Genomic DNA, 138,888 nt, shown 5'->3' with positions numbered 1-138,888 from the left:
CACCACAGACAAACAGGCCACCACAGACCAAAGCCTTTCATCCCTCCATCCATCTATCTATCTATTCTTCCATTCATCAATTTATTTCCTCTCCATTTAACATGGGTTCAACAGAGACTTGCTAAGCTCCTCATCTCCAGTTACCACTCTCTCCTCTGAGATAAGTCTCTCTCTCTCGATCTCCCTCATTCTACCCACTCTCTCTCTCTATCTTTCTCTCCTTCCTTCTCTCTGGGTGCTCTCCCCATGACCACTAGAGCTGTCCAGACCCACATTCATCCATAACCTCATCTTTCCACTCTTCTTTTCCTCCTCCCCAGTCGACACGCTCGCTGTAAAATATCCAACTACAAGCCCTGTCTGGCTCTCTGTCCCTCTCCTCTCTCCCAGCCTTTCCCCTTGTGTGTGGTCTGGTTCAATCCTGTGGGTTTGTGGTGACCCCAAGAAAATGTGGGGGGCTGGGTGTGTGTAGCCAATGAGGATGTGATGAGGTAATTTGATATCATCCATGAGCGATGCGACCTCCAGCGATGCGACCTGACGCAGTGCCGCTGCGCCACGCTAGCCCCCATTCCTCTCATAGCATTACCGCTATTCCTGGCCCTCGTAAAAAGACCAACCACAATAAATAAGCTTCGCTATACACACAGATTATTATACAAAGGGTACTCATCCAGTACAACATACAAACACACACACACACACACACAGATCATTATACAAAGGGTACTCATACAGTACAACACACACACACACACACAGATTATTACACAAAGGGTACTCATCCAGTACAACATACAAACACACACACATACACACACATGAATACAGTATGGAGTCTGCACTCATACACACTCACACACAGAGAGAATTTCCTCCCCTACAGTCAACAGCCGTCCAAGGAAGAGAGTCATTTACTTTGGCTGCCTCAGCAGCAGCCACCGTGGACAGGCAGGGAGGATGGCTTGTCTTCCCAGGAGTCCCCTTGCCCTACACCACACTACAACCAGAGAGAGAGAGAGAGAGAGAGAGTTCCTGCCAACCACCTACTAACAGACTGTGTCCTGATCAGGGCTTTCTCGACTGTTTGAAGAACACAGCTCCTCTGGCCAAAACGTAGAAACGCATGATGCATGTAGTTAAGGGAGAGGAAAGCCACAATATGCAGAGGTGGAGCTAGAGAGCCCAGGACTGTTTATCACAATCATATTACTGAAATTATCTTATCTCATAAAGAATCTGACACAAATCCAGATTAGGGACAGATAGAGTAAACAAACACACAAACACAGCTGGAGAGAGAGGGGGATGGAGAGATTTCAGCAACTTAGGGCCTCATTTGGTGATGGCCAACAGTGTTTCATAAACGACTGTACAATACACCATAAGGGTGGTCACAATTGGCACCATTTCCTAATTGGTTTGATTTCAATTTGGTGGAAAACAGCTTGCGTTTTGTGTGTCTCTGTCTGCTCACGATCACACATGTGCTAAGCTAAAACCGTCAGCACGTTCATCTGCTTAGCTCCAACTGTACAGATCCCACATGAACAAAACATCTACAGTATTCCATTGGAAAAATGGGCTTACAATCCCTATCCTTTTTCATTGTTATACTGCCACAGGCTAGTATGAGAATACCAACACCATTCTGCACTGCCTAAAATGACAGAGACAATGAATTCTTGAGTCAATGAGGCTAACAAATGTTAACAGCGTGGCTCACTCTCGGTCGCCCCTCTCAGTCCCGACCGCCGGCACCATTGTAGCAATTAGGATAATGAATGTGGTTTGCCGGTAGGTAATCACACGCATACCGTACTGTACAGCCTCCTTCCTACATGCAGCCGCTCAACTATGAATGGTTTGGTTTCATAACACTCCTCCAATCCCCCTCCACCACTCAGCCCTAACTCCTACACCCTTCCTTTCCGCCCTGTTCAAATCTAAACAAAAGACACATCTGGTCTCTCTCTTACTCTCCCTCCCTCCTTCTCACATTCTCTCTTTCCTTCTCTGCTCTCCCTCCTGCTTTTTCTCCAGGCCTCTTCTTTCGTCTGTTTCTCCAACACAGGAGCAACATGTTGTCCCGGGAAGAAACATTTGGATGGAGGAGTTTGTGTGAGAGGAGTCAGTGTCTTTGTCCATTTTGTTTGCTGACATGCAGTTCTGATCAGGTGAGGTCGATCATGTAACATTACAGCATCATCACACAGTATAAGACCAAAAATATCCTTTAGGAATTACAGCACATTCTAAGATATTACAATGGAGGCAACCTTAAAATACCTAACCTACTGGAGGGGAGCATGTCGTTCAAATAAACAAATATTGATGGTCTTCTCAAAAGACATCCTCTTCATCAAATATGCAGACACATCACAGGGAATATCTCCTGTTGTCATGCAGTTGGGAAGCAGTGTTAGTACGTGTGCATAGTGTCTATACAAGTTAAGAAGACATGTATACATTTGGCCTGTTTGTGTGTTAACTATAGCTACAGAAGTGATCCCCTGTAGCCATGTGTGGTCAGCAGGTGGAGAGAGGCTTGACTGAGCCCAGACCCAGGTCAATTTGAGGTCAAATCAGCCAGCGCCCTCTCATTTACCCAGGTTGCTATTATTACACTGCTATACGCTCTCTGTCTCCCTCGTTTTCTCTCCCTCACCTCATCTCACCCCCTCCCTCCCTCCCTCCCCACTCCCTCCCTCCCTCCCTCCCTCCCCCTCCCCCCTCCCTCCCTCCCTCCCTCCCTCCCTCCCCCCTCGTCTTCTCTCGCTCTCGCTCCCTTCACCCCCTCTCCCCCCTCTCTCCCTCCCTCCCTCCCTCCCTCCCTCCCTCCCCCCTCTCCTCCCTCCCCCCTCCCTCCCTCCCTCCCTCCCCCCTCCTCTCTCCCTCCCCCCTCTCCTCCCCCTCGCTCCCTTCACCCCCTCCCCCCTTCCCCCTCCCTCCCCCCCCCTCCCTCCCCCCCTCCCTCCCTCCCCCCTCCCCCTCCCTCCCTTCCCCCTCTCCCTCCACTCCCTCTCCTCCCCCCCCTCCCTCCCTCCCTCCCTCCCTCCCCCTCCCCCTCCCTCCCTCCCCCCCTCCCTCCCTCCCCCTCCCTCCCTCCCCCCTCGTCTCTCCCCCTCTCTCTCCCTTCAACCCCTCTCCCCTTCTCACTCTCTCCCTCCCCATTTAATTTTTTTTATATAGAGAAAACATTCCTCCTCCATTCGGCTCCAGAGAAACCTGGTGCTTATTTTCAGTGCCCTAAATTGATAGCAAATGTGAGGATGGATCCCCTCCCCCCTCCTCTTCTGGCATTAACACTGAGGATACGTGGAACATTTTCTTGGCCGTAATGAACCCTGGGTTTTATGTTTTTGAAGGTGTTCTTTTTTATATCATTTGACTCCATGTGTTTTCATTGAATTTTGGTGGGGGGAAAAGCCTGCAGCCTAAATTTCTCTTTGAGTGCGTGTCTGAGTCATAGACTTTTGTTTTTCAATAAGCCCCCCACTTTACCCTACAACCAAACCTGGTTAGCCTCAGCTGTCTTTACCCATAATTCAACAATCCTATTTTTCTCCGCTAGCGAAACCCTAACTGCTCCCTTCCTATTGTTGCAGCCAACAGAGTTCTGCTGGACCAAAATGGCCTCTGTTACGAATATAGGAAGAAAATGCACCTCAGCACTGGTCCAGCCAGGATAAACGCTTTGTTTATTTCTTTAATACAATAATCATTACCATTAGGATTTTGTTAAAGAGACCATATTTATGGTTAAGTCAAATAGACCAGCTCACAGACCCCTGTGCTCCTTTAATATCCCATAATAAAACGCTACATCTTCTTCATAGAACTGCGCATTTCTCTTTTCCTCAACTTCACCTCAGAAGATAGACTCAGGGAAGGTGAACATACTATTTTCAGGTTGAAGGTGGCCTCTATTTAGTGTCTTCCTCTCAGAGTGATTGTGCAACCAGTTCCCTAAACCTCCCTACCTGTCCTCCTTCTCCTTCGTCAGGGGAACAGCGCTGAGTTGAGCTGGAGACTGGACGGCCCAATGTGCAGCGTTGCCCCTGAGAGACGGTCCATGGGACCTGGTCGGCCGGGCCTAATGCGTGTTTGTGTTGGCGAGGCTTCAGCATTCCACATGTCTTTGTGATTTTCAGCTCCGTGACCTCAGGAGACCCACTGCGCTGAGGAGCACAGATGGACCATGACAGCCTCTGCACCTGGCCTCCACCTCACATTGGTCCAGCCTAATTCCAAAATGTGCTTCTCACTCTTTGATTGGCTCCTGCACAGTTTTAAAAGCTCTTCATGGGTCTCTGATTGGTCCTGACAGATTCCTAATTTGGCCTGCCTCTGAAGTCCTGCTATGAGTCTCCTCACTGTCTACTTGACCTCAGAGCTCTGACTGGATCAGGCTTATAAACAGAATTCTTCTCAACACCACCTGACATGATCTCAGGGATTCCCTACTATCAGACACACTGAACAAAAAGCAGAGAAAATACGTTACACCTGAACTTACACACACTCAGCCTGGTTGGTTGCTTTGAACTTATTCACCCGTTACAAGCAGGGAATCCCATCACAAGGCCTGGAGATTTTCCCTGACTGCAGGCCTGGAGGAGAGTGTGTGAAAAATAATTAAACTGAAGAACAATTCCCATTGAGGGAGGGCACAGGCCGTGCTTTCACACTGCTAAAGCCTGGGGGAGGTCAGGCTCTCACTAAAGGAGCATTTACCCCACTGTGGCTTTATCCTAATTAGCCAGCGGAACATGCACATGAACTCACGGCCCTGTTCAAGCCTGGAAGCAGCCACACAGGGAAACTCTGTGACTTTGAGTCAACTCTGCATTACCAGCAGACTCAGTCATGGGGCTTCTCCTACGAAATGAAATTAGAGGCTAACAACGTTAGAAGTGCTAATTATAGCCTCATGCTAACAGGCTGGGCCCAAGCGGCACAGGGACAGGAGAGGGAAGGCAAGAGAGGAAGTTACTACATCTTACTCCCATACTCTTTCTCTAGCGGTGCTACAGCTACACAGGGCTCACCGGCCAACCGGTGCCTTTTCCTCTGGGACACTGGAACTGAATAAAAACATGATGAAGTCTTATCCCTGAGGCCCAACGGGTACATGGTACAGTCTGCTATGTTGATGGTCCATGTTCATGTGAGCCCTCCTCCAGCTCCCTGTCACAGTGCCACCTCCCATCTCCTCCCTAATGCATTGTCCTTATCTCACCTGGATGACCCAGACCCCCCACCCCATCCCACCTAAAACACCTCCCCTCCTAAAACACACCTGTGTCAGTAAAAGGAGGAGGAGAGGGGTGGAGAAGGAGAGAGGATCTTTTCACACCCCGGGAACAGTGAGGGCCCAGGGGCTGAGCTCAAACTGGATTTACCTGCCGCCTGTCCTCAGGTAAACCAGCCTGCTCTCACTCCCTCACTGCCCCAGGGCCTTCCTCTAAACACTCTCTCTCTCTTTCTCTCCATAACTCTCTCTCTCTCTTTATGTAACTCTCTATTTTTCTTTATGTTGCTCACCATAACACGCTATCTCTAAATCAATCCCTCACACTCCCACACACATTCACTCACTCTGTCACTCACTCTCCTTTCCAACATTCTCTCTACAGTATCTTGGCCCCGCCGTTCCTAACTCTGTCTCGCGCTCCACTCTCCCTCTCTCCCTCAATCCCTGGCGTTAACAGAGACTCCTCTGTAACAGCACCATAAACCCTGTCACCCCATAGCTCTCTGAGAAGGTGTGAAAGTCGCAATTCAATCCGGCTAGTTTATTCAACTGCAGTCGGTAAGATAATAAATGACAGTGTATAATAAACCGGAGGAAATGTAATAAATCCTCGGAGCTAAAACAGCGAGGGACTGGTGGAGGGTGTCTTCTCTCCCCACATAGACACGTCACTAATGACACAGAGTCTTTAGTCGTTGTTAACGTATGGTACAACACCAGCCTCCCGCTGAATACACACATTACTGGGGCACGGGGTCACATCAGAGCTACCCCCGTTATTCAAAACTAAACACAATAACTGTCAGCCGCTGTCAAAGTGCAGAACAATACCGTGGCTGAATCTCCCGTTTCATACTTTTGCAATCGAGACCAAATTGTCTGCCCCCTCGCCAAAACACTTCAAATGAGACCGGCCCTGGGGATATGTCTCAGTATGGTTTACACACTAAAAACAAACACTCTCCCATTCCAGCAGCCAGAGAAATGGATGTGGGTTTCCAGAGGGCTGGGAGAGAGGGAGGGAGGGCTGTGCTGCAGAGGGGGGAGAGAAAGATAGGGAGCTGAAATGAGAGAGGGAGGGAGTGTTGCTGAGAGAGAGTGAAAGTTGTCATAAAATGACAATAATGAGAGGCCTCTGTGCCACCCACTGACCGCATCAAGACTGCAGTAATGACAGGGCTTGCAGAACACATGAGGGAGTGTGTGAGTGTGTGTGTGTGTGTGTGTGTGTGTGTGTGTGTGTGTGTGTGTGTGTGTGTGTGTGTGTGTGTGTGTGTGTGTGTGTGTGTGTGTGTGTGTGTGTCTGTGTGTGTGTGTGGTGTAACTTTACTAGTCCTCACAAGGATAGTAAAACAAGAAAGAAAAAAGGTGGGGACATTTCGCCATCCCCAAAAGGAAAAACGTTATTTTAAGCTTAGGGGTTAGGTTTAGGGTTAGAATTTGGGTTAGGGTTAGGAGTTAGGGTTAGGTTTAGTTTTAGGGTTAGGGGTTTGGGGTAAGGTTAGGGTTAAGGTTAGGGAAAATAGTATTGTGAATGGGAGAAAAAAAATGTAGTCTCCACTTCGATAGTAAAACCAACGAGTGTGTGTGTGTGTGTGTGTGTGTGTGTGTGTGTGTGTGTGTGTGTGTGTGTGTGTGTGTGTGTGTGTGTGTGTGTGTGTGTTGTGTGTGAGTGTGTGTGTGTGATTGTCACACGTGCCCTTGTGTCAAGGCTGAAAAATGACCCAATTTATTGGATGCCATTTTGTCAACATACACACAGATTTCAAAATAATACACAACCAGTATGCATACTGTATGCATAACATGCTCCTCATACCCGCCGTCAAAGCATCGTTGCATGATTTCTTAGTGAAAAAATGTGTCCAGCGCATTTCACCGATTATTCTACATTGCACTCCCGCCGTCTCCCTGTCCTTGGTGAGCTCATGTTAGAGCGGACACAGCGGCTAGCATGCTAAGTGAGATGGGGCGGCTCAGAGGCCAGGGATTGGGCTGTGAGCAGATGTCCTCTCACGAAATGTCACAGACGACACAGCCGCGTCCGGTGCAGCTGGCCTGCATGTATCAGGGCGAGTGGGGAGAGGCTCAGAGCTGGCGTTCAAGCTACTCAACGCCAAGGGAAAACAAGGGAAGTTTTAAAAAAATCAAAAATAAGCGGAAAGACATTCGAAGCCAAACCGAACCAAAATCAAATCTGAAGGTTTAGCCCCCAGTGTGTGTAGGACATGAGTGTTACCGGACGAGACCGAAAAGAAACACAGCTACGGACCTGAGGCGCAGAGAAAAACCCTGGTATTTTTCACAAACAGCTAGTCCACCACAAAAGAGCCTCTGTACTAAAGGCCATTTCAGTTAGAGTTCTGGCCAGGACAACTTCACTGAAAGAAAAAATTAGATGGAGAGATGGAGAGAGAGAGAGAGAGAGAGAGAGAGAGAGAGAGAGAGAGAGAGAGAGAGAGAGAGAGAGAGAGAGAGAGAGAGAGAAAGAGAGAGAGAGAGAGAGAGAGAGAGAGAGAGAGAGAGAAAAGAGACTGGTTAAAAGAAAGAGAGAAAGAGAAAAGAAAAAGAAAGGTTTATTTGATTAACGCCTTGGAAGATTCAGTATGGGAAAATAATGTGTGTAATTTGGAACTGTTTGTTTTGCATTAGGCTATATAATATCACACATAGAAAGCCCCTGAAAAGAGATGTGTGAATAGAGCCTTCTTTTTGTAATGTGGGTTTTGGAAACTATATCAAATGTGTCTAACCAAGATGGTTTAAACATGATGTCAAAGCAGATGTCTTCAATCAATGTCAGCCGATTTGACATAATCCACACCATATTATGCACTGTAATTTGGCTGAGCAGAATATAATGTAACTACGAGATTGGAGTGTGGCGTAGGTATCTGAGTCAGAGAGCACAGACAGGAGTCCTCTCTGTGAGGAACCTAGGGCTTCAAATTGTTAGGTTAATCATGTCTCTTATCAGAAGGATTTCCCTATGAGGCTGCCAGGGTTGTGGATTTGAGTTCCTGCCCAAAGATCAAAACAGGTCTTCCAACGGTCAGAATTAGCCCCAACATTTTTGCCTGATGACTCACACAGAATTCTTCGGCTGCCATATCGATCGCTACTGTACATACTTCAGTCTGAATCTGCCATCATTGAAGTCGTTCTTGGTCACATGGGGCGTTGTACAAAACAATGTCATCAGCTTTTGTTTAAACTAGTAGCTCACAGCTCGGACACCCATGCATACCCCACAAGACATGCCAAGACATGCCACCATGGGGGTCCTTATAAATACAAATACAAATAGCGACTGGATCGACTCTACCCACAGTATCAAAGCCAATGACGAATTTCCAACTCATCGCTTTATCCATGTGTGTTCTGGCTCTGGCCCAACCCATTGGTTTCTGGGACCAATCAGACGGTTTGAATGTATTCGCATTCTGTAAGGCCCTCAAACTCAACTCTGGACCTCAAAGCCAGTTCCACTGTGTCTTTTCATTGTTCCCCTCTAGTCAGGGACTGATTTAGACCTGGGACACCAGGTGGGTGCAATTAATTATCAGGTAAAACAGAAAACCAGCAGGCTCCGGACCTTGTAGGGCCAGAGCTGAATACCCCTGCTATAAGGGCCCGGGAGGGAGTCAAATTCAGAGGAGAAGAAACAAACGTTTGGCCAGAGTAATGAGTCTGGGTAACCAGGCAACCAAAATTGGCCGAAGCATTTGTAGAGTATCTGCTGCATGTAAAAGAGAAAGCTCTGACCGAGGTATGGAATATTCCACCAGGTCACTCCTGAACCAGCGTGAATCGGCTCTCGCTAGAACCCATTCCGCAGCCAGAGCAGAAGATAAAATAAACTCTGATGAAAGGAGCAGAAACAACAATAAAAGTACAAGCAAATAAAGTAAGCATCGACTCAGTATTCTCTGGGGCCAAAACCACAGATAAAAATCTAACCGCAGAATGGAGGCCAGATTGCTCTAATTCACTGTCATCTCTGCTTTTTTACAGCAGAGCCAGGAGAGAGAGTGAGAGCGAGAGAGAAGTCCTGATTCTCCGGCCCGCACCTACTCCTCTCTTCCATTCACGATGTCTCTTAAATTGTTTGCCCTCTCCTTTTAATGTCAGTCTCTAAATCATCAGCTCTTAAAATAAACACAGCGGCTTGGATTACCCTCTAAATCTCCGCCTGTGCTGCTAAGGAGCATGTGCAGAGGGACTCAGGCTCAGGTAATTCCGTTTGGGTGCTCCCCTGTAGGTTTGGGTTGCTGGAGGAGAGCCTCGATCATATTAAACAAAGTAGTATAATGGAAACTTGAGTACAACTCTGGAGCAGGGTGGTCTGGGTCAGATCATACAGCAACTAGCGCATGTTAGCACAAAAAATGATAAGGTAAAGAGATCTGCAAACATCTCACGTCAAGAATCCCTGGCTTGACCATTTTTTGAACACCATCCCTAAGGCCATTTTAATTCAAAGTGAGATCTGACAAAACATACCACATGTTATTGGACCTAAATCAACAAATCCAAGTGTCCCAGTCCAGTGTGGTGACAGATTGCACCCAGTCTAGGACCGGTGGAGGGGACCAAGTCAGGGCCTGTTGTAACCATTCTGTACACCCTCCACTCAGGGCAGGGGCACCCAGAATGAGCAGTGAGGTGAATCCCAGGTCCTGGGCCTACCCAGGGACTGTAAGGTCACATATGTGCACTGCTATGTGTGTGTGTTGTGGTGTGTGTGTGTGGCACCAGGTGTAAACTGGGGTTCAGGTGCTGGGTGGGTGAGTGGGAGCACTGGGAGACTGTGGAGAGAAGAAGGCACACATATGCTGTGCTACGGATGCCGTTTGTTGTCGCTCGCTCTGCCACTATTGCACACATGTGCGCATGCACAAAGATGCGCACACACACACACACACATACACACATACACATAAACATACATAGACTCACTCATAGGAGTTGAGATCTTTGGGGATCTCTTGGTTGTTTTGAAGGGCAAAATAGATTGCGTTTGAAAAATGAAAGGGAAAGAGATGTAGCCTCATGTTTATGAAGTATAACAATATTTTCAAAGGGTGGCTCTGAACACTACAGTGGCTCTGCCCCATGAGAGGAGGGTCTCTCATAGGCCCTCCATTTGAACTAATCTCGTAACTGGGCCATCAAAACACGGAGACACTTCCTGTGTGCACAGGATGGGACACCAAGGATAGTCACTACTGCACCACTACAGCACCTTTAGAAGTTATTCAATTAACAAACGTAGGTCTGTAAACAGGCCCACTGAAGCTAACCTCTGGACCAGGGTCTCAGAGATCCCTCAGATGGGTTTGACTAAAGGAGACCAAGATGGAGTGAATCTTCTCTTTGAGTATGTATTCCTGTATTGGCATTTCTGCTTGAATTCAGACATATTCAAGTTAGTAATGCTCTGTCTATAGGGTGAAACAGGTCGGAGTGGATTCCTCTGGCAGCTCTGTGCCCTGCGGTTGCCTACGTTACAGGTCAGAGTGCCACAGCAACAGCCCAGCACCACACTCTGTGTGCCAATAGGAGCTGTCCTAGAAGCACCTTGGATACCGCCCAGCAAAGGTATGCAGGGAACAGGGGTAGGTGCCATGGCAACCCCTTGCAGGGGCTTTCTGGTCAATTACTCAAAGCACAGGTATGTTTGTGTGCATCAAAAGTCCAGGCACCAGCCTCAGACACTAAATAGCCCAAAACACAATGAGTTGACTTTCAAAATGTAAATAAATGTAAGTAAATACACCAATATGCACGGCCAAACAAACCGTGCAACCTCATAAACGTGCTACTTCCTGCTTTAATCTTCTCCATAGTTTCTTATTGCTTCTAAAAAAAAAAACATTTTGTTTTTCATTCTTTTATGAAATGTATGCTTGGAAGTGCCAATAAGAATTCAAAAGAAATTATAGGTGAGTGCAGAAGTGTTGACAGTTGACGGTTATAATGAGAATGTTACCATCCCAAATTATGCCTGTGAAATGGAGCCTCCAGTCCATATGAAAAGCAAACAGACGGCATAATGAAGTGAAAGTGTCAGCTGATTTTGTGATTTTGTGCCGGAGCCCAGAGCCGAGTCGAGCTGAGCTATGCTTCCTCTTTAAGGAGGGAATGACTGGACTGGGCAGCAGAACCCAGTAGAATAGCATGAATCTTCCTCCACAGACTCAACAAAATAATAAAAGGTGTGTGTGCGTGTGCGTGTGCGTGTGCATGCGTTTTATTGTATACTATTCTTCCACAATGATTACATTTCTGAGAAAATTATTATTATAACAGTTATGTTCAGAAACTGAGCAGTCTAAATTAAATAGACAGTTGCCACTTGGTCAAATGTTGCCCATGCATAACTGTACACAACTGTATAGTATCAGCATGAAGCCTTTCTGAAGACTTTTCTCCTAATTTGAGTTTTAGAAGTAAGTATTGGAGTAGCAAGTCTCACAATACCATCATGACTAAATTACTGTATCTAAAATAATGCCAATTGTTTATTAACTAATTCATATAGAGAGTAAAAAACTAGTGGAAATACTATTATTGTTTTGATATGATCAAAAGTGCTGTTTCAAAGTGGCCATGTCTCCTTCTCTCTGTTGGTTCGGCAAAGGCCTGTTTGTTTTTCAGCTGCTCAGAGGCGTAGCGAGTTTATTTATTCATTCGATTCCCATTAATTAAAACATTTGCACTGACAAACAGGCAAAAGGACGCATTAGCACCTAGTTTACACCCTGCGTCCCCTGGCTGTCAGCTGGCGTGGCAGAGCTCTGACGACGCACACGCCTTTAAGTGATGCGGAACCAGAGAGTGCCTGAGACCGCCAGGGAATCTCAGCTCATCAACACAGACAGCATTAAACATCACGATATCCCTGAATGGCGGTTAATATTGTACTAAAACAGAACTGTGTTTGTCTGCAGGGCTAGGAATGTAATTGTAGCATTAGCATGTCCAACTATTAAAAACTTTACATGCAGTTACAGTTTCTACAATACATACTGCACTTGTAGGCTATATTTATATGTAGAATGACTAAATACACAGACATAGCTGTATTGTTACTGTATGTTAGTGCCCCCATACCATGTCCTCCAAAGGGAGTGATGCCCTTACCTCTCTCTCCCTCACCTCCCTGTTATTTCAATGAACAAAAGAGGGGCTCTTGAGGCCGTGGGTGGATCCATAAAAGGAAGAAAGAAGCAGTGCTCCTGGTCCTTGCTGAATGGGCCCTTTCACACTTAGAGAGGCCTGTTTACTCTAAGTCAATAATGGGCCTAATTTTCTGATCATTATTGAGTCATTCCAGCCACCCCCACAACCATCATTTTACGCTCTCCCATCATTCAGGCCGAATGTTCTCCATGAAGGCCCAGGTCTCTGTCCAAACGGATTTGAGGCTCGCTCGCAGATGCAAACACACCTCAATTGTGATTTTTTTTTTTTTAATTTGGTGTGCCTGTCAAACCCTCATCACGCCCCCTCACAAGACACCGTCTCTCTCTCCCTGTTCAGCTGCTAGATGTGAAAAAATGCTATAGCAGCTGGGGAAATAATCTATAAAGAATTACTATTTTATGTTATTTTGAATATAGATGTATTTTTACAGCGTGTTTACTATGCAGTTTACTGTTGGTTACTTAGCAAATACCATTTTGTTATTTAGCATGAAGTCATTCTCCTTTCTCATTGGGCAAGATCTGAGAATGAGCCTCCATTTTGTTTTGGACCAGTATCCCTTACAGCACAATCACAAGTATTAACACTAAAAAGTCATATGAAAATATTCTCACAATGTATCACTGTTTGATAAAATGGTGATTATTATATTATGAAACATAAAGAGGTCAATAAATATAAAATAATATACTATATCATCTACATTTTAGCGTTGATATTTCCTGTCGTCACGCTAAAAAAGCCACAGACATGACGGAGGGAGATGAGGCCGCGAAGGGGGGAAGTGTTCATCGAAACCATCGAAGAAAGGTTCAAAACAAGAGAAAGAAAGGATCAGAAGGAGAAGCTGGCAGAGGCTGTGCGGCGGTTTGAAAAGCTGGCACCTTCCAAACAGAGCTGCAGCTTTGGGTGCCAAACGCTGCCAACCAGCCACACTGAGTTCTGCCCTGCCTCTCTTTGTCTTCACCATGGCATTTTGCATCATCTGTATTTAGAGCTATTCTTTTACATTATATTAGATTGAGTGATGTCACTACAGCCACAATTACTACTAATAATACCACTAACAATAATACAATAAATCATAATAATAGATAGAGAATTAAATATTTAGAGTTCTCATAAAACATTTTTTGGGGGAAACTATGTTGCTACTCTATTTAAATGGCAGAATTTGATAGGGAGTAAATAACATACTGATAGAGATCCCGTATCAGTATTCCCAGACTGTCTGTGCCTCCACTGTCCCGGGTTCCGTACGGAAAGAGCTGTCCCAATTACATGGCAGCCTTTCCCCGGCTCTGCTCTACTGGGCCGAGCGCGAGCGGATCAGAATCTGGCTGGGAACTGGGCGGGCAGCTCTCATCCCTTCTCTCGCTCCCTCGCTCCTCGGCACAGGGAGCTGAGGAAGGCCAGTCCACCCCTCCAGCGTGGGTATATGTTTTTGGGGACAGACAGATTTTACGCCTGGCTTCTGTACAAAATGCTATAAGAAATCAAGCAGTGAGACGACACAGCAGTAGAGACAAAAGAAATACATTAACAAAAATATTCAAAAACAAACAACCCAACAATTGTATATGTTTCCTGCCTTGTAGCCCCTCTTTTCATTCAGATGAAGATGAACAAAATCATCCATTTTAAATCAGGGCAAAATGATAAGACAAAATCTAAAACAAAAATAACATTTAAAAATGTTACCAAAAGGGTATACCATTACAATGTCACTGTGACAACAATTGATAAAATGTGTTATTTGTAACTGCAATAAAAACTATTTTTTTAAAGTTTATATTCAATCAAATAAATATTTGTCCATTTTAAAATGTAAAAATAAAATGATAACCACAAAATCATAAAAAAGAAGGTGTAAGGTAGAAAATAAAATTTAAAAATTTGAAAAAAGGGTATACCGTTAAAATCCTCAGTCACTGATTGAGATATGTACATTTTTGAAAAAATAATGCATATTGATTTGGGATGGGCACAAATTTAAAAAAACAAACACCATTTTTGGCTTGGGGGTAAAACTGTTGAGATGCCTAAAGGAAACAGTGACACTGAATGTATTGTTTTTATAAAGAAAATGGGATACTATGATAAAGTATGTCTGTGTACTAACAAGCCAGTAAATGCACTGTGATTATGGAGGAATTATGGGTAAAAGTGGTGAAGGAGCGCACAGTGTCCCTGCATTCCTAACCGCCTAACAGGTTGAGTCTTTTCATCTGTTCCTCAGACTTCCTATCACCCTCGAATAATCTGTTTACCAGGGATTCCATACACTCTGCGCTCCTCACACACACACACAGGGAATTGGGAAAACTAGGGCCCTGAAAACGGGCCAAGCTAGGCTGTTTGAGATCCCTGCACCCTTTGCATATTAAAAACGCCACTGTGTCAATGACACTGTTCTGTCATGAGTGGCTCGCCGACGCTCAAACTTTATTGGTGCATTTATTCAAATGACAACAGCATATTAAACTTCCATTGAGAAGGTTCACGGGGTGTTTTTCACACGAGATGAATATGGCCCCCCTCGCGCCGGTTCTCAGTATTTCTCTGTCGGCCCGGGTTACAGACCCATGCCAGAACATTGGAGGAACACAGTTCTGGTCTTCTTCCAGAAGTCTGCAGTTCAGTTTATTTATCGGCCAAGGAAAAGAGCAGATCTTTTTTCCTGTAAAACTACTTTTAACGTCCGCCACTTTTCCTTCATCACCCTATATCTAAGAGCCAAACACTCTTGGCCAAAGCATGACGTACCCAGACTTAAAGGATCCACATGACCGTGTGGTCCCATCCACACTCTCTCTGTGTCTGGGCACAGGGACAGAGACAGTATGAGACAGAATGGTGCAACAGCAGAATCAGAGAACATAGGACCAACGCCCATCCACAACCCCCAAACCTTCCCAGGCCTGCCTTCATAATAGACAAAGACAAAGACGCAAAGGGCTGGCTGTATTTTTTGGGGAAATACAATTCTGTGTCACATTTGGCAACTTCATATTAATTTAGAAAAATCTGATAATACCATTATCTCATTTTAAAGCTCAGGATATTGTGCAAATCATATTAAATCTGTACGATAGATAAGGTTGACAGGGTGTTAAGTCTTAAGTCTCTGTCGGTCTCCAAGGCTCTCACTCTCTTTGTTCGGTTTGGTTAAATCATTCTCTCTGTTCTCTGCCGTGGTCTGCGAGATGGAGAGTCTGGGAGATGGAGATGGGCTCGTAGTCCCGGCGAGTAAGTGCCAGAGTTCACCGCACCATGGAGCTGGCATAGGTCAGCGACCCAACAATGCATATCCCTGGACAAGATCTCTCCTAGCATGGTGGACAGATTAGGGGTGCACTCAGAAACATCTTTTTATCATAACAGAGCAGTAAAGAAAACCATATGAGAGGGAGCACGCTACAAACATGACTAATACCGATTCATCAGACTGACAAATATGGAACACACCACACAAAAACATGAACTTTTCCCATCGCGCAGTGACCTGAGCTGGGCCTTGGCAGGGCCTGACTGGCTGAGCTGTAGCAGGGCCTGACTGGCTGAGCCGTGGCAGGGCCTGACTGGCTGAGCCGTGCTTTAATCAACATCTGATCAAAGATGAGCTCACTCCGTTCTTCCTCCAAATCCCTGAACCATTATCATCAGCAGCATCAGGAATTACCTCAGGACAACCTGTCCTGGGTGACTGACTCTTACAGGTTAAACGCAATTGCATTACGTTGGGTGAACAGCCAGGTATTTGTCTAATATACTTTTGATAAGGGGCCTTGCAGCTGTGGAGCGGCAGTGTAAGCTGCTTTGATCAGTAATAGCTAGCCCTCACTGCCCCGCCCATGAGGCCTACGTCTATAATTGGACAAAAGCACTGTTGCAGAGGAGGAGAGGAGTCTCCTGTCACTCATACTGCGGTGGAAAAACCTGCAGCTGGCGATGGTGACATCAGTGGGCAGAAGAACTGCAGCACACCGATGGCTCAGATGCGCTGATAAGGCCTGGACTCTAATAGCTTCTGAAAGACACAGACACCCTGGGAGCTAAGAATAAAACGGTACTGTTGCCACTCCAAAGGTTAGAATGGAACCACTCACTGTTCCCCCTCTCTCCCTTACACTCAGTGGACTTTTAACCCCAGCTCCTTCAGAGGCTCTACTGGTTCGTGCTTTTTAAGATGGTACTTTCCATTCTTGCAGTGCACAGTGGAGGGAGTGTGGGCTGCTGTTGAGGTGTTACGGTGGTGAAGCTTATGGGCAGGAGAACCAGGTGGAGCCTATGGCTGTCAGCCGACAGTTCTATGCCGTCTCTGTAGAAGTGAGGAGGCCTGGAAGGCTTGTGCATCTGCCAACAAGGGCAGCTCAGACCCAGCTTTTAAAACACTTTCTATTCTCTGACATGAGTGTGAACAAAGATGCGGGGAAACAACGATTTCAACAAAAGGTAACAAAAAGCAATGATTTATGATGGAATACCACCCTGTACAGAGGCACAAAGCCAACTTACTGGGCAAAAAAAACGGTTGAATTGACGTTGTTTCCACATCATTTAACCAAAATATTCTATGTGATGACACTGAATCAACGTGGAATACTGATTGCATTGGCAAAAAGTAATCAATGTACGGGAATTTCCTATTTTACCCATCTTTTAACCTAAATCCAATGACACTGTGGGGGGGGGGGAATGATGTTGAGTTCACATTAGGTGACAACTCAACCAAATGTAAACCAAAACTAGACGTTGAACTGACGTCTGTGGCCAGTCGGAAGTGAGGGAATACTATATTTAATTTAGCTGAACTGCAGCATCAATTTAAGTTTCAGAAAATAAATTCATGTTGACATACGTAAACACACACATACACACACACACACACACACACACACAGAGAGAGAAGGGTAAAACAGTACCGGGATGACTGGTGAATACTGGAACAGGGTAAAAGAGCTAAGCTCTAAGGGGTGGCTTCACAGGGAGCTAATCTGAGCCTGGGTTAGCGGCAGCACATTGTGAAACAGGAAGACGAGCTCACAGAGGCCCAGCTAACTGACGCTGAGTTACACACTGTGCTGAAAAGAACACGGCATGGGGTACTCTGTCACAGAGGTCTGCAGCACCACGGTGCCAAGAAGCAGAATTAGGGCTCTGTAACTGTACGCTTGCCTGGTGTAAGACAATACGTTTCTTTAACCCTATACTAATGGATAACCAACGCAGGAGAGGGTTCTACGTACGTTAGGGTTCCATCAGCCCATACGTGAGTCAATCAACTAACTGCACCCACAGCATACCTGACAACACTTTTCACTTGAGTGTTTCATTGCTAACCGACAATAGGAAACACAGAAAACAAATGGAAGATTTGTTTCAGCACGATCACAGTGGACTGTTCAGTTGTAGACAAAGACGAACGCCAAAAGCAAAATCTTCAAGCAGCAAATGTATTGTCAGACAGAAATGGCAAGGTTCCTTCATAAACATGAAAAATGTGCGGTCAAGACTCAAAACTATTTCATGCAGTCCTTATTGCTTTTCTCATGATCAATGTCATGGAATAGAAAAAGATGAATACAATTGTGTAATCAGAGACAGATTCAAATATATTATTGAAAAATATATATTATTATTACTATTATTATTTAAGATAATTTACAAAACAAAGTGTGGCATTATTTTAGTGATACCCAAGACAAGCTATCTAAACAGCTAATATATAATAAATGATCAATTCATCTTTAAAATTCTGCGTAACATTTGACCTCTGACATGGGGGGCTCTGTGTATCCACCAGACTAAGAGAAACGTAACATTCAATATATACTATACATTTCCTTGACACCGGGGTCTCCTCTATTTCAACATGACATTTTCCATTCCAAAGTAAGTATCCACATGTTCCATGCAAGTAACTGATGAAAAAGGACTGCTTATACAGTATCATATAAAGTTTGTTGACGAAACACCTGTGTTGAATTTGGACAAATAAAAAAGTGAATAAACATACTAAACCAAACTGACGAGCTAATATAGAGAAGGGTTGTCTCTGTACGCAGTGTGCATGTGTGTGTGTGTGTGTTTGCATTAGTGTATGGAAGTCTCTGTGTATAAGCTATAAGAGTGTGTGTGAGAGAGTGTACGTGTGTGTGAGAGAGCGGGAGCGAGTGTGTGTTGGCGAAGTGACCGAAGCAGGGCTGACTGTGAGGTGGGCTGCAGTTCCAGAGAAAGTAGAGCGCGGGAGGCTGAGGCTGAGGCTGGAGACAGGGCGGCTCTCCCTGCCACCGTCGCCTGCATCCCAAACAACCTGGTACTGGGCCAACTGTCACCACGCTCTTCAGCCCAGAGACACACAACAGACTGCTACTGACACACACACACACCACACCACACACACACACATACACACACACCACATACCATACACACACCACACACACATGCTACACCGCACAAGCACCACAAACACACACCACACACTCTGGATCCAGCATCACTACTGTGGACGGTTCTGACTTAGAATATGTGGACAACTACAAATACCTAGGTGTCTGGTTAGACTCTAAACTCTCCTTCCAGACTCTCATTAAACATCTCCAATCTGAAATGCACTTCCTATTTCGCAACAAAGTCTCCTTCACTCATGCTGCCAAACATACCCTCGTAAAACTGACCATCCTAATCCATGACATTTTTACAAAATAGCAGATGTGTTTGTGTCATACAAAGACAACACACCCCTAAACATGCATATTTATCTAAAGTCTCAGACAAATTTGCACACAAGCACCTGAACAAATTTACCAGCACAGACTTTATCTCTGGATAAGCACTCCATTTAAAGACACATACACAAGTTCTCTGCTGCCAAAAACAAAAATCACAAGCAGGAGACTCAAACTAGGCACCAGCTGTCAGTGGCTCACAGATCAAATGTGTTCTGTAAATACCCCATGCAACTACCTCATCCCCATACTGTTATTTATTTTTATTTATTTTGCTCCTTTCCATCCCAGTATCTCTACTTGCTCATTCATCCTCTGATCTATCACTCCAGTGTTCAATTGTATATTGTAATTGGCCACTATGGCAATTGCCTTACCTTCCTTATTTATTTGCACAGGTATATATACTTTTTCTATTGTATTTGGTCTGTATGTTTGGTGTAACTCTGGTTGTTTGTGGACTACTTTGCATCTTGGGTTTGTAAATGAGAACTTAGGTACCTGGTTAAATAAAGGTGAAATAAAATAAAAAATAAAACACACACACACGCACACACACACAAAACAGCCTTAAAGACACTAATTTATAGTCAGACAATTACTGTGCACATTAGCAGATGTGTGCACACATTTGCAGATGTGTTTGTTTACAGACAACACACCCCTAAACATGCATATTTGAATTCAGACATATTTGCACACAAGCACCTGAACAAATTTACCAGCACAGACATTATCTCTGGATAAGCACACATTTAAAGACACATACACAACTCAAAAACAACACACAAACTAAACGGTGTGTCAGTGGTGTCAAATGTGTTCTGTAATGTGTTGTATTAGAATTGTAATGTTGATAAGGCGTTACATTTGGAGGCAATTCTCTTTATTTATCACAGGCATTTGGTCTGGTGGTGCACGGGGAGGAACAGGGTTTGGCAAGGCTCAGAGTGTGGCTGCAAAAGGCCTTACAAACTGACGTGTGTGTGTGTGTGTGTGTGTGTGTGTGTGTGTGTGTGTGTGTGTGTATTTGTGTGAAAAAGACAGAAAGCTGTAAGGCGTTCACCAACTGACCTGGTGAGTGGATGAAGTAGGCCAGGTAGAGGTCGAGCTCCTTGACGGACACGCCGATGTGGTGGGGCTGGACGCACAGGCCGTGGTTTGCGCACTGGGGCGACTTAACCAGCCGCTCTCCGTCCGTGCTCTCCAGGGGGCTGCCCTTGAACAGGATGACCATCACCAGGTCCAGCCGCCACACCTTGTCGGCCTGGCGGAGACAGTCGATACGGCGGATCTTGCCCTTCTGGTCGGGGTTGGAAAGAACACAACAGGGGGGCTTCTTGCCTGTGATGGTGAGCACAAAGTCCTCACGAAACTCGGGCCGGATGTCCTTTCGGAGCTTGGCCAGCAGCCGCGACGCCCACTTCTGCTTGATCTCGGGCTTCTCACCCAGCAGCTCGTCCTTCACTGCGCGTTCTTCATCCTTTGTCATCCTCTTCTCGTGCTTCTTGAAGTACTTGCGTTTGCGTGCCTGCAGGTTGAACCAGGTGTAGGAGAAGGCACGGACATGGGGGAGAAGGGCCTCGATGAAGGGATGAAATTCATCCTAATAGAGGGAGAGAGAGACAGAGAGAGAGAGAGGGTGCTCTGTTAATCTCATGCTGTATGGTGTCATGCAAGCAGCTGGAGATCAGTTATTGAAGATAGAAGAGCGATGAGGCAATTTACTGACATTTTTCCCCAAAATAATTCCTGTTTTGATAGAATGTAAATGCACTGCCAATAGAGGGGATACAGTTCAGAAACAACTTAATTAGACAGGGCTAGCATTACCAACAATACCACTAACTGACATAATAATGATAATATTAATAATCATAATAATCATATTCAAAATGTAATAATAATGTAGGTACATACATACAATTACAATGCAAATAGTAAATTACTGGTCCTGTCCTTCTTACAAAAAAATATAACCTGAAAGCACATTTAAAAACTATATTAAACTGTAATAACAGATTAATTTACATTTAAAAGACAAACGAGATTAAACAATTCAAGGCGAGAAAACACTTGTTTTTTACATCCACTGTAAAGGAGAAGTTATTCAGCTATACCATAATACCTTCACTACACATCGCTCAGCGACAATGCCTAGATCTCGCCATAGTGTTCCTGTGCCAGGGTTGCCACACACCGGTCGTTCACCGCCAATCTTAGCCGCCACAAGACCACTGTTAAAATGTGCAGCTAAAAGATCTGCCATACCATGTCCTATCTCTCCTGCTGCCATGCAAAAGAAGTCTAACCAGACTCACATTTCAACAACAAACTGAGAGCGGACAGAAATCACCACATAAACACACTGCAAGAGGAAGACAGACGGTCTGGTAGTTACCATTTTGCACTCTCATCATAAATTTGGCACAACGTTCAAAATGAAAAAGAAATCTCCAACACCACTTTTTTTCTCACACTCACAAATGTACAGCAAGTGCTGGTTTGACAGGGTGTAAAAAATGTGCAAAAGATCACTGGTTAAATCTGGGACGGAAAGACAAAATACCCAAATTTAAAGAGAAGAAAACTAATATTGAGAAATAATGGAAATATGGTAAAAATAGAAATGGTGAATGGTATTTAAGAGTCAAAAATGATCTAAATATACCAACTGGAATAGACACATTTAAAATAAACAAACACTCTTCTTTTGCGCTTCCACCCCCCAAAAAAGAAGGAAATAAAGCAACAACAAAAAATCCTTGGCAAAGCGTAATTGGTAGTGGTGTTTGCTCAGATCTGTGGGCCCCGTACGACTCAGAGAGACACACACAGGCGGGGGGGGAGTGCAGAGCACAGAATAGGAAAAAAAGGAGAGAACCGAATCAATGTTGGACAAGCGCGTACGACCGCTGGCAAAGCCGAGTGCTGCTTCTTTTTTCCCCTTTTCTCTCCAACTCTCTCTCTTTCTCTCTCTCTTTCTCTCTCGCCGTCTCTCGTCCTCTCCGCGTTCTTTCCCTAACCATTGCTTGAGCCTTTGCCAACACGAAAAGGGCCCACCTATTTGGCAGCAAGATGCCTGTAGCCCAGCCAATGCGTTAGCTTCAAGAGCTGAAAGGGAGGGAAAGGAGAAAGGAGAAAGGAGGGGGGGTTAGTGGCAAAGAGAGGGAGAGAGCCGGAGAGAGAATGAGAGAGGGAGAGCGAGAGAGGGAGAGCGGGAGAGAGAGTGTACGTAGTCCTGTCCGACAATTTGCCAAATCGACAAGTTCCTATCTGATACATAGGCAAAGTTCAGGAGACATGTATTTCTCGTACACCAATCCTAGCTACCTTCAGTCTGCTTCCATCTCCAGTATGGCCGCCATTGCCTCATCTCACTACCCCCACCCTCTCTTTTTGCTTCCATGACGCCACCTTGGCACAGGATGGCAAGAGAAAACACACAGCTCCAAAATCCCACCAGACCCCACAACCAGCAGCTGGTCTTGGATTTACCACAGGAACAAAGAGGGGGAAACAAACCCACCCTTTTTCCCACCCTGAGAGAAGATGCATCAATGTATCGCCGAGTGCTTTAAAACCAAAGACACTGCATGTTTATTACGGAGGGTAAAAGGAGGAACACCAAATGGGTACTGCTCCGGTACAACTGTAGCTATGGCGCATTCAGCCCAATCTCATCAACACCAATCCAAAATCAGGAGAGTCTGCAGATAAATCATTGAGCTTTATTTCTCAAAAGCCTCCAATGGCTGTGTCGTCCATGTTGGTGACTAATAATGAGTGCCTTGCCTCCATGATGCATCTCTTTCTTCTACAACTGCTGGACAGTTTGCAGAGGCATCTGTAACGGTCTGAATAAGTGGATGTCTTATTGTTCTTTGGGTTGGGTTTGCAGGGTTCGTAATTGCCGTAAAATGGATGAACGTCTCTATTTCTGGTCCACCATTTGCAACAAAGATGATGGAAAACACATTTGTATTAGTGCACGCTCACTCTGTACAACCGATATAATCTAATCTCTAGTTAATATGCTGCAGTATCATGCACTATTTCTGCTTAATCTTAGAACAATGAAGACAGCATCACACCAGCATTTAGTAGTTGGCTTCAAGATGTTCTGGCTCACACCCATCAACATTCACAATGCACAATAAAGGACAATATATCCCTGGGTTTGGGTTCAATTTCTGTTGCTTTCTCTAATACCCATTGTTGCAGGACACGATGAGCATCTAACAAAAGACAAACAAAACTGACATTAAAATAAGAGGAACATCTCAATTGAAGATACACATACTTTATAGGGTGAGTGTGTGTGAGTCTGTATGTGAGTCTGTATGTGAGTCTGTATGTGAGTCTGTATGTGAGTCTGTGTGTGAGTCTGTATGTGAGTCTGTGTGCGAGTCTGTGTGGGAGAGAGAGAGAGAGAGACAGAGAGAGAGAGGGACAGAGAGAGAGTGCTGAGCAAATATACCTGTACACGTGCATAAAATACAAAGACACACACACACAAAAATAACAGGATATTGATACAGGGAGAACAAAAGATGAGACACTATCTGGAAATCAAGACAATAACAGTTTAGGCCTTCGTGAAAGAAAGGAGTGGTTTCCAGTACATGGACCTAAGCAAAGTAGACTATCTGTGTGGTGGTTAAATTTTGTGTTCTAAGTGCAAAAACCATAATCATCCTATGAAGCACTACAGCAGATACAATTTAATGTGAATATCCCACATTCAAAACTGTCATGTGGTTTTCAAGGTCCAATGAAGCCGTTTATATCTCAATATTATATCAAGTACATTACTGTGATTGTTTTCAATTAAAATGGTCAAAAATATATTTTTAAATTGCTTCAGGATATTGAGCAAAGAGCAATTTCTCATGCAATAACAGTTTGCTAAGCTGCCAGTACATGGACCTAAGAGTGGTCTGTGTGGTGGTTAAGAAAGTTCTTGCACTGAAAACTAGCTATTATTGGCAGAGGTTCAATGAAGCCGTTTTTATCTCAATATTATATTAAGTACAAAACGTTCACACTGGGCACACACTGATTGAATCAACATTGTTGCCATTCCATTTGAATGAAATTATGTTGAACCAACGTGGAATAGATGTTGAATTGACGTCTGTGCGTAGTGGGTTTGTTATTGGTCTATTAACTAATTTACCGCCTGGTGATGTCACATTGCAGGCCAAAACTCCATCCCACCAAAACAGGCTGAAATTTCAGACGGTCTTTTCAAACAGCTCTTACACTTAAAAGGGCAATATCATTATTTTCACAATTTCACAGTATTATTCCACATAGTGTGTAAATATATATAAAACTGCACTTGTCCTTTAAGGTGTACAACCTTCATTGTCAGCAGTGCTCTGTTTCAATGATGATCTCCTACCTACCCACACACAACAACAAATAAACCCTCAGTAATTAGCCATATTTCTTTCCACATATCTTCAGTATCTCCATCTCTTGTTTTGTTATTCAATAATCAATTACGTCAGCCAGCCACTGCTCGCAATGCATTTCTCTCTTTAGTAGCGCAATTTTGAAAACTGCAGCCTACCTCACCTCTCTATAAAAAATAAGCAAGTCCTATTTTCAGACTCTTAATAAAGTAGGCAGCGCAAATCTGTGTTGGTGATTTATGGTATATCGTCAAAGTAAATCAATCACAGCACGTAGGGGCCCCACGTGGGTAACTGGGGGGCCCTGACTTGATTGGGTAACTGATGAATAAAACAATTACAAATAAAATGTATAATAAATAAATGTGACTGGTCAAGTGTATGAGTCAGGGGCTGGGTCCACTCTCAATATTCAAAATACACCAGAGAGCATAATTTAGCCACAGAGGATGAATAGTTTCTAAAAAATAACAGTGGATTAAGTGTTATCACAAGCATATACAGGTAACTCCCAAAATAAAGGAAACACCAACATAACATGTCTTAATAAAAGGGTGTTAGGCCACAAAGAGTTGCCAGAACAGTTTCAATGCGCTTTGGGATAGATTCTACAAGTGGACCTAAGTGCCAGGAAAATGCACTGCACACCATAACATATACTTTGTATCCCTCATTTACTCAAGCGTTTCCATTATTTTGGCAGTTTTCTGTATGTCTACAATTGGGAAGGTCGCAGTTTGTGCAGCATGCGTGCCAAATATGCAGCTTGCTGCATTGTGGCCATAGACATAGAAAGGTTTCGGAACCTCTTACTCTGCCAATTTGACTGTTAAACTCATGGATAAATTAGCAATGGCTTCCAGTCCTGACTTGAATGAGAACAGCCATATATGGATTATATTTCTATGGCTGGTTGCGGCTGTAGGTTTGCCTTTGCACATTTCAAAATACAATCGCAGGAATAATGTTCAGTTTGGAAAACAAATACCTACTGCTGAAAAGAGAAGACTACTCTTAACAACTCCCGATTACAGGCTCAAAATGGCCAGAAACAAAGACCTTTCTTCTGAAACTCATCAGTCTATTCTTGTTCTGAGAAATTAAGGCTATTCCATGCGAGAAATTGCCAACTCACCCCATTCCATACAAATGTGCGCAACCGCAACATCCAAACGAGGCTACAAAGGAAACTAATGGGACTGTAGCGACTGTGTTGACTTCAAAATCGGGGGTGTGAACTAGGTTTCTATTCAAGCGTTGATCGACATGGTAATGGCTCTATAGTAGAGGTCGGCCGATTATGATTTTTCAACGCCATACCAATACCGATTATTGGAGGACCAAAAAAGCCAATGCCGATTAATCTGAAGATTTTTTAAAATGTATTTGTAATAATGACAATTACAACAATACTGAATGAGCACTTATTTTTACTTAATATAATACATCAATAAAATCAATTTTGCCTCAAGTAAATAATGAAACATGTTTAATTTGGTTTAAATAATGCAAAAAGAAAGTGTTGGAGAAGAAAGTAAAAGTGCAATATGTGCTATGTAAGAAAGCTAACATTTCAGTTCCTTGCTCAGAACATGAGAACATATGAAAGCTGGTGGTTCCTTTTAACATGAGTCTTCAATATTCCCAGGTAAGAAGTTTTAGGTTGTAGTTATTATATGAATTATAGGACTATTTCCCTCTATACCATTTGTATTTCATTAATCTTTGACTATTGGATGTTCTTATAGGCACTTTAGTATTACCAGTGTAACAGTATAGCTTCCGTCCCTCTCCTCGCTCCTCCCTGGACTCGAACCAGCAACACAACGACAACAGCCACCATCGAAGCAGCGCTACCCATGCAGAGCAAGGGGAACAACTACTAGAAGGCTCAGAGTGAGTGATGTTTGAAACGCTATTAGCGCGCGCTAACTAGCTAGCCATTTCACTTCGGTTACACCAGCCTCATCTCAGGAGTTGATAGGCTTGAAGTCAAAAACAGCGCAATGCTTGACGCACAACGAAGAGCTGCTGGCAAAACGCACGAAAGTGCTGTTTGAATTAATGTTTATGTGCCTGCTTCTGCCTACCACCACTCAGTCAGATACTTAGATACTTGTATGCTTGTATGCTCAGTCAGATTATATGCAACGCAGGACACGCTAGATAATATCTAGTAATATCATCAACCATGTGTAGGTAACTAGTGATTATGATTGATTGTTTTTTATAAGATAAGTTTAATGCTAGCTAGCCACTTACCTTGGCTTACTGCATTCGCGTAACAGGCAGTCTCCTTGTGGAGTGCAACGAAAGAGAGGCAGGTCGTTATTGCGTTGGACAAGTTAACTCTAAGGTTGCAAGATTGGATCCCCCGAGCTGACAAGGTGAAAATCTGTCATTCTGCCCCTGAACGAGGCAGTTAACCCACCGTTCCTAGGCCATCATTGAAAATAAGAATGTGTTCTTAACTGACTTGCCTAGTTAAATAAAGTTTTTTTTATTTTTTATTTAAAAATATTAAAAAATCGGCGCCCAAAAATACCGATTTCCGATTGTTATGAAAACTTGAAATCGTCCCTAATTAATCGGCCATTCTGATTAATCGGTCGACCTCTACTCTATAGTATTGGAGAAAAGTTGAAAAAACGGACCTTCCATTACATCTAGACGTGTCATGTCGTAATTTACAACACGCATAAAGCAACTATTTCTGTCTTACAATCTCTCTCCACCAGGTGTAGCACTTCTCTCATCCTTTAAAAAACAGAAATGGACAGTGACGGGTAAGGGTATTTTTTTGCGTCATCATTGCATGCAATCATCAAAGCCCCTGTTTACTTCTAAGATCACTTTAGCACCGCCCTAAAAACCTGATTCAAATTCGACACAAACCTTCAAATAGGTATGCAATGACACATTATATAAACTCTTTATAGAGTTTTATTTACATTTTAGAGGAGATAAGGTGATAAGTTGGACAGATCGAGTGAAAAAAAGCAATTTTCCCACACAATATCTCTTCTCATTATCACGCTTTCATTGCCAGCTTGAATTATGCAGAAACGGGCAGTGTTTAGGTCATGTAATTGATTCTGTTGGAAAGGGGAGAACTTGTGCTTTACAATTGTATTGACATTACAGTTGATCTGGAAGTATTACGTTTTTGGGGCCCTAAAATAAGGGCAATTGTACCCATTTGAAACCTTAGGGCATAGGCCTCTGCCTTCACATTGGCACCATGTTACATTCTCCAATGAGCCAAGGTACAGTCTATGGATATCAATAATTGCTAAATGTGTTATCATACAGACATTTTCGTTCATTTACATGATTGGCCTACATTTATTTACTCACTCAAAGAACGTCTAAATGGCTCCTCTCAGGCTACCTGCTGAATTGCTTGAGCTAGCCCTGCCATTTTTATCGCTATTTTCAACCAGTGTCTCAAATGGTTACCTTTGTGTCTCTCATTTCATTTATTTGTCATCATTTTCAATAACATGGACTGACAGGAAGCAGAAACATGCGGTGCGCATGCTCTCATCCAACGAAGACTTGACCCCACCTAGACCTGCTGCTCGTGACTGTTCCTATAATACCGCGAAAAACATCAGGCCTACAGACCAGTGTGAACTCTTAACTAACCACACCACGATGCCTTGTGTTACAACAAGCGGACAGGCCATGGTATGATATAGGCCAAATGCCACTATAGTGATTTCACATATTCACAGTAGACTACATTTCAAAATATGATGATCTAGCCTATTGAAAAACATTTCAAACTCATTCAAAATAGTTTAGTTGAGACTTTGGCCAAGACAATTAAACATGCTGCCACTGTTTTCTTCCCTCACAATATTAATGCTTAAAGAGTGAAGACATCATCATAGGAGTCTGCCAAGAGGACGATGGAAATGAAGGAGCTGGATAGACTGGTTGGCACTCCCGCCAGCGAGCCATTTGTGCCACTTTGTCACCGTCAGTAAAATCCAGTTTCAATTAATAATAGCAGAATAAACCCAAGCACCTACAAATAAATGCAGCTAAAAATTCAGGCTGGCAGGCTAAAATCTACACATTTTTACAATACAATTCGTTGCATAAATATGTGTAGGCCTTGCCTAGGCTGTATAGAAAGTGATTCATTCACAGATGGAAAATCTATTGAATGGCAAACTATCTTTATCCCTGTAAGTGTTGTAAGTGTAAGTGTTGGGAATAGTGCTTGTAAATACATCAGTGTGCTTATAGGCCAGTTGAAATGTGTTGATTTGTTAATTCAAGAGAATATTGATTGGGATATGTGCCCTTTCATGAGAGCAATTGCCTATATATTTAGGCCTATTCAAAAACATGACATAAAACATGTTAATCAATAGCATACACACCAAATGTAGCCCACTAACCTACTCAAAAACTTCAGTTCCAAGTTCTATAATATTTTAGCATAGAAGCGAATAGTCTGCACTCACATGGCACGTGTTATAGGCAACTCTACCTGTTGCCCCATACAAGTTAAACATGCAATTTATACAAAAATAAAGTGTTTCAATTAAACAAATAAAACAATGTGTATTATATTAACAGAACAGAAAATGTTCAACGTGACTATATCCATGGGGAAACACTTTTGGACTTGTATTTCTCGATTCTTTTTGCGTCTGGATGACAGAAGGAGACCTGCCAAGTGCAGATGAACTCTTTCACTTGCATTTAAAAAAAGTCTACACAAGTCTATATGGAAAATCAGGAAACATTGAACGCAGGATTGGATCAATTAGACTGCTGTATAATTACGGTACATTTTTTTTTTTTTCATTAAAAAAAACATATGCCTGGTTTTATTTCAAGACAGAATACAGGCTTTCTACATGGATTGGCAGTGTATATGATGTTTTAGTTAGGTCAGGACTATGTGTCAGTTTTTCCAATTTCTTGTCTAATTTCTTCACACATCAGTAGGCCTACTTTGGATAAGTATTCCCGAAGTTTAATCCAGAAAGTTTTTTCAAAGTGTGTTACTTGTACATTTCACTTATTTAGAGGAACGCCAGCACCTGTATGCTACTGGTCACTTTAATATGAACACTGGCCACTTTAATAATGTTTACATACTGTTTTACTCATTTCATATGTATATACTGTATATTCTCGTCAATGGCACTCCGACATTGCTCATCCTAATATTTATATATTTCTTCATTCCATTATTTTACTTTTCGACTTGTGTGTATTGTGAATTGTTAGATCCTACTGCACTGTTGGAGCTAGGAACACAAGCATTTCGCTACACTTGCAATACATCTGCTAAATATGTCTATGCGATCAATAACATTTGATTTGATTTTGATACGGAAATTCATAAGTATAAATGCTTAGGAAATGTATAGAACTATGTCTAGACTAAGTGGGCAACTTTCGTTGATATGAACATATTCAGCAAATTCACTGGCAGATAAAAACCTTTAGGTTTAGGGAGGTTAGGAAATCATTTGTTGTAAAATAATTAAAAGAGTCCTTAGGTTTTCGATTTTGATTGCTTCATACAGCGAGAAATTGAAAATATAATATAATATAAAGGCTAATAATCTAAAAATCAACAAACACCTTTAAAATCCCAGAATGTGCTCCTTTATAGGCTAACTAAAATATATAATTTATACTCATACCACTTTTCAAAATCTAAACCTTTTTTTTCGTTATCTTCTAATCCGATTTTTTTAATGAGTTAAGCATAATCTATGGTGCCAAAATATTAACAATAACAGAACTTCAATAAAAATGTAAATGGCGTTTACACCCAATTTCCACCCAATTTTGAACGAACCCGAAGAGAAACTTCATTAGTATGAACATTTGAAGAATTTGTTCAGCGACATGATGTGAAATTTTCTTTTGTATAATCATTATCTGCAGTGAACTTCTTGTAAATGTTCTTAAAACAATATATCAAAGACTAGGGGAAAGGGAGTAAAACACTCACATCTCGTCTAAGCACTCTTTTCCAACTAACTCCAACCAAATCTGTCAATTGAACAAGTTTCAAATAGTCCTTTATTAAGCCGTTAAGACGTTTTTTTAAATTGTCTGATTTAGTGCCAACCTACAACAAGACAGCAATGAAACGTTCTTTGAAAAAGAATAGGCAATGAGCGCAGGCAGCACAACGTTGAGTAAACTACAGTAAATTAAACCTTTGCTAATTTACGCGTTTGACAACCATCCATTTTTCTTTTAAACATTTAGTAGGCCTACTTGGATGTCATTTGTGTGCATCGGATACAGAAAGGGTTTTATTCGTTGGCTCTAGGGAAACATGGACAGCGATGTCAAGGGGTGATTTGTTCCACAGGGCGTGCGAGTCCCTGTAAGCAGAGCAGAGGTGAGCACAAACAGTTTGCAGCAGCCTATTCTCTAACTTTGAGAACAGACGAGTGGTGTCATTGTCATTACTTTCTGGATACCTATATGGTGAATCATCTACTTGAAACACAACGTTTGTTTTTCTCTCACAACGTGAGAGTGGTATGGAGAGGTCTCCAATGAACACCTCTGCTACTGTAGAGATGGCCATTAGCAGAGTTGACGACGGGGAGGGACTACGTTAAAAGCATTTACAGAAGGGGCAGGTAGCCTATCAGTGATCCTGCGTTAGCGACATGTGAATAATACAAATTCATAAAGGTAATCAAACAATGAAATTAAACAGTGTATCTGTGTTTCCAATAGCAATATCGGGCTCATTATCCAACATTATAAATGGACACTTGACTAAGGTCAAGGCCAAATAAGATATGCGGTTGTCTCATACTTCAGGCAGGCCCATCCCACTGGCCACAGACGTTGAACTGACGTTCAAATTTAAATTACATTTGGTTGAGTACGTGAATTCTCTATTAAACCCCCCAAAAATATAGGGTAAAAGTTGGGTGTAAAAAATATGAAATTCCCCTACTTTTTGCAAATCCAATCAGTTTTACACGTTGATTCAACGTCATCACATTGAATTCATTATTTTATTGAAAGGACGTAGAAACAACGTTGATTCAACCAGATTTTCAACCAGATTTTGCACAGTGGGATAGGTCAATAGCAGAGTAAAGGAACTCGATTGCAATCTCTATAAAACATTGTGGTAAAAATGCAATCATAAACTTTCCGTTACTGTGTTCTATGCAATCATTTCACAATGGTCTTGCTTAAAATGAATAGGCTTTCCAAGGAGAATTGCGTCTGACGAAGGAGTGGCGGACTCTTAAAATACCGCCCAAAATGCATTTTTATGACATTTCTAAATCATTTTCAAAAATGTACAATTCAACTGAATACATTAACAACATTAGGCGAATAGGTGTATATTTTGATTATAGATGCATTGCAGTATTACACATTTTACAACAGAATACAATTGTCTAGGATCAATGATGATGCATAAAAATGAAAATGAAATGTTTCTGACCATACAAACAACAACTTAGTCTTCTGTCAGACAACCAGACAATCCATTAACCATGGTAGAAAGATACCTGAGCAGCACAGGCCTCATTCTCATCTCATTAGACCAATTATGCCATGGTCTGTCTGGATAACCCGAGAGCCTGTCTCTTCATTAGAGAGATGTGGGCCTGGTGTGGCTCACTGCTGTCCTCCCCTGACCAGCTGAGTGTCCCTGACCCTGGATGCTGGCAGACCCTGACCCTGGAAGCTGGCAGACCCTGACCCTGGATGCTGGCAGACCCTGACCCTGCCGGGCCACACAGAGTAGAAGAGGTAGGGCGGGCGGCAGTGGAGGCTTAGTCAGCCAGGCCAGGCAGACACATGCTGCAGCTCCTGGGTGAGTGAGAGACACATGGCCGCAGGGCGGTGCCATGCCAGCCCAGGCACGTAGGCATGCCAGTGTACTAACACACCATCACTTCAGGGACATCCAAATTATATGCACAGACTTATGTGCAAATATGTACATGTAACCTAAGTAGTAAGTAAGCAAGCCTTGTCAGAGCCAGAACGACCCATAGAGCCCTTACGTACATGTAAACATATAGACCCTAAACGACCAACACATCCACAGACATGAACGTCATATACACAAAGTGGCATATACACTCAAGTTGCCATTCATACAGGCTTTGCCATTCACAGAGGGTAGTAGGTGTGTGTCCTTGCCTGGCTTCTGCCACAGGTAAGCGTGTCAGTCTGGTCTGCCCCTTCCCCCGTTGGCATGCCCTCCTTGGGTTCAGTCTCTACATGGCTCTGAGGGTGCAGGTGAGTAAGGGACAAAGGCTGCATATGCCAACAGTGGCACTGGTACACTGTCAGTCAGCACGTTCTCCCACGCACCCACACCCCTACTTTCCTGTTGATCTCCTCCGAAGTCCTGTCAATCCTCTGTTTTAACACATTCATGTCTGTAAGTACCAGTGCCATCCATTCACCTCCCAATACCTCACTATCAGCTGCCGCATCTGGGTTAAAATCTATTTCTGTCGGGATTGAGGACATAGGATAAAGCTCCCCGCATTTACCTCCAGTGTTTTCCATTGTGATTAGTGTAGGCTACAGTGAGAGTACAGTGCAAGCCTCGTAACTCTCCATTGTAATCAGCGTAAACAATTCTGTTAACCATTAAACCAGAAAAATAAGGAGAGAGTGAAAATTCGACCTAAAGGGGAAAAAAGAAAAACCCTCCCCACAATCTTACTCTCTCTGTGGGCAAGCAAGTGATGTGTAAAGGCTTTTGAAGCGCAGCGCTAGCGTTCGTTGTAATTATCTCAGTTTACAAACCAGCGCGTTACTATGTGTGAAAAATCTGCAAGCAATTTGTGGTGCTGCGTGCTCACAGGCCCAGGGTTGGCCGGGGAGCCATCAGAGGGAGGCACGAACGGCACATTCCAGCCCCACGCAGGGTCGTCACCTCACAGCCACGCAACGCTGCTGCAGGGGGTAGTACTACCACCACCTCTCCTCTCCCCAGCCCACTCCACAGTACCACTGACATTTATATCACACTGCACTACCACATAGTTGACTGGAATACTCATGAGGCGGTGTTAGATATCGAGGTATGGTTCCAATAGACTCCCCAGAAGATTTATCTTGAGCTTTAAAGAACAAATCGAGCCAAGGATCATTAAGCAAACAGCACCGGCCTGAATTAACATAAAAACGTTTGTGTGCCATGTCAAGACCTGAAACCTTTCTGAAAACATTGAGATCCAGGTGAACCCAATGATCTAAACCATTTTGCTTTTGTAATGGTGTCCAGAGATATCAAATTGATATTATTCTGCCTTTAGTTATAACGCAGGCTGAAACTTGTTTCGTGTTCCAGAGAAACGATGGAATATTATTGACAGGGTGTGCAGGAAAATATTTTAAACAAATTTAGCAACACACGAGTATGTTTACATAGAGAACAATGCTGATGATGGCTAATGATGTCATACTAGTGAGTAGACCCTTTAAAACAGGTGAGACGCCTACTGTACAGAGGGCAAGGCATATCACCACAAGGTCTGACTTCATGAGGGTAGCAGTAGTAGCACTTGAGGTTTCCACTTGAACCTCATCACATGCCCTCCCCCCCTCCTCTCCTGTCCCTCCTCTTCCCCCTAGCCCCACGCCGCTGTCTAGAAAGAATGTTTAGTTGAATAGGGAAACCACCGCCCTGCTTTCAGTGACGGTGCTGGCGGCTCGCCGTGCTGTGACAGGCTGGCTGACTCTGCACCAGACAACATGTTTATCTCCTCAGAGAGCCGTCGACGGGCCGCAGCTACCCAGCGTCTGTCGACCTCCATTAAGAAACACTGAACCTCTGGAGGACATGATTACACTAAAGGAAGGACTGTTTAGCAATCAGTTCTGGCGTTGTGAATTAAAATTGAAATGTATTCATCACAGAAAATAACGTCCACAGTTCCATTCACCAATTAAATCTCAATTCATCTCCTTAAACCCTGGTAACAATCCCACAAACGATGGTCTGCGAGGCTAAAATATATGGCTAATGACAATTTACTTGGCAGCTCATTGAATATGTCCGTCACAAAAAGCAATGTTGTTTTCAGAAATCTAAAGTATTTTTTTTAACTTGATAGGGCCTGATTTAATTCATAGCACATTGCCTACTGTTATCTCTATGGCCCAATTCATGTAGTTGGGAGAACTTTCATTTTTATGAGCATTGTAACTCATTCCAGAGCTCAGAGATCTGAACGTTCCACAGTCTAAAAAGAACCCACTACATGTCCTTTTGATTCAGAATCTCAACACTACATGAAAAGAGGGATCTCACGTTCATGTGTTAACTTGCTGCTTAACTAAGCTGAAGGGCTTTATTCCACTTTCAAACAGTGCAGGGTAAGAAATCAAAGGGATGTCTAGTAATTAAAAAACACATATGCCCCGAGAGTACAGTATGACGCATCATTACAGTCTCCGTCGTAACTACAGGCTTTATGGGTAACAAGCTAGTCATACCCAGGGACAGAAATAACAAGCCCATGCTAGATAATCGTCCCTTTCACGCTCTACTATTATGACATCATCAGTAGTGCAGCCAGTGCGGCTGCAGCATTGTGACTCTGGGGTCCTCTCTGATTGAGCCAGACCCGTGGAGTGTTGTCTGTGGGGGCGGAGTCCAATTTGGACTGGGTGTATTTTGATTGGAGGGCAGGGAGAGGCCACCAGCAAATGGCTCGGTCTCCTTCTCTGTTCTGTGGTCCATTTGTCTTGAGGATATATTCATGCCTATGCAGTAAATTAGCATTTAGTATTGCATTGGCTAGGTATGGGTAAGGCAGTAGAACTGTCTGGACCAGGGTCTGCTGTGAACCCATGGAGGATAATACAGCTTACTAATAATGTGCTTTAGGGTTAGGAAGAGTTAGCATTTTACAAGCCACTCTAAATTGCAAGATGTACTGATTACATATAAGTATAGACTGAGAAACATGTGAGGAGACAATCATGGCTTGAACAAAAAACTCACACATGCACAAACAGGGAAGCACACTACTCTTGCAGAGTGTTGAACGCTTTGCAATCAAAGAAATAAAGGGGCAATCTAGCACACAATCAAACTAGAGATTTATCCAGCTCTCCTGCCAACAGCCAGGGCCCTCCTCTTTCTGAACAAGGGATGCACTATTGACTAAATTTACCCCCCCTCTGTCTTTCTCCATCTCTCATTTTTTTCTCTCTCTCTTCAGTCTTCCCTCTGCCAGTCGGTGAGGCGTGATGCCAACCCTTTCCACAGCCGGGCACACTGCCCTGTCCTTTATGCAAATGCTTTGCCGCCATCCCAAACTCACAACCCCCACTGTCTCACCCTCCATGTCTGTGCCCTTCTCTCCCCCCTCTGTCTCTATGTTTCTATCTCTCTACCATTCTCTCTCACATGAGGAAACTGAGAACCAGCAATTAGACTCTTGCTTCCGAGTCCTCCATGTGGCCTGCTGATCCGCAGTCAGTCACACCTGCACGGCTCTTGAGTAAGGCCAAAACACCCTGTACTTTGTTTTACTGCTGCTGAGGGCAAATTACACAAATGGGGGTATGTTTAATAGAGGTGCAGCTCATGGACACTCCTGTAGGTGTGTCTGCAATAGGTCCAATAAAGGACTGCCTCTGCTAAGACAGAGAAAGAGAGAGAGAGAGAGAGAGAGAGAGAGAGAGAGAGAAAGAAAGAAAGAAAGAAAGAAAGAAAGAAAGAAAGAAAGAAAGAAAGAAAGAAAGAAAGAAAGAAAGAAAGAAAGAAAGAAAGAAAGAAAGAAAGAAAGAGATGAAAACTATTCATGTGATGATATTAAATAGAGCCGCTTCACATAACCCACAGGTACCATTATCTAGCAGTCATTGACGTGATAATGACTCAATTCCCTTTCATCATCCAGGAGAAAGTATGGAAGTTATTTTAATAGACAAGACAGGTACTTGTTTGTTTCCTGTTTCATAGATGTAAATCAATAAATAAATAAATCATGTTCTCTTTGAGGTTCAAGAAAGTTCATTAATGCGATTTACGTTCAAGCATAATGTCTATATATCTGAAAAAAAATGGTAACTGTGTAACAATGGTACTATCGTCATCATTGTTGTTGCAGTGAACCAAACATGAGATAAGAACCCCAGACGTGCTTCATGGTTAGTCCCAGTGGTTAGTCCCAGACAGGTAGACAGAGAGGGTTAATCAACCAGTAGAGAGACTGAAGGAAGAGCCTCCTTCATGTCAGCAAAGTTAAGCTTCCTCTGCTGCCGTCCCCTCTAGAGCGGAAGGATGCCGACAATGAGGGCCGGGGTCCACACACGCCGGACACAGCCACACACACGCCGGACACAGCCACACACAGCACAGGAAAGCAACTCAGGCTAACACAAACACTCACAGAGACACACCACTGTCTGGTCTTCTTGTGTGGCCTGTTCATAGAGTAGGCCTACATGGACATACTGTGTAGGCGCTCACTGCATCAGAGCATACCCCTTATATTTACATGAACCAACTGACAACAAATAAAACTTAAGCAAAAAAGCTAATGTTACTAAACTCAATTTGTGTGGGGCTGAACTAATATACAGATGAATTGTATTCATGCCAATGTCAACCAAAGAAATCCTCATAAAGGCTTCTGGTCAATGAATGCAAAGATGATGACTCATTTATTCTGTGTTTATAAGCCTGTGCCACATAGTAGAAGGAAAAGCCCCAGATAACCAAATGCAGAGACTTCCTTAAGCAGACTAAGTTAGCAATAAACATTGACAAAAAAGGCTATCCAATAGTAAACTTGCCATGTGTCATACAATGGCAGCTCTGATTTTCTCAGTCCGCATAAACAAATAAATAAAATAGGAGGTGGGTGATGTTCTGGGGAGTGAGAGACATGAACACTGTTTTCCTATTGGTAAATGCTACTGCCCACATCCCTTTCCCTTCTTCCTGTAGAGACTTCCTTGTGTTCAATTACTGTAATACCGTTTCAGCAACCTTCCAGTGCTAGTACATGTTGGAGGTGATGAAAAACAAAGAGGGAACAATGTTTTATTTTTTTCCCTAGCCTGCTGTACAGAAAAGTTGCACCTAAAAGACATGTTAGTTCTGTGTGCCTTTACAGTATCGGTCTGCCTGTATCAACAAGAGCATGATAACAGTGATATCCTGATTAGTCTCCAGCTCCAACACATTATGGGCATAGGACAAGAGGTCAGATATGTTAAAATGACCTCAATCAAAACCCCAACTAGTTTTACTAGGGGTAATACAGAAAGTGCTCCTCATTCTCATAAGAGATCACGGAGCAGACTCCAAATAAAACAAAGCTTTTATACTCCAATATCATGATAGTTTGTAATTAAACTATTAAACTCAACCCAATCCTAGACCAATGAAAAACAGACCGTCTGTGTGGTGGAGGGAAATGAATGAGGCCTTTTCTTTCAGAGTGGAGATCAGAACCCCTAACTCTGGGATTTTGTGCTGTTGCCTTTCTCCCCCTGGAGGGAGTAATTAGGTTATGGAAGACAACTGCGGCATTGTTTTAACAGTGGAGGGATTGTACCGGCCAAAGTCCCACCAGCGACATGCTTCTCTCTCTCACAACAAAACATGTCAGATGAATTCGGAGGAGGCAGACATCTTTCTAGTGGCTGTTTTTGGTTGGAGTTGGGTTGGGTTCTGTCTGTTTGTGCAGAGCCACTGTTAGGGAGGGTATCCCATGTATCCACTGACTTGGCAACAGAAACAGTTCCTAACTAGAGTAATATGGTTATGATGCATTCACATTCCTTCCTGTCCCCTAGGAAATACAATACGCTTATATTGTCTGTTTTAATCACACTCCGCTTCCAAGGAGAGAATACAACCAGCCATGGCTATAAAGAGTCTTTCTCAAATATACATAGAGCTCAGTTACAGTAAATATGCACCGTATTGATTGATGGGGGGGGAATCTAACAAATCACATTGGTTAAAAGAACGGCTTGGAGCGCTAACATGACCTACTGTATTGCCCAAACACAGACTCTCTTCTCCATGATTGTTTTTACTTCGAGCAGTTGCTGCTGCAAATGTTTTAGATTTTAAAGATGGATGCACATTGCCCTTGAATGCTCATTGAAACATATACTTTAATCACTCAGGCTCAAACATGTCCTATGCAAATGTAGCGGCTTTAAGAACGTGCTGCAAGCTCACTCCAAGGCTAGCTTGAAATGTCGCGGAAGGAGCCATTCAATTGGAACCTTTTGAGTGGCTCAACCCTTTGGAGCATTGTCAATGGCGGTCACGTGTGTTGTGAAGCAGAGGACCACTGGTTCGAACCCAGTATGGGGCAGTCGGAGGAAGCTAGGCTGTTAGCAGCACATTGACCCCGGTTACACAGTCAAACACACACACAGTTAACTCAAGCACATCCTACAAAGCAGATCAACTACAGACATGTCTTTAGGTCAGGAGCTCTTCCATCTAGTCTGAAGATGATGAACATAAATCTCTAACTTAAAACCCCACTATAATGTACACATCTGCATCCGCCTAAGCCATTCCTACTTTATCATACATTTTAGTAGCATGACCGGGACATACAGGGAATTGCGGTCCCCACAAGAGTCCTAACTCCAAGTCGGGAACTATCCTTATTTGGGTAATGGAAAAGACATGACATGACAAATGAAAACAAACGTGTAGGGATTTGATGTAGATATTCAACACTATTGGATGGTCCATCATATCTAGACTTGACAGTCCCCATAATATGCTGCAGATGGCAAAAAGTAACTTAACTGATGACGATAATGATATGTGTTTGGGTTGTACAAGGTTATTCTCAAGACATCCTGTGCCAAAAAGACTGACATAAACTTGACACCTTAGACAGGAGTTGTAGTTTTTTCCTCATTCCCTTTTCAACAAAGCATTAAAAACTGAGACCATGACAAAAGCACATTGTTTCTCCATTCAGATCATGAGTGGTCACATGAGAAAGTGCTTTCAAAGAAATTATACCTCAAACAAGCAGACGTCTTATTAAGTATGGGAAAGGGCTAAATAAGGAGCAATGCAACGCTGGTGTTCTAAACTCCTGCATATGTTTGAAGGAGAAGCTTTTTCCCACTTTGTGAAAACATTGTTCGAGTTGGGACACAGTTCCTTGAGCTACAACAGTGATGTCATGACGTCCCCCATTGAACCGGGTGAGTGGTGACATATGTCGGCTTGACCTTGTTTTTCTTCATGCATTGTTGTTACATACAATCTGTATTTTTTACAAAAATAAACTTTATGTGATGTGATTGTCTGGCTGTAGCCCACTTAACGTAAACCTTAAAGTATTGCATTTTTTATTGTATTTTGTCACTGAAGGGGGTAACATTTTCCACTCACATTGAAAAGTTTCCATGTCAAAAGCAACACTCTGGCTTGAAGTCATTTTCAAAGTCCCAACATTGAAGTTCAGTTCAGTACCGTGGATACCTTTTCCACATTGAGTAGCAGCAGTTATTTGTGTTCGACTACTACCAAGGGCCCTGACCTGCTCTCCACACTACTCTCAGTATGTCCTACAGCCACAGCCAGCAGAACCTCACAAGAATCTCAGGACACACACACACACCCTTTCTGTGTTTGCTCATAGCTGCTAGTCCTCCTCAGAGTTCATGTAAGGTAAAGATATGTTATATTATGCGTATAGATTTTCCACCACTGGCCAGGGCCCAACTTCCTGCTCTGAGGAGAGAGCTGCAGTGCTTTGTTCTCAGGGTGACAGCAATTCCTCGCTGGACCAGGTGGCCAAACAGCACAGACAGAGTGACAGAGAAACAGACAGAGAGAGCGAGAGCGAGACAGAGACAGACAGACAGACAGACAGACAGACAGACAGACAGACAGACAGACAGACAGACAGACAGACAGACAGACAGACAGACAGACAGACAGACAGACAGACAGACAGACAGACAGACAGACAGACAGACAGACAGACAGACAGACTCAGACAGAGACAGGCAGAGCTACAGACAGAGCTGAGAGAGAGAAGGAAAGAGAGAGAGAGAAAAAAGAAAGAAAGAAAGAAAGAAAGAAAGGAGAAACTGAGACCAACAGATGTGCAGCCTTGCCAGCCTAAGATACTGATATTGTTGTTTATGATCCCTGTCTCTCCAACTTCTAATTTTCCTTTTACCTTGTGTTTTTTTCAGCTCTTGAAATAAGGTTACAAGTGCTTTTGTTACAGCTTGACTTGAGGGGTTGTTAGCATCCAAACGGCAATGCTCCACCACCCGTCCCCAAGACAGGAAAACTCCTTCCCTCCAAGTTTAACCCATTAAATGCTCCATTTAACCCGATGAAGATCATTCTCATTCCTAATGAAAATATGTAAGCAAAACATATTGTTTACTCCGATGTAAAAATTGTATCTTTAAGTGATCATTTTCAGATTGGTAATCTTATCGAGGATCGGAGTAATCAGGTTCCAACTCACGGCTGCATTCATCACACCCTAGGCTAGAAAAACAAAACCGATTCTATTTCAACACACAAACTCAATGAGGTTTTACAAACAGCGAACAAGATTAAAGTAGTGTCATTAATTGAGCCAAAACCCACAAATCAACTTTCACCTTGATTCACCTGCTCATCGGAAAGAGTTGCAAAATGGCAACATTACATGAGAACAATGTGTGTCATTGGGTGACGTCTTCACTTTACAACTACCCTAACCTAAACTACCCCCCCCCCCCAACCACCACCACTCCCCACATTCATTGTTGTGAGATGAGATTTTTGCAGTTGTCTGCTAATGTACATAATTGTCTCTTCAGCCACAGCCAGGTGCAGGGAGAAGTGCTAATGCAGTATGTTTCCACAGTCAGATTTGGGGAGGTTAGGGAGTGAAGTGCCATATGGGTTAGGAGTCAGTCGAGGAGCTGGCACACATGGTACGCTGGCAACACAACAGCCCCCCTCCACCCCACCAACACCACCTCCCCAATCATCACTCTGGTCTAGTGGTGCTGGCTGTGATTTTGACGGTCGGCACCAGACTGACAAGGGAGAGTCAAGAATGCACACCTGCGCCTCGTGCTTAAGTGTGTGCAGGTGTGGGAAGTGTTTGAGCGTGTGTGTTTGCCGGTGTATGTGTCCATTAATGCATAATGCATAAAGCCTGAGAGGGTTTGAATGTGCATGTATGTGTGTCTGTTTTCACTCACATACTGTACGTGTGTGTTTTGGATGGGTGTGTTGAAATAGATGTGGAGATATTACCGATTCAGAGGTAAGATTGTGCCATATTTGTGTGAGCTTGTGCATGCTTGGTTATGAGTGTGTTTGTGTCTGGTAGGGAGAGAGAGCGAGCAAGAGGGAGGAAGAGGGGTAGATAGATCTCAGATTTCATACAGATGAATCCAGCAGCAATGTAATGAGGGGTCTATATATTTAGATCAGTGGGAGTTGAGGTCAGAGACCAGACTGCTGTCCCCACCTCCATAACAAACAACAGGCCCCTACTGTAGTGACCTTCAGTGGGGTGTCAATGAGCAGCAGCAGCTCTCTGCTGCTGACCTGTGACAAGCCAAAACAATGGGTCTTCATGCTTTTTCTCATATTACCAATCACACACTTTGTGAAGTTTATGCTCCGTGTGAGAGAAACAAATCCAAAACATGTTGAGGTATTTGATATTAAAAGCACATCCACCAGCTTTTATAAATCACTTATAAATCCATTACAGCACTACTACTGATAGACTTGGGACACAGGAGTCCACATTTCTGTCTAGAACAGACTCCCTCCATGTTGTTACGCTCCATACAATCCCCTCAATTCTGAATTGTGTGGCACTTTTCAATTCAAACACTGCCATTACACCCCACTACAGACCTAGTGGAGTGTAACAGAGTGCTAGTGGGTGAGGTCTGCATATCTCACCGATGCCCTCTGAGATAGGGCCCATCAGGCAAAAACACTAGGACTTATCATCTCTCCCACACTAACACTCCACAGGGGATGGGTAGAGAACAGAGAGAATGTTGCATGGTGAGAAATAAATGGCAAAGGAAATAAGACCAACATACTGTAGACCTTTTTAACTGTCAAAACACACCATGGCATGCCTATCTCTGCAAACCCAAGCAACCACACCCTCTCTTACACAAATACCACCAACCTCACCATATCCTCTCACTTCCAGACAAACTAGTTGTCAGACAGTCAGTGGTCTAAATATTAGATAATAGGTGATAATAGGTGATAATAGGTGCTCCACTCTTTAGATTCATGACTAATCATGGAAAGCACATACTGTACCAACGTGTCAGTCCATCCCATGCAGCTGCCTTATTGCCCACAGCTCCTACAGAGCTGGGATCCTTCCCTCCATCCCTCTGTTGATTTGCATGGGAAAGACACATTTTCACTTTAGCCCCATCTCTCTCCCATATTGTACAGACGTATTTGTGTGTGCCTATGTATATTCTAGCTCAATTATGTCATTTGTTTGTGTGTGTTGTGTGTGTGTGTGTGTGTGTGTGTGTGTGTGTGTGTAGCCATGGCTGTAGCCATGGCAGAGCACAACATATCAGCGACCACGAACCGCACTGGGGCTAAAGGCATTGCCAGGGTTCTGCCAAAGCATAATCCATTCCAGGGTTGACATGAGCGAAGGGAAAGGCAGGAGGGTGGAGACGGCAGTGCGGCGCATGCATGCACGCACACACACACACACACACACACACACACACCACTCTCTCTGCACACACACTGGATATCCTCCTATTCTTCTTGGCTGGAGACTCCCATGGCAATAGCAATAGGAATCCATTCTCCACGGATGCTAGGACAGCTGTGCAGATACTGAATGAGACTCAGTTGGTTTGGGCTTTTCTGCATGCAGCTTGAGATAAAAACTACATGGTACTTAATTCAAATCTATATTCCCTCTTGCCAAAATACATCCAATTCATCCAGTCTTTGTCTTCCCCATCACACAGTGTACTGAATTCTGCATAAAATAGACAGACATTTTTGGAGATACAACAGTGGACCCATCATGGACTTACAAAGTCTGATGGAAAATGTTCAAAAACATTTATCAACAAAACCTTGATATGTCCTTTAAATATTCTTGATATGTTCATTAAATGTTAACAAGTCGGGGCATCTCTAGGTCCAGGACACAGTACCTCCTCCCTGAGGAATAGATAACAGCACCAGCCACCAGCCAGCCCATATCTGTGATGACAGAGACCAGGGCTTTGCCACCTCATTGTTTATGGCTGTTTGAATTTGCCAGCTCCACCACCTACCAACCAACCACCAAAGGAGACTTGAAGCCGCCGGTGGTGGTGGTGGTGGTGGTGGCCTGGTAGGAATTAATAAGTAAAGGGAACGTGTCCTTGTGAGCGTCTGGCATTGTGGCCTGCCGGTGTCCCCATTACATGATGGGAAAAGAGCCACCCGCTGCCACGAGACACCTGGTGGTAGGCCATTGGGGTGGTGGTCCGGTTTCACCGTAACTGGTGGTTCAACAAGGGATAGAGGAGGAGAACATAATAATGTTCACATATCCATTAAATTCATTACTGACTTGGGCTGTCTGGAACACAGGGGTTATTATTCTACTGGCTCACTGGTATGGCTATATTCCACACCAATCAGAAAAGCACTATCAGACTACATACATTCATTGCATCATTCTGATTGCCTTTACTGCAGGGCAGGGGGTGGTTGGTCTCCTGCACAACTGAACTCAAGCACAGTAATATTATAATTCAAAATATCCGCCATTGAAATTCTATAAAAGTCATGAAAGCCTACTTTTCTTCCCACTGAAATTCTGTGTTTTGGAGCACTACACTTTGGGTATTTGTTTTTGCTCCATAGATTAACCTCAGTCACACATGGTTCAATGGCTGCATATTCCACACCAATCAGCTGTCCGAGTGCCTCTTAAACATCAGTATAAAACATCATTGCCATTCAGCCTAAAAAAGTGGATCCTGATCCTGTGATTTGGACCACACAGTGGCCTAATCACATTTGGACGAACGGAAAAATCTGTGTGTTTGTGTGTGTGTGTGTGTGGATGTGTGTGTGTGTGTGTGTGTGTGTGTGTGTGTGTGTGACATGTGTGGAAGTGCATGGGGCTGTTTGTATGAGTGTGTATCTTTAATTCAAAAAATCCAACATTTCTGTTTATTCAGACTGTGGTTCCATCAGATTTTAATCCCCTGAACAGCTGTTCCAATTCATTTTCCAGGCCTGGGGAGAGAGAGGGGAGAGGACAGGAGGAGGGGGGAGAGGAGGAGGTAGAGGAGAGGTTAGAGTAGGGGAGGGGTGAGGAGAGGTTGGTAGGAGAGGGGTGAGGAGAGGGAGTGGAAGGAGGGAGGGTGAGGAGGGTAGGGGAGGGAGTGGAGGAGAGGGAGGGAGAGGAGGAGGAGGAGGGGGAGAGGAAAAGAGGAGGGGTATGGGTGAGGAGAGATTGGAAGGCCGCCTCACAAAATGTCTACAAGGAGGTTTCAGTGGAATATGTTTTTATTCAAAACACCATGCCTGTTAACAACTGATAATGACATAGACAAATATCATCTATTTTCATGCAGCAACACACAGTAATACATACTCACTTAGGCCTAACATAATTTAGGATCATTTAGGCATGTGATTAAGCCACAAATGTATCCATGGAGGTAATTAAGACAAAGATGAATTTTTAATTGATCTGCAATACAAAGATGACTTGCAACAAGAAATATGTTCCTTAGGACTAAATTGTTTCTAAAATCTACAAATATATGTTTAGTCTTTCTGTCTCAAATATGCATGCAAATAATGGGTTAATGGTAAAACATTTTGGGTTTGCCACTCAAGGGTTAATTGCATGAAAATGGGAAAAGCAAGATACATTTCCAAGGCAACAAGTTAGCAAATTTTAGATGACATCATGAAATTATGTGACTTACTTTTGCTAAACATTAGGCCTATCTGCTTGAATAGACGGCTAGTAGGCTACTTTCGGGCCAATCGGTGCTGCTGGGCTACAAACTGCAGAAATTAGGCCCATAACAAAACTGTATTAAATAGCCATCTTGCTCTTTCTCCGCAGTTAACTTTTGGTTTATGTATGTTAAGCTTTTTAAATAACTTAGTAGGACTTCAAGCCGACAGCAAAAGTGATTGACTAGCAGTGAGTTGTCTAGAAAAAACGGGCCTTCACTGCTTTTCAAGAAAGTACGAACGTGTGGGAAATACATTTAGCAAATGATGCTTCCTTTCAATAAGATTAAGGTTTTTAAAATTGAGTTAAAAAAAAGAAAGAAAGTAATATGGGCTTCAACAAACTATGATAACAATGCCTAATAAAATGTATATAACACACGTTAAAAAATAATAGGGCAACACTTACCACTAATGGATTGTTTAGAAGGTGAGTAGTGCAATACTTTAGTGTCGCGAGGGTGTTAAGAGGTGTGAAAAGCATTCCCGCGCAGGGGTCACCGTCCCGCGAGCAGAAGAGCAAAGAGAAGAGGATGTTAAACTGTAGTACGAGTAAGAATAGTATAGGGTGATCACATTTTATTTATTGTATAAACTTTTGATCATAAACAAAGTCATTAGCATAAAGTGGCTTAGGCAAATGCGAAAAGAAAATGGTTATGACCTGGTGCGCTTTATGGGAACAAGCCAAGCATGCCATGCTTCCGTGTTATAGCCTAACAATAGTCTATGCCTAATAATGACTATAACAACAATAACAATGTCATGTTTATTTTTCAATATCACGGATACTCCACTGTGTAGAGAAGAAAAGTGTTGAATTCTGCTTTACTGATCTAATCTGGCTTGATTATACGTCCCTATGACATAAATGAAAAAGGCCTACACTCCTGTAAAAAAAAAGGGTTATTCGGGTGTCCCCATAGGATAATCTTTTTTTGTTCCAGGTAAAACTATTTTGGGTTCCATGTAGAATCCTCTGTGGAAAGTGTTCTAAATGCAACTCAAAAGGTACCTGGAACCAGAAGGGTTCTTCAAAGGGTTCTCGACAGCCGAATAACCCTTTTAGGTTCTAGATAGCACCTTTTCTTCCAAGAGTGTAGTGCTGCAAGACTGGAAAAGGCAACGCTATTCTGATAATGGTGTCTAATAGCTAAGGCAATAGCCTATATCAGCCAGCCACACAACACGGTGAATTTGGTATCGTCTATTTCCATACCTGCTGTGGATACTTTTGGTATGGACTTACATTGTAATGTTTATAACATCATAAAACATGTATAAAGTAACACATGACTGAAGTATATCCGAACCTCTGAATGCTTTCCATAATTTACCTCCATTACACCCCATCCATCTCGCCAGTCTCCAGAAAGCCTTTTACCACTGTTAATCATTTATTCGATTGTTTATATTGTGTTGCCATATCCGAGGTCCAAACTCGTTTTTTAAAATGATTAACCTTAATTAAATAAACAAAAATGTGAGTCTACATCTGCAGACAAGAGGCACATCAGAAGTGACCGGAATGCAGGAGTCTTGGGCTGGGCTGAGAGGCGCAAGCTCCACGCACGCTGGACGAGTGCAATGCACAAAGCTGTTCTCTTGTTGAATATCTCCCTAAAATGCATGACCATACCAAACTCTATGTAGTCAATGTATAGCTTTAAATAATATATTTATATAGTTTATCCGGTCCAAATGATTTAGCCTATGGGCTTTATTCTGCATATGTGCAGCACGTGCGGAATGTGCAGTCAGTTCTGCTGTTTTATTTTCATACTGCCGTATATAGCCGCTTTAGTAAAATAATTACAACATTTATCAATTCCAGAAACACTGTAAATAAATATGCATGAACAAATTAAGCTATATGTGTAAACTGCTTAACTGTTGGAGAGAAAAGTTCGAGTCTATATAGAGATTCCTCTCTGTGCATCTGATAAAGTCCCATTCCATCATTTCTAAATATCTGGGCCTATTTTCTTTCTCAGTTGCATTTAATTTAGACCCGTGTGGCCTAAAAAGTACAAGACCCTCTCTTCCAATATATATCCACTTCTAAAAAAAGTATTCAAAATCAGCTTTGTCTTTTTCTGTCAATCTGGGAGTAGAATAGAGAACAACATATGATCATTCTACAGTTTTAAATGGAAACAGACTACTGGCCGTGCCCGCAACTGAGAAAAACACCCTCTCTGCCTCTGTAACAGGAGTCCGAGGCATGGAAGTCAAATTGTTTTAATATAACACTGTAAAATCAGGAATAAACTACACATCACACAGGCCTTGGCAGTCTACTGTCCAGTGAAACCAAGGGATAAACAAGTTTGCTTTATAGGAATAGATTTCCAACAGTTATGCCACTGGTTAGGAGAGTCATAGAATTGCAGATAATATCAACAACCATTCTATTTTGGATGCAAAAAAAGGCATGGCTTTTTAAAGAATCCATAAAGAACAAAAAATCTACACAGAAATGCATAGAAAGAAGAGAAGCAGACCACTACAATGTTTTTGCAGAACCAGGAATATATTGATGCAGAGAGTTAAATGATGGGTGCCTCGCGATTCAGTTTAGGCCAAGGAACTTTGTAGGTTTATATTATGAGGGTTTGTATTGCTAAAATATAAAATATTTTCAGTCAGTGGGCTCAAAAACCCCTGTTGTATGTCACATGTATCTGTGAACATATACTGTTGACAGTACAACTTCAAGCAGAGCTTTCTCTGGTGTTTCCCTCCAAGTTACTTTGCCAAGCTAAGGAAAAATCCAGTTCCAAGAGTAATGATATTGCACATAAGTCATAAATGAATAGTTACTGAACCTCATAGATTTAGGGTTCTTTGTTAGTCAAAAAAGTTAAGAAATGATGTGTGACATTTGGTCATTTTAGAATCGAGCCTGACCTTAAATTACTGTTCATGTGACAGAGAAGTTATAGGACTATTACTAATACACATGATGTTTTCAAAGTAAACACATCCATAAACTAAATAACTAACTGTTTAAGTTATCTTATGACTGTGCAATGCACTGTTTTGTTACAATCCATTGACCACATCTCAGGCACCATAATACTTGTTAACACTCTCTTTCCTCCAGCACAAATAGACTATCATTTCATAAAATAGAAAAAGAGAAGCTTTATATATATTTTCCAAAAATTCTTTGAATTTAAAAAAGTAGATGTAGATTCTGAGACTGTTACCTGATCAACTCTCCAGTTTCAACAAATACAATATATCAAAACAGATTTTACATTTAATGAGCATATTGAACAATAATTTATTTAGTTATATTATATAGCAAGAGATTCTATATTGCTTTACAAAAGTACATTTTATTTGGGTAGGACCTTATCAATGACCAATTAGTGCCAATAAGCTGTTCAACTCATAAGCTATCTGCCCAACTGTCCTCAGAAATGTGGAATATTGCATGTGGAAGTACAAGAGTAATTCCCTATTGAATATGAGGGAACTTTACAATGCATGGTGTATGTATATCAAATATACCAGGTTGTGGGGTCTGGACATCCACTGTATAGTTGAAAGTAGGTTATACATTTAGGGAAAAGCAGCACAGAGTAAAACATCAGAGGTAGGTTTCTTATTCAAAGTTATGGAATATTTATTGGCTGTAAATTGTGGGATGGTTGTTTTACTATGAACATAAATGGTCAAGAGTTTATAATAGCAGATTAAATACAGCATTTGTGCTAGGTACAGTGGACCAGAGAGTCGCTAAAATAAGTTAATATCAACTGGGCATGATCAGAACCTTGAAAATAATCCTTATGGCGCATATATGGAGTGAGATATTCGTGCGTAAAATAGTCTAAACATTATATTCCCGAACATTTACTTTCACTAAATAGGTACGTTATGTTAATCAGAATCGAGCACGGTTGACAAGTGTAGGCTACTGTAGAACTGGCGGCAGCACACACCGACCTAAAGTCCTCGACTGTCAAACCGTTAGCGGATAAAGCTTTTTGACGGCCACGCTTCCACATGTAGCCTCTCTCACTGCCAAGCGTTTGCGAGATCAACATTTTGGAAAATGTCAATGTAAGACCATCCATTACATGTAACACAAAACTTCAAGTCCAGTTCTCTACATTCACTCCTTTCTCCTCCTCCACTTCTCCCCTCCTTTTATATTAAATAGATTCGGGAGGAGCGCCATTTTCTCTACAAAACCATGTGTAATGAAACGCATAAGAAAGCCCTGCGAAGAAATGCCATCTAAGAAGGAAAAGTGTCAGAGATACAAGATAAATGCTATCAGAAAGAAACAGAGTAACAAATACGCTCAAATTAAACTATTACATAGTTGCAAATGGTGGGAGCACTAATCTAACCCGCAACACCGACTGTATACTAAGCAATAACAATGAAATAATGGCATTTACCTGTGTCAAGCAGTACGGGGAGTACATGGTTATTTTTAGAAATGAAAATTGGAGAGCTTATTTAAGTTGGATGGAAGTTCGCTGTAGTGCTGCATTGCAATCGCTCGCCGTCCTGTTTCGCTCACTCCATGCTGTACTGTAACCCCGCCTAGAAGGCTGAAAGTGAAAGCTTACACAAACTTTTGGGGGAAAAAAGTTTTGTCTCCCACCCTCTTCCACCGATTCTCCTTTCGTGCGCACGGATATTTTGGGTGGGGATTGATCAGGGGCGACGGTGTTTGCTATACAACATAATATCATTAACACGAATCTCCCAATTTCGTAAATCATGCTGCGGCAAACTTCTGCTTAATCCGGTCTTTTCAGCTCATACTCAGTAACCATGCATAATGACAATACACCGTTCTCTTTCTTTAGGGTAACAAATATGTTATTACGAGGGTTAAATGAATAGGAACGCCGAATGCGTAATATCCAGCGTTTTATCAGTACGACGTGTATAGAGTAGACTATATCCTAAACGAGAAGGTAAAATGCTTTACAGAAGGTCCTCCAGTCTGAGCATTGTATTTTGCAATGAGCTAAACATTTGCTATAGCTACGATGTGATTTTGTTTTGATGTGTTTTCTATGAAATATTATTATAGGCTTATTAGGCGTACCAGTTAGTAAAGTCCATGCAATCATAAGAATATGATTGCTTTAAGGTCAAAGGTGATGCTTCATATGGGGCCTATAGCCGACAATAAAGACATATAATGTTGATAAATAATGACTTGATATTAAGAGATTGACTTAAAATATTGGAAATGTCATTTCTTTTCCATCTGAGGAAGGAGAAGGTAGAGGAAACATTTAATGAGATTGGAAATGAACGAAACTAGGGTCTTGGTTGGGATTAATTTTTATCTAGACCCATGTAAATTTTACTCTAGCTATGTAAATGAATGGGTATACCTACAATAGTAAGACATTGTTATTACACTACAGTTACACTGCCTCTGCATAAATTAGTTTGTGAAACAAATGTAAAAAAATATTTGTCATTGTTCTGCACATTTTGTGTTACTTCTATGTGTTACCCCTGATACAAAGGCACTTTCAGCATGTTGACTGAATTTCAGTGCACACTTCCAGCCCAGGCCGTTGTACTAGTAAGACATTTCATTGCAGAGTGTATAGAACACTATCAGACATCAGGTCCAGACTGAAACCTGTAATGGTGACTGCAGTTGAAACAGCAGAGCCACATGGTTGCTCTGGCTTGGGACATTTACTACAATGAAGTTGACTTGAAACTGAAAAACAGCCCAACCTGAGGACTGCTTGACAACAACATACTGTATGCTACCAAAACAAGATAGTGTCCCAAGGAAGGAGGAGTGTATTAGAAAACATATTGGTCATACTGAGAACAATTTACAGAGGCATGTACCCTCTCACAGACAAAGTCTTTCTCTCACTTCAATTAAATTCAAAGGGCTTTATTGGCATGGGAAACATATGTTTACATTATACACACACACACACACACACACACACACACACACACACACACACACACACACAGCACACGCACATGCACGCATGCACACAGTTTTCATAAAGTAATAAAACAAGTTTTGGACCAGGTCCTAAGTGTGGTATAGTGTTGTGGGGGTAAAGTCATTGTGGAGCTGAAATTTTGATCAGACCACTGGAGTCCCTCAGATTTATGAGGCCTACTGCTTGTGCATTTACACCGCAAGCCTCTGCAGGAGAAACAAAGAGATCTGGGCTCTGTGTGGCCAATTATACTGCACACAACCAGGGGAGCCAGAGACTGAGGGAGGGAGAGTCAGAGAGGGAGGGATATAGAGAGAGATAGGGAGGGAGGGAGGGAGGGAGGGAGGGAGGGAGGGAGGGAGGGAGGGAGGGAGGGAGGGAGGGAGGGAGGGAGGGAGGGAGGGAGGGAGGGAGGGAGGGAGGGAGGGAGGGAGGGAGGGAGGGAGGGAGGGAGGGAGGGAGGGAGGGAGGGATATGGAGAGATATAGAGAGACCAGAGAGGGAGGGAGGGATATAGAGAGATATAGAGAGACAGGGAGGGAGGGAGGGAGACAGGGAGGGAGACAGGGAGACAGGGAGGGAGACAGGGAGGGAGACAGGGAGGGAGACAGGGAGGGAGGGAGGGAGGGAGGGAGGGAGGGAGGGAGGGAGGGAGGGAGGGAGGGAGGGAGGGAGGGAGGGAGGGAGGGAGGGAGGGAGAGAGAGAGGGGTGAAGGGAGCGAGAGCGAGAGAAGACGAGGGAGGGAAGGGAGGGAGGGAGGGAGGGAGGGAGGGAGGGAGGGAGGGAGGGAGGGAGGGAGGGAGGGAGGGAGGGAGGGAGGGAGGGAGGGGAAAGTGTGTGGTCAGGGGTTTGTGTAGACCACATAACTGTAACCTCCCCTTCTCACCACACAAGGTCATGCTCACAGCATTCCATACCGGTTGATTTAATCCGTGAATATGAAATGACTGAAATGACAAACGTTAAATGACAAACGTTACCTTGATATTTCAGAGTGGGACTTTCAGAGTGACAAACATACACATAATTTGGGCAGTTGTGTAACAGCAGGTGGAATGAATCCTGTTCCCAAGTTGTAGTCTCTGTCTAACTCAGTGTATTCATGGAAGTTCTCTCTCTCTATCTTTCTCTCTCTGAAGTCATAAAAAGCACACAGGACCACAAAAGTGAAAGGTTACAGAGAGTGGGTTCGAAGGGGATCAAAAACTGTTTTCCTCCTTTATAGAGTTGAGTTGACTGCAACACACGCAAACACTCATCCAGCATCGCTCCTTAAATGAGCCCCACATTTAGTGGTCTATGGGAGTAAATCGCTCATTAAGTAACACATGGTAGAGCCATATGCTATGGTTGTTGAGTCTCTCCTTTTCACACCATGGAATATACATATTTGCTGTGCTACAACACTCATTGTGGTAAAGTCAATCATGGATTTGCTGTTATAATGAAGTACTGTAGCAGCATCTGCAAGGGTTGTTTTGTATACCACGAACACACAGAATCTATGGAAACACTCAAATATACGACTCAGAAGTTGCGCACAGAATTCACAGGGTTCAAAGTTTGTGCTCTAAGATTAGGATCCCAACCAATGACTCCCTCATATATGAAGACAAAATGGACAGACAGAGGACTCTGAGGTAGCTGGAGTGGTGATGTGTCATGGTAGCCATGCGATGTGTGGGGCATAACCTCCCTATGAGGAGGTGAGTACAGATACCCTTCTCTGGATGGCCTTGAACTCACTGGCCCTGATATCTAATATGGTCATATTAATGCTTCTCCCCTCTCCAACTTCTCCACCAACCATGATACTCAATTACCTCCCATTATGGCTCATTTCTGTACCCCGGGACACACAATACACTGTAGCAACCCAGATTCTCTATAACTTGGCAAAAGGCTTTAGCTGGAAACAAAGAGTAGAAAACTGGCTCCCACCTCATTAACAATCACATTTTCAGTCATCCACAGACTCCCACTCCCCCGGATCCCGCAATTCTCTTTTTATTACCATTTCATTTCAGGCCGATCACTGTAAATCCAATGCGCTCGCTGGGTGGAATTTTTAAAGCTGCATGTTTTTTTCAACTGTGTATAGTTTTCTAGTTTTTTTTGGTCCTTTTTTCATTTTATACAACTCTGCATGCTGCACATTATCGTTATAATTTTCTTTCCCACGAGGGAAGGGCGCTTCGGCGGAGTTGCAAGGCCTTTTTCTTAAAGTGTGTGTGGAAATAATGATTGTAATGGTTTGCAGCTGAGGAGAGGGAGCTGTGAGTGACATTATGATTGTGGTGTAATTACCAAGAGCATGAAAGCAGACCATCAGTCAGAATAATGACTAATGACTCAAATAACACATTAAATAATCATAATAATAACAATAATAATGCATACCCTGTAGGAATCTGATACTACAAAGCATTCAGGCATCCCAGGACCTCTGGAGGGGTCTTCATTCACCAGAAAGGTTTCGGTGGCCTGAAACGTAACACAACAATCATTCATAGTATCAATGCATTTACCATCCTTTAAACAACTCCTTAACAAATACAGCACACAACACAACATCATTTTAATTTGAATAATAATAACATTATTATAATATTATTGCTATTGTGTATTTATTAATTATTTATTGTTATTATTATTATTGTTCTTATAATTATAATTATTACTATTGTTATTATTATTGGTCAGAAATTATGTGCCAATTACAGTTTAGTCAAGCAACATCAGCATCCTGTACAGAACCTCTAATGGTAAATCCCTACCCCTCTTATACTCACACACAAAGCATGATTCATAATGTGCACTAGCCAACTCATATATGATGCAGGCCTGAACTCCAGTGCTAGAACCAGAATGGAGACCAGACCGTTTCAGCTGCTTTTGGATCACACCACACAATACACACTGACACAATGGCATTTCCTGTCCCTGGTTGTCACCTGGTGACTTCTCCCACAGTGGTGACTGATTCAGCACAAAACATTCACACAGGGCATACATTCACTGATCGATGCAGCAAAGGTATTTTTCTAAGTGTTGTTTCCTTTCAGCACAGTTCATTTGTATGCTGTGGAACACACCAGCTGGGCCTTGAGCGCTGAATGAGCATCCATTCCAATTCTGCCGTCAATTGAGGCAGGCCAGCCCAGACAACATAGCTGGGAGGAAACCTTGGTATGGAGAGCTGGGGAAAAATCCTATTTTCCAGAACCTTAAATTCTGATTTCTCAAGTTTCACAAAACAGGAACAAACACTGTTCGAAGCCAACTCTGAATGCATGCTACTCTTAACTTGTACCTGGTAAACATACACTATATACACAAAAAACAGACATTAACACACACACACACACACACACACACACACACACACACACACACACACACACACACACACACACACACACACACACACACACACACACACAGGAACAATACTTGAAGGAATACTTACACACACAGACACATGCATAAACAAACAACACTATAATAAGTCCCAGACTTTGGCTAACCAAGATGTGGCTAGAAACACAGGCTATTCATATCCCACCCAATGAGAGGTTAGCACTCTTGTCTTTTCCCTTTTAACACTGAAGGGGCATCTGTGCCTGTGTGTGTGTTGGTGTGTTTGTGTACGCTGTATAAACGAATCATTTAATGCAAATCCATTGCTTACTTTTGTATATTTACTCTTCAAGTTAGATTTGTGAGTGCAAGTCATCCAAAAGAACCGAAAAGTCAAATTAGACGATTCATGACGTTCGGCTTCAACAACCATGTTCGTACCGGCCATCATTAATATATATGGAGGAGAACAGAGTGAAACCATAAAAGAGTTCCATTACAAGAAATGCTGTTTCTCAGCTCTTCAAAGGTTGTTAAAGACCAAGGTTCATCTGTAGTATGTCCTTTACTCTTCTAATGGACATATCGTCCTAACAAAGGCATTAACAGTAGTAGTTCTGCTTGCCACGTATTGGCTATTGCTGTGATAATGATACCGGTCTCTTCATCAGAGAAAGAGGCTTATTCTCAAGCCTGAGGGTGTTACAGTACTAAAAGCGGTTGGATTGACCAGTGGTTTGCTGAAAGGAGGGGGGAATGAAGGGATGGAAGGATGGAGGAATAGCAGAGTAAAACCTCTCCCTCTCTGCTGCATGGATTGCCTTCACACTTGAAAAGGGGCATCATTTGTTTGAGGCGGCACTGATTGTTTGATGTAGCTCCCTGAAGCCCTGGCCCCCTTTTCCCTTTTCTCTGTGTTTTTATGGAGCATGTTGTCAATTATATATGCCACCCTTTTTCTATATATATATGCAACATATGAGCAAAAATAGTATCAAGGACTCACTTAATTAACACCTAAAAAGCTACAAAAAGTGATTTGATGTCTGTGATTGAGTGGCCTAGATGGGCTGTTATACCGAATTCAAATGTTCATCAAAAGCAATTGATTGAGATTTGATTTCTTAACATTCCCATGTTTGGTGAACAGTGAATGGTCAATGTAACTGTGTGGGTTTGACCAGCAACTAAAACAAAGGCAGAAATTTATTTTCCATGCCGCAGACACACAGTCTCTCTCATCAAAATGATATACAGTCAGGTCCATAATCATTGGCACCCTGATCTATATTGCATGGTAACATTTTGGGTAAATTATTTTTATTTTATTTTTTATTTTACCCCCTTTTTCATGGTAAATTGATATTCCTAGTCTCATACAAATCTCAAAATTGTAGGACAAAATATGAAATCCTCCCAACCAAGTTGACTGACTTTTAACACAGCTTGCAAAACCAATCAGTTTTCCACAATGATTCAGGAAACACCGTCAATCACATTTAATTATTTTGCCTAAATGACATGGAAGACAATGGATTCAACCAGGTTTTGCCCAGTCCCTAACCCGGACCTGGGCCATTGATCACCCCAGAGCCTGGGCTCGAACCCAGAGTCTCTGGTAGCACAGCTAAACCACTGCGCCACCCGGAAATTGAATGATTTTATACTAACTCTACTTGAACCCCATTGAAAACCTGTGGTTTGAATTGAAGAGGGCAGTCCATTGGAGCAGATGAAAGATATCAAGGATCTGGAAAGATTCTGTATGGAGGAATGGTCTAAGATCCCTCCCAACATGTTCTCCGTCTCATAAAACCTTTTAGAAAAAGGCTCAGTGTGGCTACCCTCGCAGGGGAAGGGTGCTAGAGTATTGAAAACAGGGGAAGGATTCTAGAGTATTGAAAACAGGGGAAGGGTTCTAGAGTATTGAAAACATGGGAAAGGTTCTAGAGTATTGAAAACATGGGAAGGGTTCTACAGTATTGAAAACATGGGAAAGGTTCTAGAGTATTGAAAACATGGGAAGGGTTCTACAGTATTTGAAACAGGGGATCCAATCATTTTGATCCCTATCTATTTCAGAATGGTTTTGAATTACTTTGTTTAAAAAATATCTTTCTCTGAGCAATTGTATTAGTATATAATAACATATTTTCCTTTTTTGAGCATACAATATCGCTCAGTATTTGTATTATACAGTCATTTTTGCTCACCCCGGACATTCTCATCAATAGGTGCAAATTTTCTACAGCAATGATATCCTCCCAGTCCCACTCAGTGGCTGCATGAGGCTTCATTGTATACCCTAACAAGCATAAACCTTTCATGGCACAGGATAAGTTTGTTAAAACATCTGGGGAGAAATATGTGTACGTTGTGTGAGTTCACGCCAGAGCCACCTCAGGGAACAATGCTGGAAAAATGGGATATTTTACACCTGCATCTCAGGAGGTGAGGGGTAAGGGGGGGGGGGGGGGAATAATAATTAGAAGGGTGTGTGTAGGATTGGAGATTGCTTATTGTTGTACAGCTGTTTGGGGTTTGCCTTTGATACTTTCTCTTGCATTCCATTTTAAGTCGGAGGTGTGGATAATGTATTTGATGCAAGTTTATTATGTTTGCTCAACCTGGTTCTAAATACAGAAGACATTTTGAAAAATTTAAAATGCAAATACAACTCAACTGATAAATAGCCTGTGAGCTCAATTGAATAAATAATGGTGTTGACTCTAATTCTTCATTAGAGACCCTCAACTGGAGAACAGGCAAAAAGACATCAACTGTTGGGAAATTATTTCAAATTAAACTTGGAGGGCAGAAGAGACTGTAAAACAGTTCTAAACTAAATGGAATGAAATGACTCATTAAGCGTTGGTGTGCAGTCTGCATTGGTCATAGCACTATTGTTGAGTCTGGACTATATCAAACATTTGAGGCATTATTTTGAATACCATTTACATGACCTGCTCACCGTCATCTCAATTTGGTCTGACGCTAAAAATACACTATAATGCACATTTAATGTGTGCCCAAGAATGCAGGACAACAGGTTAGTGAGGGGTGGCAGGTAGCCTAGCAGGTTGACTAGCAGTGAAGTGTGTTGGGCCAGTAACCGAAAGGTGGCTGGTTTGAATCCCTAAGATGACTAGGTGAAAAATAGGTGAATAATCTGTTGATGTGCCCTTGAGCAAGGCACTTAACCCTAATTGCTCCTGTAAATTGCTCTGGATAAGAATATCTACTAAATGACAAAAATGTAAAAATGGGTGTGATGTGGACATCTTCTTCTCTCTGCAGTAGGCACTGCCAGATGCCTTTAAGGGGCTGAGGCTGGCATTCTAAAACAGGGGGCCTCATTCTGAAGAATCAGGATGGCTCAAAATGCAACACAACTTCTGCAGCATATGGACAGCTACCAAAACTTGATCCATGTTCATAGTCTATGTACATAGTCCTCATAGGTTATGGCTCCACTAGCACATACACCTGCAATAACAACTGCTAAACACATGTACAGTATGTGACTAATACAATTTGATTTGATTTGAGTCTACCCTAACTGCTAATCTAAGATGACCTTGCATGACACCAAACCTATAAAAATGAAATGAGAAACTGACCTCGGATCAGAACTGAGAGACAACTCTCTGCACCCTTTATAGGATCACAACCAGGGGTTAATATGACACATATGCATGCCATCACCAGCTCCAAGTGTTTATTTAACAAAGACAAACCCAAGCATTCATCTGGATTGCAACGCCAATAAGGATATGGTAGCCTCTACACCACAGATCACAAAAGGGCGAAGGAGGACCCATATACACAGTGAGAGATGACATCACTGGCAGCGACAGACAAGAGCTGTTGAAAACATATGGCCTGGAAACCGCCTGTTTGATCATCTCGGGGTGAGCTGCTCCCTCTGTACATACACATCAACATCTACAGAGTGGGATATACGATTACCTAACAATTTACACAGCTCCTTGAGATTATGATACAGTACTCCTTCTCATACAAATCACACACATCCTGACCCTGGGCCAGACCATGGAGCCCTCTAAAAAAGACAACTTTTAGGGCCTGAAGTCAATAGAGGGAACGGCATTATAGAATACTTAGAAAAGAGAGCATACATTCCTTTGTGAAGCATATAAAGCATATGTTATTCTTTAATATATGCATATATTTATGCACTCCTAAACTACAATATATTCGATAAGTGAAGGGACTCAATGAACAGGGTGAGTTTGAAGGATTGCCTTAGCATCCTTAAATACTGATTATGTGTGTTTACATGTCTAGAATATGTTGGGCAGAAATTCTGTCTAGCTTTTCATTAAAAAGAGGTGACAAATAAACATAACCCCATGTGAGGCCTGTCCTGAATATTGTTTTTATATTAAGTCACTGTTGAGCTACTTGGACTAGTGCCATTCCAGTTTGCAAGTAACCACATCATTATTCAGACAAATACTTTTCCATATTCATGTGCAAATAGAATTGTAGGAATCGACATGTCAGTGGTTCCTCAATAGCCAATGTACACAAAATGGCCAACTCAACTGATCCTATGCCAAGAGATCAAGCTGAAGGTCAAGGACCTTCATTAAGTAACACTTTCCATGACTAATGTAGAGCCTAATAGCAGTCCACTTCTACCCAATATCCCTCAACTGGACTACTTTGGGAAAACACACAAAACAAATTAAGCACCAGAATAGATGTCCTTTGTGCTTACATTTAATCAGGAGTCGGGTAGTTTTACTTGACAGTCTTAGAGACATGATTCACCCCACTGTTTTACTGTGTAAAGCTTGTATCAAACTTTGCTTTGGTCTAGGCCTACTTATAGTGCAGCAATATTATCTGTTCTCAAGAAACTCATGTTAAATGTTTCAAGTCATAGAGGAAATTAACCTCTACTGAACTAAACTCTCCATTACAATATCATAACATGCCATCCATCACAAGGGTCAGTGCTGTGGACTTGGTGGGTCTAGTGGTTATTAGAATGGTATTGTGCTCTCCTTACTGCCCTGAATTCAGTGAATAGCCTTTACAGCTATGCGTAAATACGCAGCCGTCGGTAAGACGTTATACCGGTAGATAATATTTAACAACAGAGCACGAGTGGAAAGCAGTCTCGCCAATTATCTTCCACAACTAACATTGATTTCAGCAAAAAAAAGCCAACTCTTAGGGTAACGTCCCCTATAAACTGTAGCCAAAATGCGCTTATAAACCAAAAAGTAAATGCGCTCGTTGACTATTCACATTAGGTGAATTCGGCTTTTATGTTACTGCTTATTCAATTTCTTGACGCGTTTGGATTGTGCAACGCTGCCTTGACTTTGTGTATAATATAGATACATCAAAGTAGATGCTTTATTGGTGGAGAGCCGTGCTCTGCTTTTCAATAAGGGGGCGACAGCATGACCAAGAGCTGCAATGACTGGAAGCAGCTCAACTGCCCCGGGAATGTAGTTGAGTGGAGGATAAAGGAAGATAAATTATCCGCGTTATCCTTGTTCAAATATAACCCACTTATATATATGATTTAACATAAAATCCTATACAGTATCAATATGAGTTTGGGTAGTGCAAAGTTAACTTTAATGTGCGGTATTACTCCTTAAACCACTCACAAGATAACTTCGGGGGTAATCATTAATCGTTTTTGATGCACTAGCGTGATGTTTTTCCTGTTTAAACAAAACATTAAGATGTTTACAAGCTTTCAGATATATAAAATAACAAATTATTGATTTACACAGCACGTACCATTGTGGAGCAGGGAAATGTGCCAACAGTCTCAAATACCCATTTTCAACTCTAAAAAAGTTCAGCTTCCAAAAAAAGTATGGGAGAGAGAAAACTACTCGTTTCTTCTGATACCGGAAGCAAAATAACCCTAATACGGGACGGCCTGTGGCCCGGTGAACATTTTTTTAAATTGTAGTTTTACTGTTTCCTCCAACAGGGAAAGGGAAGGGAGACGGCTTATCCAAGTCAACCACTTCCCGGCTTCATTCGGGATGTTTATGTCCGTTATTCACGCGTGGGACTTCCATGAAAACACGGGCGGCGCTTGTCGGAGCTGTGAGGACTTGCTCTGGTCGCCTGTCAGTGCGCCATCCCTTCCGTCCGCTCTGTTCACCGAATACCCAGTGAGGCAAATCCGTGCACGATGCTAGCGTATCGTCAGCTCCCAAGTAACAGAGCAGAGGTCTCTCTTTGCAAGGGGCCGACAGTAAGTAGACTCTACTTACGCGCTCACAAATCAGCTGTTGCTTCTGTGTGCCTCAAAGGAACTCTGTGTTATCCTCATCCTCTGGTCCTCCTAATAAAAAACAATACAAAAATGGAATTCCCTTTGGTTCTTCTTCATTTGATCTTGCCCATATTTACTCGAGATAAAAAGGAGACCACAACTAGTACCAGATCTGGCACCATAGATGTTGCAAGTTTTGGAGAGAGGTGATACTTGATCATATCACTATGCCAGGCGACTTCACGAGAACGCGCATATGTATACGCTAATCCCGGTACATATGACTGAAGTGAATGAAATAGTTGGAGTTAACAGCTGTTAAAGTGTAATAAACCCAGAAAAAAGTGCTGTGGCGGCCCAAAGCGCGCGGAGGCGCAGCAGTGGATCGCGGCCGGAGAAGCGGAGGGCTGGTGAATTATTAATAAACGGAGTGGTTCACAGTCTGTCGTGCTCAGTGAGTAACCAGGACGGCAGCTGGGGGTTAGATGAATTAAATACGGACTCAGAGTAAACCGTGGACGGCAGGGGATTACTACTCACCGGCTACAGTGTAGAGGCAGAGCGGGAACGCAGGGAGGGAGGGAGAGCAGAGAGGGAGGTGGTATGATAAAATCCCAATCATTTTAACATTGGTCAATGATATAAGCTATAAATTACTAACCTCTCTTATCGGTATTAGGCCTAGATAACATTTAATTATTATCCAAAACAAAGATGTAATCAGTGCACACTGCAAGCAGGGATATGTTTCTTAGATTTTTACATGTTTATTTAGGCTAGTCATGCCAGATATTTTACAACGATGACAATTTGACAGTAAAGGCCTAGCAGTTATGAGGCCACAGTAAGCTATAGGAAAATATTTTGTAGTCTAGATTAATATAAAAGGACATTTTTTTCAACATAATAATATACCCCATGTGTGACCGTCACGGTCCTGTTTGTGCGTTTTAGTAAGAACAGAGCAGGTTTGGAATAACTTTCTCTGACTTGCAGTGAAGGACGAGATTAAACGGGGATTTACCACCAGTTTTGTAGGCTGCAGAATTATTTCCACTGCATTTTCTACAGAATTCATCCACATTTAGCCAACTATTGTAAGCAAACTATTATTTCTTAATGTAGCCTTAGCCTAGAGCAGGAACGGGACAGGTGCACGGATTGATGAGGCTGATCATTTTTGCACCCTGTTCAAATCACTGTGGTGTTATTCATATCAAACAATACTGGGCAATGAAATTCATCTGACATTCAATAGGACTTGACTTTAATAGAATATTCCTTTATTCCAACACATTTCTGCGTCGACCTTTAAAAGGTAAGAATATGCAAGTGTTGTGACGCCACAAAGTATGAGCGTGCCCAAGGGATTCCAATAAGCTAACTGGTTGTTCATCTCCTCTTCCGCAATATACGTTTATGACCTTATATTTAGAAAGACCCATGAGAAACACAAGCTGTTATTTAGTGTTAGAGCTCCTGCAGGTTTAGAACTTCCGGAGAATCTAATAGCTGGAGAAGAGCAGATGATGATGATGATGATGATGATGATGATGATGATGATGATGATGATGATGATACAGCAATAACAGAAAGAAACAACTAATACCAATATTATTGCAATTGCTGTAATATTATTTGTAGGCTAGTATTAGACACTGATTAATATAAATATATACATGAATTTATTGTTATTATCACCATTAACCACTTGTATTTTTACAAATCATAATTGGAAGTACCTATTTATTGCCTCCCCAGTCGAAATTCCTGCATTGTAATTTCATAGACTCAATGATGCTCTGCCATATAATGTCAGGAGCCTGTAATTCTTCGAATACAGTAACTTTTAAAGAAAAAAAAACAAATTAGATTTCATTCTAACGAGACTGGATATGGCAAGATCAGAATGACACTTGTTTAATTTCTACGAGAAAATACATTTACCACAATACAATTCTGATTTGGAAGGAAATGGATTACATTAATAAATGCAGCGTATCCCCAATGACACCGTTTGGATATTTTAAAAGTGTATTCATAGATTTAAAAAGTGGTTGATTTGCATGACATTTTAGATACTTAAACAGACAGTTTGCATGTCCAATAATAGGCTGCATCCAATTCAAATTATAATCTAAAATCCTCCAGAATGCAGGTGAGAGACCCGCAGGTTAGATTTAGTAATATTAATTCCCGGAATGTATGTTTCCCTAGTCTATTTAATGTCATTTAGGCATTGAGGAAAAAACACAAAAATACAAATTTGGTTTATTCTTTGAATGTTTTATGTCATAGGTCTACATCTACATATTAGTGTGGTTTGCAACAAAATACGTGTTAAAACATGTCTGTCACATTTAACTAAGCTGTATTGATATTAGGCCGAAATACTTTTTCATATTATCTGCTTTAAAATTATTATTTTTAGGGAAAAACGTTTCTTTAAATTGATAGGTGCTATAATTTGTTTCAAAACTTGTGCCAAGTATCAGTTTAGGCAGTTAACTCTCAGACTAATATTATTTTGTTCTAGGCCTACAGAATATGAAAAGTTGTATAAGGCAGAAGATATGATACAACTAGACCTATACAATCAAATGTGTAAAGAAAACACTAGGCCTGTTTGTGACAATGGCCATTCTCAGCCTTTTGTCAATTTTACCTTTATTTAACTAGGCAAGTCAGTTTAAGAACAAATTCTTATTTTCAATGACGGGGTTAACTGCCTGTTCAGGGGAAGAACGATTTGTACCTTGTCATCTCGGGGATATGAACTTGCAACCTTTCGGTTATTAGTTCAACGCTCTAACCACTTGGCTACCCTGTCATTGTGCGAACATCACACAAAGACGTCAAGCCTATGATCATCATCCTAACCTCATCATCCTAACCTTGGTATTCGCTTGGACAACACAGTTCAGAGAAAACAAGCGAGTAGGATACATATTAGTGCCTGACCATGCATTTCTCTGTCTGACGATGCTGTCGGAAAACACACAGCCTGATACCAGGCAGCCACTACTTCATCCGGAAGTGTAGGATATAACAGCAAATTACACTTCTTTATTATTTTACCAATTGTATATATTTTATTTCAGCACTTTATTCGTTCATGATATAGCCTATAGGCTAAACAACTTAGTAAAGCTAAGCATTGTATCATATCCTGATTTCCCACATCTTCCTCATCTATAGTTGTAATTGTCTGTCACATGTAGGCTCTCAATTGCTCTGCAATCTGAATTCGCGATAAGCCTACTTATCTAAACGATTAGATATAGGCAACAATGTAATAGCACAAAATGATTTATTTCTGTTGAAGACAAACCATTGTTGTCTGATTTCTCATATAGCTTAATGTCAATCTTCACTTCCCTGCATGTGAAATTATTCCAAATGTAAAAATAGAATTTTTGCACACTGAAATAGAATAATACAAATAAGATGTATATATTACAAACAACAAATTGACTGTGTTCGCTATATGAAGTGCAGAGCAGATAGACTCATGCACCTGCCGGCACACTAATGAGTGCATAACAAAAACTCATCCAGAAGTTCAGTTAATAGAATGATTGAGTCAAAGAGGGCCATTCGATAAAATAAATAAATAGGTAGCCTTCTATTTCTGGAGAAATAAATAGACCTTCATCAACTCAAAAACGTTTTTAACCAATCCGGAAAAACCCGAGGTAGGGTCTGGGCCTGATGCATCTGCTTCGTTTTATTACTCAACCGTTGGAGTGATAAAACCTGCTCTCCGCACTTTCACCTGCCCCGCGAACCCAAATGTCTGTGTTTAGAAATGAAGAGTTGTGATTTAAGAGTTTTTAAGCATGTTCTAAAGTAGTTTAATTTAATTTAATTTAATTTTAGGCCCAAACAAAGGTCACAGCGTGCGTGATGTGTCGTAGTACTGTAGGCATATAGTGAGCATAGGCCAAAAACTAAAGAGCCACTGTTCTCGTTGCACAGCCACGGCCGAGAAATAAAATTGTGCTTCTGATGGAGCCCAAATGCTTCAAACTGATTGCTTCACAATCCATTCCCGGCCTAAAGTAAAACGAAACAGTGTTGCTCTTCGGGTAGCATGAGCTACAACTATAGGCTATCTGGTTCTCATTAAAATGTAAATGGATTTTCAGGCAGCGTTGTAAAATGTAAGCCCTTATTTCCCAATTCCATTATTCAATTCCTTCTCGCGCTCTCCTGCACTATCCAGGGACTTTACTTGGATTCCCTTCCGTTTCTCTACAGTTTGCCCTGTATTCTCGGCTTGAGCTTTACAAAAAACTGGGAAACAAAAGTTCCACTAGACAACGGCGTGTCTAGGAATGCTGACATTGGCATTGCGAACAGGCACTGGCTGAAAGAGCCGCAGACCGGCAGCCTAATTCACCGCCTGTTTCTCCCCCAAAGGTACTGTAGGCCCGTAACTTCCCATACGGAAGGACAAAAAAGGTCTGTTTACACGCACACTCGCTTCACCTATTCCCACACAGTTCTTTAAAACAGCAATGCAACAGTTCTCTCTCATGCATACCTTATCCCCAGTCTGTCTGTCATAGCTCACGGCAAAGCAAGCGTAGGCAACCGGACCTATAACCCGTGCGCAATACTGTTTGAAGAGCCTGCTGTTTGCAGACCGTATATCCTCATGTGGGTATAGTTCCTTCATGATCTAAATGTCAGAACATAAATTGGTTATAGCTTCAAAGACAGCGATTAAGTTGCATCTTGAACATCTAGGTAGGCCTACCATCAATCTCCTGAACAAAATAGCTTTTTCAAAGGATCTTTCATCTTAAAGGTGTACATTTCTGTCCCCGCAGATTGTACATTTCATCTAGAAAAGGACTTTGAAATTAAAAAAGGTGCTTTGAAAGTATGTCAGTTTTAAAGCATTACTGCTTAATTAACTCTGCACCGCTAATGAGTTTCTGTTGGAGTGGGACTGTCAAGCCTCTGGAACCACAGAGGAGATAGAGGGAGTTAAAACATCTGTATACGGGAACACATATCCACACACACAACACACACACACACACACACACACACACACACACACACACACACACACACACACACACACACACACACACACACACACACACACACACACACACACACACACACACACACACACACACACACACACACACACAATGCATTAGGCCTATTACCACAGCCCTGTATGTAACAAAGGCAGACAGCTAACCAGTCCAGGTATAGAGTCCACCTCCAGGCACCCAGCGGTGAGATAAATAGCATGTGACAGAGGGCTGTGATTGGCTGGCCTTGGAGCAAGGGTGGCTGCTGCAGGTTGTTGGAGTGGAGCTGTCCCTGGTCCCTGGCTATCCCACACTCCCCAGCCTTATCAGGCTCCTACACGGCACTGCTAGAGGAAGGCATGTCTCAGGAGGGCAGGGCTACCAGCACACCGCTTATCATCCACCAGCAAGGAGGGTTTAGAGGTCCTTATTAACTCTGCCTGTGTGTGTGTGTGTGTGTGTGTGTGTGTGTGTGTGTGTGTGTGTGTGTGTGTGTGTGTGTGTGTGTGTGTGTGCTCATGTGTTTATAAGAAAGGTAAATGTTTGTATGGCTTTTGGATGTGTGTGTATTGTTTGCACATGTGTGCATGAGTGAAGTGCTTGGTGAGATGCTGTTAATCAGGACAAAAACAAAGTAAACAATGATACACACTTCTCTCTGTGCCAGCTCCCACTCTTTCAGTTAAAGCTCCAGCCACAGTTCTTCAAAGCCACTGAATGGGAACACAAAGGCTTTTTCTTAAACAAGGTCAAGTGTTCTGTGTGTATACGTTTAGATCCGCTAGAATATCTCTCCACACAAAGCAGGAAACAATGCAGTGTTTTCTCAGGCTGATGAGCTGCAATCAAAACCAAACCACCAATATTTCGTTCCTGTGTGGAAAGACATAAAATGATCTATATTTTTTGTCCTTTGAGTACATGTGTGGCTCCACATCTCAGAGCCCCATTGGAAATACACTTCTTCATCTCTGTGATTTACTCAGGTCTGGCTCCAGCCAGTACCATGGAGAGGGGTATCTGCAAGGGGGTTTAAAGGAAGGGGGTTCTGGGAGAGTAGGGTTGTCCTCCCCCAGGAGAGACCAGCACTGATATAATCTGTTTTCCTGGCTCTCCGTGAAAGAGAGAGTGAGACCCACTAGAGACTGGCCCTCTCAGATCGGCTGCCCTCCACCCTTACTGTCTATCTTCATCTGCTATCTCTCCATACCTCTCTCCAGCCCTCCTTTTCTCGCTATATTCTCCAAAGCTTATTTTTGTTCCCTCTCTCTATTCATCCACTTCATCTGCTATTCTGTCCATCCCTTGGTTTGCAATTGATTTATTGATTTAACTCTCCATTCCAGTCCACCCTCTGCTTGCACAAGCATCCATTTGCTTTTCCTAACGGATGTCGTTGTGTCAATGTTTCCTTATTCTTATCTAAACGTATCTCTTGGTATCTACGTTTGTATTAAACATGATTTCAAATATGGATTCATATTATTAATAAAAGATGAAGAAATCATTGTCATTATGTACATCCATTCACTTGAGAACAGCAGCTGCCAATATTCTAGTCTTTTTAGATCAGGGTGGGATTTAGCTACTACAAGAAAACAATGATGTAGCTACAATTCTATCCTAGAACTGTACAGTAAGGATGACTTGGAAGAACAATTCATATTTGACCACAATTGAACAAAAAAAAGTAATATTTCATATTATTCATAAAATCTCTAACTTTTTTCTTTCTCCATATTGTGATTTTGTTTTTAAATGCATTCGCAGATGGATCATCTATAATACTGCAAATAGATTGTGGCTTCTACCAATGTAATTGTCTGCATCCTTCTCCATATTGTGATTCCCATTCCCCCCTCTCTTCTTGCCCCCATCCCTCGCTCCATCCCTCTGCTTCCTGTGTTCACTCTTTCACACCTCTGAGAGGAAAGCATTGTTTTATGGAACCGGGCCATACAGTCTAGTCTGGTCCGGTACCCTCTCCATTTCAATTCCTCCTTCTTTCCTCACTGCAGTTTCCCCCATCTTCCTCCCTCTTTTCCCCCCCATCGATGGGTAGAGCCTACTTAGCAGTGGCAGACTCTGTTTGGTAGAGTGGATCCAAGAGAATATGAATATTCATGACTCACCCCCCATCCCCCCACTGTCGGCGGCAACACTTGGTAGCAGCACATGGCGAGACAGCTGTTGCAGGCCAAGCCAGGCATCTGTGCAGTGGGAGAGGGAGACACAGAGAACGCCAGGCAGTGGCCGGGGCATCTGGGTAGAGAGCCAGACAGACAGACAGAAGGAAAGGGGCAGAGGCAGGGTCATGTGGGTGAAAAGAAAGTGGAAGAGACAGACAGAGGGATAAGGGCACTGGCGGGGGAGTTGTCTGGAGAGGAAGAGGACAGACAGGTTGAGGAACAGGGGAGAAAGTGAGACAGTCAGACAGACAGGTTGAGGAACAGGGGAGAAAGTGAGACAGACAGACAGACAGGTTGAGGAACAGGGGAGAAAGTGAGACAGACAGACAGACAGGTTGAGGAACAGGGGAGAAAGTGAGACAGTCAGACAGACAGGTTGAGGAACAGGGGAGAAAGTGAGACAGACAGACAGACAGGTTGAGGAACAGGGGAGAAAGTGAGACAGACAGACAGACAGGTTGAGGAACAGGGGAGAAAGTGAGACAGTCAGACAGACAGGTTGAGGAACAGGGGAGAAAGTGAGACAGTCAGACAGACAGGTTGAACAGGGGACAGGTTGAGGAACAGGAGACAGTCAGACAGACAGGTTGAGGAACAGGGGAGAAAGTGAGACAGTCAGACAGACAGGTTGAGGAACAGGGGAGAAAGTGAGACAGAACAGACAGGTTGAGGAACAGTGGAGAAAGTGAGACAGTCAGACAGACAGGTTGAGGAACAGGGGAGAAAGTGAGAAAGACAGACAGGTTGAGGAACAGGGGAGAAAGTGAGACAGTCAGGTTGAGGAACAGGGGAGAAAGTGAGACAGTCAAGTTGAGGAACAGGGGAGAAAGTGAGACAGTCAGACAGACAGGTTGAGGAACAGGGGAGAAAGTGAGACAGTCAGACAGACAGGTTGAGGAACAGCAGAGAAAGTGAGACAGAAAGGTGGGGATAATGGCAGGAGGGTCTGCAGACAGACAGACATACATTCAGTTTTGGTAGGAGAGGTCTCCTGGACAGGAGGGACATAGGATAAAGAGACATTGAAATGTGTTTAAGCACATTTGAGTGTGAGGTTTCAATGAAATGATACAGTAAGGAACAGTCTATTACAGACTTACATACATATGTATGAGCAGTCATAAAACACAACCAATGAAGACACAGAATCAGGCCCTAGCAATGACAGTAAGAGTGCTAGAACAATACTAGATGTGCTAACACGTACGTTCCGGTTAGCAGGGCCTGCTGATTCTCCACAGGGTGAGAGAACGTTCCTTTGCCAGCCATAATAACCCAACCTTGCCAACCCCTGTGCCCCAGCACCCTGCAGTCGCCTCATCCCCTGCCACCCCCCTACGTGGGGCCCCAGTTCTGGCCGGCCTCCCTATCCTTCTCTCCTCCTCCCTCTCCCCCTCTCAGCAAGGCAGCAGGCCCTGTGGTGCCCTACATAGCAGTGAGCGCAGCAGGCTGGCACTGCAGGGAAGCCTGGGGTTTTCTAACTGTGTCAGGCCTCAGAACATCTCTGCGCTGTGTACCAACACACAAAAGACAATCAATGCAATGCAAACAAGAGTGGTACAGAATGATCAATGCTATAAATATGTACTATTTAATATAAAGGGGTCAAATGATTGGTGGCTGGCACCTGGTTCTGAACCTGGGGGCGCAAAAATTGTTGTAGTTGTTTTGTATGTGTATAAAGCAGGATATATGATATATATGGGTGAAACATGTAGGCTATGTGGATGCAAAAATAAGACCTAAAATCATTACTTTATGCTTTTTGTTAATTATACCTCCAATCAATCCTTATTAGAAACAGTCCTCTGTCCATTTGTATTTAAAGACTTGTGGGCAAAACACTGAATATTAAGTACAAGCTGAAGTACAGTTTGAAACTACATCCATTGGCATTATCTTTAATCTCAAATATGAGATCGTTTATTATTCAGTAGGTGATATGATAAATGTATGCAAGCCAAAAGTAACAAGCATTTTCAAAACATTTGAAGTCCCAATATTCTGAGAGTAATAGGATGGCAACAGAGATAATATTGTATTTAATAACAGTCAGAGTCTTTATTCCACGGCAATTGAAATATTTAATATTGCACTGAATTATGTTAAATAATTGTGTGAGTGGCGTTACGTATCTACCAACTTTCACTTTAAAAAAAACTAGCAATGAAAGTAGAGTTCAGGGCAGCAGCCTCATTTTGTACACACACACACACACACACACACACACACACACACACACACACACACACACACACACACACACACACACACACACACACACACACACACACACACACACACACACACACACACACACACACACACACACACACACACACCTGAGCTTTTTACCATTTAAAGTAACCCAAAGAAAAAGCATTATTGAAAACACAAAATGATCACAATTGTCATCAGGATTTTGATGACTACACCATCATTCCAATATCAATTGATGCAGGCGACTCCAACTTCTCTACAGGAATACTTTCACCCAAGTCAACTAGACCCTCGCACAACAGTATATCCTCTCACCAGAAATCACTTCATCAAACATTCAATCAATTGATTCCTGACAACCAACTTGCCATTTTAAAAGTAGATACCCACAGGAACAAAATGTTTTCTATGCCCTATACCTGAGCAACAACCTCCACCCAATTGTCATTTTAATGAAACACATTTTTTCAATTGAATGAAGAGATGGTCAATGGAGAGAGAAGAAAGCAAAAGTGATGGGGAAAGCGAGAGTGATGGAGAAAGCAATAGAGATAGACAGGGAATATCCCTACCATCCACCATGACCTGGCAGAGAAGTCGTAGCACAGCTGCCACCTGAGCCCTGGGTCACACTGTCTGTCCGACGCCATTCCTGCGCTCACTCCGCCAGCCAAAATCCTCTTCCCGTGATGCCTAATAAATATATAAATAAGTCAATAAGGGAAAACACGGATGGAGCACCAATCAGGAGCTGTGTGTTACCAGGATGCACCCAGTGTGAGTGTGCGTGTGTCTGTGTGTGTGAGGGAGAGGACATGGACACAAAAACACCAAGAAGCCCTCTCCAAGCAGCTGTGCCCGGGCTTTGCCAGTCCTAGTACCCTGCCATATGTAGACTTAGAGAAGCACCATTTCTGAACCAATCCAAGGCTGTGTGTGTATGTGTGTGTGTGTGTGTGTGTGTGGGGGGGGGGGGTTCAATGTACCAATGTGTACTTAAATAATTTACAATTTGTTTTGTATGTTGTGCTGCCTATTGTTCTGGAAGTGCAGTCCATGGTGAAAACATGCTACAAGGTGCTATGAGCCAAAGTCACATTTCAGTGCCCCGTCATTGAAGTGCCTCCATGTTACAGGCCTTGTATATTTATCTTCAGTCTCTGTGAATAAAAATGGTTGCTACTGATAGTGAATTTAATAAAATGACCATTGACAATAGCTGTGTCCCGTGTGTCCTGTCCTCCTCAAAACACCTTTGCCTTGTGGTTCATTCACCTTGTGACATGACGTCTTCTTGGTTCCCCTCCATAATGCACATTCCAACTGGATGGAAGTCTGTTGTTGATGAGCATAATGAAAACAAAACAAAGTAATTTTCCTCAGTGGTATAAACATTTAGTCACTGCCCATGACGAAAACATTACTGAGAATTCCATTTAGTCGAGCTTATTATGGAAAACAAAAAATAAATGTCTAAGATAAAAATGCACTTTCATTGACTTTGTGCTTATTCCAAAGACACCAGTACTATTATCCATAACACTGTTTGCCAGTGTAAGTCATTATTTCCATCTTACACAGATACCATATAGTCTGTCTGTCTGCCTCACTGTCTGTCTGTCTGCCTCACTGTCTGTCTGTCCAGTATAGTCGTAGCTGGATCATGATACAGATATGTGTTTATCCAGGGTCTCATTTGTAGTCATTGACAGACTGTGAAGGAGAGAGCCACCACAACGCCATGTATTCCCAGGTGATTTTGCGTAAGTGCTGCTGTCATCTGTGAATGTTACATGCGTGTGAACGAGTACATAAGATAGAGGAAAGAGGCTGTGTACGGAGAGAGAAAGAGAGACAAAGCCTGGATGGGGACCCGAGGTGTGGGATGAGTGGGAATTATAGGGCCTGTTATGGTGTGCTAGCTGTTACAGAGAAGCTGAGCTTGGCATGTCGCCCCAATTGAATTAAAAAGTGCTAGACGGGACCCTTTTGTGTGACCCCACACGCCCCCTCCCTTCCCCCAGCGCTGTCTTCAATCTCGCCAGGCCTCAGCGGGGCCTACAAGCAGAGGGAGTGGGCGCAATGCCTAGATGACCCCGGGTAATATGGAAATGGCTGGAGAAACTCCTAACAATACCCCATCAACACACATACAGTACATACATCCCTCATCTCTTGACTTTATCAAAACCATTCCTGCTCCAAAAGTTGCTGCCAACATAAAATCACCACTGCCCTCTTTAGGAACCTCGACTTACCTCTACAGTTCCCGTGCTGCTATAATGTTATATAAGTGTTCCAGATACATTTACATGCAGCTCAAGAGCTTTCAGATACTGATGGTGTATACTGTAGGTGGATTTGATCACCAAAAATAGTTTTATTGGCTAAAACCATACCACTAAAGTAATCTGTAGAGTGGTACAGCTGTATCATCCGTACTGTACCTAATAGTGGATGAAGCCCTCTCTGTCCTTCCCTGCCTGGCCCTCTACAGTTTCTGATCAGTAATCACATGTTAGCAATTTTCCACTCAAGGCAAAATGTATGCCTCAGAGACAGGACACACAGACTAAAATGTCAAGTTTACTCTCTCTCCTGCTCTCCCTCACACTACCGGCATAATGTGCCGACCCACTAGTTTCACTTATTACATTTCAAAGGTTTCTGGGCAAAGTGGTTTAAGAAAAAAAAAAAAAGTAACCATGGCATTTTGTTTGGCACACCACTCCACCCGCCTTGCCCAGGACGAGGGGGTTACTATGGCTTCGGTGGGCACATTATAAAGCAGACCATTGTTGGGGTTTGTGTGTGTGTGCCACATCAGGTGTCATGCCAGCGTCCTCTGAGCACCCAGACACATACGAAACCCAGATCATGAATACGGGCAATGCCAGGTTGTGATACAACTACACCCACACCAAGCCTTTAGCCCTGTCCATTACTCCATCATCACATTCCTACAAGACTTCACATAGTCAACTGCAATACAGTTTCTTGAGGTGAAGCAACTTCAAACCATGTAAACTGTTTCTGTGCATTGTGTACTCATTGAGCATGCATTGCCCAAGCAGTTTCATCATGTACATACTCAGAAACATGTCTGCTTAAAACATGGGGGAAATGAAGACATATAAACACAACCTAAAATAACCTGAATGTTTTATTTTTCTTTCTTTCCTACTCAAATCCATTAACAAGAAGTGGTGTAATACAGGTTTGTTTGTAATTGTTTCTGTTCCAAATAGCTCCAAACACTAAGTTACTATGTGTGAAAACCTGGAATCAATTTGTGGTTCCCCTTAAAACATACATGTGAGTGGAGGGGAAGGAAAGCTATTTCAGTTGATAAAAGTTTGGCAAGGGTTGAAACACCCTGGTGACAATAACCTTTGACAGGTGTCTGTTCTTTGGTCCAAATAGATCGTGTGTGAGTTGAGGTGGGGCTGGATGTGGTTGTGGCGTAACAGAAAGACCGGTGGCATGCAGGAGGAACAACCAACCTTCAGGGACTAAATGAGTACTCTGGCGCCCTCTGCTGATGGCTTTGGAACATTGCATTGTGCACCTCTCATTGGCTGTGATTATAGGTGTGGTATTCAAGAAGATGCCTGCAGAACAATGCAATACATACTGAAATGTATGTATATGATTATTTGAATATCTGTCAAATTATTTATTTGAATATCTGTCCAAAAAAAAGTTGTGTATAGTGTTCACAGATTATTATTTGCAAGAACATTGGATTAATTTGTTCCAGAAAAACAAAAAGACCAGTTTGTCCTTCATTCTGCCATACAATGAGACACTATACCTAGCCCTTTGCTTAGTCAGCTAACCCTATGTACAAAAACCTAATACCCTAACATGTGTGGAACTATAGGTCAACTTAATGTTTCCATAGCTTCTTAAAAGGCCCAGTGCAGTCAAAAACGTGAAATTACTGTATTTTTTTTAATGTATAAATGTTTCCACACTACTGAAATAAACTGTGAAATTGAGAAATTATCACAATTCCCTTGGTGTACGTTTTGGCGTGCCTTGTTGTCATCAATAAGAACGAGAGTTCCAAACCTCTTTGCCAATAACAGCTAGTTTTCCCCTCCCCACTCAGACCACTCCCAGACAGTCCTAGCAAAATTGTTGCTTGAGAAATTGGTCTTTGCAAAGAAGCTATTTTTCACAGTAAGGTACTTAATCGTTACCCAGAAATGATTCAATATTGAGATAAAAACAGCTGCATTGGACCTTCATTGACCACTGATGTCCTGGGAAAGATGGAAGGCAAATGTAATGTCAAAACTAATAAATGTAACCACCTGGAAGAGACTCTTAGTCAGCTTGGCCAAATAAATACATTTAACACTGTTTCTGACAGGGCCGTTTGGTGCTTGGCGTTGTGCAGCATGTGGCCTACAGATTAAAGCTTCAAATTAGGCTCTCTCCTGTTCATACCATGAATGCACCCTCTGTTTGACTACAAGGCCTGGGTGTGAGAGAGTGGAGGGAATAAGAGGTTTATATATCCTCCTGTACTGAGGGGGCATCCCATTATGATAGAGGACCAGGGGAGGGCTTGGTCACAAAGGGTTAAACCTGAGTTTTTTTTCTCACCACAATAAGCAGGATTGGCTTCTTTACATGTGGAAAAGAGCTCCAAACAGATTTCAGCACAAGACAGGTGCCAGCATTACCATCTGGTTTGAATTTTACCCCCACTTCTCTCTCTCCTCTATCCTCATATACCACCCAATCCCACTTTGTCCAGTTCTCGCTCTCTCCTGTTGTCTTCCTACCCATCATCAAGCAAGGCTCATTCTCTCCCTGCCTTTGCGGACACTTTTTAAGTACCTGGCTGAAAAGTGAAGAGAAAGCAAAAAAAAAGGAATGAATTTACATCACACACACACACACACACACACACACACACACACACACACACACACACACACTTTCCCTTCAACAGATGTACAAATCAGTAAACATTGGAGGCCTATCATACTAAAGTTATCACTTTAGGCCACTACAGGTTTCAGGGTGAGGAGTAAGGCCTGGAACTATTAAGTGTCACAATTTTAGATGAAATATTGAACTCCCATCTCTAGTTGTAATTAATTATACATAATAGCTTTAGAGGACTTCTACCAAACAAGACAATGACTGCAGTCTACATCCCATAGCTCCCTACATTTTTCTTAAAGTCGGTTCATGTTATCCTTAGTTGAACTCTTGGCTTAAGGTTCTCACTCACTGGTCTAGTGGAGGCCCGTCAATAAATCCCCTGTGAAAGGACATGAGGCCTGCTGTCGCCAACGCCAAACACAGGAAACCTTTGGGACTCCAAATTTATGTTCCATACTATTCTCTAAACTTGCTCCCACTGACTTGAAATGTGCTGTAAGCACTTAGGGCAACCATTTAAACACAGCCTACAGTTGGCTATTCCTAAATCTGTTGTTTTTGCCTCTCAAGTAGAGAATATAAAGCATTCCAATAAGGTGAGATTCCCTTGTTGAATATAATATACTGTATTTCTGTGAAAAAAATGTTTTGTCTGCTATAGTCGAGTTAAGAAAATAGCATAGTTAAAATGAAACCATATTGTATTTTGTGAGCTTACCCAACGTTGAGGGCCAAGCCTAATTTACCCGTGTGGTGCCTGTAAATTGGAGTCTCATTACTCTAACCTGTGATTTGCGCCTTGCCAGCACGAAGCTCCCGCTAATGAGCCCATTAGGACAAAGGAGAGTCCTAAACAACCAGAAGAAAATAAACAAGCCAGGTGACAGATTTCTACATGGTAGAGTTGAGACTTTGTCGTCACAAATCCACAGTAATTTTCAGCTTGTGCTTTGGTTTCTTCTATAGGTCTACGTTTGAGTTAAATAGAGAGTGCCAATATTTTTTGGGAGGCTTAGAGAGACCTTTTGTCTATCTTGCAGGTGCGGTTTTCAAAAGCAGCCCAATTGCCAGGCACTTTTTGGCTGATCTTGAGCTGCTTGCGGTTGAGCTGCTTGCGGTTGAGCTGCTTGCGGTTGAGCTGCTTGCGGTTGAGCTGCTTGCGGTTGAGCTGCTTGCGGTTGAGCTGCTTGCGGTTGAGCTGCTTGCGGTTGAGCTGCTTGCGGTTGAGCTGCTTGCGGTTGAGCTGCTTGCGGTTGAGCTGCTTGCGGTTGAGCTGCTTGCGGTTGAGCTGCTTGAGGGGCCATTTGTTTGCGTACTGGGTAGCCTATTTTATTTACAGAACGCAGCCTTCAACACTGTCACAAGAGGCACTTTTCAAGATTGTCTCTTGCCTACTATAAACCTGTACCAGTCAGGATAATGAGTGTGTTCATGTTTCTAAAAGTACAGTCAGGGGCGTCATGTACCCCAACAATCTGAGGGGCCACAAAGCAGTAGAGGTGTGTGGGTAAAATCACTAGGGAAGCCAAGCAAGAAAAAAAGCCATTTTACAACCTGTGTGTTGTGATAATTGTGCTGTTTGCAGTATAACATGTTAGTTCATATGCCTTACCCCTAGTATATGAGCTAACAGGTTATACTGCAAATAAGCACAACTATCACAACACACAGGTGAAGTCCACAAAGCATATTGCATGTAACAAACAGTTACATGACCTACAGCATGGTCAAGCAAGTTAATGTTTCCTAATATTTTTGGACTACTGAACAACTATTGATTTAGAACCACGTAGAGTTACCGCAAGTCACAAAGAAAACAGGAGTTGCCTCCACTATTCCAGCACCATTTCAACTTCATCAAATCATCTCTGCTTTGTCTAATACAGTGACAACTAAAAGATACACAAAACTATTTAGTCCAGTCAATGTAAGCTAAATATGATAAATATGATGTGGCTGTCCATGGTTCTGACTTCTGTGTGTGTGTGTGTGTGTGTGTGTGTGTGTGTGTGTGTGTGTGTGTTCGTGCAAGTAGAAAAAACATGTTGACTCACCCTACTTGTAGAGAAACGTCAATGCCCTCCTCCTCTCTTTCATACATACAGTAGCCTACACGCTTGTGTTTTTTGTTGTCCTGGGCTACCTGGCTAAAATGCTTGCTCGCTAGCCTAACTTCCTTTCATGGGCAACGTTAGCTAGTTAATATTAGCCTACTACATCTACCTACATATTGAACTTCCATCCTCTCAGGCCAAGAGCACAATGTATGAATTTATGGTTGGATCAGAATCGCCATTATAATCATTGGTCAGTACAGAGAATTAAGTAAAACCACAAGTCTAAATCCCTATCTCCATCCATGGCTAATTTAGGAAAGGGCCAATTTTAGCTAGCTAGCTAACCACTGGAGGACATTGAGATGCAACAATTTAAGTTGTTTCTGTCAATGACATATTGCTCTCGATGTGATGGGATTGGTGTGAAGCCAAATCCAAACTGGCTTCCCATGACACTTTTTAAAAATATTTTTTATTTCAATATAGAGATGGTGTGTGTTGTTCCCCAACGAGAATTATGAATTATTGCCCACTACTTTCATTCTCTTCTTTGTAGAGTGTGTGAGAGCGTGACACCCATAATCTTGATGTGCATGTGAATTAGTTAGCATATTTGTTAGTGTACTGAGCAGCAGTGCTGAGCAGCAGTGCTACTCTGTGTGGCTACTCTGTGTGGCCAGTTTGCATCCTCAGCTGCTGCCTCTAATTCACAATTAACTGGACAGATTCGTCCTCACTCTCTCAGCAGATGGTTTGGGAGCTCCACATTTGTGAGCAAGTGCAAGTCTATTGGTTTAGAGGCAGCTGTGGGAGGTAAGCATTGCCCAATGTTCTGAGTCTAGCAGCTTCATGTACAAGCACAGATAATAATAAGAAAAAAAACTTGAAACCTCAAAGATCAGGAAATCTCAAAAAGAGCTTCTCTGCCAAGCCTTCCGTAAAATCCTCATATCATTCTCTGTATCATCGTTAGAGGCGGCCATTGGTTTCATTCCAGAGTAATCCTTGAGATTATATCCGTGCATGGTGGACAATGGACATATTGTTTTGATCTTGTTGCTGTAATCCAGATCAGTGCTTCAGCACCATATGGAGTAGGCTAGAGGAGGCCTCAGTCAGTAGAACTACTGCATAGACATGGTCTGTGTTGAATACTATTGCAGCACTGTGCACCACATGTGGTTCAATTAGTGAACATATATATGAATGTAAAATACATGATTATAATATTTATTTAGGGAGATACTATCAACCAAGTCATATTTACCATTCAAGTAGATGGTAAAATAACTCCGGTAAAGCCTGATATTTCTGACAGTCATAAACACTGCAACATCATGCATTCACATTTCCCAAAAATACAACATGCACACTGAGACTCAGTGTTACCCCAAAATCTTACAGGAGAGTGGAAACAAGGAGGGGATGAGGCCATCTGTTTTACGGTATAATCTGGAGGAGTCACGGCTCATAAAGAAAGAGAAGACTAAGGCCAAATTGACAGTCGGTGGATGGGATGTCATGCGAGCCAGATGGATTTGCCTTGAGGAGAATTTACCCAGTGTGCACAAGTCCAATCCAGCTGAATCACTGCACTCAAATTTAATGTTTGGTTCTGGTGCTGCACTGTGGTTCCGCTAATGGAAACACCAAACATGCTGCTGTAACATTGGTTGACAAGGGCACCTTGGGTTTGCAGATGTTCACGCTGATGACAGATGGTACCTGTGCGGCTAAGGGAGCTAAGGGAGCGATGGGGAGATGTCTGAACCAGCCTTGTGCCACCTGCACTCCTCTGAAACTCCCTCTCTGCACCCTCTCTGCACCCCATTCCCATAACCCAAAACAGTGTGTGTGTGTGTGTGTGTGTGTGTGTGTGTGTGTGTGTGTGTGTGTGTGTGTGACATTACTCAGCGCCGTGGGATCACAGGGTACCAGGGATTGGCACGCTGCTACAGACAGTGGGTGTGTCTGAATCTCTGGTTGGGTCAGGTAACACAGGCAGGACAAGCTGGTGGCTGGAAGTCCTTCAGCATTTCCACTTCCCTGGAGATGGAACATACAACAGCATATGAGGTCAAATCCATCTGCCACATCAAGCTTCAGATCTCAGGGTTTGCTGGGCTCTAGATGTAGGCATATATATTTTCTTTTGTAGTGATAAAATGCCATAAGCTGCCAAAAATGTCTTACTGAAGTGGAAATATAAAATGTGTTTTTCCCATACCGGTATAAAGGGATATGGAAAATCAAGAGTTCTTAATTACCAAAAGTATACTGTAACTTGAGCTGATGCACAGACAGTAGTGATCACATTTGTTGTCAACATTTACTCTAAAACAGAATTAAATTAAATTCTGAAAACAGGCATGGCTTTTTCATCATGACCACACAGTGAAGTGATGGGTTGAAACATAAAGGGGTGCCATCATGACCACACAGTGAAGTGATGGGTTGAAACATAAAGGGGTGCCATCATGACCACACAGTGAAGTGATGGGTTGAAACATAAAGGGGTGCCATCATGACCACACAGTGAAGTGATGGGTTGAAACATAAAGGGGTGCCATCATGACCACACAGTGAAGTGATGGGTTGAAACATAAAGGGGTGCCATCATGACCACACAGTGAAGTGATGGGTTGAAACATAAAGGGGCCATGCCATCATGACTCACACAGTGAAGTGATGGGTTGAAACATAAAGGGGTGCCATCATGACCACACAGTGAAGTGATGGGTTGAAACATAAAGGGGTGCCATTATGACCACACAGTGAAGTGATGGGTTGAAACATAAAGGGGTGCCATCATGACTACACAGTGAAGTGATGGGTTGAAACATAAAGGGGTGCCATCATGACCACACAGTGAAGTGATGGGTTGAAACATAAAGGGGTGCCATCATGACCACACAGTGAAGTGATGGGTTGAAACATAAAGGGGTGCCATTAAAATGCACGGTGTGCCATGTGTAAAGAGACAAATGACCAGCTCCTGAACCACAGGAAACAGAGAAGGGGAAGAAGGGCTGTGAACGGAGGAGAGACAGTAATTACCCCCATTCATCTTCATGGGACCCCAGCACCCTGTTATGGAGACACGCCCCTAGCGTAGTGCATCCCCACGTTTGATAAATCTCTCCTTAAATGATCCACCACCGGTGGATAGGGCCTCCATCACTCCTTACGCTACCATTCATCATCTCATTAGGAGTATGGGCCAGGGGTGGGTTGAGGACTCCCAACATTGTGGGAGACTTTGAGCTCTACCAAAGACAAGCGGTATGGGGTAGGTTACGGGTAGGTTATGGTTGTTTATGGTAGGCCTACGTCCAGTCACATTGGATAATGATTAAAAAAAAATCACAAATTGGTTAAATGCAGATGCCATTTTTGGGGGGGAAAATATTTTGATCACAGGCCACAATCCCTTTACCATTTGAGAGATACATATGTTTCTGCTACTGTTGCGTTAGGTCAACAATGCAATAGGAAGCCAAATATTTTGTTGTTTGAAATTAAATCTATCATCAGTCTGTATTTATGTACCCATGTATGTATCTCTGTATTTGTTTACATATGCGAAGAGGATCCATTCGTGTGAGTTAATTTGGTTAAAATGCAACTGTGATTATGTGACGGCCCACAGGAAATGCAGTGACATTAAAACTGAACTCTTTGCTGCAAAGTGAGCAGAAATAAAGGCTCTCCCCCTCCCACGGCCCAGGTGGATTAATCTTTTTAAAAGCATCTCTCTCTTTTTCCGCAGACACAGAGGAGCAGGGCACTGAGCCAACGAGTCCCGTAGCGCTCCAAACACATCACTAACCGGATCTCCATGTGGTACATTCATTACCGTAAAATACGCCGCCACTCCCCGCTGAACGCTCTACACTCACCGCCATCGCATTTTCGCCAGCCCCCCTCCCGCCTTAAAACCGCTTACGCCGACAGTTCTGAATTGGGCTGTGTCCAAGTTTAACATTAGTGGGTGGGAGCTGTAAGAGTGATCACAGCCACAAGTTATGCTCCAGTGATAGAATCTGCACATGGATTATTCCGTACTCTGCAGTCAGTAAACTCTCTACCATGAAGACGGTGGTTACACCATTGACTTACAATACAGTCTAAACCACAGTCAAATATCCATCTCTTTCATTTGGATGTGATATCCCATTGTCCTTTGAACTTTACAGTGATCACTCAAGTGATTTATCAAGGTCAATTGACAAGTGGAAACTCAAAGCAAGATCTGAATTGATATAACAAATGTGTCATAGTTCCTCCAAAAACGTTGCAGCACAGCCTTCTCATCCAATCAGTTTTGTTGTTGCTTTTTTATTTTACAGTATAAACAGTAGGACATCACTGCTGGTAAATGGTATATATTTTGATTCACTGCGCTTTTTATTTGGAATTCGTCTTCATAGCTCGTTTTAAAGAGGAGATGCTGACAAATCTGATTCTTGGTGCCAAATTCTGGATGAAGTACTTTTCATTGTTTATTTCCAACAAGAGAGGTCTATATTTTGGCCCATATGATTGTTATTTCTTCTTTATCAACAAATATTAATGCTGACTATGCAAATGTTATATCAAAGCCAAACATGGTGTGTGTGTGTCAGTGAAGGCTCCTCAGTGGAGGAAGGGGAGGACCCTCCTCAGTGAATTTCATAAAAAGACAATTGTAAAACATTTAAAAATGTATCCTTTTTTGATAAAACATACAAAATATAATCACGTCACCAAATAATTGATTAAAACACACTATTTTGCAATGAAGGTCTGCAATAGCCTCAACAGCACTCTGTTGGGTAGCATCATGATGTAGCCGGAGGACAGCTAGCTTCTGTCCTCCTCTAGGTACATTGACATCAATATAAAACCTAGGAGGCTGATGGTTTCCACCTCCTTCCATAGACTTATGTAAGGAGGTGAAAAATAAATTGAAGGGGGTCTAGGATGTCAGGTAATGTAGAGGTGATTTGATACTTGACTAGTCTCTCAAAGCACTTCATGATGACAGAAGTGAGTGCTACGGGGCGATGGTAACTGAACTAAATGACTTTTGGGAGAGGGAGAGATTGAATATGTCCGTATTCAGCCATATTCCCAGTCACCTCGCCATGGTCAAATGCGATGTTTCGCGCTTTCAGTTTTGCGCGAATGCTGCCATCTATCCACGGTTTCTAGTTAGGGTAGGTTTTTATAGTCACAGTGGGTACAACAACTCCTATACACTTCCTGTCAACTCAGTCAACGTATCAGTGTATTCGTCAATGTTATTCTCAAAGGAAACTCTGGAACACATCCCAGTCTGTGTGATCAAAACAATCTTGAAGCATGGATTCAGATTGGTCAGCCCAGCATTGAATAGTCCTTAGCACGGTTACTTCCTGTTTGAGTTTCTGCCCATAGGAAGAGAGGAGCAAAATGGAGTCGTGATCAGATTTGCCGAAGTGAGGGCAGGGGAGGGCCTTGTAGGCATCCCAGAAGTTGGAGTAGCAGTGGTAGAGTGTTTTAGCAGTGCGAGTACCACAGTCAATGTATTGATAGAAATTTGGGAGAGTTTTTCTTAAATGTGCGCTGTTAAAATCCCCAGCTACAAAAAATGCAGTCTCAGGATATGTGGTTTCCAGTTTGCATAAAGTCCAGTGAAGTTCTTTGAGGGCAGTCGTGGTATCGGCTTGAGGGGGAATATACAGTGCCTTGCGAAAGTATTCGGCCCCCTTGAACTTTGCGACCTTTTGCCACATTTCAGGCTTCAAACATAAAGATATAAAACTGTGTTTTTTTGTGAAGAATCAACAACAAGTGGGACACAATCATGAAGTGGAACGACATTTATTGGATTTTTCAAACTTTTTTAACAAATCAAAAACTGAAAAATTGGGCGTGCAAAATTATTCAGCCCCCTTAAGTCAATACTTTGTAGCGCCACCTTTTGCTGCGATTACAGCTGTAAGTCGCTTGGGGTATGTCTCTATCAGTTTTGCACATCGAGAGACTGACATTTTTTCCCATTCCTCCTTGCAAAACAGCTCGAACTCAGTGAGGTTGGATGGAGAGCATTTGTGAACAGCAGTTTTCAGTTCTTTCCACATATTCTCGATTGGATTCAGGTCTGGACTTTGACTTGGCCATTCTAACACCTGGATATGTTTATTTTTGAACCATTCCATTGTAGATTTTGCTTTATGTTTTGGATCATTGTCTTGTTGGAAGACAAATCTCCGTCCCAGTCTCAGGTCTTTCGCAGACTCCATCAGGTTTTCTTCTAGAATGGTCCTGTATTTGGCTCCATCCATCTTCCCATCAATTTTAACCACCTTCCCTGTCCCTGCTGAAGAAAAGCAGGCCCAAACCATGATGCTGCCACCACCATGTTTGACAGTGGGGATGGTAGGTTCAGGGTGATGAGCTGTGTTGCTTTTACATCAAACATAACGTTTTGCATTGTTGCCAAAAAGTTCAATTTTGGTTTCATTTGACCAGAGCACCTTCTTCCACATGTTTGGTGTGTCTCCCAGGTGGCTTGTGGCAAACTTTAAACAACACTTTTTATGGATATATTTAAGAAATGTCTTTCTTCTTGCCACTCTTCCATAAAGGCCAGATTTGTGCAATATACGACTGATTGTTGTCCTATGGACAGAGTCTCCCACCTCAGCTGTAGATCTCTGCAGTTCATCCAGAGTGATCATGGGCCTCTTGGCTGCATCTCTGATCAGTCTTCTCCTTGTATGAGCTGAAAGTTTAGAGGGACGGCCAGGTCTTGGTAGATTTGCAGTGGTCTGATACTCCTTCCATTTCAATATTATCGCTTGCACAGTGCTCCTTCTGATGTTTAAAGCTTGGGAAATCTTTTTGTATCCAAATCCGGCTTTAAACTTCTTCACAACAGTATCTCGGACCTGCCTGGTGTGTTCCTTGTTCTTCATGATGCTCTCTGCGCTTTTAACGGACCTCTAAGACTATCACAGTGCAGGTGCATTTATACGGAGACTTGATTACACACAGGTGGATTGTATTTATCATCATTAGTCATTTAGGTCAACATTGGATCATTCAGAGATCCTCACTGAACTTCTGGAGAGAGTTTGCTGCACTGAAAGTAAAGGGGCTGAATAATTTTGCACGCCCAATTTTTCCGTTTTTGATTTGTTAAAAAAGTTTGAAATATCCAATAAATGTCGTTCCACTTCATGATTGTGTCCCACTTGTTGTTGATTCTTCACAAAAAAATACAGTTTTATATCTTTATGTTTGAAGCCTGAAATGTGGCAAAAGGTCTCAAAGTTCAAGGGGGCCGAATACTTTCGCAAGGCACTGTATATGGCTGTGACTATAACCGAAGAGAATTCTCTTGGGAGGTAATACGGTCTGCATTTTATTGTGAGGTATTCTAGGTCGGGTGAACAAAAGGACTTGAATTCCTGTATGTTATCACAATCAAACCATGAGTAGTTAATTATAAAACATACTTCTTTCCAGAGAGATATTTATTCCCGTCTGCGCGAGAACCCAACTGGCAGTACGGACTCAGATAGTATATCCCGAGAGAGCCATGTTTCCGTGAAACAGAGTGTTACAATACCTGATGTCTCTCTGGAAGGAAATCCTCGCCCTGAGCTCGTCAACTTTATTATCCAGAGACTGAACATCAGCGAGTAATATACTCGGAAGCGGTGGGTGGTGTGCGTGTCTCCTAAGTCGGACTATAAGTCCACTACCTCTCCTCCACCAGCTGTGTTTTGGGTCAGTCTCTTGAATCAGTTCAATTACGAACAAAGGATCCGATTCAGGAAAGTCATATTCCTGGTTGTAATGCTGGTAATGCTGGTGAGTTACCATCGCTCTGATATCCAAAAGTTCTTCCCGGCTGTATGTAATAACAAAAATCTGGGCAAATTTTTTTAAGAAATAACACACAAAAAAATATATATATTGCAAAGTTTCCTAAGAGCTAGAAGCACAGTAGCTCTATCCATTTGTGCCATTTTGTAACGCTCGTCTGATGAAGAATGAGGAGTGGACCAAAGCTCAGCGTGGTACATGTTCATGATTTTTTATTTAAATCAGAACACTTTGAACAAACATAACAAAGAGAGAAACGACCAGTTCTGTAAGGTAACCAAACTAAACAGAAAACAACTACCCACAAAACACAGGTGTGAAAAAGCTACCTAAGTATGATTCTCAATCAGAGACAACGATAGACAGCTGCCTCTGATTGAGAACCACACCCGGCCAAACCAAAGCAACAGAAAACATAGAAATAAAGAAACTAGGCTGCCCACCCGTGACACATTTTGATGTCCTACCGTTGGAACTAATGATTACATCCTATATGAGCTATACGCAGGCAAGAGTGTGTAAGGTGGCATTGAACGTGTCTCAGTCTGTGCAAGTGTCACTGTCTGTCACCTAAAAAAAAAATGTTGACCTGTGCTCACCTACATTGTAAACGTTCATTCATAGGCTAGGTTGTAGCAACCACATGATGGTTAAAGGGAAAATTTGAGTATCATGTAGTAGCCTAAACCTATCACTGTTACATTGAACTGGGTGAATATGACAGTCATCCAATATGCTGTAATAGAAATAAATCTAATCAAATTTTATTTGTCACAAACACATGGTTAGCAGATGTTAATGCGAGTGTAGCGAAATGCTTGTGCTTCTAGTTCCGACAATGCAGTAATAACCAACAAGTAATCTAGCTAACAATTCCAAAACTACTACCTTATAGACACAAGTGTAAGGGGATAAAGAATATGTACATAAAGATATGAGTGAGTGATGGTACAGAGCGGCATAGGCAAGATACAGTAGATGGTATTGAGTGCAGTATATACATATGAGATGAGTATGTAAACAAAGTGGCAGAGTTAAAGTGGCTAGTGATACATGTATTACATAAAGATGCAGTAGATGATATAGAGTACAGTATATACATATGAGATGAATAATGTAGGGTATGTAAACATTATATTAGGTAGCATTGTTTAAAGTGGCTAGTGATATATTTTACATCATTTCCCATCAATTCCCATTATTAAAGTGGCTGGAGTTGAGTCAGTGTGTTGGCAGCAGCCACTCAATGTTAGTGGTGGCTGATGGCCTTGAGATAGAAGCTGTTTTTCAGTCTCTCGGTCCCAGCTTTGATGCACCTGTACTGACCTCGCCTTCTGGATGATAGCGGGGTGAACAGGCAGTGGCTCGGGTGGTTGTTGTCCTTGATGATCTTTATGGCCTTCCTGTAACATCGGGTGGTGTAGGTGTCCTGGAGGGCAGGTAGTTTGCCCCCGGTGATGCGTTGTGCAGACCTCACTACCCTCACTACTCTCACAGCCTTATGGTTGTGGGCGGAGCAGTTGCCGTACCAGGCGGTGATACAGCCCGACAGGATGCTCTCGATTGTGCATCTGTAGAAGTTTGTGAGTGCTTTTGGTGACAAGCCGAATTACTTCAGCCTCCTGAGGTTGAAGAGGCGCTGCTGCACCTTCTTCACGATGCTGTCTGTGTGGGTGGACCAATTCAGTTTGTCTGTGATGTGTACGCCGAGGAACTTAAAACTTACTACCCTCTCCACTACTGTTCCATCAATGTGGATAGGGGGGTGTTCCCTCTGCTGTTTCCTGAAGTCCACAATCATCTCCTTAGTTTTGTTGACGTTGAGTGTGAGGTTATTTTCCTGACACCACACTCAGAGGGCCCTCACCTCCTCCCTGTAGGCAGTCTCGTCGTTGTTGGTAATCAAGCCTACCACTGTTGTGTCGTCCGCAAACTTGATGATTGAGTTGGAGGCGTGCGTGGCCACGCAGTCGTGGGTGAACAGGGAGTACAGGAGAGGGCTCAGAACGCACCCTTGTGGGGCCCCAGTGTTGAGGATCAGCCGGGTGGAAATGTTGTTGCCTACCCTCACCACCTGGGGGCGGCCCGTCAGGAAGTCCAGTACCCAGTTGCACAGGGCGGGGTCGAGACCCAGAGACCCAGCATTCTCACATAGGTATTCCTCTTGTCCAGATGGGTTTGGGCAGTGTGCAGTGTGGTTGAGATTGCATCGTCTGTGGACCTATTTGGGCGGTAAGCAAATTGGAGTGGGTCTAGGGTGTCAGGTAGAGTGGAGGTGATATGGTCCTTGACTAGTCTCTCAAAGCACTTCATGATGACGGAAGTGAGTGCTACGGGGCGGTAGTCGTTTAGCTCAGTTACCTTAGCTTTCTTGGGAACAGGAACACTGGTGACCCTCTTGAAGCATGTGGGAACAACAGACTGGGATAGGGATTGATTGAATATGTCCGTAAACACACCAGCCAGCTGGTCTGCGCATGCTCTGAGGGCGCGGCTGGGGATGCCGTCTGGGCCTGCAGCCTTGCGAGGGTTGACACGTTTAAATGTTTTCCTCACGTCGGCTGCAGTGAAGGAGAGTCCGCATGTTTTAGTTGCGGGCCGTGTCAGTGGCACTGCATTGTCCTCAAAGCGGGCAAAAAAGTTATTTAGTCTGCCTGGGAGCAAGACATCCTGGTCCGTGACTGGGCTGGTTTTCTTTTTGTAATCCGTGATTGACTGTAGACCCTGCCACATACCTCTTGTGTCTGAGCCGTTGAATTGAGATTCTACTTTGTCTCTATACTGACGCTTAGCTTGTTTGATTGCCTTGCGGAGGGAATAGTTACACTGTTTGTATTCGGTCATGTTTCCTGTCACCTTGCCCTGATTAAAAGCAGTGGTTCGAGCTTTCAGTTTCACGCGAATGCTGCCATCAATCCACGGTTTCTGGTTTGGGAATGTTTTAATCGTTGCTATGGGAACGACATCTTCAACGCACGTTCTAATGAACTCGCTCACCGAATCAGCGTATTCGTCAATGTTGTTGTCTGACGCAATACCAAACATATCCCAGTCCACGTGATGGAAGCAGTCTTGGAGTGTGGAATCAGATTGGTCGGACCAGCGTTGAACAGACCTCAGCGCGGGAGCTTCTTGTTTTAGTTTCTGTCTGTAGGCAGGGATTAACAAAATGGAGTCGTGGTCAGCTTTTCCGAAAGGAGGGCGGGGCAGGGCCTTATATGCGTCACGGAAGTTAGAATAGCAGTGATCCAAGGTTTTTCCAGCCCTGGTTGCGCAATCGATATGCTGATAGAATTTAGGGAGTCTTGTTTTCAGATTAGCCTTGTTAAAATCCCCAGCTACAATGAATGCAGCCTCCGGATAAATGGATTCCAGTTTGCAAAGAGTCAAATAAAGTTCGTTCAGAGCCATCGATGTGTCTGCTTGGGGGGGAATATATACGGCTGTGATTATAATCTAAGAAAATTCCCTTGATAGATAATGCGGTCGACATTTGATTGTGAGGAATTCTAAATCAGGTGAACAGAAGGACTTGAGTACCTGTATGCTGTTATGATCACACCACGTCACGTTAACCATGAAGCATACGCCCCCGCCCCTCTTCTTACCAGAAAGATGTTTGTTTCTGTCTGCGCGATGCGTGGAGAAACCAGTTGGCTGCACCGACTCCGATAGCATCTCTCCAGTGAGCCATGTTTCCGTGAAGCAAAGAACGTTACAGTCTCTGATGTCCCTCTGGAATGCTACCCTTGCTTGGATTTCATCAACCTTGTTGTCAAGAGACTGGACATTGGCGAGAAGAATGCTAGGGAGTGGTGCACGATGTGCCCGTCTCCGGAGTCTGACGAGAAGACCGCTCCGTTTCCCCCTTTTACGAAGTCGTTTTTTTGGGTCGCCAGCTGGGATCCATTCCGTTGTCCTGGGTGAAAGGCAGAACACAGGATCCGCTTCGCGAAAGTCATATTCTTGGTCGTACTGATGGTGAGTTGACACTGCTCTTATGGTAAGTCCATGCTCAAGAAAAAAAGTGTCCTCCCTCCTCTTAAACGTCACTGACTGCCACTGGACTTTGTGAGTGTGTGTGTGTGTGTGTGTGTGTGTACTAGTAGGTGGAGGTAAATGTTTATCCTGGCATCCTGCTGAAGTGACCAAACTTAATGTACATCTGTACACCATGTGAGAACTCACAAGACATAATTATAAGTTAAATGAGCGCAGTGTAGCAGGGGTCACAGGAATGAGGAAGGGTACAGTGACACTCATGCAATTTAAACATTCATTTTACATGTGTTTATAAGAGAGTGGAGACATTTTAATATTTAATCAAAAGGCAATATGAATGTCCTCTATAGCTGCACTCACTGGGGTTGGCAAACACTGAATCAAACCTTATGCATCTCCATCTCTAATCTCCATGGGAAGTCATGTTTGGTGCCAGGGCCTCCTGTTTTTCCCATCCTCTGCCAACACTCCCCAGTAGATACCATGTACATTATCCTCATCCACACCATCACTTACCTCAATATCTTTCCACCAGCAGGCAGGAGGTGCTTGTCCACTAATGTGGTTCAGTTATTTTCTCTCCTTTCCAACTCAACTCATCTTGTCCACACAGACTCTAGAAGTGAAGGTCCCTGCATAGAAAATGAGTTTGGGTTCATGTTAGTCAGTTCATATTTTGTTATCTATTTACAGATCCTCAGATCATTTTTATATATTTTGTGATAACTAGATTGGTTTATCTTATGATGTCCTACTTAATTTTGTTCAATCTTTATCTATATATCCCTCAGTCAGAAATAGACCAAGGCAATGTGCTTGCCATGCCATCCCTTATATTCTAACGGCTAACAAGCCTATTTGCCAGTGACTGACATTGATTTGATCCCTAAAGCCCTGAGCTTGGCACTGGATTGTTCCTAAGCAAATTAAGCCTCTATCATACCCACCCCCACCTTCACCCCTCCTCCTCCTGCCATGGGAACCCTACATCTTTAATGATGATGTTTTGAGCAGATCCCGCAACACAAAAGCGGTGACATCTGTCTCAGTAAGTGCTGCACTCAAGATCCCCCCCTTTGTTCTATCTCCTCTTCTTGAAAATAAATCTAAAATAAAAGAGTTGTGGGAGGGAGCTGCTAAAAGAGGAAAGCGGGGAGAAGTTGAAACAAAGAACCTTTCTTTCAAAGTGTGTTTTCTGGATAATTCCCCATATAGCATTCCTAATGTTCAAAAAAAGGTGTTAGAGTTTATACTTCTCTCCTGGTTCTGGTTTTGGCTCTGTTGCCCACCAGCCCACTGCTGGTTCCAGGCCCCACTTGGATCTTGAAAAGACATTTTCCCCAGATTAATTTATACATTTGAAACTCAAACCCATTGAAAAATAGTTTTCAAGCTAAACGTGGCTTGCAAGAGCGTATGATGGTGGACTCATGAGCGATGTTGAGATGATCATCATAATTTAGGTCTGTGGCAGAATTTAACTTCATAAGAAAACAAATAAGTCAGTTATTGAGCATAGCTCTATTTCATATGCACATGAGCTCTTAAACTAGTGTTACCTTTTCCAGCATGACGTCCACTGATAAGACTGATTGGATACAGCCGACATTCTGTAGCATACAGTACAACTTTTCAAAATGAAGGCCATTTTGACCTAAACTTCATTATATGCTATGGATAAAAATTTGGCAACACAATAATATTTGTTTTAATTATAACACGGACTGGGCCTATAGCCTAAGAGTTGATAATCTACATGATCCTCTTGCTTATGATGATGGCAACAATAAAGGACAGGCGATGTTGTAGTCAGCTATGAGCAATCAAATGTGACGCAACGAGGGTCCTCCGAACTTTGCCACAAAAAAATGGCAACCTCCATGTTGTGTAGGAGGACAGCAATATTTAGCTGGGCTATTCGAAGGGTTTCACCCTTAAAATCGTATAATCCTGCCAGCTCACACTGCGGGCTTCTACATCAGATAGCAAATTATAACCCTAAACCACTGAAATTAAATTTGAAAGATCCATACATACCAGATAGGGAAAGCGAGAAAACTCCGGAATGGCAGAAGACAGCGAAGTATGACCGCAAGCTATTCGGGCGGTATGGCTCTTCGTCGGGAATCGACCCTGCAAAGCTGTGGCCCAGCCATGCCCAGCTCGAGGAGATGATAGCAGAGGAGAGGGAATGGAACCCTCCGCTCCAGGTGATGCTGAAGAACGTCGAGGCGAAAACGAAGGAAGCCAATGCGAAACGTCTCGCGAGGTAAACAGCCATGCTAATACTAGCTATCTTTTTAGGACCTGTCAAATGACATGTTTGTTTCGACGCAACGTGCTATACTAGATCGTAGCTATACTAGATAACATTGAGAGAAATTGAGAATGGTAGTTACTGCATGACATTTGCCTATATGACTCAAGGCAACTAGTTACATGGGCATGACATCTCTCAATGAGAGGCCTCATGTATGTATGTATGTATAACATAAATATGCTCAACAGTCTGATAGGCTTTGGTTCCAATTCATATTGTTCTTTGATAGTGTTGTGCAAGTACAGCATTTCCTTGACCGGTGGATAAAGCTCTCTAACCATACCTTTTTTATAGTAGCTTTTATGATGACCTGATACTTGGCGAACACACCCTCCAATCTTCTTTTGCAGAGAGAAACTGGTTGCAGCCAATATGGCCAAGATGCCTAAGATGGTGGCTGACTGGAGGAAGGAAAAACGGGAGGCGAAACAGAAGTTGAAAGATGAGAAGGCCCGTCGTGAAAGGCTGCTAGCCGAGGCCAGAGAACGCTTTGGCTATGCTATGGACCCCCGAAGCCCCAAGTTCCTGGAGATGGTCAGTGAAATCGAAAAGGAGGAGAAGAAGAAAAGGAAGCTGATGAAACGTAGACTAAAAGAAGAACAGAGCCATGTCCCTCCTGCTGCGTCCTCGGCTGATTCCTCGTCTTGAGGCACTGACTTTGTAAATATGACTATTATAGCCAACTTTGTAAATGTATTGTTGTCAACTGTGTTTTGAGTTTGGCTGCTATAATGAATAAAACGCACTAGAACTAGGTCTGTCTATCATACTTTACTGACTGACATGATTTACTGACTGATCATACTTTACTGACTTTTTACTGAGTTATAGACTAGTAGCTAGTATAGGAAGAATGATTTTGTGATATTAACATGTTTATTATTGGAAAACAATTCCACAATATTAAAAACAGGCAAAATCCCACCACATTTAGCCATTTGGCAAACTTTTCTTATCCATAGACAGCAGGAAAAACAAAGAATCACAATCTTGACTAACAGTCTGTCCTCACAGATTAAGGGAAGCTGTATGTCACATTTGACTAGCAGTCCTCTGTGGATCGCTTATAGTTGCAGGGGTGGCGGGCCACATCGTTCTGTGTGTACCAGTTGTAGAAGTATTCTGCATGGTTGATCCCTGGAGGTAGAATGACAGGAGTAGGGGTGGTGTTGTGCCTTGTTAACTGCTGCAAAAAGCTATACTCTGTGGGGTTCCGAGCAGAGGCCAGGGTTCCTTGCAGGTTGTTGCAATGAAACTGCATGGTGCCACTCAAGTTCACAAAGAGGATACAGTTTCTGATGGCTGAACCAGCCATCAGGGCAGTTCACAGACGTGGTCTACGGTTGTGAGACCAGTTGGACAAACTGACAAATTCTCTAAAACGACATTGTAGGCATCTTATGGTAGAGAAATTAACATTCAATTATCTGACAACAGCTCTGGTGGACATTCCTACAGTCAGCATGCCAATTGCATTCTCCCTCAACTTGAAACAGTGGCATTGCATTGTGGGACAAATCTTAGCACATTTTAGAGTGGCCTTTTATTGTCCCTAGCACAAGGTGCACCTGTGTAATGATCATGCTGTTGAATCAGATTATTGATATGCCACACCTGTCAGATGGATTATCTTGGCAAAGGAGAAAGGCTCGCTAACAGGTATGTAAAAACAAAATCCACAAAAATAAGCTTTTTGTGTGTATGGAAAAGGTATATCTTTGACTTTGGCTCATGAAACCAACACTTTACATGATGCATTTATATTTTTGTTCAGTGTATGAGATATGATTAACATAAAACAGTCAGATTCAAAGACACAGGGATTGAAATTGGTTAAAGTTAGGTTATGGTTACAGAAGGATGGCATTGGGTTAGCAAACCACCATACTACAATGTCATTTTAGAGAATTTGTCAGTTTGTCCAACTGGTCTCACAACCGTAGACCACGTCTGTGAACTGCCCTGATGGCTGGTTCAGCCATCAGAAACTGTATCCTCTTTGTGAACTTGAGTGGCACCATGCAGTTTCATTGCAACAACCTGCAAGGAACCCTGGCCTCTGCTCGGAACCCCACAGAGTATAGCTTTTTGCAGCAGTTAACAAGGCACAACACCACCCCTACTCCTGTCATTCTACCTCCAGGGATCAACCATGCAGAATACTTCTACAACTGGTACACACAGAACGATGTGGCCCGCCACCCCTGCAACTATAAGCGATCCACAGAGGACTGCTAGTCAAATGTGACATACAGCTTCCCTTAATCTGTGAGGACAGACTGTTAGTCAAGATTGTGATTCTTTGTTTTTCAATAAGGGATCATAGCGCGCAGTCAGTCTGTCAGGCAAAGAGCAGGTGTTCATAATGTTTTGTACACTAGTCATAAATCTTTCTGTATGTCACCTCTTAATCAGTTTGTCATTTATAAACCAATATGGACGGGTTACACTCGACTGAGATATGCTCCAGTAAAATATAATAAAAAGGGCTTGTAGCAAATGGACATATTTATGTTTTTCAAATCTTTTAACCACACCTGTCTTTGTACAAGGTCTTGAGTGACAGTCTAAACTTTATTTGAAGTAATGAATATCAGAGGTTAGTGAGGTTAAACTTATTTCAACTGACTACTTTCCTCTGTACATTGCAGCAGGGACAACATACAGTTGAAGTCTGAAGTGTACATAAACTAGTTAAATGACTCCAACCTAAGTGTTTCAACCACTACACACATTTCTTGTAACAAACTGTCGTTTTGGCAAGTTGGTTAGGACATCTACTTTGTGCATAAGTAATTTTTCCAACAATTGTTTAAAGACAGATTATTTCAATTATAATTCACTATCACAATTCCAGTTTGTCAGAAGTCTACATACAAAGTTGACTGTGCCTTTAAACAGCTTGGAAAATTCCAGAAAATGTCATTGCTTTAGAAGCTTCTGACAGGCTAATTGACATCATTTGAGTCAATTGGAGGTGTACCTGTGGATCTATTTCAAGGACTACCTTCAAACTCAGTGCCTCTTTGCTTGACATCATGGGAAAATCAAAAATCAGAAATTGTAGACCTCTACAAGTCTGCTTCATCCTTGGGAGCAATTTCCAAACACCTGAATGTACCATATTCATCTGTACCAACAGTACGCAAGTATAAACACCATGGGACCACACAGCCGTCATACCGCTCAGGAAGGAGACGCGTTCTGTCTCCTAGAGATGTATGTACTTTGATGCAAAAAAGTGCAAATCAATCCCAGAACAGCAAAGGACCTTGTGAAGATGCTGGAGGAAACAGGTAAAAGGTTTCTATAGCCACAGTAAAATGAGTCCTATATCGACATAACCTGAATGGCCGCTCAGCAAGGAAGAAGCCACTGCTCTAAAACCTCCATAAAAAAGCCAGACTACGGTTTGCAAATGCACATGGGGACAAAGATCATACTTTTTGGAGAAATGTCCTCTGGTCTGATGAAACAAAAATACAACTGTTTGGCCATAATGACAGTCGTTATGTTTGGAGGAAAAAGGGGGAGGCTTGCAAGCAGAAAAACACCATCCCAACTGTGAAGCACGGGGGTGGCAAAATGGATGGCATCATGAGGAAGTAAAATTATGTGGATATATTGATGCAACAGCAAGACATCAGTCAGGAAGTTAAAAGCTTGGTCGCAAATGGGTCTTCCAAATGGACAATGACCCCAATCATACTTCCAATGTTGTGGCAAAATGGCTTAAGGACAACAAAGTCAAGGTATTGGAGTGGCCATCACAAAGCCCTGACCTCAATCCTATAGAAAATTTGTGGGCAGAACTGAAAAAGCATGTGCGAGCAAGGAGGCCAACAATCCTGACTCAGTTACACCAACTCTGTCAGGAGGAATGGGCCAAAATTCACACAACTTATTGTGGGAAGCTTGTGAAAGGCTGTCCAAAACATTTGACCCAAGTTTTAAAATTTAAAGGCAATGCTACCAAATACTAATTGAGTATATGTAAACTTCTGACCCTCTGGGAATGTGATGAAAGAAATAAAAGCTGAAATCATTCTCTACTATTATTCTGACATTTCACATTCGTAAAATGAAGTGGTGATCCTAACTTACCTAAGACATGGAATTTTTACTAGGATTAAATGTCAGGAATTGTGAAAAACTGAGTTTAAATATATTTGACTAAGGTGTATGTACACTTCTGACTTCAAATGTAGCATGACCTATTGATTATTAAGCTTCTTCTACATCTACTAATACATAAATGTTAATACATTGTTAAAATAACTTGGATCAAAGCAATGTCATACGTTATGTAGTCGTATGTCTAACTCAATTATCACTAAATGGGTGCTTTTGTCAAAATGCTTACAGTAATCACATTTGGAGAAGTTAAAAGCAAAACTCTACCTCACAACTTACATTCATTTCAACATGTTTTTCCCCACAAAAAATGTGGATATACCATATTCAAATTGTTTTGAGCAACTGCCTCCCCATCTACTGTTCTGGGTAACCAGTACAGTGATATAAGTACCACACATTCAAACACTGAAGATAGAAGCTGAACCTAACCGCAGATATAGGATCAGGGTGTTCACGCAATAGGTGGATAAAATGCCTCTGATCTTGAACCAGCAGGTAGAGGCAACTTCTACCAACTCCCATTCAAAACTCAAGTGTTTTAAATCAGGGAAAGATCACCATCCATGAAGGATGGAGACTTTCACCACAAAGCAAGTAACATTTGGAGGCAGTGATCAAAGTGGCTGAGGATGTAAAAGAGAGCAAGTCTTCCCGGAACATCTACACATGGCAGGGGAAGCAAGTCCAGTGCTTGCTCAGCACAATGACACCTGTTATACTAGAGTGGTGTGATTTCATCTTGGTCACTAGTGTCAGCCTTGAGTTTGGAGAGAGCAGCATGGATCCTGAACTGGGTGCGTGACTCCATGGAGTACTCCTTGTAGTTAGTTCTGAGGGAACAGAACAAAGTGGATAGGAATCATGAGTAAGACTTGGTAACATTGTGTATGTGTACACCCAAAGCTCCAAAGGTATTGGGACAGTGACATGTTTTGGCTCAGTACTCCGGCACTTTGGATTTGAAATGATACAGGTTGAAGTACAGACTGTCAGCTGACAGTCTGCACTTTAACCTCATCGTCATTGTATAATTTAAAATCCAAAGTGCCGGAGTACAGAGCCAAAACAAAAAGTCACTCCCAATACTTTGAGCTCACTATCTTGCAGCAGTCACCAATCCTGGTCCTGTAGAGCAAAATTGTGTGCAGGATTTTGTTCCAGTCTAGCCTCAATACAACCAATTCAAATAAAATTTTATTTGTCACAAGCACTTAAAAATAAGAGTTAACTTCATTGTTGGTTAAGAAAATATTTACAAAATAAACTAAAGTTAAAAAAATAAGAGCAACAATAAAATAATGCTATATACAGGGGGTACCGGTACCAAGTCAATGTGAGGGGTACAGGTTAGTTGAGATAATATGTACATGTAGGTAGGGCTAAAGTGACTGTGCATAGATAAACAGTGAGCAGCAAATAGTCAATGCAAATTGTCTGGGTAGCCATTTTATTAGCTGTTCAGCAGTCTTATGGCTTGGGGGTAGAAGCTGTTCAGAAGCCTTTTTCACCTAGACTTGGCGCTCCGGTACCACTTGCCGTGCAGTAGCAGAGAACAGGTTGACTAGGGTGGCTGGATTATTTGGCCATTTTTAGGGCCTTCTTCTGACACTGCCTAGTATAGAGGTCCTGAATGGCAGGAAGCTTGGCCCCAGTGATGTATTGGGCCATACGCACTACCCTCTAGTCTAGTGCCTTGCGGTTCGGAAGCAGAGCAGTTGCCATACCAGTCGGGATGCTCTCGATGGTGCAGCTGTAGAACTTTAAGGATCTGAGGACCCATGCCAAATCTTTTCAGTCTCCTGAGGGGGAATAGGCATTGTCGTGCCCTCTCGCCACGACGGTCTTGGTGTGTTTGGACCATGATAGTTTGTTGGATGTGGACACCAAGGCACTTGAAGCTCAACCTGCTCCACTACAGCCCCGTTGATGAGAATGGGGGCGTGCTTGGCCCTTTTCCTGTAGTCCACGATCATCTCCTTTGTCTTGTTGAGGTTTTCCTGGCACCACACTTCCAGGTCTCTGACCTCCTTTCTATAGGCTGTCTCATCGTTGTTGGTGATCAGGCCTAACACCGTTGTGTGCACACTTAATGGTGTTGGACTTGTGCTTGGCCATGCAGTTGTGGGTGAACAGGGAGTACAGGAGGGGACTGAGCATGCACCCCTGAGGGGCCCCCCGTGTTGAGGATCAGCATGGCAGATGTGTTGTTGCCAACCCTTACGACCTGAGGGAGGCCCGTCATGACGTCCAGGATCCAGTTGCAGAGGGAGGTGTTTAGTCCCAGGGTCCTTAGCTTAGTGATGAGCTTTGAGGGCACTATGGTGTGGAACACTGAGCTGTAGTCAATGAACAGCATTGTCAAGTAGGTGTTCCTTTTGTCCAATCTCTATTGCACTCTGAGTGCAATAGAGATTGCGTCATCTGTGGATCTGATGAGGCGGTATGCAAATTGGAGTCGGTCTAGGGTTTCTGGGATGATGGTGTTGATGTGAGCCATGACCAGCCTTTCAAAGCTCTTCATGGCTACAGACGTGAGTGCTACGGGATTCAATCTTAGTCCTGTATTTACGCTTTGCCTGTTTGATGGTTCAGAGGGCATAGCGGTATTTCTTATAAGCGTCCGGGTTAGAGTCCCGCTCCTTGAAAGCGGGAGCTCTACCCTTTAGCTCAGTGCAGATGTTGCCTGTAATCCATGGCTTCTGGTTGCGGTCACTATGGGGAAGGCTTCGATGCACTTATTGATGAAGCCAATGACTGATGTGGTGTACTCAATGCCATTGGAAGAAACCCAAAACATATTCCAGGCTGTGCTAGCAAAACAGTCCTGTAGCTTAGCATCGGTGTCATCTGACTACTTCCGTATTGAGTGAGTCACTGGTACTTCCTGCTTTAGTTTTTGCTTGTAAGCAGGAATCAGGAGGATATAATTATGGTTAGATTTGCCAAATGGAGGGCGGGGGAGAGCTTTGTACACGTCTCTGTGTGTGGAGTAAAGATGGCCTAGAGTCCCCCCCTCCCCTCGTGGCACATGTAACATGCTGGTAGAAATTAGGTAAAAAAGATTTACGTTTCCCACCATTAAAGTCCCAGGCCACTAGAAGAACTGCCTCTGGATGAGCATTTTCTTGTTTGCTTATGGCTTTATACAGCTCATTGAGTGAGGACTTAGTGCCAGCATCGGTTTGTGGTGGTAAATAGACAGCTACGAAAAATATAGATAAACTCTTGGTAAATAGTGTGGTCTACAGCCTATCATGAGATACTCTACCTCAGGCAGGCAAAACGTAGAGACTTCCTTTATTTGATTTTGTGCACCAGCTGTTATTGACAAATAGACAAGACTGGCACACCTTGTCTTACTGGAGGCAGCTGTTCCGTTTTGCCAGTGCACGGAAAAACCAGCCAACTGTATATTATCCATGTCGTCGTTCAGCCACGACTCAGTGAAACATAAGATCGTTTTTCCCCCTTTGGTAGGATAGTCTTGAACGGAGCTCCTCCAGTTTATTCTGCAATGATTGCGCATTGGCAAATAGGACAGATGGTAGAGGCGTCCCCTGTATCTGCAATACTCGTTAAAGAAAAAACATTTTTGTCCAGTTCGAGGTGAGTAATCTCTGTTCTGAAATCCAGAAGCTCTTTTTAGGTCATAAGAGACGTGGGAAAAACATTATGTACAAAATAAGTTACAAATAATTGGTTAGTAGCCCATAAAAACAGCAGCCATCTCCTCCGGTGCCATTATTTTTCAACTAACCAATCAACAATCTTCATTAGTTTAATAAGGTGTTTTCATGTCGAGCTGGAATGTAAGCCTGCTACAGCTTGCAGGCTGTATTGGAACAACCAGTAAGAGATGACTCACTTGGCTTTCACCAGTAGTTTGATGGCCTCCTCCTTGCGGCCCGTGTCTATGTAGACCACACTGAGCTCCAGCAGAGCGTTGGGCACTAGGTAATGGTCAAACCTGATCTTCTTCTCACTGGAGGTTAGAGAACAGATGGCCATATCATCAACCTCTTAGTTGTTTACACTGAACATGTTCATATATCACTGACTGTTCTAAAAACACATCTCTAGACATTATTCAGAGTGCATTTCACTGCTATGAAGTCCTACCCTCCTTCATAACACTGCATTGTTCAACTTGCTATGGATAAAACATTGGTGTGGTTTAATCAAACAAAGAACATATTGTTTGATTAAATAACATGAAAATATTTCCTTTTGGCATGGATGAGCTTGTTTAAAAAAGTGACACTCTGGACCTAAGGAAGAATAGCTGCTGTTTTGGCAACGGCTAATAGGGATCCGAATAAACCAATAAACAAATTTTATAACCTCTCAGCAAACATGTTATGCATGTGTCGGCATGTATTTACCATTATGTTATACAACACCAGATTCCCTACATCACCTGTTGTACACCTTGTTGAAGCATTCCTCTGCAGCCTGAATGTGTCGCTGGTTCTTCAGACACAGCCCCTTCAGTAGGTAGATCACACAGCGGTCATCCATTGAATACTCATTCACTTCCAAAACAAAACACAGATGATAAAACCATGCATTCAAAATTACTCATCAACACAGGTTCAAGCAGAATGCATCCATTCTCATTTGGTGATATTATAAGAGTGGTTATTGCTTCATGACCAGCTTAGGCAAGCAGGCTGGTTTGGCCCAGTTCAGTCTGACTGCCTGAAACTGGTTAGCCCCAGACATGTTGCAATACCGGGAGATTCCAGCAGGGTGCGCTCTGCCTCCACCAGTGTTTGCAGCATGCCCTCGGTCAGCTCTGGCCGCTTGCTGATCATGGAGAAGCCGTTCCACATGTACATCATCTCCTACAGCACAGTGTAGCAAGAGATAATACTGTCAGAACCACAAATACAAGTGACCCATTTTAGCAACAGATTTGTGCATGTCTTTATGCAGCTTTGCGTATGTGTGTTTGTGGGGTCTCACCAGCACAGGTACTGGGAGCCTCACTGGGCAGCTAGCTTTGTAACGTCTAGCCTTGCGAATGGCAAACTTCTCTGTGGGTGGAGACTTCCCTGCTATCTTTTGCTTGAAGGTGGACACTCGTCTAAGAGAGCGGGCAAAGACAGAATAAGAAGGGGCCAGGAAAGAGGAGTGATCACAATGAAATGGTACTGGGGAATTTCAAGTTATGTTTTTGTTGTGATGAGCATGTGTTTACCTGAAAAGCTCCACCTCATCTTCCCCAAAAGGCCTAGCCTCCCCCGGAGCAAGCATGCTCAGGTAAGCAGCCTTCATGTACACATACATAGCCTGAAGGAAAGACAAGCCTTATTCCCTTATTCAGTCAGGACTCAGTCATACAGTAAGTACAGTCATGGCAAAAAGTTGAGAATGACACCAATATTACATTTTCAAAGTCTGCTGCCTCAGTTTGTATGATGGCAATTTGCATATACTCCAGAACGTTATGAAGAGTGATCAGATGAATTGCAATTAATTGCAAAGTCCCTCTTCCCAAGCAAATTAACTGAATCCCCAAAAAACATTTCCACTGCATTTCAGCCCTGCCACAAAAGGACCAGCTGACATGTCAATGATTCTCTCATTAACACAGGTGTGAGTGTTGACGAGGACAAGGCTGGAGATCTCATGCTGCTTGAGTTCAAATAACAGACTGGAAGCTTCAAAAGGAGGGTGGTGCTTAGAATCAGTGTTCTTCCTCTGTCAATCATGGTTACCTGCAAGGAAACACGTGCCGTCATCATTGCTTTGCACAAAAAGGGCTTCACAGGCAAGGATATTGCTGCCAATAAGATTTCACCTAAATCAACCATTTATCGAATCCTCAAGAACTTCAAGGAGAGCGGTTCAATTGTTGTGAAATGGCTTCAGGGCGCCCAAGAAAGTCCAGCAAGCGCCAGGACCGTCTCCTAAAGTTGATTCAGCTGCAGGATCGGGGCACCACCAGTATAGAGTTTGCTCAGGAATGGCAGCAGGCAGGTGTGAGTGCATCTGCACGCACAGTGAGGCAAAGACTTTGAAGATGGCCTGGTGTCAAGAAGGGCAGCAAAGAAGCCACTTCTCTCCAGGAAAAACAGGAAAAACATCAGGGACAGACTGATATTCTGCAAAAGGTACAGGGATTGGACTGCTGAAAACTGGGGTAAAGTCATTTTCTCTGATGAATCCCCTTTCTGATTGTTTGGGGCATACGGAAAAAAGTTTGTCCGGAGAAGACAAGGTGAGCGCTACCATCAGTCCTGTGTCATGCCAACAGTAAAGCATCCTGAGACCATTCATGTGTGGGGTTGCTTCTCAACCAAGGGAGTGGGCTCTCACAATTTTGCCTAAGATGGCCAACACATCCTCCGAGAGCAACTTCTCCCAACCATCCAGGAACAGTTTGGTGACGAACAATACCTTTTCCAGCATGATGGAGCACCTTGACATAAGGCAAAAGTGATAACTAAGTGGCTCGGGGAACAAAACATCGATATTTTTGGTCCATGGCCAGGAATCTCCTCAGACCTTAATCCCATTGAGAACTTGTGGTCAATCCACAAGAGGCGGGTGAACAAACAAAAAAAAACAAATTCTGACAAACTCCAAGCATTGATTATGCAAGAATGGGCTGCCATCAGTCAGGATGTGACCCATATGTTAATTGACAGCATGCCAGGGCGGATTACAGAGGTCTTGAAAAAGAAGGGTCAACACTGCAAATATGGACTCTTTGTATCAACTTCATGTAATTGTCAATAAAAGCCTTTGACACTTATGAAATGCTTGTAATTATACTTCAGTATTCCATAGTAACATCTGACAAAAAAATCTGAAGACACTGAAGCAGCAAACTTTGGAAAATAATATTTGTAATTCTCAACTTATGGCCACGACTGTAGAGTTTAATAATGTTAAGTCTGTTGTGGGGATAAAAATACTGCATTGGCTTTAAAAGCCATACACTTTGCGGGTAGGTCAAATTGACTGAATTCAATTAAGAGTGTCTGCTCAAGTGGTTTTGTGTCATCTTAAATTAGGCTGTAGGCTGTACTCAACACTACAGCACACTCTCTTGCCTTGGACCAGCGGCTCTCATTGCTCAGTAGGTCAGCGTAAAAGTAGGCCATCCGCCACACGCACTTGTAGGTGAAGCACCACATTAGCTCCCAGTAGCACATGTGGTGAAACTGCTTCCACTGCTGCTGAGCTTTGCAGCCATCCTCAAACAGCACCACCGCCTGGTGACATATCATCATTACAGTACACCCCACCAGCAAACCACAGGCACACACTGATCTCACTCTAGGCCTATCAATACAAACACCACTGCTAAATATGACTGGAAAAACAGACAGATAACAAATAGTATAACATAGATGGGTAGTTTGAGGCTCACCTCATCGATGTTCCCCTTAATTGCCTCAGCCCTGCCTGCAAAGAAGAGAAATATGGCCCCCTGAAGGGAAGTGGAGAGAAATGTAAACATTCTCTGATAACACCATATAATAATACTTTGGCGGTGGCTAGCACTTGTAAAATGACATACTTACACAATGGTAGCTCAAGCATCCCCTCTGACTAAATGACTTCTCTCTTGGTCAGTGCATTACTTACCCACATTACAAAACTATTACTTTAGATTGTGTTTGCCCAGGAGTCTCCTGGTATCAGTACGCATTGTGGTTCCATACAGAGTTGAGTTTGCTTTGGGCTGGGTGAGAGCCTGGGGAGGAGTGTCACTCACCTGTGGGTAGCGGAGCCGGAAAGGCTTCAGCAGCTTCTCAGCATCAGCCACATCCCCCTCACCGGTCCCTGTAGAGTGATAAAGAACTGAATACGATGTATGGACAAAACCAGAAACTCAAACACAGTCTACTCTCTCGTTCTTTATCTCTCACTCTTTCACACGTGTGTATGTAATTGTGTCAAGTCAGTTGTGATCTCCATTCACTTCCTGGTTGTGAAGAGTACCGAGTATGAAGGTGAGGAAGGTGTAGTAACAGAGCAACAGCAGGGCACACAGCATGGAGCGCAGGTTGTTTGTAGTGGCACCATCATTCAGCTGGGACAGACCATACTCCTGCACACAATAACATACAATATATACTGAGAGGGGGGAGACCGAGACAACCTGTAAAGCAGGGCTGCCCAACGCTGTTCCTTTAGAGCTGCTGTCATGTAGAGCATCTAGCAAACCGGACTATAATAATGACCTGCTTGTTAAGGTGAATCATGTTAATTAACTACAGCAGGCTAGCTCTCCAGAAACAGGGTTTGGCAGCCCTGCTGTAAACCAATCACTTTCTAGACATGAGTTAGAATGAGCAACTATACCTTGTCTCCAGAGAAGCCAGCAAACTCTAAAACTTTGAGTAACCGAGGTGGAAACATGGAAAGAGTCTGGAAGACAGTACAGAATCCTGTGATACAGCATAAGGTCTGACTGACACGTGCTAAAACACACAATTATCTAACAAATGGACCATTAATGGAATACGGGGATGCTTGTGGGACATACCAAGTTGAATGCTCCGATCCCAAAAGACACTCCTCCCTCTAAGTGAATGTGGTTGGGTCCTTGGAGAGAGCTGTTAGACTGTAGGAAGGTGTGCAGCTCCCTGTGTCATAAAAGGCAATTATGTCATTCATAGTCTAACATGATTATATTATAGGCTGTAATAATGCCTGATTATTACACAATAAAAACACATCTAAATGACTGATAACGACAGACACTTACCAGAGAAAATTGCCATTACTGTTATAACATCTGAGCACAGTTTTATTGTAATAGCAGTTCAAAATTTGGTAAACAGAATTATTGATTCCACCTGTTGATTCACAATCACACTGTGTGAACCTGTTTAATGTGAGAACCATTTCTGCCCTTTCTCCTGCAAACTTACTTGTAAATCAGATAACTGTTGCGTACTTTGATTCCTCCTTTGATAAAACTCACCATGTTCTCATCCTTGAGGAAGAGGGAAAATAAATGAGAGGACAGGGGAAACCTGTTGGATTGCTCTTTAAAAACTATGCACACAGACGCAAAACACCAAGAAGCAGGAAGGCAAACAACCACAATGTGTTTCATCGACCGATAGCTAATCAGTTGGATACAGTTATCATACATACAGGTAACGGTCAAAATCAAGGAAACACAATAGGGCCACCAGAACAGCTTCAATGCTCCTTGGCATATATTCTACAAGTGTCTGGAACTCTATTGGAGGGATGAAACACCATTCTTCCACTAGAAATCACATCATTTGGTGTTTTGTTGATGGTGGTGGAAAAAGCTATGGGGTTGAGATCTGATGATCGAGAGACAGACATACACATGCACCCACTTTAAAGCCCTTATGCTCCCTTGAGACCCCTCTTTCAAAGTAACTGATCTCTTCTAATGGGCAACTAGGCCTTTTTATACATTATCCTAAGCATGATGGGATGTTAATTGCTTAACTTACTCAGAAAACCACACCTGTGTGGAAGCACTTGCTTTCAATATACATTGTATCCCTCATTTACTCAAGTGTTTCCTTTATTTTGGCATTTACCTGTGCATTAATGCTAAACATCAGCAGTGTCATTAACCAGGATCAGTAAGATTTATAGTTGAGGACAGGAGGACCCGTCTTACCTGTAGGAAGGTGAGAGCAGCCCTTTGGAGCAAGCATTCAGCATAACACGCATCAGCATGGAGAGCTTGGAGCTGCTCTGCAAACCCACACACACCCGGTCAGTGGCTATTTGAAATCTGCCATAATAATAGCCTGAGATGCCCAATTATAAAAGCACTCTTACCTTCAGTTAGATGCTCTCCAGGTGATTTACTGATATTACTAGGGGACTTTCGTCGAAACCTAAGAAGAAATGAGACCAACTATGAGCGTAAGACTAAAACAATTACATCTCATTGAACAATGCATGTTTCTCATGTTAATCACATGGGCATTAATGTGGAACATTATAATAACACACGACAGCCTTTCGACCACCTCCAGCAATCTCAAGTGTCCTTGCTTGCTGTAGGCCAGGGGTGTCATTCATTCCATGGAGGGCGTAGTGTCTGTAGGTTTTTACTTTCAATTAAGCCCTAGACAACCAGGTGTGGGGAGTTCCTTACTATTTAGTGACCTTAATTCATCAATTAAGTACAAGGGAGACGCGAAAACCCGCAGCCACTCAGCAAAGTGGAATGAGTTTGACACCTGTGCTGTAGGCACCTCAAACTCACCTCTGGACTTCGAAGCCAATTCCAGTGCTTGTTTTTATTGTTCCCATCTAAATCAGGGACTGATTTATACCTGGCAATTCATTCTCAGGTAGAACAGAAAACCAGCAGGCTCCTGACCTCGTAGGGTAAGAGTTGAATACCACTGCTGTAGGCCATCAATAGAGCTGCTCTGGCCATGCAAACACAGGCAAATTCCAGCCGGGGCGCAAAGAGACCTGGTTGCCATGTAAATGCTCTCATTTGCCTGCAGGTTATGGCTGATGGACAGGAGACTAATAGCTATGGGCATATTAGGCCTCACTGTTAGAGGCCAGACCAACTATCAGAGTATTCCAGGATTTCCCTCTATTTCCCTTTTCTGGACGTTGCTTGTGTCTATAATATGAACTAATGTGTTAAAGAGGACATGAAACAGATGAGTGTCCATGTATAGTAGCATCCTCACCTCTGGCAGACCTCCTGGGCACTCTTCATGGTGTTGCCTGCATTGACGATGTCATCCTGCTGGAAGGTCATCATAGCCTGCATCTCCAGCACAGTGGCGTAGATCAGAGCATGGTACATGCTCTCTTTCACCCTTCAATGCAACACACAACATCATCATACACACCTCACTGACAATCAGAAAACAGCAAGTATTTATTGTCCAGCGAACATTTGAATTTCCTTTCGAAAAGAAAATGTGCCTTTCTTCCAATATATGGCTTCACCTATTGATAATGAGAAAAGACAGAGTAGTTAACAGACACCTAATTATTTTCTTATTTCACTCTAGCAGTATGGTGTTTATTTTCCAGGGCCTCTGTTCTGCCCGTTGAGCCCTGGGCGTCAGCTTCAGTAAACACTCCATATCCTGGAGAAGTGACGAGGCCTAATGCTTTGGGTAGCAGGAAGTGTGACACTTCACTGTACTACACCACAATACCACTGTACATCACACCTCAACGGTGATGATGCTGCACTAAGTTACACACCACTCAACGACAAAAGGCTAAAGGCTGCACAAATATACCCCAAGACACCCTGTACATGCTAATTGGCCAATGGAGAGTTTGAAGCCCACTTTAGTCCAGAGAGAGTGGCACTGTTACCGTGGCCGCAGTTTGTCCAGGCTCTCACTGAAGTGGTTGTTGAGGAAGAGGTCCAGGGCCTCCATACACTCCTCAAGGCACACCTGCAGGGTCATCTGTGAGGAGCTGTGCACACACACACTACAATGGTTACATGACAGTAAGTATCAGCTTTAGTATTGTCTCTCTTCCTGAGAGAGAAAGAAAATAGGTAATGGAGGGACTCTAAGGCCCATAGGTAAGGTAAGTTGCCTGCAACCGTGTCAATACACATGCACCCATCTGTTCACAGCAGTGTTCACACACTTCTCAGTGTCTCTTACCTTCATTACTGCATTGTTGGGTTTAGAGCTTGCAAGAAATGCATTTCCTTGTACTTTTGCACATAACATTAAAACCTGGCACGGATGGATCTGAAGCTCTCTGATGTACAGTAAAAAGAAAATGTAAGAATATCCTTTTGGCCAAGCTAGTCCTGTCAAAATTCTCAAATGTATGCATTTATTTAGAGTCAGAACTCTTAGAAATAAGCTGCAAGATGATCTAAGGAAACCTGCCTTCTTGTACGACTTCAAGATAACAACACTACAGTGGATTTCGCCCCCAAACACAAAGAGCTTGTCAACATATGTGAGGAGTAATATGTGGAAACATGAAATAAACAAGCACTAAACTGAAACTACACTTCCTTGACAGGAATAAGTTAGAAAGGAGGAGAGAGTCATTTAAAATAAATAAGATATCTTCAGCTATTAATGCATTGGTTGGTCTGTTGTTGAATTTTTTTAATAGTCATGAATCAGATGTACTCCATCCAAAATACATCTATCAAATAAACCCTCACAAAATATTGTTAAAACTACCATCTTGACCCTGTCCATCTCAATGTCAACACAACAATGTAAAGAGGAAAATAACTTTTTAAATATCTTAAATAACTTCTGAATAAAGTAATGTAACAATGTCACTTGATCAGTAAGTACTTGTACTGACAATATATAAAACAAACCTGCGTATTTACATGAATTAAATTGATGTTGAATAACTAACATATAAACCGAACCACCAAGATATATATATATATATATATATAATATATAAAGAAAGTTCAGTGCAGTAGGCCAAGCTGTCCCGACGTTGAAACTTACTTCGCAGCAGCAGGTGCATCTTTCCCATTGGACATTTTTCTTCCGGGCACTCTGCCCAAAAAACCTGTCGAAAAGTAGCCCACTCAGAAGGGTTTGAGGAAAAACATTAACTAGCTAATTGTCTTAATAACAAGCTGAGTGGAGGGTTGATTGATTCTGCTTTAAGAACAGAAGTTGCATTGAGATGTGGAATCTTGTTGGGATTGTAATTTGAGAAGAGTTGCAGAGAAGCGTCAAGTGCTCGAAAGCTGTGTGGGAAAAGAAACGAGGACTGGATCGACTCCTCCTTCAACATCCGCAAACTCAATGGGTCATGTCTAGAAGGGATATAGCTTTTGTCAAATTGACGTAAAAAGTATATATTTTTTGTTGTCACATTTTAGCTAACCCTAAACATTTTCGTAACGTTAACCTAATTATCCTAACCTGCAACATCAATTATCCTAACCTGCTGCGTAAGTTCTCCTAAAACGGCTACGAAAATGTTTTGACAAAAGCTGTATCCCTTCCAGACAAAACCGTCTCAATGCCACGAACACTTTGCAAACCTGCCATAACCTTTAATCAAAGGACATACATAATGGCTCGACGTCAACATGGCTATTTCTTCGTTTATTAGTCATTAGTCTATAATATGGCCATGGCCCATTTTATGCATATATTGGCAAAATAATAGGATAAGAAACTGCAGTTTTCTAACAGCCTACATGTTATATTAAGTCATTAATTCGGTATTATATTATGTGTGTTGTTTGACTCAGAAAATGTCACACGCCAAGCCTCTTATATGTGACCCATTACATATTAACAATGTTCTGTAAACTGTATAACTCACTGGAGATGGAAAACCCTAAAAGTTAACACCAGTTCAAATGAATTCCAGTCTCACTGAAGTTATATAGAGCCCCACAGTGGAGGTGTCAATATACCATAAAACCTAGCGGTCAAACAGGGAAATGGTTCCAGTCGTTATTCCACCACTCATTTCTTACCTTCTCATCCAGATCATGGCATTTGTAGTTCTTTATGACAGCCACATTATCAGCTTATTAGCGTTTCATTTTTGGGAGGTAAATACATGCGAGGTTATTGATAAAAGTTACCTTGTCCTAGAGAGATTTACAGTTATCAAAACGTCACGCCAGGGTAGGCCTTCACGAAACACAGCCCTTATTTGAAGTGTTTCTAAAATCCCCTATGGGAAAAATTAAATGTGGAAAAACAATTGTAACCATTTGCCCGTTTTATGGGGGTTATAACTCACACGGTGGTACTCTATAACCGGCTGTTATAAACACCCCCATTTCTTTCCATTTGATCACTGAAGAATTATTGTACAATATGTGGACTGAACACCCTTTTAAGTCAGTTAGGAATTCATCTAAAGCTCAACCGGCAAGGTTACAGTATTATTCAACTTTATGGTGAACACTAACTGTAATGTCTAACTCTGATGTTTGCCTGTTTAGTACATGATGTTTAGTACAGTACATGTTGTTGGTCTCCTTCCATTAAAGATTGATCAAGCATGAGGAAGCCAAAGTCATACACAAAATCCACTGTGGTGTGGACACGGTCCTGTAAACACAGGGATTTTAGATGTTGCCTTCAAGTGTTACTCTTTGAATAAGACATTCTACACATTACGAACAATAGTGGCAGATGTATAGATGTAAAAATATATATATATATAAAAGCAAAAAATAGATCTATTTAAACAAAATAGCTGATTGATGTAGGAGCAGCTATTGCATATCAAGTCACCTTAAATGGGTCTTCGCTCTATCACTAATTAATAATTTCACATGAGGGCACTGTTGTCATATTTGTGAGCACTAAAATTAAAATTCAGTTGTTCAACTGACTAAGTTTCCTCTTCAAATCAAATCACTTTCACTCTTCCCAGTGAAAACAAAGTACATAGCTTTAAAAAATAATATATTAAACTTTTAATATAACTAAAATAACAGATATGATTTCATCTAAGGAAAACACACTAACTTTTATTGTTTAGCAGAACTTTATTGTTGCCTGTGGGGGTTGTTGGTGTCCTCCAGGTGTGGATGGACCCTTTGGCTTCACTATGGATGCCTCATGAGCCCCAACTTCACAAACAAAACCATGGCAAGGATCATGGAGAATAACTGCAAAGAGGAGAGGGCAGGAAAACAATGACTTGAAGCCAAGCAACATTATCTATTCAGCAACCAACTGCTATAGAATAGATAGCTATCAAACTAAGAATACTCTTTATGGACTAATGGTGAGCTACTGTAGAATAAGCATTACTATGCTTTAAAAAGTGCATTCATTTTCAGCAATAGGCCTTGGGTCTGAGAGAGGTTAAAGTTCTCCAGAAGACCTTGAGGGAACAGTGTAACTCATAGGGAGATTCTCAATTGGGCAAAAGTCTTCCTCCTTTCCTCCGTGACCCGGAAACCGATAAGTGGTTAACGACAGTTGAAATTCGTTAGTAAGCGAACAGAGGAGTTTGCTCCCATCGTCAATTACTTTGTTCGGCAAAGGATACTGAAGTGCATCCTCTGCGAAGTGTTTTGAAATCTGCCACTCCCCCTTTGAATCAGCTGTATACTCAGAAGAGGAAAACATGCACAGATTTTAAAATGATACGTTACTAATCTTTTTACCTAAATGTATTTTTACCACTTTACACATTTATTTTAAGATTCCTTCTCTGTTAACGTCATCTGTATGATGACGAGCTAGAGGAGAAAGAGTCACTTCGTACCAGCACTTTTTTTCACACGTTTCCTCTCCTCAACTTCTATCCTCGATTACTTTTGACATTTTTCAAAGAGGTCAAATCAAATCAAATTTTATGGCTACCGACGTGAGTGCCACGGGGCGGATATCATTTAGGCAGGTTACCTTTGCTTCCTTGGGCACAGGGACTATGGTTGTCTGCTTGAAACATGTAGGTATTACAGACTCAGTCAGGGAGAGGTTGAAAATGTCAGTGAAGACACGTGACAGTTGGTCCAAGCATGCTTTGAGTACAGTTGTGGCCAAAGGTTTTGAGAATGACAAATATTAATTTCCACAAAGTTTGCTGCTTCAGTGTCTTTAGATATTTTTGTCAGATGTTACTATGGAATACTGAAGTATAATTACAAGCATTTCATAAGTGTCAAAGGCTTTTATTGACAATTACATGAAGTTGATACAAAGAGTCCATATTTGCAGTGTTGACCCTTCATTTTCAAGACCTCTGCAATCCGCCCTTTCATGCTGTCAATTAGCATCTGGGTCACATCTTGACTGATGGCAGCCCATTCTTGCATAATCAATGCTTGGAGTTTGTCAGAATTTGTGGGTTTTTGTTTGTCCACCCGCCTCTTGAGGATTGACCACAAGTTCTCAATGGGATTAAGGTCTGGGGAGATTCCTGGCCATAGACCCAAAATATTGATGTTTTGTTCCCCGAGCCACTTAGTTATCCCTTTTGCCTAATGGCAAGTTGCTCCATCATGCTGGAAAAGGCATTGTTCGTCACTAAACTTTTCCTGGCTGGTTGGGAGAAGTTGCTCTCGGAGGATGTGTTGGTACCATTCTTTATTCATGGCTGTGTTCTTAGGCAAAATTGTGAGTGAGCCCACTCCCTTGGCTGAGAAGCAACCCCACACATGAATGGTCTCAGGATGCTTTACTGTTGGCATGACACAGGACTGATGGTAGCGCTCACCTTGTCTTCTCCGGACAAACTTTTTACCGTATGCCCCAAACAATCGGAAAGGGGATTCATCAGAGAAAATGACTTTACCCCAGTTTTCAGCAGTCCAATCTCTGTACCTTTTGCAGAATATCAGTCTGTCCTCGATGCTTTTCCTGGAGAGAAGTGGCTTCTTTGCTGCCCTTCTTGACACCAGGCCATCCTTCAAAAGTCTTTGCCTCACTGTGAGTGCAAATGCACTCACACCTGCCTGCTGCCATTCCTGAGCAAGCTCTATACTGGTGGTGCCCCGATCCCGCAGCTGAATCAACTTTAGGAGACGGTCCTGGCGCTTGCTGGACTTTCTTGGGCGCCCTGAAGCCATCTTCACAACAATTGAACCACTCTCCTTGAAGTTCTTGATGATCTGATAAATGGTTGATTTAGGTGCAATCTTACTGCCAGCAATATCCTTGCCTGTGACGCCCTTTTTGTGCAAAGCAATGATGACGGCACATGTTTCCTTGCATGGTAACCATGGCTGACAGAGGAAGAACAATGATTCCAAGCACCACCCTCCTTTTGAAGCTTTGTCTGTTATTCAAACTCAATCAGCATGACAGAGTGATCTCCAGCCTTGTCCTCGTCAACACTCACACCTGTGTTAACGAGAGAATCACTGACATGATGTCAGCTAGTCCTTTTGTGGCAGAGCTGAAATGCAGTGGAAATGTTTTTTTGAGATTCAGTTCATTTGCATAGCAAAGAGGGACTTTGCAATTCATTGCAATTCATCTGACCACTCTTCATAACATTCTGGAGTATATGCAAATTGCCATCATACAAATTGAGGCAGCAGACTTCAAATTAATATTTGTGTCATTCTCAAAACTTTTGGCCACGTCCTGGTAATCCGTCTGGCCCAACGGCTTTGTGAATGTTGACCTGTTTCAAGGTTTTGTACACATTGGCTACCGAGAGCGTTATCACACTCATCCAGAACAGCTGGTGCTCTCGTGCATGCTTGCCTCAAAGCAAGCATAAAAGGCATTTAGCTCATCTAGTAGACTCGCGTCACTGGGCAGCTCGCGCTGGGTTTCCCATTGTCGTCCGTAATAGTTTTCAAGGCCTACCACATCCAACGAGCGTCAGAGCCAGTGTAGTAGGATTCAATCTTAATCCTGTATTGACGCTTTGCTTGTTTGATGGTTCGTCTGAGGGCATAGCGGGATTTCTTATAAGCGTCCGGATTAGTCTCTCGCTCCTTCAAAGCGGCAGCTCTAGCCTTTAGCTCGCTGCGGATGTCGCCTGTAATCCATGGCTTCTGGTTGGGATGGAGTGGGGCAAAAAAGTATTTAGTCAGCCACCAATTCTGCAAGTTCTCCCACTTAAAAAGATGAGGCCTGTAATTTTCATCATAGGTACACTTCAACTATGACAGACAAAATGAGAAAAATAAAAAAAAAATCACATTGTAGGATTTTTAATGAATTTATTTGCAAATTATGGTGGAAAATAAGTATTTGGTTAATAACAAAGGTTTCTCAATACTTTGTTATATACCCTTTGTTGGCAATGACAGAGGTCAAATGTTTTCTGTAAGTCTTCACAAGGTTTTCACACACTGTTGCTGGTATTTTGGCCCATTCCTCCATGCAGACCTCCCCTAGAGCAGTGATGTTTTGGGGCTGTTACTGGGCAACATGGACTTTCAACTCCCTCCAAAAATGTTCTATGGGGTTGAGATCTGGAGACTGGCTTGGCCACTCCAGGACCTTGAAATGCTTCTTACGAAGCCACTCCTTCGTTGCCCGGGCAGTGTGTTTGGGATCATTGTCATGCTGAAAGACCCAGTCACGTTTCATCTTCAATGCCCTTGCTGACGGAAGGTTTTCACTCAAAATCTCACGATACATGGCCCCATTCATTCTTTCCTTTACGCGGATCAGTCGTCCTGGTCCCTTTGCAGAAAAACAGCCCCAAAGCATGATGTTTCCACCCCCATGCTTCACAGTAGGTATGGTGTTCTTTGGATGCAACTCAGCATTCTTTGTCCTCCAAACACAACGAGTTGAGTTTTTACCAAAAAGTTATATTTTGGTTTCATCTGACCATATGACATTCTCCCAATCTTCTTCTGGATCATCCAAATGCTCTCTAGCAAACTTTAGACAGGCCTGGACATGTACTGGCTTAAGCAGGGGGACATGTCTGGCACTGCAGGATTTGAGTCCCTGGCGGCGTAGTGTGTTACTGATGGTAGGCTTTGTTACTTTGGTCCCAGCTCTCTGCAGGTCATTCACTAGGTGCCCCCATGTGGGGTTCTGGTATTTTTGCTCACCATTCTTGTGATCATTTTGACCCCACGGGGTGAGATCTTGCGTGGAGCCCCAGATCGAGGGAGATAATCAGTGGTCTTGTATGTCTTCCATTTCCTAATAATTGCTCCCACAGTTGATTTCTTCAAACCAAGCTGCTTACCTATTGCAGATTCCTTCTTCCCAGCCTGGTGCAGGTCTACAATTTTGTTTCTGGTGTCCTTTGACAGCTCTTTGGTCTTGGCCATAGTGGAGTTTGGAGTGTGACTGTTTGAGGTTGTGGACAGGTGTCTTTTATACTGATAACAAGTTCAAACAGGTGCCATTAATACAGATAACGAGTGGAGGACAGAGGAGCCTCTTAAAGAAGAAGTTACATGTCTGTGAGAGCCAGAAATCTTGCTTGTTTGTAGGTGACCAAATACTTATTTTCCTCCATAATTTGCAAATAAATTCATTAAGAATCCTACAATGTGATTTTCTGGATTTTTTTCCTTCTCATTTTGTCTGTCATAGTTGAAATGTACCTATGATGAAAATGACAGGCCTCTCATCCTTTTAAGTGGGAGAACTTGCACAATTGGTGGTTGACTAAATACTTTTTTGCCCCACTGTACGTACATTCACTTTGGGGACGACGTCGTCGTCGATGGACTTATTGATGAAGCAGATGACTGAGGTGGTGTACTCCTCAATGCCATTGGATGAATCTAAGAACATATTCCAGTCTGTGCTAGCAAAACAGTCCTGTAGTGTAGCACCCGCGTCATCAGACCACTTCCGTATTGAGCGAGTCACTGGTACTTCATGCTTTAGTTTTTGCTTGCAAGCAGGAATCAGGAGAATAGAATTATGGTCAGATTTGTCAAATGGAGGGCGGGGGAGAGCTTTGTATGCATATGTGTGTGTGGAGTAAAGGTGGTCTAGGATTTTTTTTTTCTGTTTGCATATGTGACATGCTGGTAAAAAAAAATGGTGAAACTGATTTAAGTTTGCCTGCATTAAAGTCCCAGCCACTAGGAGCGCCGCTTCTGGGTGAGCATTTTCCTCTTTGCTTATGGCCTTATAGAGTTGGTTGAGTGCGTTCTTAGTGCCAGCTTCGTTCTGTGGTGGTAAATAGACGGCTGCGAATAATATAGATAAGAACTCTCTTGGTAGATAGTGTGGTCTACAGCTTGTCATAAGGTACTCTACCTCAGGCGAGCAATACCTTGAAACATCTTTAATATTAGACATCGTGCACCAGCTGTTATTGACAAAGACACACACCCCCACCCCTCGTCTTACCAGAGATAGCGTCTCTGTTCTGCCGGTGTTTGGAAAATCCCACTAGCTCTATATTCCTTATCATCGTTCAGCCACATCTCGGTGAAACATAAGATGTTACCGTTTTTAATGTCCCGTTGATAGGATCTTAATCGTAGGTCATCAGTTTTATTTTTCCAATGATTGCATGTTAGCAAGAAGAACGATTGGCAGTGGGAGTTTACTCGCTTGCCTACGGATTCTCAGAAGGCTGCCCGATCTGCGGCCCCTTTTCCTTCATCTTTTCTTCACGCAAAAGGCGGGGATCTGGCCAGTTCCAGTGAAAACAGGATATCCTTCTCCTCAAACTCATTAAAGGAAGAAGTTTCTTCCAGTCCACAATGAGTAATCGCTGTTCTGATGTCCAGAAGTTATTTTCGGTATAAGAGACAGTAGAAGCAACATTATGCACACAATAAGTTGAAAAATAAGTTACACAAAACTTTTAAAAAACTAACAAAATAGCACAATTGGTTGGGAGAATGTAAAACGTCAGCTATGTTCTTCGGCGCAATCTTTTCATCAGGTGAGGAGAGAACGGAGGAGACGACGCGAGGAGTCAAGCAAAACCAATTGAGATTCTCCCATAGTATACCTCCATCATACATATGCAGCCAGCTGCTGATCCCAGGATGACACTCTGCTCTCTGATCACTGTAATGACCTTACCAAAGCAGCTCTGGGGGAAACACACAGGGAGCATTTAGCTTAAGGCTTTACAGCTTTAGAGCACAGACTGATATAACATAGTGCAGTGAGGCACTGGGTTAGGTAACCTGTGGTTGGATCAGACTTGGAGTGATGGTGATACCGTCACAGTCTGCAAGGGTCTTGTTCACGCAGCAAGTCTTAGGGTAGTTCAAACCCATGGTTGTACTGAACACAGAGCCCCTGAAATCTACAGTAGAGTTCTCAAAACCACAGCATTTGAACTAAGAGATGAAAAAACAATAAAGACATCAAAGATATTAGCTGTGATAACTACTGTCTGGGATGCTCTGGTGGTCAAAGGAACCAAATAGTAAAGCCAAGCCTATTTGGACCTATCCCAATTAGAGCTTCTCACCTTGACCATGACTGTGTGCCATGCTGTTGAGATTGGGTCTTTTGCTACTGGGCCCATATTGGCAGTCATCAGGGAATTCTTGCTTGCATCACGTACCACTAATCTAACCTGTCACATTTAGACATCACAGCTTATTGAAAGGCATAGCCTGACTAGGCTATATCATACATATGTGACGTACTAGTCCGTCACTGGCCGCGGGCAGCATTTGTTACTTTAACGCATGCACACATTCATCACTCCTCCCTGCTCCGTTATCAGATAAGTTAACAATGTGGGTTGACACACAAGTTAACTTCTCTGTCTTAGTACATACGTTTCACACTTATGTCAGTGTTCATATTTAATATAAGCAATATTTATTATACTTATCGATGTTGTGGATGAGCTCGTTTGTTTGTTTGTTTGTTTGTTTGTTTGTTCCCCTCTCTCTCAATCTCTGTAGCTTCTGGGTATGCTGGATAAGGACCCAAGCTAAGGGAATGGGCTGACTTTGTAGTGCCTGTCCCAAATGGCTCATTAATGTAAATGGACTTATTGAAAGAAACTGTCAGTCGTGATGTAATTTTGTAAATGTTATATTGTGATATTGTTTCATAAAAAACATGTGCAATGTATATACATTAGTATTTTTAGTTAAATGTAAAATGTAGGTTTGTTTAGGTAATTGCCTAATTAATTTGTGTTAATTGTTCTGAGGGGAGGGGCTAGCCCTACAAAAGGAGCCTCTCTTTCAGTTCATAGAGAGGCATTTTTGGATTGAGCTGTGGATAGGGTAGTATTGTTTTTAGTGGGCCCAAAAGGTATATGTTTGATGACAGTACTGTTGTTTTTGTTCCGGAATCATTTTGTAAATAAACACACTTGCACAGAAGACCTTTTGTGGCACTGCCATCTTTTTATTTTGATAGAGGTTAGGTTTTCAAGTTTAGCCTTCTGGCCTACTTTATGTGACAACATATAAATCAATTTAGAGTGCCCTAAATGATGATATAGGTTTGCCTACTTGATGATACAGATGCCAGCATGTTCATTTATTCTTACCAGATTCCGGTACATCAAGACAAAAACAGTCCCAATGATTTCGGCAACATTGTCACGATGAAGAAAAACTGTACAGGGTACAAAAAATGCAGAGAGAGGTCAAATATTGCCTCTTATTGTAGCTTGCAGGGGGAAAAGAGTGGGACATTCACAACTCTGCAGTAGTATAACACAGTAAAACAATTATTGTTTGGTGCCTTGAAATTGACTGCACAACTGTTGTCTCTCACCAGCAAGATAAAGAAGTGGTTCTCTTTCCAAACCCCACAGCAGCCGATGAGACCCGTGAAAGACAGCACTGAGCCCATACCAATACAGATGTAGCTGAGACGAGTAGGGGCCCAGGACATCCACAAACGTAGCTGCTCCATATCTAATCCATGCGCCAAGCCCCAGCAGCAGAAAACCACTTATCTGGAGGAGAGAGAAGGATGGTGGTCTAATTTCATTTAAAAAAAAAAGTTTTATCATCAGCTAATAAATTACATATGAGAAGAAAAAAACAGGTCCATAACAACTATGTTTTGCCAGATGGATTTCTCAGGCTAGGTAATATTACAGTGACAACAACAGCAGTTGCTGTCTTCTGTGTGTTTGACTTTTGCAGTTCAACTGGGCTTTGTTTGCTAGCTAGGCAACATTTAGCTACTTACAACAAGTATTACACAAAGCAGCAACATCAAATACCGCATCCATGTGTAGTTTGTCATGTCTAGCCATTTTGCAAATTCGACCTTCCATAATCAAAGGAGAAAAGATATGACAAAATGATACAGAACAGAATAGGCTTATAATAATACTGGCTAATGAGACACATTTTTGGTAAACAGTTGAGAGATGGGGCTGAAGAAATGTAACTACTCTCAAATTCATAGATGGAGCTATGGATGCCAGACCATCCATTAGATCCAAATGTTAACCCATTTTTGAAGCTATACAGAGTTTGTTTAAAAGTACATTGTTTACAAACAATGGAATAGATATGCGAATTTGGGTTTAAATGTGGTAAAGCAGTTTAACTAACGTTAAGCTCATGATACATGTATGAGTTATATTCGTCAAGAGTAAATAGCTAGCTAATAGTATCAATAATTAAAAATATATAAATACAAAAATTGATGTACCAATCCCAGATTCTCCCTTTAATAACTAACATTAACAATCAGTTCGAGCTGGCTAGTGTTAGCTAACTATTAGCCTAGCTAGACTAGCTATTGTAACTAGCTAACGTTAGTGACCTGACTATGGATCGCTTGCTACTGGTAGTTAGCTAACTTAGCTAATTTAACTATAACATCTAAACCTATAGGGTTGACTAGCTATCTAGCTAGCGACATTTTAGCTAGATAGCTAACGTTAGCATTAGCTAGCGTAGTCACATGAAAAAATAAGGACCGCCTGTCCTTACTTTTAACAGGTCCAGACGATTTTGGCCTACTGCTATTAAGGCCTACTTGCTGCCAACTTTTTTTTTTCTTCTTTTTTTTTTCTTCTTTTTTTTATTAACAACAAATCAATACATAAAGCACATGAGGGAACACAAGCATACATAGATTACAAACAATAGACAATCGCGCTAGGGGCGGGGCTGGGGGCGGGGCTAGGGGGTACAATATCACATTACAATTACACAAGGACCTTAAGGGACATGCATATACTTACAATTCTAACAGCTTTTTTGTTAGTAGAGCATTTAACCATCTTAAAATACAGTTCAATTTATTTTTGTAGGGTACGAAAATGTGGTTTTCTGTTTGTAAATTTACATTTGTGTATATGAAATTTGGCCAAAAGAATAATGAAATTAATTACATAAAAATGATTCCGCTTATTTCTATTGTATGTAAAGAATCCAAACAGTACATCTCTCCACAATAGTGTAAAATCTTCATAAATGTGTTCAATTATAAACCTACTGATGTCTTGCCACAGTTTTCTTACATGCATACAATGCCAAAAAAGATGCACACCTGTTTCTGGGTGGTCATTACAAAAGGAGCAATTTGAGTTGATGTTTTCCTTAAACTTCTTCATATAGTGGTTGGCAGGATAATATTTCTGAATAATTTTAAAGGAAACGTCCTTAATTTTGTTAACAAGTAGGTATGTGTGTGGCAACATCCAAACTTTTTTTCCAACAGATATTATCAATAAATCCATTCCAATAAGGCATGACATAAGGTATAGATACAACATCCTGCTGAAACAAGGATCGTATCGCTCTGTTGTTGAATGGACCAAAAGAGAAACAAATCTTTCCTACTGATGAGTCAACAGGGTCAACAGAAGGTAGGCTCTGAGGGTCAGGTCTTGACATGTTCCTGAATAACATAGCAACACCTGAGGGAATGGCATCTAAAACAATTGCAAAATCTTTAGGTGTTACAGGGACCTTGTAAAGTGATAAGAATTCTTTATAACTGAGTAACAGACCCTCTGCATTTACCAGTTGGCTCACCAATAGGATATTATTTCGGAACCAATATTCTAAAAACAGAGAGGTATTTTTATACAATATATCACGATTATTCCATATATAATATCTGTGTGGAGAAAAATTGTGTTTATAAATTAAGGACCATGACAAGAAAACCTGCCGATGAAAAGCAGAAAGTTTCACTGGAACTTTGTCAATATTATAATTGCAAAACAACATGAAGTTAAGGCCACCAAAAGTAGAGAAGACATGATGAGGAATAAAATTCCAGATAGAAGTGGGTCTTCTTAGGAATTGTTTTATCCAATTGATCTTAAAAGTATTATTTAAAGTAGTAAAGTCCAGAAAATTCAGTCCACCATTCTCATAAGTGTTCATTACAACAGTTTTCCTAATGTAATGGGTATGGTTTCTCCAAAGAAAGTTGAAAAGCATCTGGTCTATCTCCTTGCTTATTTTACAGTCAAGATATAAAGATAGAGCACCATATGTTAGTCTAGAGATACCTTCAGCCTTGGTTATTAGGACTCTACCTTTTAAAGATAAGTCCCTCTGTAGCCATTGATTTAGTTTCTTCTGGGTTTTTTTAATAAGAGGGTTAAAATTTAGTAAGCCTCTAGACTTCTGATCCTTTGTAATGGTTATGCCTAAATATGTAAATTCTTCTTTTACTGGAATACCATAATATGAAGGTGTCACACAATATTTGACAGCTATGAGTTCACATTTATTAATGTTAAGATATAGACCAGACGCTTTGGAAAAGGATTGTATCACATTGATCGATATGGGAATTTGGTTAGCGTCTTTCAGAAAAAGTGTAGTATCGTCAGCCAGCTGGCTTATAATAATTTCTTTACCAGCTATGGAAATACTGTGTACGGGACTATTATTTAAAGAATTTGCAAGAAATTGGGTGATTAATAAAAACAGGTACGGAGAGATAGGACAACCTTGCCTAATTCCTCTCTTTAACTCAAATCTAGGTGAGGTGCCATATTTCAATTTGATAGAGCTGTTACCATTTGCATAGAGAGTCTTAATAGCCTTACAGAAAAAAATCCCCAAAGCCAAGTCTCTCAAGGGAGTGGAAGAGAAACTGATGCGTCAAATGCATTATAAAAATCTAAAAATAATATGAAGTATGATGTGATGATGAATATGATGTGTCAAATGCTTTATAAAAATCTAAAAATAATATGAAGCTGTCCTCAGTTATTAGGTCTGAGTAGTCAAGTACGTCTAATACTAGTCTGACATTGTTAGAAATATGTCTGTTCCTCATGAAGCCAGACTGTGTTTCATCAATGATTGCATCCAGGACTTCTTTAATTATTTTTGCAAGTAGTGAGGCTAATATCTTATAGTCATTATTAAGAAGACAAATTGGACGCCAGTTATCGATGAGCAGCACTTCTTTTTTAGGTTTAGGTATCAGTGTTATTAACCCCTGACTCATTGTAGGAGGGAGAACATTGTTTTTAATACTCTCTAAAAAGACTTCAAATAGGAAGGGAGCTACTTGTTCAGAAAATAATTTGTAAAATTCTGATGTAATTCCATCAACACCTGGTGATTTAATGTTCTTTAGATGTTTGATAGACTCTATAATCTCTTCAACTTTGATGGGTTCATCACACTGTTTAGATTCTATATCACTGATAGAGTGAACATTATTCAGTGAGTTAAAAAACATATCTGTGGATTCCTGACAGTACGTAGAGCTATACAATTTTCTGTAAAAATTGCTACAGTATTTAGCGATTCATGTTTGGTCATCTGTAATAACACCATCAATGTTTAACTTATGGATAGTGTTATTTTTAGAGTGAAATTTCTCAAGTCTAAAGAAATAGGATGAATTCATGTCATGGCGACCTTGCGAGCTAAACTCATGCATAGAAAACGTCATCGGCTCTAACGGTCGTCTCGCACCGAAATGCGCATGTGCAGGCCGTCAAAATCAAATGCACTCCTTAGTTTTTTGACGAAAATGAAAACGTGTCAGTTTGTCACTTTCACGAGGTTGGAGTAATAACATGTTCAACTACTTAACACATTGCCTCGAATCTACGTTGTGCCTTTATATTTCATTTATCTCATTAACTTTTTAAACCACAAACCCCGGCCTGGTCGGTTGACTGTTTCGCAAGCGTTCCCGGAAGTCTCGCAAATGCTGCGCCTCTGGGTTTAGTAACTCTGTTCTGTGGTGAATCTCCGTTTTGCATCCTTTCTGAAGACACTAAAGACAGAATTTCCAACAGCAGGTAGACACCACACAGATGTAACTATTTTAGAGAGAACTTGGACTAGAAAAGATGTGTGCCTTTGATACCAAAACGTGAGTTAAACGTATTTTAAAAACATTGCCATTATACAATTGTTACAATGCAATAAATCAGTTAAACTTATTTTCAGAGCGTTGCAAGTTGCAACCTTTTTAGTCATTCTCCAGAGCATGTAGCATCTGTAGAAAATCAATTAATAAAATTATAAAAAGTGGCACATATATATTTCCTGACAGTGAATTGATATTGTTATTTTAATAAAAACCTTGATGATACTGTGCAGAGTGGACTGGACATAGGACGCAATGTATTGCTGCAATCTAAATGTAAGACTGCATCATTTTCAGGTGAACTATGTTTACAATACAATAAAAGATTTCAATACAAATAGACATTTCCCATATCCAATAATCTTGAACAGGATTTAATTTAAACGGGCTCAGTGGTGGGGCGCCTCTCCTTATCACAAAGCTTCCTTAGATTTCTCTTCAGCCTTGGTGATTTCAGAGATTCTTATGCATCCATCCCTGTAGTTGTCATAAGGAGGGTCCAGAGATGCCATCCAGGCAGGTGTTTCTATGGCCCTCCCTCCTCCATTGGTTTTCAGTCACTCTTTGAGCCTATTATGCAGTACAAAGTCATGGAGACAACCATCGCCAATATCTAGGAAAACAGGAACAGTAAATAAATGCTGTGGTTATGCTAAACTTTTAAACAAAGCCCACTGTATGAAACTGAACACAACATCACATTATTTTTGTTGAATTTGCATCAAAGCATCTACATTTACATTTGTGGTATTTAAAAAAAAAAGAGAATGTGACCTTGAAATAGACAGAGCGAGGGAAGGAGTCAACAGTACCTCAAGGGCAGCGATCCCCAATGCCACTGCCACAATGACAATAGTGTTTTTATCAATCAGTTGCATAAGCTTTGGGAAGCAGCCGATGATTGTCTGTGGGGACACACAAATGTAATACAGTTATTTAGACAGGTGAGGCCACTGGGTGTCCAACTGTAAAGTGTGTTACATTCTCAAACGGGCCTTCCATTGATGAGTTTGAGTATGGATGGAGTGTGATTAACTTGTTGAGGTGATGAGTTCAGAGCTCATACCAAGTTTGGACCCGCACTGACTACAGTGTTAACTCAAAATGATACAATGACTAGGTTCCAGTTTAACAAGGTTTACTTCACCGTATATCGTCACCATTACACTCAGGCCAGTTCCATCAACAGTTATACTACTGCGCAGGTTTACTAAACAGTGATATCACCGTTATAACAGAAATATAGGGATACTTAAAACATGAACTTAACATACAGCACTTGTATCATCACAAGAGCTGAAATCAGCACTGTGGCAGCACTGTTGAGGATAGAGATGGGTGTATTTTTCAAATGGAGAGTCAGTGAAGTCTGTATAGTTGTAGAATCCACAGCACTTTAGCTAGAGTGGACACAGAGACAGATCTCATTAGAACAGTTCTGTTGAAAAACTAAATAAGATGTCTAATACACAAGCAAATATAAATGACGTAATGTTATTTGAGACATTATTTGCAGGCCTAACATCTTATTTCCAAGGTATGGAAACAGGCCGGCAGGATATTGTAAAGTACCGTATCCATAGTAGCATTCCAGAGAGCGGTGACGTCTGAATTTTCTCCATAGTCCTTCCTAATGTTCTGAACCACTTTGGTTCCCAGTTTCTCAATCAACTGACCTGCCTGAAAGACATAACACAAATCACACACTCTTAGAAAAAAGGGTTCCAAAAGGGTTCTTCGGCTGTCCCCATAGGAGAACTCTTTTTGTTCCAGGTAGAACCCAAAAGGGTTCTATGTTGAACCCTCTGTGGAAAAGGTTTTCATGAAACCCAAAAGAGTTCTAACTCGAACCAAAAGGGGTTCTTCAAAGGGTTCTCCTACAGGGACAGCCAAAGAACCCTTTTAGATTCTAGATAGCACCTTCTTTTCTAAGAGTGTAGTCTTTTCATCAAATTCTCCACAGTCTCTAACCCCCTTTAGCAATATGAGGAGAGTGAATGAACCTAATGTACGCTTACCAAGGGTTTAAACACCAGGATAACTACTGCTCCAGCCACCTCTGCAATGAACACCACCAACACAATCACAAAGAACTAGAAAAAGAGGAAAAGGAGACAATAAGAAAGAGAGATTGAGTGGTTGAACTGAGAAAACGGATTACAGTGCATTTACACACATTTCATTTATACTGAACAAAAATATAAAACACAACATGTAAAGTTTTGGTCCTGAAATAAAAAAGATCCCAGAAATGTTCCATATGTACAAAAGCTTATTTCTCTCAAATTTTGTGCAGAAATTTGTTTACATCCCTGTTAGTAAGCATTTATCCTTTGCCAAGATAATCCATCCACCTGACAGGTGTGGCATATCAATAATCTGATTAAACAGCATGGTCATTACACAGGTGCACCTTGTGCTGTGGACAATAAAAAGCCACTAAAATGTGCAGTTGTCACACAACACAATGCCACAGATGTCTCAAGTTGAGGAAACATGCAATTGGCATGTTGACTGCGGGAATGTCCACCAGAGCTGTTGCCAGAGAATGTAATGTTAATTTCTCTACCATAAGCCGCCTCCAACGTTGTTTTACAGGATTTGGGAGTAGGTCCAAACGGCCTCACAACCGCAGACCACGTGTAACCATACCAGCCCAGGACCTCCACATCTGGCTTCTTCACCTGCGAGATTGTCTAAGACCAGCCACCCAGACAGCTGATGAAACTGTGGGTTTGCACAACCAAAGAATTTCTGCACAAACTGTCAGAAACTGTCTCAGGGAAGCTCGTCTGCATGCTCGTCGTCCTCACCAGGGTCTTGACCCGACTGCAGTTTGGCATCATAACCAACTTCAGTGGGCAAATGCTCCTCTTTAATGCCCACTGGCATGCTGGAGAAGTATGCTCTTCACGGTTGAATCCCGGTTTCAACTGTACCGGGCAGATGGCGTCATGTGGGCAAGCGGTTTGCTGATGTCAACGTTGTGAACAGAGTGCCCCATGGTGGCGGTGGGGTTATTGTATGGGCCGGCATAGCTACGGACAACAAACACAATTGCGTTTTATCGATGGAAATTTGAATGCACAGAGATACCGTGACGAGATCCTGAGACCCATTGTTGATCCATTCATCTGCCGCCATCACCTAATGTTTTAGCATGATAATGCACAGCCCCATGTCGCAAGGATCTGTACAAAATTCCTGGAAGCTGAAAATGTCCCAGTTCTTCCATGGTCTGCATACTCACCAGACATGTCAACCATTAAGCACGTTTGGGATGCTCTGGATAGGCATGTACGACAGCTTGATCCAGTTCTCGCCACTATCCAGCAACTTTGCACAGCCATTTAAGAGGAGTGGGACATCATTCCACAGCCTGATCAACTCTATGCGAAGGAAGGGCCTCCCGAGTGGCGCAGCAGTCTAAGGCACTGCATCGCAGTGCTAGAGGCTTCACTACAGATCCGGGTTTGTGTCCCAGGCTGTGTTCGTATCCCGGGCTGTGTCGCAGCCAGTCGCGACTGAGAGACCCATGAAGCGGTGCACAATTGACCCAGCATCGCCCGGGTTAGGGGAGGGTTTGGCCGGCTAGGATGTCCTTGTCCCATCGTGCTCTAGCAACTCCTTGTGGTGGCCGGGTGCATGCACACTGACTTCAGTCGCCAGCTGTACGGTGTTTCCTCCGACACATTGGTGCGGCTGGCCTCGGGGTTAAGCGAGACGGGTCGTGTTTTGGAGGAAACGTGGCTCTCGACCTTTGCCTCTCCCAAATCCGTACACTAATTGCATATCACAGGAATTGGATTTGGATATCACAAAATTGGGGAGAAAAAAATTATATGCGAAGTAGTTGTCGCCCTGCATAAGGCAAATGGTGGACATACCAGATACTGACTGGTTTTCGGATCCACGCCTTTTTTTTTAGGTATCCAACAGATGCATATCTGTATTCCCAGTCATGTGAAATCCATAGATTAGGGCCTAACAAATTGATTTCAATTGACTGATTTCCTTATATGAAATTGTTGCATTTACCAGTGTAGCTACCTACTCTACTGTAGAAAGTTCTGAAAGGAGAAATGAGTAGCTTGATAATCAAGCTTGATGACTGAGTCATTGTCAATCACATTGGTGACAACATAGCACATATAACAAATAGCTCATGTTTTAGGTAACCTACCATGAGCAGCATACACCTGCTCTCCTTCATGGCGCCACAGCAGCCCAGGAAACCTACGCTCAGCAGCACGGCCCCCACAGCAATCAACAGGTAGCCCACATTTAGGATCTGGTTCATCTCCGCCGGAGCGTCTTTTATACCCTTGAGGAACCCCAGGATCGAGCCGCTGTCCACCTTCACCCAGATCCCCACGCCCAGGATGGCAGCGCCCGCCAACTGGGGGAAGAGAGCATAGCATTGTTGGGTGGTTTCCATTAATTCAATGAAGACCACATCAACTGCTGCCCTTTGTGTCTTACCTAATATGCACATATAGTGCCTTCTGAAAGTATTCATGCCCCTTGACTTATTCCACATTTGGTTTTGTTACAGCCGGAATTCTAAATGGATTAAATTGATTTTTTCCCCTCACCCATCTACATAGAGAAATCCCATTTACTGTACGTAAGTATTCACACACTTTGAGTCAATGCTTTGGCTGGGCCACTTTAGGACTTTCATATATTCTATTCTTCATATTCAACGCAGCGTTGCTTTGGGTGTATGCTTGGGGTCATGGTCCTGTTGGAACATAAATCATCACCCCAGTCTAAGGTCGTTTGCACATCTGAAGCAGGTTCTCATTAAGGATTTGCCTGTATTAGGCTCCATTCATTGTTCCATCTATCCTTACCAGTCTCCGAGTCTCTGCCGCTGAAAAGCATCCTCATAGCATAATGCTTCCACCACCATGCTTCACGGTAGAGATGGTGTTAGATGGGTGATGAGCTGTGCCTGGCTGAGTCTGAGTAGTCCCATACTGTGCACTTGGAAACTTTCACCAGTCTTGAAATTGTTTTATACCCTTCCCCAGATAGATGCATCATCACAAGTCTATCTCAGAGAGTTCCTTGGACTTCATGGTAAGGTTTATGCTCTGACATATACTGTTAACTGTGGGACCTTACATAGACAACTGTGTTTCTTCCTACAGTCATGGCCAAAAGTTTTGAGAATGACACAAATATTAAGTTTCACAAAGTTTGCTGCTTCAGTGTCTTAAGATATTTTTTGTCAGATGTTACTATGGAATACTGAAGTATAATTACAAGCATTTCATAAGTGTCAAAGTCTTTTATTGACAATTACATGAAGTTGATGCAAAGAGTCAATATTTGCAGTGTTGACCCTTCTTTTTCAAGACCTCTGCAATCCGCCTTGGCATGCTGTCAATTAACTTCTGGGCCACATCCTGACTGATGGCAGCCCATTCTTGCATAATCAATGCTTGGAGTTTGTCAGAATTTGTGGGTTTTTGTTTGTCCACCCGCCTCTTGAGGATTGACCACAAGTTCTCAATGGGATTAAGGTCTGGGGAGTTTCCTGGCCATGGACCCAAAATATTGATGTTTTGTTCCCCGAGCCACTTAGTTATCACTTTTGCCTTATGTCAAGGTGCTCCATCATGCTGTAAAAGGCATTGTTCGTCACCAAACTGTTCCTGGATGGTTGGGAGAAGTTGCTCTCGGAGGATGTGTTGGTACCATTCTTTATTCATGGCTGTGTTCTTAGGCAAAATTGTGAGTGAGCCCACTCCCTTGGCTGAGAAGCAACCCCACACATGAATGGTCTCAGGATGCTTTACTGTTGGCATGACACAGGACTGATGGTAGCACTCACCTTGTCTTCTCCGGGCAAGCTTTTTTTCCCGGATGCCCCAAACAATCGGAAAGGGGATTCATCAGAGAAAATGACTTTACCCCAGACCTCAGCAGTCCAATCCCTGTACCTTTTGCAGAATATCAGTCCGTCCCTGATGTTTTTCCTGGAGAGAAGTGGCTTCTTTGCTGCCCTTCTTGACACCAGGCCATCCTCCAAAAGTCTTCGCCTCACTGTGCGTTCAAATGCACTCACACCTGCCTGCTGCCATTCCTGAGCAAACTCTATACTGGTGGTGCCCCGATCCCGCAGCTGAATCAACTTTAGGAGATGGTCCTGGAGCTTGCTGGACTTTCTTGGGTGCCCTGAAGCCTTCTTCACAACAATTGAACCACTCTCCTTGAAGTTCTTGATGATCCGATAAATGGTTGATTTAGGTGCAATCTTACTGACAGCAATATCCTTGCCTGTGAAGCCCTTTTTGTGCCAAGCAATGATAACGGCACGTGTTTCTTTGCAGGTAACCATGATTGACAGAGGAAGAACAATGATTCCAAGCATCACTCTCCTTTTGAAGCTTCCAGTCTGTTATTCGAACTCAATCAGCATGACAGAGTGATCTCCAGCCTTGTCCTCGTCAACACTCACACCTGTGTTAACGAGAGAATCACTGACATGATGTCACATTGTGTTAGCTAATCCAAGTTTATCATTTTAAAAGGCTAATTGATCATTAGAAAACCCTTTGGCAATTATGTTAGCACAGCTGAAAACTGTTGTTCTGATTAAAGGAGCAATTACAACTGGCATTCTTTAGACTATCCGGAGCATCAGAATTTGTGGGTTCAAAACAATGGCCACCAACAAAGTACTTTCTTCTGTAAAGGGAGTAGTACACATCTTTGTACAAGTTTCTTGGCAATTTCTCGCACGGAATAGCCTTCATTTCTCAGAACAAGAATAAACTGACAACTTTCAGAAGAAAGTGCTTTGTTTCTGGCCATTTTGAGCCTGTAATCAAACCCAAATGCTGATGCTCCAGATACTCAACTAGTCTAAAGAAAGCCAGTTGATTGCTTCTTTAAATCAGAACAGTTTTCAGCTGTGCAAAAGGGTTTTCTAATGATCAATTAGCCTTTTAAAATGATAAACTTGGATTAGCTAACACAACGTGCCATTGGAACACAGGAAGGATGGTTGCTGATAATGGGCCTCTGTACGCCTATGTAGATATTCCATTAAAAATCTGCCGTTTCCTGCTACAATAGTCATTTACAACGTCTACACTGTATTTCTGATCAATTTGATGTTATTTTAATGGACAAAGGTGTTTTTTTGTCAATAACAAGGACATTTCTAAGTGATCCCAAACTTGTGAATGGTAGTGTACGTAAATTAGATATTTCTGTATTTCATTTTCACTAAATTGTCAAATTTCTAAAAGCATGTTTTCAGTTTGTTATTATGGGGTATTGTGTGTCGATGGGTGAGATTTTTTATTTTATTTAATCCATTTGGAATTCGGGCTATAACAACAAAATGTGGAAAAAGTCAAGGGGTATGAATATGTTCTACATTTCTCTTTTCATCATTTTTTATGTCTACATAGGTATTTTCCAGTAAAATGAAATATTTATTTATTTATTTAATAGCTCCGTCACATTCTCTGACATTCATGCAGCATTTACCTTGCAGCACATCACACTATTCTACTCTGTGCCTAATCTTATTTATCTGGTCCAAAATGACATGTCTGTGTCGTAAAAAGTAGTAAAACCAAAACAAATGTCTGTCCTTTTGTTCCATGTTCTCATAACTTTTTCACATTGCAAATTAGATTCGATTTTTCTGGGACACAGAATAAGGATAAGGAGTGGTAAGTGATAAGGAGTGTTCTGATTGCCTTCAGATTCATTATTGTGAAGCATAACTGAACTCTGTTGCTATTATCATCAATAATTTACTCAAAAAGATGAAAACATCTCCAACTTACAAAGATGATGCCATTAAAGACAAACATCATGACTTTCAGAAATCCGAAGCAACCCATTCTTGATGAATTATTCTGCCTGGAAGAAAAGAAGAGTAAAAGGGTGAGAAAGGGAACATTGTTATGAATAATCATCTATGGTAATGATTATAATGTTTAGTTATTCTATGAGACTTCAGAATCATTAAGATGAGATCAGAGGTCAAAAGTCTGAACTAAATCTCTTGCCTATGTCTTTAGCCTACTGTCTAGAGGAGGAAGCATAATGACCAAAGGTTCTCTTTAATTCATTTGGGAAGTACTATCTTAACGGCTAAATGATGGACTTCTTATGTTATTTATCAATGACATTTTGGAAATTGTATGTTGAGGGTTTTGGTCAATCTTATTTTGCAAACTTGCACCAGGAACCTTTCTACACCTCCTGAAAAAACATTTGCATCATATTGAATGATATTGGAAGGTGACAGTTATGGTTTTGTGGACACAATCATGTCTAAGGAAGCAAATATATATTCTGTCAAACAACAGAGACAAAGCGTTTCTCTACTACTTTAGCACAGAGTTGTTCCGAGTCATTTGCAATGAGTTGTTATGTCTGGCTAATTAGGTGACAGATTATCAGATCTACACAATCTCTGATGCTGTTTGCTGTCTCTTGACTTGTTAGCAGGAAACCAGCCCTTTGTCATCTACAGTAAGAGTGGGGGAAAACACCAGCCACTTAACTTATCCTCCCTATCACCATTTCGTCCTTGAACAGTCAAGAGCGCCCTTGCTTTTTTTTTTTTTACTAATGTCATATGACATTTACTGTACAGTCCACTTTCCCAACACCAACAAGAGTTAAGTGAGCCTTTGCTTTAGAATTAAGGAAAGTCCAAAGGCAACGACTAGGCAGCATGTCCCACTGTATTTTCCTTTAAATGGGCCCCTAAACAGAATATTTTTTTACAAGAGGCAGGCCAGTCCCAAAGCCTAATTGTCAGAAAGAGTATACACAGTAATTCACTTGATGTCTGAAAACCCTCTTCCACCTGGGGCCACTAAATGTTCAATGCAAAAGACATCTAATTACAAGAAAACTATCAAAATGTTCAACATGGTCTGCTATTCAGATGAGAACAGTGTCCATCACCTGTCCAGGCTGTACAAGGAAATTGTATGGAACTTTATCTTCCTCGCCCTCAGTGTCAATCAGCGGCTTATTAAAACACAGGAGCCCATTACACACACACACACACACACACACACACAGCAGGTTAATGTCCTGTCCCGTTTTGCTAGTTAAACCATCTGTGGATCATCTCATCCTGCTCTGTTTTATGACCCCATGTGGTGCCCTTTATCACTATGTGTGTTTAGGACTGTCTGTCCCTAGTGTGTCTGACTGCATATGACCCCATACGATGGGAACAGTGATTGAGTGACTAAACGACAGCTAGTTTGTACTGTACTCTTAATAACAGCAATAACAGAACAGTAGCACCAGTAGTGTGACAGTGAACTATGTCAAGGAGTTTCTGATTGACATGTATGTCATTTTCTTTCTGATTTTCTGATTAAAGTATCCATAATAGTGTGTTTATCTTATACGGTCCCAGATAGAGTACTTAGAAAGTGAAATGGCATCGGCATACAGTACAAGTACTGAGAGACGGATGCTAAACGTCAGGATGTTTATCACTGTGTCAATGTTTAGCCATGAGCATCGGGTTAGTCATATGAAGGGGCCATAGTAACACATCCTGAATTGGTTTTCCCTCTTTCATTCATGGAGTTTTTCCTGCAAGTGGCCACTCATCTTCTGCCTTCACAAAGCCATAGGCAACAGCGGAGTCCATAGTTAGCCTAGTGATGTAAAACAACCAGTCACATGCAAATGACTAACAAAACATCCCAGCCAGGAGCCATTAACACACAGTACAAAGACACCAACAGAAATGTTGAGGACTGCCATTTTGAGCTAGACAGTGAATTACAACCTCAAGGCACTGTATTGTAATGAGTCGACACATAATATTGGTCCTTTCATGTTTTGAAAAATAAATTGACACTGTTATTTACCCTTATTTAAAGGCAAATGCAACACGAATGTGAGTATAATATACAGTAGCTATGGACCTTAAGACTTTACATGCTTTGAAAATGAAAATGCAATAAACACAAAGCAGCTAAATAACCCACAATCCCAATGTAAAGAACATCATTTAGACAAGAGTAACCTAAAAACGAAATCAATAGATACAATGATCAGGTGAATTTCAGGAAAGTATTCTTTAATCTGCTGAATAATATGACACAGTGAGTGGCATAGCTTTGTTGATTTCATGTTAGGAGTAATGTAAAGTAAAGTGGTATTCAGTCATGAAGACCGGGATAATGAATTCATCCACAAGGAAGCCAGTGACCTGGTGACAAACATTTCCCGGAATGATGATCAAGATAGCAAATCCCTGTTGACGAACATGCCAATTAACGACTAGAGGAAAGAAAAGAAAGACATCATATTTATCAAAGCTTTATCTCAGTCAGCTGTCATCCCGTGTAACAGTTGACCTAATATGGTTCAATGACAATTCCTAACATGTAGTCTACTCCAAAATGGGAAAGTTTGAAATGTATGAAGGATTACATTGTTGAAGGTGGGTTTCCTCATAAGCCCTAGGGTAGTGCTTTGAGTTATGGGGTTTTGGCTTAATGGTAATACATGAAAATATTCCATTCCACAAGGACAAATCTAAATAATTGTCAGAAAGAATATACACAGTAATTCACTCACAGAGACAACCCTTTGTCAGACTCTCTGTCTGAGCTGAGCGTGCTAAAACTCTAAACACTGGACAAATCTAAAAGGATGTCATGAGCTATGTTTCCATCCAATTGGCGACAGATTTTCATTCAAATATTCTAAAATGTATTTAAAAACTATGCACATTTTCCCAGCAGAGATATGAATCCATCAAATTGGCTTGCTGCAGATAATAGGCTATGGGTGCAACGTAGTGCACATAAACATATATGTTGCAGTTAAATCGGTTTCCATCCCATTTTCAACTCTACTGGTGGTTGTCTCACAAAAAAGTGCCTTGGGCTACATAAAGTACCACAGCATGAAACAAGTGTTTCTAAAAATCCCCTATGGGGAAAAATGAATGGTGGAAAAGTGATTGGAACCATTTTCCTGTTTGACCGCTAGCTTTTATGGGTATTATGACGCCTCCATTGTGGAGCTCTATAGTAAATGTGTCCACTCTGGTATTGGCACGTGCTAAAGCGTACGCATGAGATTATTATGGACAAAAGAGCGAGATTTAAAATGTTTAAAAAATGTAACGGCAGCAAAGCATCGATTATCATGTCACCATAATAAGACCCTCGATATTTGTTGGGAAGGCGCATCAAACTCAACACCTTTCACTATCACCACCCTGTTAAATTCATAATTTATTGAATCTGTAACCTAATACAGTTCATGCTTTCCCGACAAATCGTAGTGGGGGACTACAAATCATCGCGTGACTCCCAAATTTCCTTCGATATGATGGTTATTATATCAATATTTGCGCATAAAAGCGTTTCCACCTACATGAATCGCATAATTTATTTTACCGACACAAAAAGGTCTCATCTTGTCTAGTGTATTTTGTTTTGTCGACATTTTGAAAGTTTACCGAAAAATGTTATGTTGCCATTAGGCCTGTGAATTTTTTTTATCCGACATCTACTTTACTCTCCTAAAACGGTTGGATGGAAATCTGGTTTTAGAGAGGAATAATGACAGTCTTGGTCTCCGGAGAGGAACAAATAATTAATTTTTGTCAGTGCACCTGACTACAGGAGAATATAAAACGCAACATCAAATTACTACTCTTTGGAGCATTTTCAACAACCAGATGAGTCAACCCTTGTTATTCTCATTTACAATAGTATACCATACAGTGGAGTGGTACAACAGGTTTCGTTGAGACTGGGCCTTACCTTCACTGGGGTGATGGAGAGCGAATGTGGCTAATTTACCTGTGTCCTCGGAGAGTGACCTGTACTGCGTTTTTCTCTCTTCTACACACAAACTCTCTCCTTCTCTTCCCGTGCTTCTCGGTGGCTGCAGGTTGGTTATAAACAGTGAGTGAGGGGGCGTGCTGAGGCAAACAGGTGGGAGTGAGGCAGGTTTCAGAGGCAAGGAGCTCACTTCCCTGTGGAGTAGAAGGCCCACCTGAGGGAGTGTCACAGCAATGTTACAGCTACATAAACACAGGCGTAAGCACATTCTTCTATCACCATTTTTACCTGTGGGCTTTTGGAGACGTGAATGTTATGGAAGCAGAGAAAGAATATATCTATGGATTTTTAAGAAAATGTTAGATTTAATTAACATACTTCAAGACCTGACTGTCAGTTCCATTGAAGTCATTGTTTTGCAGACAGAGGATAATTCATCAGTCGGAATGTGTCTCTTGCTTAGAAATTTGCTCAGACGTTGACCAAAGTCTTCCTATGACAGCCTCTAATGAAATGTAGACTTCCACAATCATGCAGGACTCTGGGTTGAGCTTTAAAAATACCCAAGAGTGACAGTGATGGAGGAATTTGGAGGAGGTAAATTGAAATAAACCTATAATAACAAGATTAACTTTGATTTTTCAATTGACCGCCTTCGATGATAATCCTACCAGTTGAAACAATGCCTGTTGAATTACATCTAACATTTATTAGCAAGTGCATCGGTGATGTCGTACCCACAGCGTATATTAAAACATTCCTAAAACCAGAAATTGTGGATTGATGGCAGCATTCGCGCGACACTGAAAGCGCGAACCACTGCTTTTAATCAGGGCAAGGTGACCGGAAACATGACAAAATACAAACAGTGTAGCTATTCCCTCCGCAAGGCAAACAAACAAGCTAAGCGTCAGTATATAGACAAAGTAGAGTCGCAATTCAACGGCTCAGACGCAGGAGGTATGTGGCAGGGTGTAACGCACTTCTATGAGAAGTGGGTGCGGAGTCAGGCGCAGGGAACAGAGGGTAAAGGACAATTGTTTTTTATTCCAGCGCAGGAAAACGGTCACGCCAAAACACCAGGCGCATAACAAAGACCAGCCCAAAAACAGGACCCAACCAGTCCGGAGAAAAAAAAGAAAATCGCACAACCACAAACACAAACAGAGGAAATAAACCTGCACAAAAGCAGGCGGGCATCACCGGCTTAAATAGCCCAACTAAAACCTAAACAAGAAACAGGTGTAACCAATATGACAAAACCAACAGAAGAGGGAAAAGGGATCGGTGGTAGCTGCCACTGTAATATTTGTGTTGTGGAGAAATGACCAGGCAGGAGACGGAAGTACAGTTAGTTTTCGTTTAGTCAAAACCCCTCCTGCTCTACAGTTCCCGGCACCCCAGTGCGCATGTGCATTTCCTATTAGGTGTAGTAACGTAACACTGCCGTAATGCATTACTGCTTAGTAACAGCACAGTAACTAATATAAACAGATGTAGATCCCAGATACTACAGTAGCTAGTAGACGACGACTGCCGGGCGCCACCCAAACAGGAAGAGGAGCCACCTTCGGTGAGAGTCGTGACAGTCCCCCCCCCTGACGCGCGGCTCCTGCAGCATGCCGACACCGGCCTCGAGGGTGACCCGGAGGGCGAGGCGCAGGGCGATCCAGATGGAGGCGATGGAAATCCCTCAACAGTGACGGATCCAAGTTACTCAGCACCTCTCCTCCGGACCGTACCCCTCCCAGTCCTGCAGGCCCTGGGAGGGCGGGTGGGGTACTGCAGGCCCCTCACCCGGCGTCTAGATTCCAGAACAGCACGTACTGTGTACGCCGGGGACCCCTCGATGTCCAGAGGGGGCGGAGGGACCTCCGGCACCTCACCTTCCTGCAGGGGACCAGCTACCACCGGCCTGAGGAGAGACACATGAAACAAGGGGTTAATACGATAGTAAGAAGGGAGTTGTAATCTATAACACACCTCGTTTATCCTCCTCAGGACTTTAAATGGCCCCACACACTGCGGCCCCAGCTTCCGGCAGGGCAGGCGGAGGGGCAGGTTTCGGGTCGAGAGCCAGACCCCTTCCCCCGGTGCAAACAAGGGGGCCTCACTGAGGCAGCGGTCAGCTCTCCTCTTCTGCTGTCCACCAGCTTGCTTAAGGGATTCCTGGACGGCCCTCCAGGTCTCCTTAGAGCGCTGCACCCACTCCTCCACCGCAGGAGCCTCGATCTGAGTCTGATGCCGCGGTGCAAGGACCGGCTGGTAGCCCAACACGCATTGAAACGGTGACATGTTCGTGGAGGAGTGGCTGAGCGAGTTCTGAGCCACCTCTGCCCATGGGTCGTACCTCGCCCATTCTCCTGGACGGTCCTGGCAATACGACCGCAGAAACCTACCCACCTCCTGCCTCACTCTCTCCACCTGCCCATTACTCTCTGGGTGATAACCCGAGGTCAGGCTGATAGAGACCCCCAGATGCTCCATAAACGCCCTCCAAACTCGGGACGTGAACTGGGGACCCCGATCAGAAACAATGTCCTCATGCACCCCGTAGTGCCCGGAAGACGTGGGTAAATAGGGCCTCCGCAGTCTGTAGGGCCGTAGGGAGACCGGGCAACGGGAGGAGACAGCAGGACTTAGAAAACCGATCTACAACGACCAGGATCGTGGTGTTCCCCTGAGACGGGGGAAGATGGGTAAGAAAGTCCACCGACAGATGAGACCACGGCCGTTGTGGAACGGGGAGGGGCTGTAACTTCCCTCTAGGCAGGTGCCTAGGAGCCTTACTCTGAGCGCACACCGAACAGGAAGAAACATAGAACCTCACATCCTTAACTAAGGGGGGCCACCAGTACTTCCCCCTAAGACCCCGCACGGTCCTCGCCCCACAGGATGACCCGAAGAGGGTAGTATGTGAGCCCACCGAATCAATTGATCACGGACACCAAGCGGCCCGTACTTAAGACCTGTAGGACATTGTGGAGGCCCAGGTTCCAACCGTAACGCCCGCTCGATGTCCGCGTCCACCTACCATACCACCGGTGCCACCAGCCTTGAAGCTGGAAGGATGGTAGTAGGATCGATGGGCCGATCCTCGGTGTCATAGAGACGGGACAGTGCGTCTGCCTTCGTGTTGAGGGAACCTGGTCTATACGAGATAGTAAACCTAAATCTGGTGAAAAACATGGCCCACCTTGCCTGACGAGGATTCAGTCTCCTCGCTGCCCGGATATACTCCAGATTACGGTGGTCAGTCCAGATGCGGAAAAGGTGCTTGGCCCCCTCAAGCCAGTGTCTCCACACCTTCAGGGCCTTTACCACAGCCAACAACTCCCGGTCCCCCACATCATAGTTTCGCTCTGCCGGAACAAGCTTCTTCTAAAAGAAAGCGCAGGGGCGGAGCTTCGGTGGCGTGCCCGAGCGCTGTGATAGCACAGCCCCAGCCTCGGACGAGTCCACCTCCACTATGAACGCCAAAGAGGGGTCCGGATGTGCCAACACGGGAGCATAAGTAAACAGCGCCTTCAAACGATTGAATGCTCTGTCCGCCTCTGCCGACCACCGTAAACGCACCCCCTTCAGCAGTGTGAGGTAATGGGAGCCGCCACCTGGCCAAAACCCCGGATAAACCTCCGGTAGTAATTGGCAAACCCTAAAAACCACTGCACCTCATTTACCGTGGTCGGAGTCGGCCAATTACGCACAGCCTTAACGCTGTCACACTCCATCACCACCCCCGAGGTGGAAATGCGATAACCCAGGAAGGAAACGGCTCGTTTGGAGAACACACATTTCTCAGCCTTAACGTACAGGTCATGCTCCAGCAGTCGCCCAAGTACCTTGCGCACCAGAGACACATGCGTGGCGCGTGTGGCAGAATAGATCAGGATATCATCAATATACACCACCACACCCTTCCTGTGCAGGTCCCTGAGAATCTTGTATACAAAGGATTGAAAGATGGCTGGAGCATTCTTTAACCCATACAGCATGACAAGGTACAGATGTGGTACTAAACGCGGTTTTCCACTCGTCTCCCTCCCGAATACGCACCAGATTATACGCACTCTTGAGGTCCAGTTTCGTGAAAAAACGCGCTCCGTGAAATGATTCTACCGCCGTAGCGATGAGAGGTAGCGGGTAACTAAACCCCACTGTGATGGAATTGAGACCTCGATAATCAATGCACGGACGCAGACCTCCCTCCTTTTTTTCACAAAAAAGAAACTTGAGGAGACGGGTAACGTGGAGGGCTGAATGTACCCCTGTCCCAGAGATTCCGTGACATATGTCTCCATAGCCAACGTCTCCTCCTGTGACAATGGGTACACGTGACTCCTGGGAAGTGCAGCATTTATCTGGAGGTTTATCGCGCAATCCTCCTGTCGATGAGGTGGTAATTTGGTCGCCGTCTTCTTACAGAAGGCGTAAGCCAAATCGGCATACTCTCAGGGAATGCGCACAGTGGAAACCTGGTCTGGACTCTCCACCGAC

The 138,888-nt window shown here is 42.6% G+C and overlaps 5 protein-coding genes across 16 annotated transcripts; 1 reads left to right on the top strand and 4 right to left on the bottom strand.

Annotated features, from left to right (window-relative positions):
• Positions 1-20,071: 20,071 nt before the first annotated feature.
• On the bottom strand, positions 20,072-61,670 carry LOC112214449 (nuclear factor 1 X-type). Of its 7 annotated transcripts, XM_042316036.1 has the most exons (4): positions 60,730-61,670; positions 53,983-54,066; positions 46,028-46,063; positions 20,072-20,806 (listed from the first exon to the last, which is right to left on the bottom strand). In XM_042316036.1, the coding sequence occupies exons 1-4, from the start codon at positions 60,730-60,732 to the stop codon at positions 20,087-20,089; spliced, it is 843 nt and encodes a 280-aa protein (XP_042171970.1). In that variant the 5' UTR covers positions 60,733-61,670; the 3' UTR covers positions 20,072-20,086. The 7 variants fall into 7 exon arrangements, with proteins under 7 accessions (XP_042171970.1, XP_042171971.1, XP_042171972.1 ...); XM_042316037.1 differs by lacking the exon at positions 46,028-46,063 and having other exon boundaries at positions 60,730-61,664; XM_042316038.1 differs by lacking the exons at positions 53,983-54,066; positions 60,730-61,670 and adding an exon at positions 50,037-50,364.
• A 29,662-nt stretch (positions 61,671-91,332) lies between these two features.
• gadd45gip1 (growth arrest and DNA-damage-inducible, gamma interacting protein 1) lies at positions 91,333-92,574 on the top strand. The gene is made up of 2 exons (XM_024373972.2): positions 91,333-91,769; positions 92,171-92,574. The coding sequence occupies exons 1-2, from the start codon at positions 91,369-91,371 to the stop codon at positions 92,466-92,468; spliced, it is 699 nt and encodes a 232-aa protein (XP_024229740.1). The 5' UTR covers positions 91,333-91,368; the 3' UTR covers positions 92,469-92,574.
• A 3,339-nt stretch (positions 92,575-95,913) lies between these two features.
• Positions 95,914-108,699, bottom strand: LOC112214448 (tetratricopeptide repeat protein 39A). 3 transcript variants are annotated; one of them, XM_024373186.2, is made up of 18 exons: positions 108,401-108,692; positions 107,274-107,393; positions 106,628-106,759; positions 105,750-105,808; positions 105,586-105,662; positions 104,849-104,913; positions 104,461-104,560; positions 104,277-104,342; positions 103,914-104,022; positions 103,687-103,754; positions 103,339-103,398; positions 103,019-103,180; positions 101,158-101,249; positions 100,923-101,043; positions 100,690-100,801; positions 100,375-100,489; positions 99,823-99,939; positions 95,914-96,787 (listed from the first exon to the last, which is right to left on the bottom strand). In XM_024373186.2, exons 1-18 carry the CDS (start codon positions 108,433-108,435, stop codon positions 96,676-96,678), a joined length of 1,722 nt encoding a protein of 573 aa, XP_024228954.1. In that variant the 5' UTR covers positions 108,436-108,692; the 3' UTR covers positions 95,914-96,675. The 3 variants fall into 3 exon arrangements, 2 of the variants coding, with proteins under 2 accessions (XP_024228954.1, XP_024228955.1); XM_024373187.2 differs by having other exon boundaries at positions 95,915-96,787; positions 107,274-107,378; positions 108,401-108,691; XR_006082423.1 differs by having other exon boundaries at positions 96,769-96,787; positions 100,375-100,442; positions 108,401-108,699.
• Positions 108,700-110,412: 1,713 nt separating this feature from the next.
• On the bottom strand, positions 110,413-119,319 carry LOC112214938 (tetraspanin-16-like). 3 transcript variants are annotated; one of them, XR_002948170.2, is made up of 6 exons: positions 119,212-119,319; positions 118,034-118,217; positions 117,804-117,871; positions 116,470-116,867; positions 116,289-116,372; positions 110,413-110,544 (listed from the first exon to the last, which is right to left on the bottom strand). XR_002948170.2 is itself a non-coding variant. In XM_042316029.1 (3 exons), exons 1-3 carry the CDS (start codon positions 116,560-116,562, stop codon positions 110,482-110,484), a joined length of 240 nt encoding a protein of 79 aa, XP_042171963.1. In that variant the 5' UTR covers positions 116,563-117,281; the 3' UTR covers positions 110,413-110,481. The 3 variants fall into 3 exon arrangements, 1 of the variants encoding a protein (XP_042171963.1); XR_006082421.1 differs by lacking the exons at positions 117,804-117,871; positions 118,034-118,217; positions 119,212-119,319 and adding an exon at positions 117,128-117,281; XM_042316029.1 differs by lacking the exons at positions 117,804-117,871; positions 118,034-118,217; positions 119,212-119,319 and having other exon boundaries at positions 116,470-117,281.
• A 2,581-nt stretch (positions 119,320-121,900) lies between these two features.
• On the bottom strand, positions 121,901-134,569 carry tspan35 (tetraspanin 35). Of its 2 annotated transcripts, none has more exons than XM_024373185.2 (8): positions 134,410-134,569; positions 130,393-130,468; positions 126,762-126,977; positions 124,597-124,671; positions 124,151-124,258; positions 123,853-123,978; positions 123,391-123,483; positions 121,901-123,191 (listed from the first exon to the last, which is right to left on the bottom strand). In XM_024373185.2, the coding sequence occupies exons 2-8, from the start codon at positions 130,447-130,449 to the stop codon at positions 123,132-123,134; spliced, it is 735 nt and encodes a 244-aa protein (XP_024228953.1). In that variant the 5' UTR covers positions 130,450-130,468; positions 134,410-134,569; the 3' UTR covers positions 121,901-123,131. The 2 variants fall into 2 exon arrangements, with proteins under 2 accessions (XP_024228953.1, XP_024228951.1); XM_024373183.2 differs by having other exon boundaries at positions 134,371-134,568.
• Between the last annotated feature and the right edge of the window lie 4,319 nt (positions 134,570-138,888).

The sequence above is a fragment of the Oncorhynchus tshawytscha genome, unplaced genomic scaffold (genome assembly GCF_018296145.1).
Source record: "Oncorhynchus tshawytscha isolate Ot180627B unplaced genomic scaffold, Otsh_v2.0 Un_contig_2795_pilon_pilon, whole genome shotgun sequence".
Lineage (NCBI taxonomy): Eukaryota > Metazoa > Chordata > Actinopteri > Salmoniformes > Salmonidae > Oncorhynchus > Oncorhynchus tshawytscha.
The sequence above is the reverse complement of the archived record's forward strand: the minus strand, read 5'-3'. Positions and strand labels throughout refer to the sequence as shown.

Bases quoted from the DNA above. Each gene is read 5' to 3' on its own strand.
- gadd45gip1 (XM_024373972.2), top strand. From the start codon at position 91,369: ATGGCAACCTCCATGTTGTGTAGGAGGACAGCAATATTTAGCTGGGCT. The intron at 91,770-92,170 runs GTAAACAGCCAT...CTTCTTTTGCAG, and splicing joins AATGCGAAACGTCTCGCGAG to AGAGAAACTGGTTGCAGCCA.
- LOC112214938 (XM_042316029.1), bottom strand. From the start codon at position 116,562: ATGGGTTTGAACTACCCTAAGACTTGCTGCGTGAACAAGACCCTTGCA. The intron at 116,373-116,469 runs GTTACCTAACCC...TGTTTCCCCCAG, and splicing joins CAAGTCTGATCCAACCACAG to AGCTGCTTTGGTAAGGTCAT. The intron at 110,545-116,288 runs GTATACTATGGG...TCCTCTTTGCAG, and splicing joins GCTGCATATGTATGATGGAG to TTATTCTCCATGATCCTTGC.
- LOC112214448 (XM_024373186.2), bottom strand. From the start codon at position 108,435: ATGTCCAATGGGAAAGATGCACCTGCTGCTGCGAA. The intron at 104,343-104,460 runs GTATGTCCCACA...ACTGTCTTCCAG, and splicing joins GGATCGGAGCATTCAACTTG to ACTCTTTCCATGTTTCCACC. The intron at 100,802-100,922 runs GTGAGACCCCAC...ACTGTGCTGTAG, and splicing joins GGCTCCCAGTACCTGTGCTG to GAGATGATGTACATGTGGAA.
- tspan35 (XM_024373185.2), bottom strand. From the start codon at position 130,449: ATGGGTTGCTTCGGATTTCTGAAAGTCATGATGTTTGTCTTTAATGGC. The intron at 124,672-126,761 runs GTAGGTTACCTA...CTCTTTTTCTAG, and splicing joins GCAGGTGTATGCTGCTCATG to TTCTTTGTGATTGTGTTGGT. The intron at 123,484-123,852 runs GTATGTTAAGTT...GTGTCCCCACAG, and splicing joins CTTGTGATGATACAAGTGCT to ACAATCATCGGCTGCTTCCC.
- LOC112214449 (XM_024373189.2), bottom strand. From the start codon at position 21,496: ATGGCAGCAGGAGAGATAGGACATGGTATGGCAGATCTTTTAGCTGCA. The intron at 20,807-21,328 runs GTATTATGGTAT...TCCCTCTATTAG, and splicing joins CTGAGCGATGTGTAGTGAAG to GATGAATTTCATCCCTTCAT.